The sequence below is a fragment of the Bufo bufo genome, chromosome 1 (genome assembly GCF_905171765.1).
Source record: "Bufo bufo chromosome 1, aBufBuf1.1, whole genome shotgun sequence".
NCBI lineage: Eukaryota > Metazoa > Chordata > Amphibia > Anura > Bufonidae > Bufo > Bufo bufo.
In genome coordinates this window covers 533109087-533253265 of record NC_053389.1, presented here as the reverse complement: position 1 = coordinate 533253265, position 144179 = coordinate 533109087, and the positions used below count along the sequence as shown (strand labels likewise).

At 46.1% G+C, this 144179-nt stretch overlaps 1 protein-coding gene across 1 annotated transcript; it reads left to right on the top strand.

Annotated features, from left to right (window-relative positions):
- Positions 1-33366: 33366 nt before the first annotated feature.
- On the top strand, positions 33367-126783 carry MOV10L1 (Mov10 like RISC complex RNA helicase 1). The gene is made up of 14 exons (XM_040413822.1): positions 33367-33612; positions 37383-37466; positions 44482-44563; positions 44695-44867; positions 61331-61477; positions 71556-71677; positions 80175-80274; positions 80353-80517; positions 84844-85017; positions 85137-85286; positions 94376-94483; positions 103394-103534; positions 116057-116148; positions 126345-126783. The coding sequence occupies exons 1-14, from the start codon at positions 33367-33369 to the stop codon at positions 126352-126354; spliced, it is 1794 nt and encodes a 597-aa protein (XP_040269756.1). The 3' UTR covers positions 126355-126783.
- Positions 126784-144179: the final 17396 nt, after the last annotated feature.

The window sequence follows — 144179 nt, the reverse complement described above, 5'->3', positions numbered from 1 at the left end:
TCCAGGCATCTCTCCAAGCACAGTGTCGTACATTGCATAGCGGCTGTGCTTGGTATTGCAGCTCGGCCACATTATTATTCTTTTGTGTGGCCACAAATAATATGTATATACTCTCACCTGGATATGCTTAATAAAGCTTAAAGGGGTTGTGTCCTCTCGTACATTGGTGGCATACTGTCAGCCCCATTGAAGTGAATAGAGCGGTGGCCTCGCTTGCGCAGTGAGATTCCCATTCATATCTAAGGGACTTCCGAAAATAGCCAAGGGCTCCATTCAGCTATTTTCAGCACTCCCAAAGAATTGAATGGATGGCAGCCTCGCATGTGCGATACACTCTCCTTCTCTTTGCATACTTTGTTTTAGAGAGAGGTGCGGATCCTAGAGATGGGACCTGTACCTATCCTACATTGGGAACATATCCAAGCGATATGCCCAAAATGTATGAGATGATGCAACCCTTTTAAGTTCAAAATGCAAAGACTATTCTGGAGTACCATAGATTTCCTTTCTACTGCTGTGGATTGACGAGTTCTCTACAGGCACCAAACACAGGGCACTAAGTGCAGGTCAGGATATCCTTCAAAATTTAGGCTGAATTAACACAAGTGTATACTGGCTGTGTTGCTCGTGTGTTACGAACCAGCCATAGTTTTAACTGTCCCAAACTCACATCATCATATTGATCTATGGTGCTTTGAATTTGGAACAGTTAAAGCCATGGTCGGGCAGCGACACACACAAGTAACGTGGATGGCTAATACATCTGGTATATATGTGCATGAGTCCAGCCTTATTCTGGTATAAAAAATCACACAAATAAGCAGCATTACTTCAACTGAAGCCTTTCTCAAGCTTTCCAAACTCATATTTTTTAAAATTATTTTTTTAAGTATTTATGCTACAATAAATTAATCCTTTGGAGATTTGCTGATGTCTTCTGGATTTTACAAGGATCTTCTAGTGGCAGGTGGGATCTGACTTTGTTGGATGGACTGTTGCATTTCTTGAGGTGGGGCGTGTTGTGCTGCTTCAATTACTGATGGATTGGAGTCCACCAGATCTAGTATGTATGATAGGTAATTTGTGTAACAGTACAGTTCATTATATCATAAGAGCAATTTTTTACTGTTTTTTGCAGAACTTTACCTGATCATGAGGATACAGGCAGTCGGCATTCTGCTGTTTTGATGATGAACAAAGGAGGTTTGGAGGTTTCCAGGATGACTAATTTAGGAGTGATCAAGCAGGGACAGAGTAAATCTCTGACAATTTCCATACAGTAAGTAAATACTGGAAGGTATATTGAAATTAATTTCCTGAAGACTGCTGTCCTCGCTGTGGACACGAGAGAGTGCACTTATTGCATATCATGAGGGAGTGTGCAGAATTAGGAATATTTTGGAATTAAGTTTTAGATATCATTGCCAGACTGTATGGTGGTTGAACATCATATACCGTATTTTTCGCCCTATAAGACGCATCGGCCCATAATGCGCACCTAGGTTTTAGAGGAGGACAATAAGAAAAAAAATATTTTGAACCAAAATGTGTGCTTTTGGTGGGTTTTGAACTAATGGTGGTCTGTGGATGACACTGTTATGGGGGGGGGGGGAATCTGTGGATGACACTGTTATGGGGGGATCTGTGGATGACACTGTTATGGGGGAGGATCTGTGGATGACACTGTTATTGGGGGGGATCTGTGGATGACACTGCTATGGGGGGGTGGATCTGTGGATGACACATATATAGCATTTTATGCTATATATGTGTTATCCACAGATTCTCCCCTCCCCCCATAACAGTGTCATCCACAGATCCCCCGCCATAACAGTGTCCCTGTGTAAAATAGTAAATAACCCCCAATACAGGGGGTGGGGGCCAGCATCTGGTGTTGTAATGACAGCTGGGCCCAGTACAGTCACTGTATTCTATTAAACCAGGCCCTGCTCACTGTAGTATTAATAAGTAATGTGTAGGCATGGGTGCTGTTTTAAACTATAGTAATCCTCTGCAGCATAGAGAAATCCATGTAGTACGGTACTCACTTGAAAAAAAAAAAATACTACAGTGAGCGGGGCCCGGTGTAATAGAATACAGTGACTGCACCGGGGCTCGCTGCCATTACAACACCAGATGCCGGACCCCATTTCTCCTTCCTCCCTGCTGATACACCGCCCAGTCGCGCTGTGCAGCATTGTGGTCGGCGATGTATCAGTGTAAATGGCAGTATTCGCCCCATAAGACGCACTGCCGTTTTCCCCCTACTTTTGGGGGGGTGCGTCTTATAGGGCGAAAAATGCGGTACTTGGTCTTTTGGATGACTGTATGGCAGAAAATGTTATCGCAAAAAAAAAAAATCTAAATTCACATCCTCGCCCATCCCTTAGTTGAATTTGGCAGACTTGCATCTTTTTTTTTCCAACCATATTAACCATGTAACTATTACTGTATCAGTCTACAATGCTGATGGCTAGACATTGTATCCAACCATCTTCACCCACTATTTCTGAATAAATTAATAGGAAGAGCACTATTTTATTAGATTTTAAAGAGAAGCACCTTGGGGAAATTTGCAAGGTATTTGTTCCTTGGCTGGATACCCTTCCATCAATGTACTTAAATGATTCTCACCCAGCTTAAGATAAGATAAGATGCCTTTATTGTCACTGTACAATACAATGAAATGTTGTTTGGAGCAATCCTAGATGCCATGGACAGAGGAACAAGAACTGACATTTAAACTAAAGTATTACACTAGAAAAACAAAACATTGCACTAGAAAGCATTACTATTCATAGTTCACAGCATATATATAGCAAGAGCAAAGCAGGAAGTGCTTATGAGTATATATACACACTGATCAGACACCACTGCAGATAAGAGATCATCATGGGTTCATGAATGCAGCAGTCACTTTCAGTCTGTGGTAGTTTTTATCCTTGGAAGGGGCAATAGTCTCTGAGCATTTAGGAGACTGATTGCTTTGGGGTAAAAGCTGTTCTTCAGCCTAGTGGTGCAGGCATGTAGGGCTCTAAGACACCTACCAGAGGGTAGGGGAATGAAAAGGCTGTGGCCGGGGTGAGTTGGATCCCCGCAAATAATTTTTGCCCTGTTGCTGCAGCGAGCAGTGAAGATGTCCTCCAGTGATGGTAACTGAGTACCAGTGATTCTGCCAGCCATTCTGATGATGTGCTTGAGGGTCTTCTTGTCCTCAGAAGAACAGCCGGAGTACCACACTGTAATGCTTGGGCTACATGTAGTGGAGTTGATATTTTGGCCTGTGCTATGTGAACTTCTTTTTACAACCTGTCTTAAAATGCATATATTTTGTGGTTGCATGTGTATTAATGTTGCATATATCATTACTGTTAACAAATTTGACTGGTTTGAAAGAAACATCTGATCTTTGGCTTGCTACATGCATATGTTTCATATCTATTTTCCTGCCCTGAGCCGTTCCTGAAGAATTTGGGTGGGAAGGAGGGGATGGTTGTATGGGGTTGTTTTTGTGTTCCTAACTTTAAGACTTGATAATTGCTTGGAAATCAATTTGTACTTTCCCAAATTTTCTGTAGTGGATTAAATGTAACGAGCTGCGCCATTACGCCACTGTGAGAGTCCTCTGCACCTTTTTCCTTGCATCAGAGCACCTCTCCATAGAGGTCAGGTGCCACTGTTCTGGCCAATCATCTCAGCAGCAGAGGCGGCAACCTCCAAGGGCTTGTTCACATCTCTGTTGAGCTTTGTGTTTTTCTGATCTGTCAGAAGAAAGGAAAAATAACTGATCCATTTTAATCCCCATTTGCTTGAATGGGCATCAGTTGTGCTCAGTCTATATCAGTAAGGGTTCATCTAAATATGCATTTGGTAAATCTGGTAGTCTCTTCTTGCATCCCGTATAGCCAAACACAAGCCGGATCCTGATTAACTATAGTAGGATCCAGCAGGTTTCCAGTATAGGTACCATTGTATTTTTCTGACAGAAAGCCAGGAAGCCCGCCATATCCCATTATAATGAATGGGAAACCGGGGTGTCAAGCTATGCCGGCTATGATAACTCCAGCAGTCTGCTCTTCTGCCGAAAAAGACTTCTGTATTTCTGAACGGAGATGTGAACCTAGCCTAAGAAGATCAGAAAAATAAAAAAAAATCTGTCTTGTTTTGGGCATCAGATGTGCCCAGTTGGTGTCATTTCTGTCAGACCTCAGTTACGTTTGATGGCACAAAAAGTCCTACCTGCTGTTCTTTTTCTCCAGTCAAAAATAACAAATCTGACACAAACTGTTGTAAAATGAAGACAACTGATGCACAAAATAAAACATCAGATTTTTTTTTTTCATTTGTGTGTTCTTTTGATGAATCTAAAGTAGAACTCCGTCTAAGGCTCCATTCACACATCCGCAATTCCATTCCATACCATACATTTCTATGGGGCCGCACGACTTGCAGCCCCGATCCGGAATTGCGGACCCTCACTTCCGGGTCCGCAATTCCGATCCTGAAAAAAATAGAACATGTCCTATTTTTGTCCGCTATTAAAACGAGAATAGGCATATTCTCTTAGTGCCGGCAATGTGCGGTCCGCAAAATGCGGAGCGCACATTGCCGTGGTCCGCAAAATGCGGAACGCACATTGCCGCTGTCCGTGTTTTGCGGATCCGCAAAACACACACGGATGTGTGAATGGACCCTAATACAAATGCACACATAATCTTAAATGTTTTACTTTATTTATTTTTTGCCTGTTGAGCAGGTGCAAGCATATTTATATAATACTAACAGAAGGACCCGGCTTCGCACGGGTAGATTTCATCTATTTCATTTAATGTTTGTGTGTCGTTAAAAGATATCGACAGTATCCTCCATAACAGCACCCCGCCCCTTTAACCCCTTAAGGACACAGCCTTATTTAACCTTAAGGACCAGGCCATTTTTTGCAAATCTGACCAGTGTCACTTTAAGTGTTGATAACTTTAAAACAGTTTGACTCATCCAGGCCATTCTGGGATTGTTTTTTCGTCACATATTGTACTTCATGACACTGGTAAAATGAAGTAAAAAAAAAAAATTTTTATTTATAAAAAAAACAAAAACAAATTTACAAGTTTCAATTTCTCTACTTCTATAATACATAGTAATACCTACAAAAATAGTTATTACTTTACATTCCCCATATGTCTACTTCATGTTTGGATCAATTTGGGAATGATATTTTACTCTTGGAGGATGTTACAAGGGTTAGAAGTTTAGAAGCAAATCTTGAAATTTTTCAAAAATTTTCAAAAAACCACTTTTTAGGGACCAGTTCAGGTCTGAAGTCACTTTGTGATTTGTAGTAGAAAAAATTGCTGCACACAGCTAGTTCAATTTGCCATTGATCAGTGAAATTTATTATTCACAATTATTTCATGTTGCATACATGATCCAGTGAATGCCCATATATCTGAGTCACATTGCATGAGTACCGTACATTTCGGCTTATTTCGGCCTTCTTCAACGGTATATGATCTATGATAACATAAACATCTTGTAAGTTACAAGAAATATGGACTGGATGCTCAAAGACTGCAAACATGTATTATAAAAAGATTGATGTTAATCATGGAAAGAATATATACATTAAACAATTAAAAGGAAAGAATAATTCTTAGTTGAACTACATAGGCACACCAGAAGGGGGTGCTAAACACTCATAAAGGTCATTATTCCTTAGTGGGGAATATTATGAGGAGGATACAATAATCCAAAAAATGTTCCAGAGGCATCAATGGTTATACAATGATGAGTTTCTCAATATCACAAGATAACATGAGGATAAGGCCATATTTTCCATTTTAATCAATTTTTTCCAGTAACAAAGCAAGGGTTAACAGCCAAACAAAATGCTATATTTATTGCCCCGATTCTGTAGTTTGCAGAAACACCCCATATGTGGCCGTGAACTACTGTACGGGCACACAGTAGGGCGTAGAGGGAAAGGTGCGCCGTATGGTTTTTGAAAGGCAGATTTTGTTGGACTGGTTTTTTTGACACCATGTCCCATTTGAAGCCCCCCTGATGCACCCCTAGAGTAGAAACTCCATAAAAGTGACCCCATCTAAGAAACTACACCCCTCAAGGTAATTAAAACTGATTTTACAAACTTTGCTAACCCTTTAGGTGTTGCACAAGATTTAATGGAAAATAGAGATACAATTTCAAAATTTCACTTTTTTGGCAGATTTTCCATTTTAATAATTTTTTTCCAGTTACAAAGCAAGGGTTAACAGCCAAACAAAACTCAATATTTATGGCTTTGATTCTGTAGTTTACAGAAACACCCCATATGTGGTCGTAAACCGCTGTACGGGCACACGGCAGGGTGCAGAAGGAAAGGAATGCCATACGGTTTTGGAAGGCAGATTTTGCTGGACTGTTTTTTTTGACACCATGTCCCATTTGAAGCCCCCCTGATGCACCCCTAGAGTAGAAATTCCAAAAAAGTTATGCCATTTTAGAAACTACGGGATAGGGTGGCAGTATTGTTGGTACTAGTTTAGGGTACATACACTGTGTGCAGAATTATTAGGCAAATGAGTATTTTGACCACATCATCCTCTTTATGCATGTTGTCTTACTCCAAGCTGTATAGGCTCGAAAGCCTACTACCAATTAAGCATATTAGGTGATGTGCATCTCTGTAATGAGAAGGGGTGTGGTCTAATGACATCAACACCCTATATCAGGTGTGCATAATTATTAGGCAACTTCCTTTCCTTTGGCAAAATGGGTCAAAAGAAGGACTTGACAGGCTCAGAAAAGTCAAAAATAGTGAGATATCGTGCAGAGGGATGCAGCACTCTTAAAATTGCAAAGCTTCTGAAGCGTGATCATCGAACAATCAAGCGTTTCATTCAAAATAGTCAACAGGGTCGCAAGAAGCGTGTGGAAAAACCAAGGCGCAAAATAACTGCCCATGAACTGAGAAAAATCAAGCGTGCAGCTGCCAAGATGCCACTTGCCACCAGTTTGGCCATATTTCAGAGCTGCAACATCACTGGAGTGCCCAAAAGCACAAGGTGTGCAATACTCAGAGACATGGCCAAGGTAAGAAAGGCTGAAAGACGACCACCACTGAACAAGACACACAAGATGAAACGTCAAGACTGGGCCAAGAAATATCTCAAGACTGATTTTTCTAAGGTTTTATGGACTGATGAAATGAGAGTGAGTCTTGATGGGCCAGATGGATGGGCCCGTGGCTGGATTGGTAAAGGGCAGAGAGCTCCAGTCCGACTCAGACGCCAGCAAGGTGGAGGTGGAGTACTGGTTTGGGCTGGTATCATCAAAGATGAGCTTGTGGGGCCTTTTCGGGTTGAGGATGGAGTCAAGCTCAACTCACAGTCCTACTGCCAGTTTCTGGAAGACACCTTCTTCAAGCAGTGGTACAGGAAGAAGTCTGCATCCTTCAAGAAAAACATGATTTTCATGCAGGACAATGCTCCATCACACGCGTCCAAGTACTCCACAGCGTGGCTGGCAAGAAAGGGTATAAAAGAAGAAAATCTAATGACATGGCCTCCTTGTTCACCTGATCTGAACCCCATTGAGAACCTGTGGTCCATCATCAAATGTGAGATTTACAAGGAGGGAAAACAGTACACCTCTCTGAACAGTGTCTGGGAGGCTGTGGTTGCTGCTGCACGCAATGTTGATGGTGAACAGATCAAAACACTGACAGAATCCATGGATGGCAGGCTATTGAGTGTCCTTGCAAAGAAAGGTGGCTATATTGGTCACTGATTTGTTTTTGTTTTGTTTTTGAATGTCAGAAATGTATATTTGTGAATGTTGAGATGTTATATTGGTTTCACTGGTAAAAATAAATAATTGAAATGGGTATATATTTGTTTTTTGTTAAGTTGCCTAATAATTATGCACAGTAATAGTCACCTGCACACACAGATATCCCCCTAAAATAGCTAAAACTAAAAACAAACTAAAAACTACTTCCAAAAATATTCAGCTTTGATATTAATCAGTTTTTTGGGTTCATTGAGAACATGGTTGTTGTTCAATAATAAAATTAATCCTCAAAAATACAACTTGCCTAATAATTCTGCACTCCCTGTATGATTTTTGGTTGCTCTATATTACACTTTCTGAGAGGCAAGGTAACAAGAAATAACTGTTTTGGCACCGTTTTTATTTGTTTTTATTTTCAACATTCATCTGACAGGTTAGATCATGTAATATTTTTATAGAGCAGGTTGTCACGGACACGGCGATACCTAATATGTATACTATTTTTTTTTAATGTAAGTTTTACACAATGATTTCATTTTTGAAACAAAATAAATCATGTTTTAGTGTCTCCATAGTCTGAGAGCCATAGTTTTTTCAGTTTTTGGGCAAATATCTTGGGTAGATTATGATTTTTGCGGGATGAGATGACGGTTTGATTGGCACTATTTTGGGGTGCGTATGACTTTTTGACCGCTTGCTATTACACTGTTTGTGATGTAAGGTGACAAAAAATTGCTTTTTTTACACCGTTTTTTAAATTTTTTTACGGTATTCACCTGAGGGGTAAGATCATGTAATATTTTTATAGAGAAGGTTGTCACGGACGCGGCGATACCTAATATGTATACTTTTTTTTATTTATGTAAGTTTTACACATTTATTTCATTTTTGAAACAAAAAAAAAATCATGTTTTATTGTCTCCATATTCTGAGAGCCATAGTTTTTTCAGTTTTTGGGCGATTATCTTAGGTAGGGTCTCATTTTTTGCGAAATGAGGTGACGGTTTGATTGGTACTATTTTGGCGTACATACGACTTTTTTGATCACTTTTATTACCTTTTTTGTGAAGTAAGGTGGGCAAATTTTAAATTTTATCATAGTTTCTTTTTAATTTATTTTTTTATGGCGTTCACCGTGTGGGTAAAGTAACGTGACCGTTTTATAGATCAGGTCATTACGGATGCGGTGATATCAAACGTGTAGGGAATTTTTTTTTTTTTCATTTTTTTTTTTTTTTTTCTCATTTTTTTTTTTACCCAGATCCAGTGGGTCTGATGTCTGTACAATACAGTACAGTATACTATATAGTGTACTGTACTCTATTTTCACTTTACAAAGTCTGATTAGACTTCTGCCTTTAGCAGAAGTCTCATCAGCACCATGGACAGCCTCTGATCAGTACCATGGACAGCCGGACGCCTGTGAAGGCGTCCGATTGCCATGGTAACCATCACTCGCTGCCACAGCAGAGCAGTGGGTGATGGGGAGGGAGAGGGGCCCCCTCCCTCTCCCATCTGGGGCTGAACAGCAGCCCCCGATGGGAGAGGGAGGGAGCTCCCTCCCTCTTAAAGGGCTTCTGTCACCCCACTAAACCTTTTTTTTTTTTTTTTGCTTACTTATAATCCCCACACTGCGATTGGTCCTGTAGATTTTGTTTAAAACATGCTTTTAAAATATGCAAATTACCTTGCTACCAGCAAGTAGGGCGGCTACTTGCTGGTAGCAGCCGCATCCTCCGATCCTAAAGACGCCCCCTCCGCATTGTGATTGACAGGGCCAGGGAACGGAATCGTTCTCTGCTGGCCCTGCCTGTTAGCATTCAAAATCTGGCGACTGCGCCGCGGCCGTACCTGTCTTCAATCGGCGCAGGCGCACTGAGAGGCGGCCCTCGCTCGGCCGCTCCATCCTCAATGCGCCTGCGCCGATGATGTCACATCTACACCCGGCGCAGGCGCATTGAGGATGGAGCGGCTGAGCGAGCGGCTGCCTCTCAGTGCGCCTGCGCCGATTGAAGACAGGTGCGGTGCAGGCGCCACATTTTGAATGCTAACAGGCAGGGCCAGCAGAGAACGATTCCGTTCCCTGGCCCTGTCAATCACAATGCAGAGGGGGCGTCTTTAGGATCGGAGGATGCGGCTGCTACCAGCAAGTAGCCGCCCTACTTGCTGGTAGCAAGGTAGTTTGCATATTTTAAAAGCATGTTTTAAACAAAATCTACAGGACCAAAATGATTAATTTGATTATGTAGGCATAAATCGCAGTGTGGGAATTATAAGTAAGCAAAAAAAAAAAAAAGTTTAGTGGGGTGACAGAAGCCCTTTAACCTTTTCCATACAGCGGTCCCTACGGACTGTGGCATGGAAGGGGTTAAACGCATGGCATCTGTGCCAGCACAGATGTCAGGCGTTTCAAGCAGAGTGTCAGCAATGTGCTGACACTCTGCAAACCGCTCGGCTATCCTGAGAGAGGGAGTGGGCGGATGATCGCATGCCTGCCCGCCCCCCCAAGCACCGCACTCCCCGCACTTCCCCGCTGCGCCCGCCGGCAGATAACAAAGAGGGCAGCAGGAGGGGGGGTTAAACATTAAAATAAAGGTTATTTGAAGTTTCTGATCCCCGCGGTCACAGACCACGGGGATCAGAAACTTCCGAAACCGCAGCAAACCATAGGTCTCAATTGACCTGCGGTTTGCTGCGATCGCCGACATGGGGAGGGGTCACAGGACGTCCCGCCGCATTTACCCAAGGTGCCTGCTCAATGATTTGAGCAGGCATCGGGAACGATCACTGGGTGGCGGTGATCGGAACTATACATGACGTACTGGTACGTCATGTGTCCTTCAGTACCAGGACAACATGCCGTACCGTACCAGTACGTCATGTGTCCTGAAGAGGTTAACGGTAAACTCCACTGTTCCCCACCCCTTAAAGGGTTTCTACCACCATTTCTGCCGCCCAGCGCGCTCCAGCCCGCCCCTCTACTCTAGATTGACAGCCTACTTCTCTCCATCTCGGCCGAATTCTCGCGCCTGCGCCGTGTGCTTCTGTATTCGCCGCAGTGTCTGTCTCCCTACGCCGGCATCTTCACTGCGCCGATTACGGCGCAGGGAGCAGTCCAACAGTCACTGCGCCTGCGCCGAATACAGAAGCACACAGCGCAGGAGCGAGTAGGCTGTCAATCTAGAGCAGAGGGGCGGACTGGAGCGCGCTGGGCGGCAGAAATGGTGAGTGGACGGAGCCTCTAGGTGCTGAAAAGACGCCCCCATAGCACCTAGAGGCTCATTTGCATACCAATAAAACTACGTTTTTTAGGGTAACCGCTGCAGAGAAAGAATTTACAATAGCATGGTTAGGTAGAGCAGACACTAGCAGATCGCTAGTGTCTGACAGCTAATTAGGTCAAAATGTGGTGGTAGAAACCCTTTAACACTGCCCCCCCCCCCCCCAGTGACCCGCCACTTTAAAATGGGACCTCCACAGCAGCCCACCTCTTTAACAGTGAGTTTCACAGCACCCTACTCCCTTTACAGTGACCTCCTCAGGGGCCCGCCCCCTTAACAGTCACCTCCACTGTACCCTGCTGCCTTAAAAGTGACCTCCACAGCGCCCGCCTCTTTTACAGTGACCTCGATAGTGCTGGCCCCTTTAACAGTGACCCCCACAGTGCCGGCCCCTTTAACAGTGACCTCCACGGTGCCCTTCCCCTTTAATGCTAGGGCTACACGACGACATGTCGCGCAGCATTTTGTCTCGAAAACTTTTATAATGATAGGCTATGGTGTCGCACTACAACATGCTGAGACTGCGACACGACAGTCGCAAAAAATCCATCCAAGATGGATGCATTTAGCAGCGTAGTTGTGCCCTATGTGTCGTGCGACTTATTGTCCTGTAGCCCTAGCTAAAGCTGACCTACAGCAGTGAAGAAAAATGGCTGGCTTGTTATGGAAACCTGGAGTAAAAATGTGTGTATGGCAGTTGGGATTTAAAGAGAAAGGCTTGTATTGGCTAATGCAGGTCATTTTGGGGGAATATCTTAGGAACGGTACGTCCTAGAGAGCTGAGACCTTCCCGGACACCTGATGTACCTGTGTGCCAAAGTTTGTGAAGATCGGTTCAGTCGTTTGGTTGCGCATAAAGAACAGACAGACAGAAACTCATTTTTATATATATGAGATTTAACTATTAATCTTTTTTATTTTTCTAGGAATAAAGGAAATGATGTTCATTCATTGGTCGCTTGCAAAGTAGCAGGTTTGGAGAAGGAGAACAAATTCAAGTTTGTAATGTCTACTGCTAAATCAGATTTGAGTAGTATTTCATCACAGATGTCAGAGTCATCCAGTCCTTCATCATCCATGTGTAATGCAGCCAGTTGTAACCTAAATGAAAGACCTAATGTGCTTCCGGTTTTAATGAATGCTAGCTTGTATCATATGCCCTTTGTAACTCCTGGTTACCATTTGAATTGCATGGCTGGTTCTGGTGCTCTTTTCAAAGCAAGACCCTCAAGTATACTAAATTCTCCCAACAATGATTCTTTAATGAGTCCTATGCATGGACTACCAGTGGTAGACAGCCACCTAACAACATTTAATGGGCATTTGAAACCAGGAACTCTCCCTATCTACAATGGATCAAATGACTTGGATGTAAGCAAAGAGGAAGTGTGTGGGTCTTCAAACGCTAACAATAATGAGGCATTGGAGATTCACCCTGGAGAGAAGATCTTCATTGCAGTCACTTGCGAAGCAAGGTACTTTACATCTTTGCTTACAAGTTCTCACCACTCCACCCAACTAAATACAGCATGCTATGTGTGTATGCTTAATTTGGCATCATTGCAGCTCTTTTATCTGATTTTATTTTTTGAAGATGCAGACATATACACTCTTTTGGCCTCCATCAAGTGAATGGAGGGGGGGGGGGAGCTATGGTTTGATGTACTGAAGCATTCCTAATTCATAAATCAGACAGACACAACAAACCTATATGTTGCAGCACCTATATCCTCACATTACCTGCCTGTTTATTTTGAGTAATCGAGATAAATGGCACTGGAGTGGTGGCCCCTGGTCGGTGTATGCAATGTTGAACTATGGTAAGAATTCAGGGGGAACGGGGTTGTGCCATCACCACTTTCAGTCTTTCCTGTTTGCAATCTTTATGGTTCCAAGGTTGTTCAGAATGATAGTATCCAAGATCCTGGCTCATATTAGAAAAACAATATCCTCTCCATATCTTATCTTGATGGCTTCTTGATAGTATCAGTTTCAGTAGGAGCCTGCAGAAAGGAAGTATCTCTTTTCTGTCAAAGTTAGGATTGTTCATCAGGCACAATAAGTTAAGGTCAACCCCCATGAAAGTACATACCTTGCTGGACATTGTTCTCAAACATCCAGAAATGTCTCCCACCAGTGGATTTCAAATTCTCATGTCCGGATCCTATCTGACAACCAAACAGTTGCGTACATCAACCATTAAGGGGGCACAAATTTAAAGACCTTTGATGTCCGAGGCAGAGTAGATATTGGCGTTCGCAGAAATGCATTGTTTTTCCCCTTCAGCCCTGATATGAGGTATAGGCTCTGACAAAATAAGGACTTTGAGTTGTCATCCAATTTGTCAAGGGTAGAGTATCGTAGACCGATCCATGTTCGAGGAAATTGTAGCATTATGCAGGAAACCAGAGACAGGCCTTTTCACTACCAGGGGAAACAAGAAGATAAATCTCTTTTATTATCTTAATCCAAGAAAATGGGGTAGATGCAGATAGGGGCTTATGCTTTTTTCATGTCTGTTTTTCCAACATTACTGAAAAAGCTCTGGGAAGACCTAGTTAGTAGTAAGAGGGCCTGGTTTATCTGGATAAGGCCTCATGCACACGACCGTATGTATTTTGCGGTCCTAAAAAAATGGATCCGTTAAATACAGATGACATCCGTGTGCATTCCGTATTTTGTGAAACGGAACAGCTGACCCCTAATAGAACAGTACTATCCTTGTCTGTAATACGGACTGTAATAGGACATGTTCTATCTTTTTGCGGAACAGAAATACGGAAACAATGCACACGGAGTAAATGAATGGTTCCGTATACGGTCAGCAGAAAAAACGAAACGGACACGGAAAGAAAATACGTTCGTGTGCATGAGGCTTAAGGGTAATTACAATCTCAGCCCCTTGGGTCCTCCTTAAGTGTCCAGCTCTACTTTCACAGGGTACCAGCAAACACTCCATGTATGCGGATTCCACTTGATGCCATCTTTGCTAGGACCTGGAGGATGTCTTTTTACACTTACCATTAATTAGATTTTCTGAAACCTATTACAGTACACTTCCATATTTCTCCCCGTTACATGTTTATTTTCCTTATAGCGTTCTTTCATGGTGTAGCAGAATTTTTTTTTTTTTGTTTCTTATAAGTGTATACTAACTTACACTGTACCTTTCATGCTCTGTAAAACACAGAAGTATGTGGCCAATCTCAACATTATATTCTGTAGGTTTCCTGTCGCGGTGGGGCGATCCTCTCAATTTTAGTCCTGTGATAGGTTCTGGAAAATCCAATTATCAGTAAATGTGATTTTGTTTCTTTCAGAAACCCAGGCCGCTGCAAAGAACTTGTGTTACTTTGTTTCCAAGATTTCGTAATTGGACGCTACATTGAAGCCACTGTTCAAAGTGAGGAAGAGTTCTTATTGCTTCCTCCTAAGGAGTTTTCTTCCAAGGACAAGACAAATGTTAAAGAATTAGAACAAAACCATAATATTCAAGTAGTCCTGTCTGCACCATCTAAAAGGCAAGTATTTGAATGTAATTGTGGATACTGACAGTTTTCTACACTCACCTAAAGAATTATTAGGAACACCTGTTCTATTTCTCATTAATGCAGTTATCTAGTCAACCAATCACATGGCAGTTGCTTCAATGCATTTAGTAGTGTGGGCCTGGTCAAGACAATCTCCTGAACTATAAACTGAATGTCAGAATGGGAATGAAAGGTGATTTAAGCAATTTTGAGCGTGGCATGGTTGTTGGTGCCAGACGGGCCGGTCTGAGTATTTCACAATCTGCTCAGTTACTGGGATTTTCACGCACAACCATTTTGAGGGTTTACAAAGAATGGTGTGAAAAGGGAAAAACATCCAGTATGCGGCAGTCCTGTGGGCAAAAATGCCTTGTGGATGCTAGAGGTCAGAGGAGAATGGGCCGACTGATTCAAGCTGATAGAAGAGCAACGTTGACTGAAATAACCACTCGTTACAACCAAGGTATGCAGCAAAGCATTTGTGAAGCCACAACACGCACAACCTTGAGGCGGATGGGCTACAACAGCAGAAGACCCCACCGGGTACCACTCATCTCCACTACAAATAGGAAAAAGAGGCTACAATTTGCACGAGCTCACCAAAATTGGACGGTTGAAGACTGGAAAAATGTTGCCTGGTCTGAGTCTCGATTTCTGTTGAGACATTCAAATGGTAGAGTCCGAATTTGGCGTAAACAGAATGAGAACATGTATCCATCCTCTTATGGCTACTTCCAGCAGGATAATGCACCATGTCACAAAGCTCGAATCATTTCAAATTGGTTTCTTGAACATGACAATGAGTTCACTGTACTAAAATGGCCCCCACAGTCACCAGATCTCAACCCAATAGAGCATCTTTGGGATGTGGTGGAACGGGAGCTTCGTGCCCTGGATGTGCATCCCTCAAATCTCCATCAACTGCAAGATGCTATCCTATCAATATGGGCCAACATTTCTAAAGAATGCTATCAGCACCTTGTTGAATCAATGCCACGTAGAATTAAGGCAGTTCTGAAGGCAAAAGGGGGTCCAACACCGTATTAGTATGGTGTTCCTAATAATTCTTTAGGTGAGTGTATATGTGGCTGTTATCAAGCTTTGGCCCACAATTATGGTGAAGAATAATGCAGACTGCTTTGCTCAAGCTTTTCTTAAGATCTAAGTTCTTTGCCTCTTAAGGGAGAACCTGCTTGATCTACAACATGCAGTTGAGCATGCTTCAGTCTTCAGCATGTCTGACTCCACTGAATTCTGGTACCACCAAATACAGTTGAGTGCTTGGGCCTAAATTTAGATGTTATGTGTGATTTTTTTTATTTTATTTTTTCAAATTTTTTTTTATATTTTTTTTTTGGTACAAGAATGACCTGAACAAATTAGAGGCAAAACATATATATATATATATTTTTTTTTAACTAATTCATCATTAATATTTTGAGGGTATTGGGGGTAACCTCCCTGTTATATTCTAGACCATCTAGAAGGCAGCTTCCAAGTTTCATGCCAATGTACCCGGTACCTGCAAGACTTAAGACATGTGTGGAGCAGAATATGAATGTACTGGCAATTGAGCCTTGTATTGGAGAAGTAAGTATGAATGAATGGCTTTGTAGTTTTTTAAATATTGGAAAAATTAACCAGATTCAACAAACTTCACCAAAAAGTGTTGTGTAACACATCTATCTTAGACATTTGTTTTCCATTTCTTTGTGGTTCTAAACAGTGTGTAGAAAAATGAGGGTGGCTAAAAACAGACTTATTAATGGTGTCCTTTCTTCAGTCAGGTCCATAAATATTGGGACATCAACACAATTCATTTTTTTTTGGCTCTATACACCACCACAATGGATTTGAAATTAAACAAACAAGATGTGCTTTAACTGCAGACTGTCAGCTTTAATCTGAGGGTATTTACATCCAAATCAGGTGAACGGTGTAGGAATTACAACAGTTTGCATATGTGCCTCCTACTTGTTAAGGAACCAAAAGTAATGGGACAGAATAATAATCATAAATCAAACTTTCAGTTTTTAATACTTGGTTGCAAATCCTTTGCAGTCGATTACAGCCTGAAGTCTGGAACGCATAGACATCACCAGAAGCTGGGTTTCATCCCTGGTGATGCTCTGCCAGGCCTCTACTGCAACTATCTTCAGTTCTTGCTTGATCTTGGGGCATTTTCCCTTCAGTTTTGTCTTCAGCAAGTGAAATGCATGCTCAAACGGATTCAGGTCAGGTGAATGACTTGGCCATTGCATAACATTCCACTTCTTTCCCTTAAAAAACTGTTTGGTTGCTTTTGCAGTATGCCTTGGGTCATTGTCCATCTGCACTGTGAAGCGCCGTCCAATGAGTTCTGAAGCATTTGGCTGAATATGAGCAGATAATATTGCCCGAAACACTTCAGAATTCATCCTGCTGCTTTTGTCAGCAGTCACATCATCAATAAATACAAGAGAACCAGTTCCATTGGCAGCCATACATGCCCACGCCATGACACTACCACCACCATGCTTCACTGATGAGGTGGTATGCTTAGGATCATGAGCAGTTCCTTTCCTTCTCCATACTCTTCTCTTCCTATCACTCTGGTACAAGTTGATCTTGGTCTCATCTGTCCATAGGATGTTGTTCCAGAACTGTGAAGGCTTTTTTAGATGTGGTTTGGCAAACTCTAATCTGGCCTTCCTGTTTTTGAGGCTCACCAATGGTTTACATCTTGTGGTGAACCCTCTGTATTCACTCTGAAGTCTTCTCTTGATTGTTGACTTTGACACACATACACCTACCTCCTTTAGAGTGATCTGGCCAACTGTTGTGAAGGGTGTTTTCTTCACCAGGGAAAGAATTCTTCGGTCATCCACCACAGTTGTTTTCCGTGGTCTTCTGTGTCTTTTGGTGTTGCTGAGCTCTCCGGTGCGTTTCTTCTTTTTAAGGATGTTCCAAACAGTTGTTTTGGCCACGCCTAATGTTTTTGCTATCTCTCTGATGGGTTTGTTTTGTTTTTTTCAGCCTAATGATGGCTTGCTTCACTGATAGTGACAGCTCTTTGGATCTCATCTTGAGATTTCACAGCAACAGATTCCAAATGCAAATAGCAGACTTGAAATGAACTCTGGACCTTTTATCTACTCATTGTGATTGGGATAATGAGGGAATAGCGCACACCTGGCCATGGAACAGCTGAGAAGCCAATTGTCCCATTACTTTTGGTCCCTTAACAAGTGGGAGGCACATGTGCAAACTGTTGTAATTCCTACACCGTTCACCTGATTTGGATGTAAATACCCTCAAATTAAAGCTGACAGTCTGCAGTTAAAGCACTTCTTGTTCATTTCATTTCAAATCCATTGTGGTGGTATATAGAGCCAAAAATGTTAGAATTGTCAATGTCCCAATATTTATGGACCTGACTGTCTTTGGTGCAAAGCCAAGAGGTGTCTAAATCTATGTATTTATCCTGCAAGGTGCACCACTGTAATAAATGTAGCATAGTTTATGCCTACCTGTCTAGTTTTATCCTGTCTATCTTTAGCACAACATTACTAAATCTGCTCTGATGCTCTTAGGTAATGGTGTTTTTGCTTGCTGATGTTTTATTTCCATGCAGTAGTCTCTCCCCCCCCCCCCCTCCCCCCCTCAAAAAAAAATAAAGTAAGGTCTGTTTTAGTCCTATAAGAGAGGCGAATAGGACTAAACATGGTATCTGTCATGTGACCCTCTCATGTGTGATGTGACCCCTGGAAATCAGTTAACTGGCCACATATCTAACAGCTGAATAGTAGTGTATCGAGGAGCAGAACATACAGTATATACAGTACAACTACCTGCAGCGTCTCATCATGTCTGTCAGTGTCTATGTACAAACAGATACCTGTGTGTGTCGTGTTTGCTGGTGTTTTACACTAAACTTTATTAACACAATGACAGGCAGCCATTTTATAAATCACCTAGAGACTGGCACCCATGTAAATAAACATTAATGAGGCAGTTATTGCCTGATATATACTGCTATCATAATCTGTTTCCACCACTAGTCCTATTTCGTTATCACATGTATGTGTTCAGCCAGCACAAGTACCGTATATACTCGAGTATAAGACGAGTTTTTTGGCACATATTTTTGTGCTCAAAAAGCCTCCTCGTCTTATACTCGAGTCTAGTCTAGCTCCGGTAATACAGGCAGTGCGGGGGGCGGCGCTCAATCACTGCGCCGCCTAGTGGGAGAAGGCGCGTGACGTCAGTGAGTGAGCGCCGCTCCCCGCACTGCCTGTATTACCGGAGCAAAGACAAAGTAAGAATACTGCTCTGAGCGTCGGGGAGGGGGATCTGTGGATGGCACTGTAGGGGGATCTGTGGATGGCACTGTAGGGGGATCTGTGGATGGCAGTGCCATCCACAGATCCCCCTACAGTGCCATCCACAGATACCCCCTCCCCTAAACAGTGCCATCATGGCACTGTTTAGGGGAGGGGGGATCTGTGGATGGCACTGTTTAGGGGGGATCTGTGGATGGCACTGTTTAGGGGGGAGATCTGTGGATGGCTCCCTGTATTTAATGCAGAGTGTGTGTGTGTATATAATGCACACACTCTGCATTAAATACAGGGAGTCACCCTCTTGCAGATGTGTGTATATAATGTAGAGTGTGTGCATTATATACACATACACTCTGCATTATAGCTGCATTTCCCACCCTAGTCTTATACTCGAGTCAATAATTTTTTCCATTTTTTTGGGGGTAAAATTAGGGGCTCGGCTTATACTCGGGTCGGCTTATACTCGAGTATATACGGTATGTCACAAACACTGTTGCTTACTGAACATCAGGCGTTACTTGATGTGTTGACTGTCACGTTCCTGGTGCCATGTTTATTAGGCTATGGCTACATTACATAGGACTGATACATAGACTGTACCACTCTACTGCATATAAGGGTTAAATAAGATAAGAAAGGTATGTATGCAGAATTTTAAATGTATATTGGAAAATGGTGTGATTTTCTATTATATAAACAAACAAAATGGAATACCCCTTTAAGGAGCAGGTTATTTTAGTGTTGCATTTCCACTTTGCCTTGACTTCTTCTTTACATAAAGTTTGTATCAAGATCTTGCCATGCTGGTTTTCAGAAGCATTCATTAATATGCTACTGGTTCTTACTTTGGGTACGTTTTATACAGTGGGTTATCAAACATCCCATTAGTTTAGTCATTTAGCATGTAACTGTATTTCGGACAGCCCCTTCAAACTCTTTTGACACATTGAAACTAATACATTTGCTATATTGAATGATTGATTTTTTTTTTTTGATTTTTTTTTTTTTATGCAGTTGCTTACACTGTCAAATTATCGAAAGAAAATGTCAACTTTACTTTGGCTTGAGGATATCCACAATGAGATAGAAATAAAAGATTTAAGCCTTAGTGGCGTTTGCTTACAGAAACGTGGTGGATATTTAGTATTGGAAGTGCCTGGTATTTTAGAAGGAAGACCCTCCCTATTTCCTGGTAAGTGATAGTACACACATGCAGTGAAAGGCTGTAATGTTACCTGAAGGGTGAGACATGATATGCTCAGGACTATGTTTTGTGGGTACTTTACTGCATAATCTAGATATAGCCTCAATAGAACATAAGATCACAGGCAACTCTCCACCTGGTCAAACTTCCTGGTGGTTGCAAGTTTGTCCACGAGTTTTTTTCCCCACAAAAAAAATGTAAGGTCTCGACATGGTCAATTCTGTCACAACTTAAAGGCATCCAAAGGTCACTGTGTATGCCCAGCCTAATGGATGATTTTGGTGGATACTATTTCTTCTTTCTATACTCTCCTTTGTGCTGCGCTGAATCGCGCAGGACAAAGGCATTTTCTGGAGTTCCGGTAACGAACCAGGCTCCCATAGGGCTGCCAGGCAGAGGTTTCCGCCCAGCAGTGAGCCCAGTAACTTCACCGGCACTAATGGGCGTGCTTTAGTGCTGCCCTAGCCTGTAAAATGGCTAGGGCAGCGCTAAAGCCGGCCCATCAGAGCTGTTGATGTCACCGAACACACTGCTGGGTGGAAGCTTCCGCCTGGTCAGTGTATTATAAATAAAAAAGGGCTTGCCCTGCACTGCTTGGGTGAAATTATGGGTATTTCCGGGTTCAGCTCTGAACCCGGACAACCCCTTTAAAAGCCAGCACATTATGTCCAGACTGGTGCAGATTAGTCCAGAGCCTGTCTTGGTGACACATGCAGATCTCCACTTGCCTATAAAGCATATCTATGCTAAAGAAAATGCTATGCAGAGCCTAGGGAAGATGGCTCCCCCCATGATGAAGAAAATAAAATTAATGTACAGTTGGATTATCAAAACAATAGGAAAAATTTCAGTATACAGTTTTATTGAGTAAAGAAAACATGGTGGCTTCATTCCCATTTAACCCCTTGCTGACAAAGCAATTTTCAGTTTTTGCATTTTCGTTTTTTACTCCCTGTCTTCTTGGAACTATAGCTTTTTTACTTTACTTTCATTCTCTAGGTCAGGACAATTATGGCAAAATCACATATATGTATAGTTTTTCTTGCATTTTAATACTGGGGAAAAAACTTTGAAAAAAATTATTTTTTCTTTTCATTGCCATATTCTAACCCCCATAACTTAACTCATAGTTATGTATCTGGAGCTGTTTTGAGGGCTAATTTTTTGCAGAGCTATGTGCCATGGATAAATATTTTTAGATCTTAAAGGGAACGTGTCGCCTCCAACAAACATCCCAAGCCGGCAGCAGTACCTGAGAGTAGCCAGCAGCATGTTTGTAACGATCCTTTTCTTCCTGCAGGCAGATGAAGCAGAAGCTGTAAAAAATTTCTTTAATTCCCTGCCGGCGCTCTTCTTTAGTCATGCTTGAAGTCAAGCGGGCAGCGGCCTCTTTGCTTTAAGTCACAGTAACCGCGCCCCCTACCCTGCCCCTTCGCTGTGACTGACAGCGCTTATGCACGACAGTTCGGCTGGCTTTGCCGAACTGCCAGCTGTCAGTCACAGCGAAGGGGCAGGGTAGGGGGCGCGGTTACTGTGACTTAAAGCAAAGAGGCCGCTGCCCGCTTGACTTCAAGCATGACTAAAGAAGAGCGCCGGCAGGGAATTAAAGAAAGTTTTTACAGCTTCTGCTTCATCTGCCTGCAGGAAGAAAAGGATCGTTACAAACATGCTGCTGGCTACTCTCAGGTACTGCTGCCGGCTTGGATGTTTGTTGGAGGTAACAGGTTTCCTTTAAAGGGAACCTGTCATCAACTTTATGGTGTCCATACTAACGGCAGAATAAAGTAGAGACAGGTGAGTTGATTTCAGCGATTTCATTTATAAGTTAAAACGAAGTGGTTGCCGAGAACCAACATCACAATCATTGCAGACTGGGCCTGGAAAAGAGTCCCGGCCACCTGAGAAGAGTCATGGTTATTCCTGAATTCCAGCCCTCCATACCCACCTGCTGATGACTGACAGTCTTCTACCTAGTTTTCTCCCTTTCTCTCTAGGAGAGAACTGCCAATCATCAGCAGATGGGGGAGAGAGCAGGAGATTATGGATAACCAGGACTCTTCTCAGGTAGATTTGACTCTTTTCCAGGCCTGGGCTGCAATGATTATGATGCTGGTTCTCAGCAACCACTTACTTTTAGCTCATGAGTGACACACCGCTGAAATCAGCATTTCTGTCATTATTTTAGGCTGCCCTCGGTGAGGTCAGCATAAAGTTGATGACCGGTTCCCTTTAAGGCCTCTTTCCCACGAGCGTGACGGATTGGCTCCGGATACGTTCAGGGTGCGTTCAGTAAACCTAGCACCATTTTGCAAGCAAGTTCAGTCAGTTTTGTCTGCGATTGCGTTCAGTTTTTTTCCGCGTGGGTGCAATGCGTTTTGATGCGTTTTTCACGCGCGTGATAAAAAACTGAAGGTTTACAAACAACATCTCTTAGCAACCATCAGTGAAAAACGCATTGCATCCGCACTTGCTTGAAGTGAAGCAACCATTCACTTCCATGGGGCCAGAGCTGCGTGAAAAAGGCAGAATATAGAACATGCTGTGTTTTTCACGCAACGCAGAATATAGAACGCAGAACTGATGCGTGAAAAAAAACGCTCACGTACACAGACCCATTGAAATGAATGGGTCAGGATTCAGTGCTGGTGCTATGCGTTCACGTCACGCATCGCACCCGCACAGAAAACTCGCTAGTGTGAAAGGGGCCTAATAGTAGGGGTGTTTTCGCACCTGCTGATGCCCATAATGTGTATTTTTATATTCATTTTGGGGAAAGGGAAGTTAATTTGAAGAAATAAAATATATATATATATATATATATATATATATATATATATATACACTCACCTAAAGAATTATTAGGAACACCTGTTCTATTTCTCATTAATGCAATTATCTAGTCAACCAATCACATGGCAGTTGCTTCAATGCATTTAGGGGAGTGGTCCTGGTCAAGACAATCTCCTGAACTCCAAACTGAATGTCAGAATGGGAAAGAAAGGTGATTTAAGCAATTTTGAGCGTGGCATGGTTGTTGGTGCCAGACGGGCCGGTCTGAGTATTTCACAATCTGCTCAGTTACTGGGATTTTCACGCACAACCATTTCTAGGGTTTACAAAGAATGGTGTGAAAAGGGAAAAACATCCAGTATGCGGCAGTCCTGTGGGCAAAAATGCCTTGTGGATGCTAGAGGTCAGAGGAGAATGGGCCGACTGATTCAAGCTGATAGAAGAGCAACGTTGACTGAAATAACCACTCGTTACAACCGAGGTATACAGCAAAGCATTTGTGAAGCCACAACACGCACAACCTTGAGGCGGATGGGCTACAACAGCAGAAGACCCCACCGGGTACCACTCATCTCCACTACAAATAGGAAAAAGAGGCTACAATTTGCACGAGCTCACCAAAATTGGACTGTTGAAGCCTGGAAAAATGTTGCCTGGTCTGATGAGTCTCGATTTCTGTTGAGACATTCAAATGGTAGAGTCCGAATTTGGCGTAAACAGAATGAGAACATGTATCCATCCTCTGATGGCTACTTCCAGCAGGATAATGCACCATGTCACAAATCTCGAATCATTTCAAATTGGTTTCTTGAACATGACAATGAGTTCACTGTACTAAAATGGCCCCCACAGTCACCAGATCTCAACCCAATAGAGCATCTTTGGGATGTGGTGGAACGGGAGCTTCGTGCCCTGGATGTGCATCCCTCAAATCTCCATCAACTGCAAGATGCTATCCTATCAATATGGGCCAACATTTCTAAAGAATGCTATCAGCATCTTGTTGAATCAATGCCACGTAGAATTAAGGCAGCTCTGAAGGCAAAAGGGGGTCCAACACCGTATTAGTATGGTGTTCCTAATAATTCCCAAGTATGGTAAAAGGTGCTTACCCACTTATAAAAAGTAAAAAATCGGACTGCACTCCAAGCGTTTCTTCAAAGAAGTTTGTGTTTAATCACCCATATGGTGGCAAAAGCGACGTTTCGGCTCAAGCATGAGCCTTTTTCAAGTATATATATTATATAAACATTTTTTAAAAACTTTATTTATTTATTTGTATGCTTCCCATAAGGAACTATAACAAGCACTCATCATACTGCTATTCTCATAGAATCCTATGCATTAGCTACAGGCAGGGGCTCCATAGGAAGTAATGTGTGGCAGCCTCTTGTCACTAAGGAGGACAGAGGCTTTCGCACACTTCATCCTAATCCCCCGATGTTTGCCATGAGGAGCCAGAGCACACCCAGAAGCGCACGCTGTAGTTTTTAGTTTTTTTGCGCCTCCAGATGCCGTGGTATCTTTTGACCATGGCATCTGAGCAGTTAAAAGTCCACAATTGACATTACTGCCGGTCGCAGACATTAGGTCTAAGTGTCTGTGTGTGAAACAGCAGGCACCCGGTTGCATCTTTACCCTTCCCGAAATGTGACGTACTAGTACGTCGCATGTCGGATCTTTTAATCTGTTGCTTGCTGCAAATCAGTAATTTGTGTTTTCATACTCTCCCCCTGTTCTCCCGCTGTGCACCCAGAAACCAGCCACGGAATACATTGAGACGACTCATGAGCATGCACATATGATGGAGAGGACTACAGGAGAAGTGCACAGAATGTATACCATGGCCGATATTTGCGGTTGTGCAGTGGGGGAACAGGGGTGAAATTAGTCCTGGTCAGTGGGAGCAGTACTATTCATGTAGTACTGTAATTAGTAGGGCTCACAAAGGTTCCCCATAGCCATATATTGGTTCACCTATGTAGTTCTCCAACTGTCTTATTTTTCGCAGGTGACAAGGTCCTGTTGAAGTACCAGTTGTATAGCACTACAGCGGTAGAATTTGTTGGCACTGTTGCAGAAGTAAGTTTCATTATAGTACGAGCTCTTTCAAGTCTTTCCTTTTCATTGTTGTGCATTATTTATGGTAATGAAGAGAGTCCTGGGCTGTATGATGGTACATGCCATTAGGATCACCTAGGTCATATAAATAATGCAAGCACTTGGAGCAGTGATGCTGACACTCCTGGAATGACTTGTGCATTACTTCAGATTATAATGCTTTTTATTCATAGTCCTGTTGCCTTTGGATAGAAAGTGCCTGTGCTATAAAATGGAGAAGCTACAGATTTTACAATTGATCTATAGCGTGTTCCATAATACCCACTCAAGGCATAATGGCTGCTGTGGATGTGTTTTCTGCTTGTTTGCCTCCCATTATGTCTCCATAATGTTTTGCAAATTACAGTCAGGCTGTTGAATAGGTACTTGTGCTGTACCAGCTGCTCACTTTGAACATGCTCAGAATGGCAGCCTGTTCAGTGATGAATAAAACATGCTATATGTTGGCTGTGCATGGCATCAAGCAGAGGCATAATGCGTGATTTGTTAAAGAAATCTTTTGTGTTCGCTTTTCTAGATATACGTTGAGGAAGTGGCACTGCGGGTTCATTCAAATTTGGAGCAGTCCTACAACTATGAGCCGATGGAAGTAGAATTCACCATAAACAGGTCTGGAGTGGATACGGTTTTACTGTGTTGTAGGTTTCAATAGCCTCTATTTGCTCAGCTCCTTCCTTTATTACCTCTTTGTGTTCACATGCTTATATCGACACTCATATATTTTTTTTCACTCTCAAATTCATGGTAATTTGGTACAGAGCCAACTAAGAGAAATGGGGGCACCTGAGGTCAGTTGTTTTCCAGTGAAAGTAAGGCAGCAGCTTCCCTCAAGATCTGTGATGCTCTGCTTACTCATTACTAGTGGAAACAGGCAAAGGGCCAGATTTATCATTAGCTTAGGTCAGAATAATGGAGTGAAAAAGTCCCAAAAAAGTCCCAAACGCTAAAACTGCGCACAAATTTGCGACTTTTTTCTGCTCTGCACTATGGTCGCCAGTTTTCTGAAAGTGGGCGTGTTTTCTTATGTAAATGAATCTCTAGACAGATTTACTATTGGGACTATTTAAAAAAGTCGCAAAAAAGTCGCAAAAAAGTCCCAATTTCACTCCAGTGAGGACCATGCTTATCTTATGAGACTTTTTAATAGAACATGCGACTTTTTCATAAAAACGTGCGACTTTTTCGTAAAGATGTGCGACTTTTGTAAAGCTGCTTACTGACGGATAAACTGCTACCGTCAAACCACATTTATTACAGTCTTAAAGGGCCGATCATAAATCTGACTTGGCTAAAACTGACTTTAGCCATATGTGAAAGTGGAGTGAGCGGTCAGAGTAATGATAAATCTGGCCCAAAGTGCTTGAGGCAGTCAAGCTATGGAGGGTTTTTTCTGTAAAAGCCTATGTACACAACTTTGCAAACGTATTAAAGAGGTCCAAAAACGGCACCATGCCTGTCCATGGGTGGTTTGTTGTGTTGCAGTTCCATGCCATTCACTTTAGTGGGGGCTGAGATGCAATGCCAGACACAACCCATGGATGAGAGCAGCATGGGAATATACTTTTCCCACTTGCCGCTCCTGGTCCCCACACCACCGCTGCTGCTTCTCCCTGTACACGGATAAAAACATCCGGTGTCGGGGGGGAGCAGCCAATGGCAGGCGGGGATGGGAACGAGCCTCCCTAGCGTCACCCGCGATGCAAAGGAGGCTAGTCTCCGCCTGCCATTGGCTGCTCCCCTCCAACACCGGATGTTTTCATCCATGTACAGGGAGAAGAAGCAGCGGCGGTGCGGGGAGCGGGGTAAGTAGATTCCCACGGAAGGGGCCCGACACATGAGAGGGCTGCTGTAGATACTGGAAAACCCCTATAACAACTCCATTTAAATTGGGACACGTGAATTCTACCATTAAAGGAGTATTCAGTTTTTTCCAAAGGATAGGGAATAACTATTAGATTGGTGGGGATCCTACCACTGGAACACCCATCAATCACAAGAACGGGGGCCCTGTACCCCCTGAAATGAGTGGAGCAGCCAGTTAGGCATGCTTGCAGCCGCTCCATTCATCTCTATGGGAATTCCAGAGATAGCTGAGCACTTCGCTATCTCCCGAACTCCCATAGAAATTAATGGAGCGGCCACGCGCATGTGTGACAATCCCCTCCTTTCAGGGGGGCTGCAGCGGATTCGGAGCCAGTGTTTTTGTGATTGGTGGGGGTCTCAGCGGTAGGATCCCCACCATACTAATAGTTATCCACTATCCTGTGGACAGGGGATAACTTCTAACAACCAGAATACCCCTTTAAGAACAACTCCTCCAGCGAGCTTCTCCAAGATAAAAAATCATCATAATTCTGTATGTTGTATACATTATCCTATTCTGGTTCATTGCCACACATGGATACATGTGTTGATGAAATGCGGTGGTCACCTTGTTAGGTCAGGTCCAGTATATCCATTTGACAACAGAATGACACATACAATACAGAGATGGTGGTCATCTTGCTGACATGGGCTGTTACTATGCAATAGACTAAAGCCTTTGTGTGTGTCTTTTTTAAGATATGTATATGAACAAGAAAAAAAATATCTGTAACACTAGTTGTATAGGGAAGGGGAGGATTATGAAGTATTTAAAAAAATCTTGGAGTTTTTTATTAAATGTACTGACGCATTAACGGGACACATCATGTGAAATATAGTGATTATATTAAAGCAGTTGTCCAGGCTTTTACTATTGATGATCTATCCTCAGGATAGGTCATCAATATCAGATCATCGGGGGTCCGACACCCAGCACCCCTGCCAATCAGCTGTATGAGGAGTCGGCGTGCACAGTGTGCATGTGCTGCCTCCCATCTCTTTTCCTGTCCGCTGCTGTATGTCTATGGAACAGCAGCAGCAGACAGGGAGAGAGAATGGAGATGGCACGTGCACACTGAACACGCCGTCTCCGCATACAGCGCATCGCCGGGGGTGCCGGACCCCCACTGATTTGATATTGATGACCTATCCTGAGGATAGGTTATCAATGGAAAAAGCCCAGACAACTGCTTTAATGCCATGTTATAACCTCCACCTGAGTAAACACAAGATATTAGTCAGATGTCTAGCTACTGTAGATTTTAAGCCTATGCCGACAGTTAACATTTTTTTTATTTATAGAACCACTAGCAGAAGGTGCCAGTTTGCTGTAGAACAAGCGGAACATCTTGGACAAGCTGGTTAGTAATTAACAGAAGAGAGAAAATGTTGTCATGGAACTTTCTGGCTGCATCTAAAAATGCTTCAGTTCTCTTTGACTATAGGATTTGTACTCTTAGGGTACATTCACACGACCATGCCGTGTTTTGCTGTCCGCAAAACACTGATACCGGCCGTGTGCATTCTGCATTTTGCGAAATGCACCGGGCCGGCGCTATATAGAAAATGCCTATTCTTGTCCGCAATTGTGGACAAGAATAGGACATGCTCTATATTTTTTGCGGAGCCGCGGAATGGAACACCGGGTGCTGTCCGCATCTTTTGCAGCCCCTTTGAAATGAAAATAGGTCCACACCCGTTCAGCAAAATTGCGGAATGGATTCAGACCCATTCATATGGTCGTGTGAATGAACCCTTAAGGCTAGAGTGACAAGACAACTACCAGTCATCTGCTTGTTGCCTTAAAGTCACTGTTGCGCCACATCTTCAGTGTTCTCATGTGGGGAAAATATGAGCGTATAGTCTCAACTGCCCTCTGCCTGTCCGTGGTGCTTGTCTCCTGAGGTTACTTCTCTGGTTTGACAAAGGTTCATAGCAAGCCGAAACAAGTCACAATTGTTGTCGCCTATGCCACTACTATAATTCACTAGAGATTCTGCCAATTGACATGCAAGTGGTGGTCTTTCTTGGATTGCTAAAAACCACCACAGATTTTCTGACATGGTCAGGTGTGCTGTTTTACCTGCCACAAATTTACAGACCTAAACAAGAAATACAAAAGTTTGCATTGCAACTGTGACACAATTTTTTGAGGATGAATTTTAGCCTAACCTTTACTTCTAAGGGTATTTTCACACTTGCGTTGTTGGATTCTGGCAGGCAGTTCCGTCGCCGGATCCGGCAATCTGTATGCAAACGGATCCGGTATTTCTCGCACATTCCATTGGGGGACACAGACCATGGGTATAGCCTAGGTCATTACTAGGAGGAGACACTATGCAAATAGAAAAAGAAAGCTCCTCCTCCCTGGGCTATACCCCCATGTTCCACCGGGAGGACCCCAGTTCTTGCTTAGTTTCGGATAAGGAGGATGACATTCTCTCTACTCCCGTTTTATTTTTTTCTGCAGGGACGCAGGGTCGCAATTTTGCTTCCCTGGTCTCTTGGTGGAGCAAGCGCCGGGGTCGAATTGACGTCCCCGGCTACCTCCCACCCTCCCCCAGAAGTTAAGTGGAACCGGGCTCGATCTGCAGCTCCGGCGGCCTACCAGATTCGGGGTCACCTTCCTGCCCTCCTTTAGATCACTGCCACTCCTTGTGCCAGCTGACTGAGAGGTGACTTCCGCTGGTATGGATTTGAGGGCGAAGACTACAGGACGCAGATAAGTACACTGCCTCTCCTGTCTCCCGGTGTGACGCTAGGGCCGCTTGGTGGGGGGTGTGAAGGGGGAGAGGATACCTGTCTGGGGCATCGCTACATAAGCGGCAACTTCCCGGCTTCCCTCGGCGGTGTCTAGGGGGCGGACCCTCCTACCCTTCTGGCAGCCGATCTTATTTTCATATTTCCTGCGCGCGCGCGGGTTTCGCGCCTCCTGGCGCGATTTGTGGGCTGCGCTCTGTCTTCTGCTACTTCCAGCTCAGCGCTCTAGGCTGCTCCCGGCTCCACTCTGTCCCGGTTGCGTGCTGCAGGAACGGTAGGAGACCCTCGCTCCTTCCATTGCAGGATTACCGCCATCATGCCAAAACCTGGGGCCTCACAAAAATCCTTGGGGACTCACAAAAATCCAAGTCGGCCCCTCTGGCCCCACTGGGGCTATGTAAAGTTTGCGGCTTGCCACTTTCGGTCTCTGGGTCCTGTGACTCTTGCCTTGCCTCTGGACAGGATCATCCTCTCCTCCCCCAGTCCTCCCCCCGTCCTGTCGGAGCCCGCAGAACCCGCTTGGGCCTCTGCCATTTCTATGGCGGCTGCTGACTTAGCCCAAGTCTCTCGGGCCTCCATGGCCTTCATGGAACGCATGGCGTCTACGGATCCTGCGGCTACCACCATACCGCTTCCCAGTGGTTCCCACAGAGGACGCTCAACCACTAAGAGGCAGCGTACACAGCAGCATCCTTTATCGGATGATTCTGCTTCCCCTCCTCGCCTAGAGGCCTGGTCAGACACTACCCCTCCTCGCAGAGGTCATAGATTGGAAGGGGAGAGATCCAGTTCTGGCGAGGACACAGAGCTGGAGCCCTCGCCCAAGCTGTCCACTATGGTGGCAGACTTAGTGGCGGCGGTCCGGGATACTTTCGATATCCAGGGGGAATCTCCTTCCGTTGGTAGCCAGGAATTCCCTCTTTTCCACTCGAGGAAACCTCAAACGGTTGTATTCCCCATACATGGCTAATTCAACAAGGTCCTCTCTAAGGCCTGGGACCACCCGCATCATCGTTTTTCTGCTACGAAACATATGGATACTCTTTATCCATTTCCTGCAGAAAATGTGCAGCAGTGGTCTTCGCCTCCTAAGGTTTACCCGCCTGTGGCCAGATTAGCTAAGAATACGACCATTCCTGTCTTTGACGGTTCGTCTCTACGGGATGCAGTGGACAGGCGTTTGGATTCTCTGTCCAAAGCCATCTTCACTCTGGCAGGCACTGGCCTGCGGCCCGCTTTCGCCTCGGCCTAGGTATCCAGAGCGCTTTCCGTATGGTTGCAGTGCCACCATCAGGACCTGGCGGAGCAGGATGCCTCTGCGGACACCTTGAATTTTGTCCTCCAGATTTCGCAGGCGACGAAGTTTCTCTGCGAAGCTTCCTTTGATGTTAGCATTCTCTTCTCAGCGTAGAGAAGTCTGGTTGAAGGTTTAGGACGCTGACGCTTCCTCTAAGCGTTCCCTCACTAGCCTCCCCTTTTCGGGTTCCAGGCTTTTTGGTGCTAAGCTGGACGAGATCATCTCGGACGCGACGGGGGGGCAAGAGTACCAAACTGCCCCAATGTAGATCCAAGAGCACCTTTGGAGGTCGGTCCTCCGGTTCTAGGAACCAGTCCTTTCGTCGCTTCTCCTCTTCCAGATCCGCGGCGGCCCCCTTCCCGGGTGGCTCTCAGGACTCCCATAAGAAACCTGCCTTTAAGCCCCAGCCTTCCTGGCACCCGCGGCCACAGTCAGCCCACCCTACTGCTCCCAAGCAGTCTTCCGCCTGAAGGAGCGCCCCCACCTCTTACGGTGGGGGGCCGATTGCTCTCCTTTCAACAGGTTTGGAGAGATCATATCCAGGACGCCTGGGCCCTGGAAATTGTAACTGGATAAAAGTTGAGAAAGAGACGCGGCACTCACCGGACTTCTGAATGCTGGTGACTGTTTATTACAGGTGCGACATCATGCGCAGGCAGGGGGGGCGGGATGGCCACAGTGTGCGTCGGCGGCGACGGCCGTTTCGCACACTGTGGCCATCCCGCCCCCCCTGCCTGCGCATGATGTCGCACCTGTAATAAACAGTCACCAGCATTCAGAAGTCCGGTGAGTGCCGCGTCTCTTTCTCAACTTTTATCCAGTTACCACTTTATCACGCTGAGCACCACCTCCAGCTGGGTCCCACATCACGGCTGCCTCCCCTGGATTTGACACGGACGCACGAAGGTATAGGTGTTTTGCAAGTAGTGCCGCTGCATTTTCCTTTCCCTGTCTCCCTGCTCCCCTGGAAATTGTAACATCTGGTTACAAAATAGAATTCGCTTCCAGGCCTCCGGAGCGTTTCTTCTCTTCTCGGGTTCCGGCGGATCCGGTCCGGGCTTCGGCTCTTTTGCAGGCGGTCTCTTCCCTTTTGGACAGGGGAGTGATTATCCCAGTCCCCTTGGAGGAGCAAGGCGCAGGTTTCTACTCCAACCAATTAGTGGTGCCAAAGAATGAGGGATCGGTGCGTCCTGTTTTAGATCTGAAGTTGTTAAACAGGTCTCTGCGGGTCCGGAGGTTCCGGATGGAGTCCCTCCGATCCGTTATTACTTCTCTTCTTCCAGGGGAAATCCTCGCGTCGGTGGACATACAAGATGCCTATTTGCATGTCCCTATAGCAGAATCTCACCACAGGTTTCTGCGCTTCGCTGTCGGCGGGCAGCATTACCAGTTTGTCGCCCTGCCCTTTGGGCTGGCTACGGCCCCTCGGGTATTCACGAAGATCTTGGCGCCGCTCTTGGCGCTCCTCTGTACCAGGGGCATATCTCTGTTGCCCTACCTGGACGACATACTGATTAAAGGCTTCCTCCCTTCCCCTGGCTAGGGACAGCGTCCGGATCACTGTTCAGACTATGGAGCAGTTCGGCTGGCTGATCAATGTCCAGATCTATTCTCCCCTCACAGAGGTTGACCTTCCTAGGGATGGTTCTGGACACCACGGCAGCTCGGATATTCCTGCCAATTTCCAAGTCCTCTCGAATTCAGGAGTCGGTATCTCTCCTACTACGCTCTCGACGACTCTCCATCCAGGAGTGCATGAGGGTTTTTGGGGGCTGATGGTGGCCTCCATCGAGGCCGTCCCCTTTGCCCAGTTTCTCACACGGCCTCTACAGCGGGCGATTCTGTCCTTTTGGGACAGGACGTCGCACGGTCTGGCTTCTCGAGTCTGTCTGCCTCCTCGGGTTCGGGCGGACCTCTTGTCGTGGCTTTCCCCCCAAAACTTGATTTCAGGGAGGTCCTTTCTTCCGATTTCCTGGACAGTCGTCACCACAGACGCCAGCCTCCTAGGTTGGGGTGGTGTTCTACAGCATCGGACGGTGCAGGGGCTTTGGTCGGCGGCGGAGGCCCGCCTTCCGATCAACGGGCTGGAGCTCAGAGCAATTTTCCTCTCCCTTTCTCACTGGACTCATCTCCTGGCAGGTCTCCCGGTAAGGGTCCAGTCGGACAATGCCACTGCCGTGGCTTACGTCAACCTCCAGGGCGGGACCCGCAGCCGGACGGTGATGCAGGAGGCGGAGAGGATCCTCCAGTGGGCGGAGACTCATGTTCCAGTACTGTTGGCAGTGTACATCCCGGGGATCGACAATTGGAAGGCGGACTTTCTCAGCCGCAACATGGTGGATCCAGGAGAGTGGTCCTTAAATCCGGAAGTTTTCGAGGACATCTGTGGGGCCGCCCGGATGTCGACCTGATGGCGTCCAGGCTCAACAACATGGTTCCCACGTTTCTGGCCCGTGCTCTCGACCCGGAGGCGTACGGGGTGGACGCGCTGGTGTCTCCGTGGCAAGGCTTCCCTCGCCTTTATGTCTTTCCACCTCTGCCTCTACTACCGAAGGTCCTTCGCAAGATCATGTTGGAAGGGATTCCGACTATTCTCATCGCCCCCGATTGGCCGCGCCGCGCCTGGTTCTCGGACGTCACTCGGATGCTGGCAGACGTGCCGTGGCCTCTTCCTCTCAGGGAGGACCTACTGTCTCAAGGGCCGCTCTTCCACCAGAATTTACGGTCACTGCGTTTAACGGCGTGGCTGTTGAGACCGCCATCCTGAAGAAGAGGGGCTTCTCGGACTCTGTGGTGAAGACCATGATCAAGGCCAGAAAACCAGTTTCATCCCGGATATACTATCGTACCTGGAAGGCCTTTCTTGCCTTTTGTGAGAAACTGGGCGTTTTTCCCCTTCGTTTCTCGGTTCCGGTGGTCCTCTCCTTTCCCCAGTCGGGTCTTGAGATGGGAATATCCTCTGAAGGGTCAGGTCTCTGCTCTGGCCATTTTCTTTCAGCGATCCCTGGCTCTGCTCGGTCCAGTGAGGACCTTCCTACAAGGGGTGGCGCATTCGGTCCCTCCGTATGTTCCTCCCCTGCCCCCCTGGGACTTGAACTTGGTTCTGTCTTCCCTCCAGGCGGCTCCCTTTGAACCTTTGAGGGAGGTTTCTTTGAATCTTCTCACCTGGAAGGTGGTCTTTTTGGTGGCGGTCACCTCGATCAGGAGGGTATCGGAGCTGGCCGCTCTTTCCTGTAGGGAGCCCTTTTTGGTCTTCCATCAGGATAAGGCAGTGCTGCGCCCGGTCCCTTCATTTTTGCCCAAGGTGGTCTCCGCCTTCCACCTTAATGAAGATATAGTCCTGCCCTCTTTTTGTCCATCTCCGGCGAACCGCAAGGAGCGCGCTCTCCATTCCCTGGACGTTGTCCGGGCACTGCGTGTGTACCTGTCGGTGACTGCCTCTTCCTGCCGTACGGATTCCCTTTTCGTGATTCTGGAAGGGCCTCGTAAAGGTCTGGCGGCTTCCAAGGTCTCTGTAGCCCGATGGATTCAGTCGGCTATTGCCACGGCTTATCGTGCCCGTGGCAGGGTTCCCCCAACCGGGGTTACCGCGCACTCCACCAGGGCGGTGTGGGCCTCCTGGGCTAGGTGTAATCGCGCCTCGGCATCTTATCTTTGTAAGGCGGCCACCTGGTCTTCCTTGCATACCTTTACAAAGTTTTACCAGTTGCACTCTTTGTCATCAGCTGATGCTGTCCTTGGGCGCAAGGTATTGCAGGCGGTGGTTCCTGTTTGACCGCTGGGCGTTTTCTCCTGGAGGTGCTGGTTTTTCCCACCCCATGGACTGCTCTAGGACGTCCCATGGTCTGTGTCCCCCAATGGAATGTGCGAGAAAAGGAGATTTTTTTTGTGAAACTCACCTGTAAAATCTTTTTCTCGTCTTTTCCATTGGGGGACACAGCTCCCTCCCATTCTTACCTGTTGTAGGAAGGGTTGGTTTAGTTCTTCGGGTCCTGAAGGTTTTCGGTCCGATGGCGGTATCCCTTTGTTCTGGTCTCTATGGCTTTGGTCTCCTTCTCCTACTGCTTTTGCACACGCTGGGGTCCTCCCGGTGGAACATGGGGGTATAGCCCAGGGAGGAGGAGCTTTCTTTTTCTATTTGTGACCCTCATAGTGTCTCCTCCTAGTAATGACCTAGGCTATACCCATGGTCTGTGTCCCCCAATGGAAAAGACGAGAAAAAGATTTTACAGGTGAGTTTCACCAAAAATCTCCTTTTATCTTTTTCACATTTTTAAAGGTCTGCGCATACGCAGACCGCAAAACCGGATCCGGCATTAATGCATTTCAACGGAAAATAATGCCGGATCCGAAAGTGTTCCGGAATTTTGGACGGAGAAAATACTGCAGCATGCTGCAGTATTTTCTCCGTCCAAAAACCGTATAGTGACTGAACTGAAGACATACTGATCGGATTGCTCTCCATTCAGAATGCATTACGATAAAACTGATCAGTTTTTTTTCCAGTATTGAGCCCCTAAGACGGAACTCAATACCGGAAAAGTTTAACGCAAGTGTGAAAGTACCCTAACTATAACCTTAGCATCTCCAGGGTTAATTCATATGCAGGGGCTGTTGCAGAAACTTCTGAGATTGAAAATCTGTTCCTTTCATCTGAATTTAGGAGTTTTGGTGGTAAGCACATGGATTTCTGCTATCCCCATTCCAACGAATGGGAAAATCCCTAAAATTTCTGCATCAAATCTGCAGTGTGTGAATTCACTCTTAGACCTCTTTCACACGGGCGTCGCGTGTGAGGGCCGGATAGGATGCGGATGCGTCGCAGGAAAATGCAAGATTTTTCCGCACGAGTGGAAAACGTTTTAATGCGTTTTGCACGCGCGTGAGATAAATCGGCATGTTTGGTACCCAGACCCAAACCCTTCTTCACAGAAGTTCGGGTTTGGGTTAGGTGTTCTGTAGATTTTATTATTTTCCCTTATAACATGGTTATGAGGGAAAATAATAGCATTCTTAATACAGAATGCTCAGTAAAATGTCCATTGAGGGGTTAAAAATAATAAACAAATTTAACTCAACCCATCCACTTGGTCGCGTAGCGGATTTCCTCTTCTTTCTTCAGGACCTGGGTAAAGGACCTTTTTGATGACTTCACTGTGCTCATCACATGGTCCATCACATGATCCATCACCATGGTGATGGATCATGTGATGTGCGCAGTGATGTCACCAAAGGTCCTTTTCCCTCAGGTCATCAAAGAAGAAGAAAGAAGAGAAGCCGGGCAGCGCGAACAAGGAAATAAGATGAGTTTAATTATTTTTTATTTATTTTTTAATCCCTCCATCCCTAATTTACTTAGCATCCTGTATTAAGAATGCTATTATTTTCCCTTATAACCATGTTATAAGGGAAAATAATAATGATCGGGTCCCCATCCCAATCGTCTCCTAGCAACCATGCGGGAAAAATCGCACCGCATCTGCACTTGCTTGCGGATGCTTGCGATTTTCACGCAGCCCCATTCACTTCTATGGGGCTTGCGTTGCGTGAAAAACGCATAATATAGAGCATGCTGCGATTTTTACGCAATGCTCAAGTGATGCGTAAAAATCGCCGCTCATCTGCACAGCCCCATAGAAATGAATGGGTCCGAATTCAGTGCGGGTGCAATGCGTTCACCTCACGCATTGCACCTGCGCGGAAATCTCGCCCGTGTGAAAGAGGCCAGAGTTTTTTGCCTGAGCCAAGAAGCCAAGGACTGTCTGAGCTCAGTGTACTTTGGGTGGATACGGCTGCTAATAATTTGCAACAATTTTTTTTTTATTTATCACATGCCATACGTTGATGTGTATTGCCATATAAAACCCTTAAAGGGTCCATTGCTTACCCTGGCACAGCCATAGAATCAATCCGCTGCACGAGTGCCATGTGTAAACAATCCACTGCATCCATATCATCCAAGATGGCGACTGTCACATGACTTACCCAAGTGACCATCTACCCAGCTACATCCTCTACTGAACAAGTAGGTACAGGGAGCAAAATCTCCTGTATCATACGGTGGTCTGCACTGCCTGCTTTCAATGTCTGTGCAGTTGGAGAAGTGGTTACCTGGGTAAATCATAGTCGCCATCATCTTGGACGCTATGGACTTGGTGGTCTGTTTACATACAGCACCTATGGGCTGCATAGGGCTTCTATGGGAGTGCTGGGGTAAGCAATATAAGCATATGTCAATGCATGGAATTTGAGAAATGTAATCCGAACACGGACCACCCCGTTTAGAAAGAAATGATGAAATACATGTTTTGTAGTTGTTCTACACAAAGCTCAGGTTGCAAATAATGACAGTTATAAAGGAAGATACAATTTATCTTGATTGCAATTGTCTCCTTAGTGCTTTTTCCAGATACTGCTGTATTACAGTCGCCGCAAGTCGGCACACCAGGGATCGACGAGCAGGACCACATGCACAGGAAAGAACAGAGAGTCACCCAGCAGGAAAATCAGGTAAGTTACACAAAGGCTCTTGTTGAGAAAGAGGCCTTTTGAGTTGGTGCACAAAGTGTAGTTAGTAGCATTGTCTGGAACAATTGGAAAAATAGTGTCACATATTCCTCTTGGTTCGTGAAGGAAAGCAATCAGCTTGTCGGAGTGAAAGGAATCTTGAATAAACAAAGGAAGGAAAAACATTGCAAAAGGAACAGACATTTAAATGGGTTTTTCAGGTTCACTGCCATCAAGATCAGGTCAATGGGGGTTTGTCTCTTGGTACGCTCTCTGGTTAGCTCTCTAATGGGACAGTGGTGCTCGTGAGAGCGCTATGACCTCTTCATTGCCTGCTTGCATATCATAGAGGACCATTCAGAGTATTTCATCTTTGTCTTATCCAAGTGATTGCAATGAAACCCTGTACCGCTGCTAATATAGACCGTATACAGGTAGCCGAACTGAGGTAAACAATAAAGGTGTAGCACAAGTATCACGACCCCTTCACATAGCTGATCAGACAGAAATCGGACTCCCATTGGCCTGATACAGATGGCCTGAGGATAGGATATTCTAAACCCCAAAACGCCTTCTATAAAATGCTTCACGGAATTCTAGTAGTTGGGATAAACTGGGAATGTCAAGAAATAGAGACTGCTTTTGGCAGGTGGCACATTTGTGCATTAAGCTATAGAGTGCTTTTCTTTTTTAGAGCCAGTTTGGGATATAAGGATGGGACTGCTCTGAATGACTAGTGTCTGCGTTGTTTTTGTGCTGGAAGTAAAGTATTCATCACAACAACGTCGGGAGTATGTGTAGTTTAGTTTCATGCTGTTTGAGGCAAAATCCTAAATGGGAAGCCAGCGAATTTGTTGTGCTTTCAGCCTTTATATGGCAGAGGACAGCTTGAAGTCCACAATGGCACAGAGATGTTCTTCTGTGAGGAAATTGTGCCATTGAATGCCCACATACACATCTTTTTGTCCCATGGTGATTTGGTTTCCCATCGTCTAACACCAGGGTTTATTATGCGCCTTTTCATATGAAGACAGAGCATGTTGTGCTGCTCTGAGCTGAGCGGTTGTTTAGCTCGAGAGCTCTCTAATTTGTGCTAATGCTCGGGAATACTTCGGAGCTCTTCAGTGACATGTAATTATAGAACAAATATGCCTCTCTGTTCTATTGCTTTCAGCAAGCCTGCATTATCTCAATTTTCCTGTACAGTCTGATGGTTTCTTCTGTGATGTTGCCAAGCGTGTAGCATTTATTTATTCTGTCCTTTCAATCTCTTTAGGGTTATATGTATTTTATTTACTAAGCTCCTCTCCAAGATAGTTCTCAAAGTTGTGCATTTAAGGCTACTTTCACATCTGCGCTTTCCCTTTCCGCTATTAAGATCCGTCATAGGATCTCAATAGCAGGGGAAAACACTTCAGTTTTGTCCCAATTCGTTGTCAATAGGGACAAAACTGAACTAAACGAAACAGAATGCACCAGAATGTATTCTGTTGGATCCCCATCGCGGACAGAATAACGCTGCAAGCAGCGATGTGGTGCGGAGCAAGACTGATCCGTCCTGACACACAATGTAAGTCATTGGAGACAGATCCGTTTTCTCTGACACAAAAGAAAACAGATTCGTCCCCAATTGACTTACAATGGTTTTACAGACGGATCCGTCTTGGCTATTTTAGAGATAATACAACTGGATCCGTTCATAACAAATGCAGATGGTTGTATTATTTTGACTAGGGATGAGTGAACTTCATATTTTGAAGTTCGGTTTGGGGTATATGCTGAATTCCGTTATGGAATCCATTTACACGGACAATAACGCATACCATAGCTCAATGCCTTTAGAGGCATTCCATTCTTCATTTCGTCATAATAAAAGTCTATGGCCTGCATAATGGGTCCGTCCAGTTTCCGTTATGCAGGAGAGGACTCCAGCATAACGGAAACCGGAAGGATCCTTTATGCAGGCCATAGATTTCTATTACGACGGAATGAATAACGAAATGCCTCTAAAGGCATTCCGTTATGCATTCCGTCATGGAATTGTGTTATGGTCCGTGGTAACGGAATCCTTATGGAATTCAGCATATACCCCAACACGAACTTCAAAATATGAAGTTTGCTCATCCGAATTATGATGGAAGCGTTTTTGATGATCCATGCTGGTGTGAAAGTAGCCTAATCTTTGTTAAGCGATCACTACACAGACCATACACCATTACACTTAAAAGGGTTTTCTGGTGGGGGACCCCCGCGGATCAGCTGTTTGAGACGACACCAGCTCTCCTGTGAGCGACAATGCCTTCTTTTTTTTAAATCATATAGTTTTTATTAAGTTTTTCAAAACAAAACAAGAGATGTTATGACATCCAAAAATGCCCCCTCACTGCCCCCCACCCCTTCCCACAAACCCTTACAAGGCAAGAGAGATCAAGTAAAAACCATAATAACAAGATCTGGTGAGTTAGCAGAGCATTATCACAAAGCACGATACATGGTTACATCGCAATAAATATCCTTATTTTTTGAGCTCTAATATACATTAATCATGTACATACATACCACATCACATGAAGTACTGTGTATACATTTCAAAAGCCCTTTGGGGTAACTATTTCACTCAAATCTCCTCATATAACCTTAGAGAACTCCCTTGTGTCCCTTTCGATAATCTCTTCCATACCTCCATTCGTCCTCATTCCCATTCCCTTACACTTGAATATTATAATGTTGAATCCATAGTGACCAGATTTTCTCAAATTTTTTAAGACAGTTTCTTTTATGGTATACATATTTTTCAAGGCGTATCAGCATATGTACTTTATTTTCTAGTTCACTCACCGAAGGTGGTTGTCTATCTAACCAGTGAAACGCTATCACCTTTCTCGCCTGATACAGCACTCGGATGATAGCCAATCTTTTCTCAGGAGTTACTTCAGACAGTTCCACACAACCCAAAATGCAGGTCACAATCGACATATCAATTCTAACTTCGAATACATTCCTTACTATCCCTTCCACTCCCCTCCAGTATCTCCTTAATCTGGGGCAGTTCCACATTAAGTGAATTAGGTCTGCATTCGCTACATCGCATCTCGGACAGCAATTATCCATTCTGTACCCTATTTTCTTCAAAAAGACCGGTGTTTTATATACGCGATGCATCAACAAGAGTTGCGACACCCTATGGGCCTCACTGCTACTTGATTAAATTCTTCTAGGACAGTGTCCCATTGCTCCTCCGTTAAATCCGGAGCATCCTTCCTCCATTTCTCATATAGCGTAAACTCCTGCTTTTTAAACTGTGCTTCCATAAGGCAAGCATAGTTCAACGAGATGACTCCTGCTGTACCTCCACTAGACTTTACCAAATCTATTACTGAGTTTTTCTGTGCAGGACCTACTACAACTACCTGTTCTTGGGCTCTCAGTGCATGTCTAAGTTGCAAAAATAGGTAAAATTGTGACTTGTGCAACTCAAATTCCTGCTGTAACTGAGTATATTCTTTAAGGATATTATTTTCAAACAGCTGTCTCATATATTTAAGCCCTTTTTCTTCCCATACTTGAACTCCCTTAACTTTATTTACTTCTTTATACATGAAATTCGGCCAGATATGAGTGAGATCAGAATATCCCTGTATGCCCATAACTTCCCTAGCTTTCCACCACGTATTATGGATGGAACGCAGTATCCCATATGTACTACCCATTTTGTGAAACGTGCCATCCTCCAGAGAAACGTGCCATCCTCCAGAAACGTGCCATCCTCCAGGGCTGTGCCCAATTCATCCGTTGACAATGCCTTCTTAAAGATCACCAGTCACAGCTGAGCTGCTCCTAAGCCACGTTGACAAACGCATGTGAAACAAGGCTTCGGCGCTCACACGAGCGCTTGTGCCTTCTCATACAGCTGATCGTCGGGATCCCTTGTATCAGATCTTCACCAATCAGATACTGATGACTTATCCAAAAGAAAGGTCATCAGTATAAAGATCTCGGAAAACCCCTTTAAAGTAGTTGCCCAGTTCATAAAACCCACTCTCACTCTGGAGTAGAGCTGAGCGATTTGGCCTAAAATTAAAATCTCTAATTTTTTTTTTGTTTTTGTTTTTGTTTTTTTTGTTTTTTTTTGTTTTTTTTTTACTTAAAGGCTAAGGACTCCTTCGGGGCATTTTTTTTTTATATTTTACAAATTTTGGGCTAAATCATTTTTTTTCAATTGGTCTTGATTAAAAACTTTCAGCGGTTTTTGTGATGCTTGCTCTAATCGATGCAAAAAAAATCCTCAATGCAGTTTCCCTGCATCGAGGATCCATTTAAATCACGTGACCACGGAGCCTCTCACTCACTGCTCCGTGGCCTCCCGTCCGCACTGCGCTGCCAGGGCCTTACGTGCACACATCGTCAGCGCGCTGGCTGACGCTGTGTGTGACGTCAGGTCCTGCCCAGTGCATGCCGAGAAGTGGGAAGAAGATGCGGTCCGTCTCCTGCGGACTCCATGTCAGCGCACTGCCAGGAAAGGTAAGTATAAGTTAGCAGGCCCGAATTTGCCGGGGGAATGGGGGGCACCTGTGATTTGAAGGAGCTGATGGTGCTGGCAGACATGGATGGAAATGGCATGGAGGGGCTGATGTCGCTGGGGGAGTGGGGGACGGGACATGGATGGCATAGAAGGGCTGATGGAGCTGGGGGACATAGCATGGAGGGGCTGATGGCACTGGGGTAGTGGGGGATATGGAGGATGGCATGGAGGCACTGGGGGAGGGGGACAGATGGCAATGGAGACACTGGGGGTGGGGGACATGGCAATGGATGGCATGGAGGCACTGGGGGAGGTGGACCTGGCAATGGATGGCATGGAGGCACTGGGGGAAGAGGACATGGCAATGGAAGGGCAGATGGCACTGGGAGTGGGGGACATGGCATGGAGGGGCTGATGGCACTGGGGGAGTTGAGCTGAAGGCACTGGGATGGGTGTGTGTGTGTGTGTGTGTGTGTGTGTGTTTTTTTTACCACCTTTACAAAATAAAAGCACCTAATAGACAGACATATATTCGTGACAGGCCTGGTAGCCTTTGTTACGCCTCCTGCTGCCATTACAATGCATCGTTATCCTGTGATTGCGTTTGCAGATAAATGGAGCATCCTCCCGCTAACTGCCTAGATGCTGTCGGCATGATATCTGATCCTGGCCATTACGGTCAGTGCCAGGCTCCAGCAGTGTTCGTGCGTCTGATATTAGCGCCGTAAGCAGGTGGGGGTTATCGGTTTCACAATTCTGCTGAAATCCGAATCAAGTGTCATCGAAATAGCGGTTGATCAGATCAGTTTGATTAATCACCCAGTCCTACTCTAGAGGTCCTGTCCTGGATTTTGCAGACAAGAAAGCGCTGTGTAGGCCCTGTGGTGGCTCTGCATGTAAATTATACACTTTGTCAGGTTCCCACAGATTACATCTAGTTGTGGGATACTTTGTGATCAGCATCTTGTCAAGAGGGCATTCAAACACGTAGAGAAGGTTCAAATCATAAACCCCTTTGAGAAGACAGACTGCATATCCAAGCCTGACGGGAGAAGATTATAGCGACACTCTTTTGCAGCACTCTGTTCTATACTTCACTGTTTGTTTGTTTTTAATTTATTTATTTATTTTTGGTGGATTCACACAAATTCAGAATAATTGCAGAATATTGCACCTCTTGTCAATGTGTTATACCAAGGGGCGGACTAGGAACTAAAAGTGGCCCCAATGTTGTAGGTGAATCCAAATGGTCAGAAGGTAGGGCAACACAAGTAGGTAGTCATACCATAGAGCAGCACAGAATACCATCCCACAGAACCAAATACCACAGTGCAGCACAAAATACCTTCCCCGAAGCTGTCCCTCTGTAGTGGGCATCAGTAGATGCCATGTTCTGTCATAATCCTCCTCCAATTGTCATTGGATATGGAGCAGGGGGCTTAGGAGGTGAGATGTGGGCCACTGCACCAAGCCAGCCCTACCTTCAGCGTCCTGCCCGGACTTGCTCTTATAATGGCCCTTATAGGTACCCCAGTAGTATATACCCGGCCAGCGGCAGTAAGAGGCCTTCAGCCTATTGGAAACATTGCCTGTATGGTCTATGGCCAGTCCACCTCTGGTTATACCAGTTTATTTAGGCTGCAGAAGAACTCTAGGACTACAATGATGAAATGCACTATGGTACAGAGCAATATTAAATGTAACATGAAAACATCACTGTCCCTCTAGCTACATAAAGCTTGTGTGTTACGCTTTTTATGTTCTGCAAGGATTTTGTTTCAGCGCTTAAAGGCTGTGTACACCTTTGGGGGCAATATTTATTATTGCATTGTACTAATTTTAAGATAAATTGGTCTTTCTTAAAAATACAGGGCTGAGATGCTTTAGTAGAGGGATCTGAATTTTCTCTCTGCTCGGTCAGCCAGCTCACCTGATGGGATCCTTATCTCTGCTCACTCACATTATGGACACTCATTATATACACTTAAATAAGTGTTTGACCTTAAGTAATTTTAAAGATAAGGGTTATTAGATGACCAGCACAAAGTGAAAGTAAAAAGTATCATTCACACAACTAGACAAAACAGTTTACCCTTTGTGACAGAACGGCTCAATGTTTTTTATAAAGACCAATTGAAAAAATGATTTTTAGCCCAAAATGAGTAAAATGCAATCATAAACAAATTGCCTCTGAAGGTGTACATAGCCTTAAAAGGATATTTCCTGTTTGCAACAGCATCCTTTAAATAATTTATGAAGTTAGTCGTAATTTTGTAATGTATTTCTTTTACATTTATTGCTCCTATCTTCCATTCTGGGCTGTGGTCCTATGAACATGCAGCTCTTATTTCCTGTGATGTTATGTCCAATGGCAGTAATAGGGAGTGTCTATGTAACTAGCTTGGTGGCAGGAGCTATAAATTACTGTAGCTCGGTGTTGGGACTGCTGCATACAGGATGTAAACCATTTATTTAAGTTGTTCTATTTTCCATCAGCAGCACAAACCACATGCTCGAGAGAAGAATGCAATATCCATGAGTGATATGGTGACAGTGGCTACACAGACTAACAGCCAAGGTTTGTTCCTTTTTTTTGTCTTGAATTATTACAAATTATACTTTTATTGTTCAATTAATACATTTTTATATTAATATGAATAATTATGGCAGAGTAGTAAATATAACTATGTGCTTGTACCTTGTGTGCAGGTAATAAAACCCTGAAGAAGAAAATGTCCCAGTTCTTCAATCCATTGTTAAACGATCACCAGAAGTTGGCAGTAACTAGAATACTGAGCGGAGACTGCCGCCCTACTCCCTATATTCTCTTTGGGCCTCCGGGTACCGGAAAAACGGTTACAGTCATTGAAGCTATTCTACAGGTGACTTTAGAGTAATATTTTGTATGTACGATGGGAATTGTGAACATTCATACAAGTCTTTTCCAGTTTAGCCACAACTTAAAGGAGTTGTCTTACTTCAGCAAGTGGCATTTATTATGTAGAGAAAGTTAAAGGGGGGACACAGAAACCGTGGGTATAGCTATGTCCTCTAGGAGACGTTGACACTAGGCAGAAGTTGTTAGCCCCTCCCACTGCAGCTATACCCCCTCCAGCCTGGAGAGAGAGCTTCAGTTTTAGCTTAGTGTCCATAGGAGGCAGACCTCCCTGCCTTAAGCAGGGTGGCTTCTTTGTTTGATTTTTCCCTTTTAGGTTTGGGAAACCGAGTCGCCCAGCCTCTGTTATCCCGGGAGCAAGGCCGGTGTCAGAGTCCCTCACCGCTCGACCTCCCCACAGAAGCAAAAGGAGGATCCAGGGCAGCCCAGCTCCCCTGCTTCCCGCCAGCTAAGGGGTCACCTAGGTCCGCCAAAGAAAAAGACCCTCCCGCCATACCAGACTCCTGCCACTCCAGTGCCAGCTGCTGAGGAGGTGACCCTGCTGGAAAACATGACCTTGTGGGTCCACTTAGGGAGAGCAAAGAGAAGAGGATGAAGATGAGCTGAGTACACGGTACTAGGTAAGTATGGTTAACCCTCTTCCCCCTCCCTCCTCCTTTGGCGGCAATTGATTTCAGGGGTCTACAGGGTTAATAGGCTTCGGGCTCCACTTTTAGTAGCCCAGGACCTCTGAAAGCAGGCCCCCTCTGTGCCGACAGGTCTCGGGCACATGGAGGTTAATGACCTTGTCCTCCGGCGCACATCAGGCGGCCGAGCAGGCAGGGAGGGGAGCGGATAAAGCATCCAACACCATAATCCGGGAGCGGGTGCCAAGCGCGCCGCTCCAAAAGGGTTAATTCCCACACTTGCCGTTGTCGCAGACGCCACTCGCGCCGTGAGGCAGGCTACCTGTGGCCGGCACAGAGTTCCCTGCCGCGGGGTGGACATCCCGGTCTGCCGGGCGCTGCAAAATTTAGGCCCCGGCTTCACTTTGGGCCTACAGGGGGTTACCCCGACGCCTCTTTCCTCCAACCCTGTGTTTCTTACCGGCCCGCGGGGCGGGCACCCCCGGCCTGTGCGTGCATTCGCGCACCGCTCCAGGTCCCTCTATGCTCCGGCCGACCGGCAGAGCATCCCGGTCTGCCGTGCATGAAAAACTTTAGGCCCCGGCTTCGCGGCATACTAGGCCGCAGCTTCATCTCCTCATATGAGAGGGGGAGGGCGGGCGCCGGCGCGAATTCTTCCCATCTAGCTGTCCCCCGCCCCCAGAAGCCCGCTGAACACGCCCCCGGGCTTCAATTCACTCTTTTAACCCTTCCTGGCCAGCAATACAGTGAAGAACCCCTGAAGTATTCCCAATCCGCCCTCCAGGGCCATTTGGTTGATAATACTCCACCTGCGCAATCCAAGGGAGGACCTCTGACCGTTCCCAATCCACCCTCCTGGGTCATTTGGTTTGGAAACTCTCCACCTGCGCATTCCAATTGAGGACCTCTGGAAGTCCCAATCCACCCTCCGGGGTCGTTTGGTTGATAATGCACCGCCTGCGCAATCTGGTGGATGGACCTCTAGAAGCGCCCATTCCACCCTCTGGTTAGTTTATGGATAACTCCCCACCTGCGCAGTCCACAACTGCCAGGGGTGAGATTCTAAGGCCTCTTTCACACGGGCGTTGCGGGAAAGTGTGCGGGGGCGTTGCGGGAACACACACGATTTTTCAGCGCGAGTGCAAAACACTGTAATGCGTTTTGCACTCGCGTGAGAAAAATCACGCATGTTTGGTACCCAAACCCGAACTTCTTCACAGCCCCATAGAAATGAATGTGTCGGTATTCAGTGCGGGTGCAATGCGTTCAACTCATGGATCGCATCCGCTTGGAATACTCGCCCGTGTGTAAGGGGCCTAAGGGGTAGACCTAGGCGCAAACGGACCACAGCAGGTCATCTTTTCTCTTCGGATATCTCCAAACCCCTACCCTTTCTCCCTGGGTCACACTTACACACACCCTCCCTCCCCGGAGAGGGTCAGTCCTGGGGGGGAGATCACCAATTCAGATTCTGAATAAATCCGAGCAATCTCCCAAGAGTGCGTCTACGGTAGCCAGCAGTACTTGTCGTATGCATTACCCCTTCCATAGGCGGAGTACTTGCACTACTACGGGATACAGTACTTGCCTTATATATTGTCCCCTGCCGTAGGTGGACTAAGTACAATTACACTGTTTTCAGTGCCGGACGTATGTATCCCCCCTTCGGTAGGTGGCGGAATTGCATCTCCACTGGGTTCAGTACCTGCCGTATGCATTAGCCCTTTCTCCCATCACCGTGCTTCCTGTTGCATTTACCCCCTTCCACAAGTGATCCGCTTACGGGGGAATAACTAAGCATCTTGGGATGCTGCAGTTCAACTACGCCACGGCTCTAGATGCCTTTGCTTCTTTCACAGTGGGGCGTGGCAACAGTCGGTACCCGCGGGTGCCTGGTACTCTGCATCTAGTGGTGTATGGGTGCCCCCAGTGGATATGGTGGCTGTTTCCACATTGTATCCTTCTTATCTTCGGTGCTGGTTTGGAGCATGATTGTGACATCCTCTGTCTACTCAGAGGGGTTGCCTGGCAACATTTATGTGTCCTAGAGACCACCCATCTCCATGGGCCTCAACTGTTCCAGTCGGTCATGATATTGTCCTCCTCAATACGTAGTGCATACGCCATTGCACATAATATGGGGAGTACGTTCCAGCGAGTCGAGTGTTTTCACTGACTCTGTATTTTCTATCCACCACTTCTCTTTATCTGGGAAAGTGGTTTTGCTGGCACTCTGGTTTAGCTACTACGGCGTGTTCCCCTCCACAGGTGCAGCTTTTATGCTAGTGCTCTAGTTTGTAGTCACTGCAGTGGGGCATCCCCCTCAAGTGAGGGTTTTACCCTGACGCTAGCTTTGGCAGTTGCTCCTGTTCAGCGCCCTTCCCAGGTAAAGTGTTTAGGGATAGCTCTACTTAACTGGGGCAGTATGGTGCCATGGCTTCTACGGGATAGCCTCAGGCCTCCCCCTCAGTTTTGCACCGACGGGGCAGGCGCTGGCCACTACTGGGGGAGCGGTATTTGTGTTACCACTACATACTATGGTTCTTACTGCACAGCTCCTTCGTCAGGTGGCAGATTCTTCTAGCACTGAATCTGGTTGCCTCTGCGGTGTGGCCCCTCCTCTGCTGGAGTATGGACTAGCAATACAGTTGTGGCTCCCCTTGCATGGCTTCCTCCTCAGGCAGAGTTTTTGGCACAGCCACTAAATCCATGGTTACCTCTGCATTTGCAAGGGGTATTCGTTTTGTGGCCTTCTATTTCCAGGGTTCCGGACCCGGCTGATGGGCTGTGGCTCACACCACATCCCTCCTTCTACAGGTGAATTCTTCCCAATGGTCCTGGGTGTGCTACCTGTATCTACACTTGCCTCTCTTAAGACATGACTAATGTCTAGGTCACGTCAGTCCTATGGTGATCATACTTTTCACTGCCCATTCCATGGGTAGACTACGAGACTCCCCACGCCAGACAGAGCGGGGTTGCTGTCACGTCTTGCCACACTGATAGACGATCCGTTCCTGGAACGGAACACCCTTCAATTTCTTCTTCCTCCTCGAGCAGAATGGTTGCCGGCCTCTCCCTTCTGTATTTCTGGACTGCGGACTTCCTCAGCGGGACGACAATAGATCCGGGCAAGTCGTCCCTGCACCCGGAGGTGTTCGAGGTGATCTGTCTGCATTGGGGTCGCCCGGACGTGGACTTAATGGCCTCGAGACTCAATCGGAAGCTTCCCGCCTTTCTCTCCCGAGCAAGAGATCTGGAAGCTTGTGGCGTGGATGCCCTGATCTCTCCTTGGCAGGGTTTCTCCCTCCTTTACGTGTTTCCCCCCTTCCCTCTCCTACCCAGGGTTCTACAGAAGATCAGGATGGAGGGCATTCCGACAATCCTAGTCGCCCCGGAGTGTTGCCCCCGTCGCGCGTAGTACGCCGACCTCGTTCTCCTTCTAGGAGACGTCCCTTGGTCACTGCCACTCACAGACTACCTTCTTTCTTTGTTGATGGCGTGGCTATTGAAACCGCCATTCTGACGCGAAGAGGGTTTTCGGAGGATGTCATCCGCACTATGATTCAGGCCAGGAAGCCTTCATCGTCCAGGATCTATTACAGGACCTGGAGGTCCTTCCTGGGCTTCTGTGAAAGCCGGAACATCCCCCCCCCCCCCCCCCCCCCACCACCACTCCCTTCATTTTTCTCTCCCCATGGTCCTATCCTTTCTACAATCAGGGTTGGACCTGGTCTAGCCCTTAGTTCTTTGAAGAGTCAGGTGTCTTTGCTTTCTATCTTTTTCCAGCGCCCTCTGGCCCCCATGGGGCCCATAAAAACCTTCCTTCAGGTAGTGGCACATACGGTTCCTCCGTACCGTCCTTCTTTACCGCCTTGGGATCTGACTTTAGTCCTCTCAGCGCTCCTTAGAGCCCTTGCGGGAGATTTCACTCCGAATCCTGTCCTGGAAGGTAGTTTTTCCTTGTGGCTATCACATCCATCAGACGGGTGTCCGAGTTGGCGGCGCTCTCTTGTAGAAAACCCTTCCTGGTTCTTCATAAGGATAAAGTGGTTTTCCAGCCCGTTCCTTCCTTTCTCCCGAAGGTGGTCTCTGACTTCCATATCAACGAGAAATTGTCCTTCCCTCACTGTATCCCTCTCCTTCACACCCTAAAGAAAGGGAGTTAGGCCATTTGGATGTTGTCAGGGCTCTGAAGATTTATTTAGCAGCCTCCAGTTCCTTCTGGCGTACGGACTCCCTTTTTTGTCATTCCGGAGGGTACTCGCAAGGGATGGCGGCCTCCAAGGTGGCAATCGCACGTTGGATTAAGTTTGCAATTGCTGAAGCATACCGCGCCCAGGGCAGGGTTCCGCCCCTTAGGTATCACGGCTCACTCCACCACAGCGGTGGCTGCATCTTGGGCTCGGAGGAATCGCGCTTCGGCCGCGCAGTTGTGCAAGGCGGCTACTGGTCCTCCTTACACACATTCACAAAATGTTACCAGGTGCATACTTGTGCATCGGCGGACGCTGCCTTGGGCCGCATGGTCTTGCAGGCAGCAGTTTTTTAGATGCCTGCAGGGACGCTTCCTTCTATGGGTCTGTGGTTTTTCCCTCCCTGTGGACTGCTTTTGGACGTCCCACGGTTTCTGTGTCCCCCAATGAATATGGGCGAGAAAACCAAGATTTTTGTAAAACTTACCAGTAAAATCTCTTTCTCGCTCTTCTTTGGGTGACACAGCACCCACCCAGTGTTATTCGACCACAGTTGCTGCAGTTGCTGGTTAGAACCCCGTTGGGTCCTTTGGCATTGTTGGTGTTCAACGTTTATTTCATTGTGATTGTTCTCCTACTGCTTGTACACAAACTGAAGCTCTCTCTCCAGGCTAGAGGGGGTACCGCTGCCAAGGGAGGGGCTAACAACTTCTGCCTAGTGTCAACACCTCCTAGAGGACATAGCTATACCCACGGTTTCTGTGTCCCCCAATAAAGAGCGCAAAAGATTTTACTGGTAAGTTTTACAAAAATCTCGTTTTTATTTACCATAACACACTGCTGGGCGACAGCTTCCTCCCGGCAGTGTGTTTGGTGACGTCTCCGGCTCTGATGGGCGTGCTTTAGCGCTGCCCTAGCTATTTTACTGGCTAGGGCAGCGCTAAACCCCTCCCATCAGTGCCGGTGACATCAGTGCTGGTGACATCACTGCGCTTCCTGGCAGCCCCATGGAGAGCACCGGAACTCCTGAAAATGCCTTTGCCCTGCGCAATTTAGCACAGGACAAAGAAAAGCATTGAAGCATGAAGTTCAAGTCTGAACCCGGACAACCCCTTTAATACAAGAAACTTACTAATGTACAGTTATTATCCATATTGCTTCCTTTGCCGGTTTGATTCATTTTTCCATCACATTATACACTGCTCGTTTTTATGGTTATAACCACCCTGCAATCCATCAGCGGTGGCCATGCTTGCACACTATAGGAAAAAGCGCTGGCCTCTCTGGTGGGATTGCACATAGGCTAGTGCTCTTTTCTATAGTGTGCAAGCATGACCACCACTGCTGGATTGCAGGGTGGTCGTAACCATAGAAACATGCAGTATATAATGTGATGGAAAAATGAATCTAGCCAGCAAAGGAGACAATTTGGACAATCACAATACATTAGGAAGTGCCTTGCATTAACTTTCTCTACATAATTAATATTTGCTGAAGTAAAAAAACCCCCTTAACCTCATGCAAACATTGACTGCAGTATTTGAAAGAAAAAAATCCTGTACAGACATTGATCCTTATTTCAGTGCATCTGTTCAGAGTATTTATTTATGTATTTATTTTATGCACTTATATAGCGCTACTATATTCCGCAGCGCTTTACAGACATTAGCATCCAACTGTCCCCAATATAAATGCTTTTGGGCATCTCGATAGGGGTTAAAGGCTATGGACACCTTTGGGCATTTTTTTTATCATTGCATTTTACTAATTTTTGGTTTGTTTTTTGAACTGGTATTTATTAAAAAAATAAAAGTTTTTTTTTTTCACTGCATCTGACTGCTCCATGTGTAGCCCTTATCTGTGAACTCTTCACAGCTCATACACACTCTTTTTTAAGCAATATTTTATTATTTGATAAGAATTTAGCTGAGTGAGTGTTTATTAGCTGTCAGGAGTTCAGAGATAAGTTCTACAGATCCAGCTGTCAGAACAGCTCCCTAACGGATTGAGTGAGGCAGAGAGCAATAATCTGATGATGCACTGAAATATGAACAGGAAAAACAGTCGACAATTTTAAATATTTATTTAAATGCTCCCCAAGCACAGCGCTGTACATTGTATAGTGGAAGTCGATGGCGGATTAACATAGGGGCATTGGGGTCGACAGCCCCGGGCCCAGCATCGCTGGGGGGGCCCCAACGCCGACCCGAACACCCACATACTGCGGTGAGGCACAGGAGCGCATAGTTCCCTGCCCCACCGCCGATCAACTCCATAGGCTTCAGGCCTAGTAAGCCTGCGACCTATGTGGTAGTATAATCACGGCGCGTCTGTGCCGGGACACAGGGCAATGAAGATTGCGCGCCTGCAGCCTGCCTCACCATCCCGGACACAGGTAAGTATTAGCTTTTAGTTGTTGTGTTTTTTTTTTGTGTGCGCCAACTTGGGGGGGGGGCAGAGGAGGACATGGCGGCAGTGTGGGGACAAATCATCACTTCTGGGGGCGCAGTGTGGGGGCAAATTACTTCATTGGGGGCAAATTACTTCATAGGGGTGCTATGTGGGGGCAAATTACTTCATGGGGGCAAATTATTTCATGGGAGGGCAGTGTGGGGAAAATGATAACATGGGAGCAGTGTGGGGGAAATGATAACATGGGAGCAGTGTGGGAGAAATGATTACATGGGAGCAGTGTAGGACAAATGATTACATGGGGGCAGTGTGGGGGAAATTATTACATGGGGGCAGTTGCTATTAGGGGACATTTTTTGGGGGGGACACTATACAGGTATTATTACCTGGAGCTAAATATAGGGCGTTATTACTGGGGGCACTATAGGGACCTTTGGGTCAAACTGGTATAAAGTAGAACTGGCTTAGTTGCCCACAGCAACAGATTCCACTTTTTCATTTTTACAGCTCCTTTGGAAAATGAAAGGTGGAATCTGATTGGTTTCTATGGGCAACTAAGCCAGTTGTACTTTACACCAGTTGGATAAATGATCCCAATTACGAGAAATCTAACATGTCTGTGTAACAAACTCTGTAGAGACGAGATACGACTGAAATAATTTGTCATGGTGGTTTGGGTCAAACGGAGGAGAAGAGGAAAGAGAAGATCTACATGACAGGAGATGGCACTGAAAGCAAGAGGTATGTGGTGCTGTATTCTCCTATATGTAGAGCTGGCTCACTGCTGTGACCTGCATCTCATATTCTCCTCAAAGTCTTTATCATAATCATATGTATTTTAAATTTGGCAACTAAATTTGGCAAACCAATTTTAATTCATCACCTGCAGTCCTATGTAACACCCCACATAACACAATAGTAAACACTGTGTTGTGTGAGGTGTTACATCGGACTGCAGGTAACATGACATCTGTACTCAGAGAGTTATGAGATGGTGGGGGTCAGACTCCTGGCACCCCCGCCAATCAGCTGTTTGAGAAGACCGTGATGTCCCAGTGAGCGCCTCAGCTTCTTTGCTCCTTACCAACACAACTCTGTCCTTTTGATAGTACTGTACTTGGTATTGAAGCTCAGCCCCAATCACTCAGATGGGACTAAGCTACACCTAGGCTGTGTGAACGATGAATGTGATGTCATATGCCCTAGGAAGAGACTGTGGTGCTCAGGAAGCACCGCAGCCTCTTCATACAGAAAAAAATTAAACTAAAATGGATTGAGGGACCCGAGTTGGGTAGACAGCCCCTGGCCTATCATGCACTTAATCCACCCCTGGTGGCAATGCTTGGTATCGGAGCTCAGCCCCATGGCCACGTGACTTTACATGGCCTAGGCCAGTGGTCGGCAAGCCGCGGCTCTTCTGCAGGGCTCCAGATGCCATTTGCGACTACACCCGCCGCCGCAGCTCTGCTCCATACAGCGGCGGGCACAGGAGATGATCGTTCTCAGCAGCGCAGGAGGAGTCTCTCCCTCCCCCCTGGGCTGTGGCCACTGCGCCACCAATGAAGAAAACTGACCTGTTAATACAAATACAGGAGGCGGGTGCCGGAATCAAATAGCCGGCACCCGACCTCTGTGACAGGGAGCTGCGATCCGCTGCAGTTGAGTTAACCCTTCAGGTGCGGTACCTGAGGGGTTAACTGCCGCTGATCGCAGCTCCCTGTCACAAAGGTCGGGTGCCGGCTATTTGATTTCGGCACCCGCCTCCTGTATTTGTATAAGAAACGTTGGTGGCACAGTGCCCCCCCCCCCAGTATAATAAACGTTGGTGGCACAGTGCGCCCCCCCCCCCAGTATAATAAACGTTGGTGGCACAGTGCGCCCCCCCCCCCCCAGTATAATAAACGTTGGTGGCACAGTGTGCCCCCCCCCCCCCCACCAGTATAATAAATGTTGGTGGCACAGTGCCCCCCCCCCCAGTATAATAAACGTTGGTGGCATAGTGCCCCCCCCCCCCCCAGTATAATAAACGTTGGTGGCACAGTGGGAAGTGCCAATGAGGGTTAAAAATAATAAAAGAAAATTAACTCACCTCCTCCAGTTGATCAGGTAGCTGCCGGTCTCCTGTTCTTACTTCTTTCTAGTTTCTTCAGGACCTGTGGTGACGTCACTGAGCTCATCACATGGCCCATTACCATGGTGATGGATCATGTGATGAGCACAGTGATGTCACCACAGGTCCTGCGTCCTGAAGAAACTAGAAAGAAGTAAGAACAGGAGACGATCAATTAGAGGAGGTGAGTTAATTTATTTTATTTTTTTTAACCCTCATTGGCACTGCCCACTGCGCCACCAATGTTTATTATATTGAGGGGGGGCGCACTGCGCCACCAATGTTTATTATGTTGGGGGGGCGCACTGCGCCACCACCAATGTTTATTATATTGGGGTGATGGGGGGGGGGGGCGCACTGCGCCACCCATGTTTATTATATTGAGGGGGGGCGCACTGCGCCACCAATGTTTATTATATTGGGGTGATGGGGGGCGCACTGCGCCACCAATGTTTATTATATTGGGGTGATGGGGGGGCGCACTGCGCCACCAATGTTTATTATATTGACCTTCTACTATGCATTCTGTATTCAGAATGCTATTATTTTCCCTTATAACCATGTTATAACGGAAAATAATACAGTGAATAGACTTTCATCCTAGGAACCATGCGTGAAAATCGCACTTGCTTGCGATTTTCACACAGCCCCATTAACTTCTATGGGGCCTGCGTTGCGCGAAAAACGCACAACAGAGCATGCTGCGATTTTCACACAACGCACAAGTGATGTGTGAAAATCACCGCTCATGTGCACAGCCCCATAGAAGTGAATGGGTCCGGATTCAGTGCGGGTGCATTCCAGTATTTTGAATGCCGGATCCAGCACTAATACATTCCTATGGGGAAAAATGCCGGAGCCGGCATTCAGGCAAATCTTCATTTTTTTTCGCCGGAGATAAAACCGTAGCATGCTACGATTTTATCTTTTGCCTGATCAGTCAAAATGACTGAACTGAAGACATCCTGATGCATCCTGAACGGATTACTCTCCATTCAGAATGCATGGGGATAAAACTGATCAGTTATTTTCCGGTATAGAGCCCCTGTGACGGAACTCAGTGCCGGAAATGAAAAACGCTAATGTGAAAGTACTTTAAAATATTAAGTTTTAATCCCCCCTTTCCCAATTTTACATATAAAATATATAAACAATAAATAAATAAACATATTACATAGCCTTTTTAGTCACCTTGTCACCCCAAAAAATAGCATAGGACTGTTTTATTATGGGCCGAATGTTTCATAAAATGCAAAATGCACGCAGCTTTTTTTGGTGTTTTTTTTTTTTGCATGGTATTGAGTATCACAATACTTTTTTATGGTGACGAAAGCGAATCAAAATTTTGGTTTCAAAACAACCCTACGCCGATCTGATCGGCGTAGCGTTGTCACGATACCAACATTTTGATTCAGTTTCGATTTGGCGACTAAAAATTTGATTTGGCTCCTAAATTTTTCAGTTCAGGAGCCAATGGCTACTAGGAATTTTTTTTAGTCTGGAGCACTGTTCTGTGTGCCGGGCGCCCGCTCCCCTCCCTCCTCTCGGGGGCGGCAGCCTGCGGCTGTCCTGCCTACATGTGTGCCGTGCGGCGCTCAGGCCAAAGGAGGCGTCACTGACTGCCAGTGGGGCCGCGGCGGAGGGAGGCGAGGAGGCGGAGCAGCTCTGTCTGCTATGGCCTGTAAAAGCTGCCCCTCCAGGCTGGCAGCAGAAGAACACAGTCACAGAGTAACACTGAGGCACGACTTGTTGGAACTTGGCCGACCCTGCTGGACTCTAGTCTGGACTCTGGAGAAGACACCTTAAGGCAGAGCCAGCTGAGATTGGAGCCAGGACCAGACCGACCCCACTCCAGCCAGACCCCAGTGATATATCAGGTACCGACTCCAACATTGTCCCTCATCATGTCACCCCCCCCCGATGGTGCAGACTCCAACATTGTCCCCCATTAGGGAGCATAATGGATGGGGGCTGACGGCTGTCATGGGGGGCATGATGGCTGACATGGGGGGGTAATGATGGATGGGGGCTGACATGGGCATGATGGGGTGCTGATGGCTGACATGGGCATGATGGGGTGCTGACGGCTGACATGGGCATGATGGATGGGGTGCTGACATGGGGGGCTGACGGCTGACATAAGGTCATGATGGCTGACATGGGGGGCATGATGGATGGGGGCTGTCGGCTGACATGGACATGATGGATGGAGTGCTGACATGGGGGGCTGATGGCTGACGGCTGACATGGGGTGCTGACGGCTGACATGGGGGGCATGATGGATGGGGGCTGACAGCTGACATGGGCATGATGGATGGGGTGCTGACGGCTGACATGGGGGGCATGATGGCTGACATGGGGGGCTGATGGCTGACATGGGGGGTAATGATGGATGGGGGCTGACATGGGCATGATGGGGTGCTGATGGCTGACATGGGCATGATAGATGGGGTGCTGACGGCTGACATGGGCATGATGGATGGGGTGCTGACATGGGGGGCTGACGGCTGACATAAGGTCATGATGGCTGACGGGGGGCATGATGGATGGGGGCTGACATGGACATGATGGATGGAGTGCTGACATGGGGGGCTGATGGCTGACGGCTGACATGGGGGGCTGACGGCTGACATGGGGGGCTGACGGCTGACATGGGGGGCTGACGGCTGACATGGGGTGCTGACGGCTGACATGGGGTGCTGACGGCTGACATGGGGTGCTGACGGCTGACATGGGGTGCTGACGGCTGACATGGGGTGCTGACGGCTGACATGGGGTGCTGACGGCTGACATGGGGTGCTGACGGCTGACATGGGGTGCTGACGGCTGACATGGGGTGCTGACGGCTGACATGGGGTGCTGACGGCTGACATGGGGTGCTGACGGCTGACATGGGGTGCTGACGGCTGACATGGGGTGCTGACGGCTGACATGGGGTGCTGACGGCTGACATGGGGTGCTGACGGCTGACATGGGGTGCTGACGGCTGACATGGGGTGCTGACGGCTGACATGGGGTGCTGACGGCTGACATGGGGTGCTGACATGGGCATGATGGATGGGGTGCTGACATGGGCATGATGGGGTGCTGACGGCTGACATGGGCATGATGGGGTGCTGACGGCTGACATGGGCATGATGGGGTGCTGACGGCTGACATGGGCATGATGGGGTGCTGACGGCTGACATGGGCATGATGGGGTGCTGACGGCTGACATGGGCATGATGGGGTGCTGACGGCTGACATGGGCATGATGGGGTGCTGACGGCTGACATGGGCATGATGGGGTGCTGACGGCTGACATGGGCATGATGGATGGGGTGCTGACGGCTGACATGGGCATGATGGATGGGGTGCTGACATGGGGGGCTGACATGGGCATGATGGATGGGGTGCTGACATGGGGGGCTGACGGCTGACATAGGGGCATGACGGCTGACATGGGCATGATGGATGGGGTGCTGACGGCTGATATGGGGGGCTGATCTGAGGTATGATTAACATTGGGGGTCTGATTGGTGGTCTGACCTGAGGTATAATGGAAAATATTGTTTCTTATTATACTCCTCTAAAACCTATGTGCATCTTATAGGGCGAAAAGTACAGTCCTCAAACCAGATTGAAGCAGAGCGAAGATATCAGGACCACACAGAGGAGAAGCCAGCTGCTGCAGACAGAACCAGGACCAGGTGAGCTGCGGGCGGGGCGGGGGGAGGGGGGGGGTCACCGAGATGTAGCTTCGCTTGTGTTGCCAAAAAATCCTTTCACAGGCTCTGGTCACGTCCACGTGACAGGGCCGGTGCAAAGAGTCCCACAGTACCCGACCTATGTGGATACTTGCATGCACAATATTCTCAATAAAAACTTATTGAAACTAAAAACAGTGTACCATCCTATGTATTTTCGGTTTTAAAAATGTGGCTCTCAAAATAAATTTCAATCGTGGTTTTGGCGAGATTTGGCTCAGTTGAAAAAAAAGGTTGCCCACCACTGGCCTAGGCCAAGCTGGAGAATGCCGCTGCCTTCTCTAACAGCTGATGACTTTTTTCCAGAGGCTAGGTAATGAGTAAAAAAAAAAAACTCTTAGAAAACCCCCTTTAAGAGCATAAACCTATATTGCCCTGCCAGGTATTACAGAAAAAATATTGTAATGCTGCTCCAGCTTTGACCGCTTGGGCTGGGGCTACACCAACTTTGTTTGCAACAACCATTGAGTGACAAAAGATCTGTGTAGCTCTGCAGACCCACAAGTTGCTGACACCCAACATTTGCAAATAATCTGCTGGATTTTCTGCGCCTGTTGAGCGGCAACAATTTGTGGGCTAGACTTAGGTCTCTGCAGTGTTTGCACCCAAACCTAACCTTTATAGGAACCATGCTACCAGTCAGTGGAAGATGTGGCACACATGAGGGCACATTTCTCAGTACAAGCTAGAAAAGAATCTTTGTGGCCTGTAGCAACCAATCTCAGGACAGCCCTTATCAGAGTAGTTTAAGAAATGAATGATATGGGCAACAGAGGCATTTTTTTCCAGGTGTGTGTGTATGTATATATAATAAATATAAATATATATTCTGTCCCATGATATGAGAATGGGAGAATATTTAATTCCTAAATATCTGTACGAGTTGTAGTCCATACGAGATAGGAGTGTTCTGTTCATGGGATACAGCTTCATGTGTACAGGCATCTCTCAGTATACCGTATATAGTGTAAGCTGAACTGCAAATAAGGCCACATGGGGTTGTCCCCTGTTTGGTCCACATTCACACTGACCTGATTACCTAGAATTCCATCCAGTTGTATTACATGTAAATGTTCCTAATGAATTTCATATATGCCTCCATTGATACAAAACTGCCTGGGTGACTGGTTCATTCAACTTTTTTCATGCCCCCTAATGTCTACAGGACATCCTTTCCATTTTGTTCTTCATGTGCCACTCAATGTAACAGTACAGCCTGGATCACAGCGGCTCCCTGTGACGATACGCTGACTTGCGCTCCAGCGTGGAACGCACCGGCCGTCTGCGATGATACGCTGGCTTGCGCTCCAGCGTGGAACGCAGTGGCTGCTGGGCCCTCCTGTGACTCCGCCCACTTACCGTCCGGCCCTTAAATAGAAGACAGGTGCTAAGCAGGGTGTTCCACTAATGGAGTGCGCACCCTGCTAGCTCCACTGCATCTGAGGACTCTGTCCACATATCCAGACCTGGATCCCTAACAACATTGTGAAGGACTGTCTACCTTCTTGCTACTGGCTTCCCCACTGCTGGCTTCCTAGCCAGGTCCAACTAACCGCAAGTATATGCCTGAACCTGCTCTGATTAATGTCCTGGAACTCTGAGAGGGGTGGTTCCTGACTGGTGTGAGACGATACTGCCAAACCAACTCTGAACCTACTGCATACTATATACTAAACTGTGGACATGCTCTGAACCTACTGCATACTATATACTAAACTGTGGACATGCTATACTAACTCTGAACCTACTGCATACTATATACTAAACTGTGGACATGCTCTGAACCTACTGCATACTATATACTAAACTGTGGACATGCTCTGAACCTACTGCATACTATATACTAAACTGTGGACATGCTCTGAACCTACTGCATACTATATACTAAACTGTGGACATGCTATACTAACTCTGAACCTACTGCATACTATATACTAAACTGTGGACATGCTATACTAACTCTGAACCTACTGCATACTATATACTAAACTGTGGACATGCTCTGAACCTACTGCATACTATATACTAAACTGTGGACATGCTATACTAACTCTGAACCTACTGCATACTATATACTAAACTGTGGACATGCTCTGAACCTACTGCATACTATATACTAAACTGTGGACATGCTCTGAACCTACTGCATACTATATACTAAACTGTGGACATGCTATACTAACTCTGAACCTACTGCATACTATATACTAAACTGTGGACATGCTCTGAACCTACTGCATACTATATACTAAACTGTGGACATGCTATACTAACTCTGAACCTACTGCATACTATATACTAAACTGTGGACATGCTCTGAACCTACTGCATACTATATACTAAACTGTGGACATGCTCTGAACCTACTGCATACTATATACTAAACTGTGGACATGCTCTGAACCTACTGCATACTATATACTAAACTGTGGACATGCTATACTAACTCTGAACCTACTGCATACTATATACTAAACTGTGGACATGCTCTGAACCTACTGCATACTATATACTAAACTGTGGACATGCTATACTAACTCTGAACCTACTGCATACTATATACTAAACTGTGGACATGCTCTGAACCTACTGCATACTATATACTAAACTGTGGACATGCTCTGAACCTACTGCATACTATATACTAAACTGTGGACATGCTATACTAACTGAACCTACTGCATACTATATACTAAACTGTGGACATGCTCTGAACCTACTGCATACTCTATACTAAACTGTGGACATGCTATACTAACTCTGAACCTACTGCATACTATATACTAAACTGTGGACATGCTCTGAACCTACTGCATACTATATACTAAACTGTGGACATGTTCTGAACCTACTGCATACTATATACTAAACTGTGGACATGCTCTGAACCTATGGCATACAATATACTAAACTGAGGACATGCTATATACTAACCCTGGACCTATTGCATACTAGATACTAACTCTGAACTGTGCACAAGCTTATACTAACTTGTGACTCCTGTAATACTGGGAGACCTTCCTCTCCAGCAGTAATACTAAATAGATGGATAGCGGTAAATGATTTTGTTACCCCAAACTCTCCGCCCAAGATTGAGAGAGACGCCTGGGGTACATACTGAGTAACCGCGAATCCTACAGCCAAGAACAAGGGCAGTGGGATAATAGTGCATGTCCATTGCTTCCGCAGTTGAGATCCTAACTGATCAACTAGGTGCGTTACACTCAATCTCCTCACAATGTACTGTAAGCTGCATTGAATTTGCCTTCTTTTCTACCAAAGTCTGTACGTTGCCACTCCTAGTTCAAATATATCTGGATTGAAATCTCCTGATTTATTCCTATTATTTTTCTCTACAGATTTATTATGCTTTGCCGGACAGTCGTATTTTGGTATGTGCCCCCTCTAACAGTGCTGCTGATCTAGTGTGTCTGCGGCTTCATGAAAGTGGCCATTTGGAAAATGGTAGCATGGTGAGGGTGAATGCTTCCAGCCGTCAAGAAGAGGTAGCACAATAAAAATGTATTTTTTTTAAATATATATTTATTTATTTATTTTATGCACTTATATAGCGCTGCTTCATTCCGCAGCGCTTTACAGACATCAGCATCCAACTGTCCCCAATGAGGCTCACAATCTAAGGTCCCTATCAGTATGTTTTTGGAGTGTGGGAGGAAACCGGAGTACCCGGAGGAAACCCACGCAAACACATTAAGGAAGTTTCTAATTGAACAAAACTGTGTTATGTATGGCCAACTTAAAGGGAGTCTGTCATCAGCATTTCACTTTTTTAACCCTTCCCATAGCTCCCTAGCATGCTTACAGTTAATAAAAACGTTACCTCTGGCATCAATCCTGGACTTATAAAACCATAAAAAACGATCTTTATAACATATGCAAATGAGGGCTCGCAAGTGCCCAGGGGCGGCGTTACCCTCGTAGGTGTCCTGCTAGCTCAGCCTTTTCATTGCTTCTCCCCGCCCCTTCTTACCCTCCGCCTGCCCATCCTTTCCCTCTGACCGCCTATCTACCAACTTGTTATTCCGCTGAGATCCCGGGCCTGCGCACTCATTCCTTTGGCACTGCGATGCCCATTCTTTGTACAGCATCACAGTAATTAATGCGCATGCGCCGATGGACCGCCTCCTTTGTTGTGTTTTCGCGTCATCAGCCGGCGCATGCGCAATAGTTACTGTGATGCCATACAAGGTATGGGCATCGCAGTGCGCATGCGCCAGCCAAAGGAATGAGTGCGTAGACGCGGGATCTCGGTGGAATAACAAGTTGGTAGATAGGCGGTCAGAGGGAAAGGATGGGCGGGCGGAGGGTAGGAAGGGGCGGGGGGAAGCAATGAAAAGGCTGAGCTAGCAGGGCACCTACGAGGGTAACGCCGCCCCTGGGCACTTGCGAGCCCTCATTTGCATATGTTATAAAGATCGTTTTTGATAGTTTTATAAGTCCAGGACTGATGCCAGAGGTAATGTTTTTATTAACTGTAAGCATGCTAGGGAGCTATGGGAAGGGTTAAAAAAGTGAAATGCTGATGACAGACTCCCTTTAAAGGGGTTGTCCAGCTTTGGAGACTCCTGCAGCATGTTGTACCTTTTGAAAAACTCATACCCACTGCTCCATTCCGGGTCCTTCCAGTGGTCTTCTGGTCCCTGTCCTGTAACCTTCTGGATGAATGGAGTCACATGCGCTACCACAGCCAGTGAATGGCCTCAGCACTCGTGTCCCCAAGTGGCAGGTGAACCAGCAATGGCATGACGTTTACAGGGTGCAGAATGAAAGATCACTGAAGGGGAGGGGCAGTTGATATTTTTTTTTCCATTACGCCCCATGACAGCACCTGTGAGAGATCCTCCCCCTTCCGGACAGGAAACAGGAACTTCCCAGATCTTTAAATTGGTCCACTGCCTTCCACCACTCAGTTCTTTCCTGTTTCCTGTCCAGAGACAGGAGGATTTCTTCTCATTAGCCAGGTGGATCAAGAGAGCGATAGGTCTGGCATATTCACAATCAGGTTGTCAGGTACCTTCAGATTTTTCAGCTCATTCCACCAGGGCAGTAGCCTCTTCCTGGGCAGAAAAAGGGTGCGCTACCATTGAGCAAATCTGTAGGGCAGCAACGTGGAGTTCTCCCTCTACGTTTTACAAGCACTACAGGTTGGACCTTTCATCTGTGCAGGATATGTCTTTTGGGAGAAAGGTGCTGCAGGCTGTAGTCCCTCCCTAATAGTCATCTAGTCTAATCTCTCACAGGTGCTGTCATGGAGCGTAATGGAAATACTTCAATTACTCTTACCGGTAATCTGTTTTCCATGAGCCCATGACAGCACCTACATAATTCCCTCCCTAAAAAAAAAAAAGAGTATGTAAAATTGAAGATTATGCTAGCTTTAGTGTACTAATAATCTTAATTTTAATAAGGACAGGAGGCGACTATTTTGCATAAACTCTTTACTAACTCCACAGCAGTAAAGAAAAAAAGTAAAGAGTAACAAGTAGATCACTGCGCAGCATAGTATATAAGGGTCATGCTGCCTGTACACTTCCTCTTTCTAAAGCGACATCAAAGTCCAGGTTGAGCTCGAACATCCAGAAATTCAACGAGAACTGTAACAGCGGTTTCTGGTGAGCGGAACTTGAGTAGACTCTTGGTAAACGAGGTTGGAGGTAAAACCGAACGAAGCTCTCATCTCATCCTATGGAGTGGTAAGATTAACAAACCAGCGACCAGTGGAGGTCTTGAAGGGGATTACACTGAAAGGAGAGTATAAAAATAGGTTAGGTAAAGAATCGTAACTATTCACTCCTATGGGCCTTAACGGAAAAGTGTAAAGTTAAATCATTACAAATAGAATGCAAATTATTTAGTGGTTAAATGTATGGTAAGTGTAAATATGTAGTACAACTAAGAACTGTCCGTCAGGAAGGCAATATTAGGGTGAGAAATTCCGAATATGTCCCAAAACAGAGTGATTACTAAGATCAAGTCCCATATCCGACACCTTGAGATCCACTCCCCCGAAAAATCAGGGTAGGGAACAGAAGGGAGGGAAAATAGTCGCCTCCTGTCCTTATTAAAATTAAGATTTTTAGTACACTAAAGCTAGCATAATCTTCAATTTTAACACATGACAGGAGGCTTCCTATTTTGCAATTTTAACGCTGAAGAAGAGACGTCCCAGCAGAAGGGGGAGTGCGAAAATAAAAGGTACGGAAAGTAGATTCCCTAGACCAGTCCGCCGTTCGGAGAATATCCGAAATGGACGCCCCTGCCATTAAGATGTGGGGAAACCAGCACTCACTCAAATGCACGCTGCACGGGAGAGGACGTAAATCCACAGTAATATGAACAAAGGATCCCAGCAGTCGCGTCTTTGTGAATCAAATGTCTTTTATTCCATAGACCAGGACCAGGTTTCGGCAATGTGCCTTCATCAACAGGTAATCCAAATACAAACTTAACAGACTATATATGCTCTACAGTCACCGCCCACAGGAGCAAAAGTCCATCCCATAAGGGAATGGCCAGAAAGTAACAGGTGTAATCAATTTAATAATAGACAAACCAAAGCAGAGAAAAAAGCATCTAGATAGATATTTCATCTTACATTTGTAGATAATACTCTTGTATAACTTTCAAATTTTCAATACCTGAGAAATAAACAGCAAAATATTATAAATATATAACAAAATTATTATATTACAGATACATAACCTCATATTCCCTATTGAGGCCTCTAGGGTGCAATGTGTCCAATGTATGGATCCAAAAGGCTTCCCTCCGTAGCAACATCTTATTAATGTCACCCCCCCCCTCCGTGGTCTAATCACCTGCTCTATAACCTGGAATTTCAGTTGGGCAATAGAATGTCTGCACTTTTCAAAGTGGCTTGGAATGGGTAATAATAAATTTTTTGTTCTAATGGTCGATTTGTGTTTGTTAATTCTGTCCCTCACTGCCTGCATTGTCTGACCAATGTACAACAGACCACAAGGGCATTTAATCAGATAAACAACATTTGAAGACTCGCATGTAAAAAAACCTTTTACTTCAAACGGATTCCCGGTGTGTGGATGATAAAATGTAGGGCCCTTTATGATGTGTGAACACTGGAGACAATGCAGGCAGGGGAACGTCCCTTTACGCGGTGTTGATAATACACTTTGACGTAACCGATGTTTAGTGCCCCCTAAATCCGCTTTCACTAGCATATCCCTGTAACTGGGGTTCTTCCTATTACAAATCAGGGGTAAACTTTTAAATTCTGAGACCTCTGGATAGGCCTTACCCAATAAATGCCAGTGTTTTCTTACAATATTGTCAATATATGCATTAAAGGGGTGAAATTTATGGACAAATGCTATCCTAGCATCATCCTTTTTTTCTCTGCTTTGGTTTGTCTATTATTAAATTGATTACACCTGTTACTTTCTGGCCATTCCCTTATGGGATAGACTTTTGCTCCTGTGGGCGGTGACTGTAGAGCATATATAGTCTGTTAAGTTTGTATTTGGATTACCTGTTGATGAAGGCACATTGCCGAAACCTGGTCCTGGTCTATGGAATAAAAGACATTTGATTCACAAAGACGCGACTGCTGGGATCCTTTGTTCACGCCCCTGCCATTAAGGCTGATGAAGCCGCCGCTCCGCGAACGGAGTGGGCGCCGAAAGTGGGGTCTATACCTGCGAGGGAAAGAATCCAACGGGCCAGCGTGGTAACCGAGACTGGGGCGTAAGGGCGCACGTAGGAAACTAGGAGTTGACCCGACGTAGAGGAACGGAGTGAGGAAGTAACCGAAACATAACTGCGGAGGGTGGACACGACACAGAGTTGCAGGTCGTCTGGAAAAAAGGGATAAGAGACCGACGTCGAACCCGATTTAGTGCGACGAGAGATATGGAATGTGACTCCTTCAGGGGCTACCTCAAAGGCATCGACGTCGAAGGCCCGAACGTCCGACACCCGTCGGAAAGACACAAGACAAAGGAGAAAAGCGCACTTAGCGGAAAGTTGGCGAAGGGAAAGGCGTTCATTCGGAGGCCAATCCCTGAAAAAACGGAGAACCAGTCCCACGTCCCATAGGTGATGGTATTTGGGGGTCGGGGGGCGGCGGAGCCGCATGCCGCGGAGTAGGCGACAGACCAGAGGATCTTTGCCGACCGGGAGATCCCCGACGGGGGTATGTGCTGCCGAAATCGCGGAGCGAACGACGTTAATAGAACGATAAGATCGACCAGAAGAAAACAAGGAGGAAAGAAAATTGAGAATCATGTGGACAGGTGCCGTAAATGGATCGGAGTCCCGTTCCATGCACCAAGTAGACCAGGAGGTCCAAGCTGAAAGGTAGCAGCGTCTAGTTCCTGGGGCCCATGAGTCCCATAAGAGGTCCCTAGCAGTCTGCGATAGTCCGCTGACTCGCCAGGAACCCCGGAAAGAGACCAAGCCACCAGGGGTAGTCGATCTTCCAGGATGAGCGGGTGGAGACATCCTTTGGGATCCGTGAGCAGGTCCTGGAAGGATGGAAGGAGGAGAGGATCCATGTAGTAGGAGGCCAGGAGGTCCGGGAATCATGGTTTATTCTGCCACAAGGGCGTTATGAGAACCAGTTTGATTTGTTGCGTCCGCATCTGGTGTAGTGTTCTCGCAATCATGGATAATGGGGGAAAGGCGTAGGCTCCTGTCGCCGGCCATTGTTGGAGAAATGCGTCTGTCGCCTTGCTCTCCGGGTCCGGGAGCCAGCTGAAGAACTCCGGGGTCTGGTGATTGTTGCAAGAGGCGAACAGATCCAGGTGAAAGGGACCCCTCCGGGCTGCCAGGGCCCTGAAGATATTTGTGTTTAGCTTCCAATCGCTGACGTCTCTCCAATGGCGAGAGAACCAGTCGGCTGTGAGGTTGATTTCTCCCGGCAAGTATTCCGCTTGTAACGTGATGTTGCGAGGGAGGCAGTAGTCGAAGATGTCCCTCGTGATGTCTGACAGCAGGCGTGAACGAGCGCCTCCTAGGCGGTTGATGTACTGGACTGCGGAGACGTTGTCCATGCGAAGGAGGATGCAACAATTGGAGCTCTTCCGGGCCAGGCTGCGGATCGCGAAGGATCCTGCTAGGAGTTCGAGGCAATTGATGTGCATGGAGAGCTCCTGTGTCGTCCATGCTCCTCCCGTGGAGATGGTTCCGTTGGTGGCACCCCATCCCCACAAGCTGGCGTCTGATTCTAAAACGAAATCTGGAGTGTCTCCGAATATGGCCTTGCCGTTCCAGGCTTGCATGCTGTCCAGCCACCATGACAGCTCTTCGCGAACCTCCGTCGTCACTGGAACGTGTTGATCGTAGGTAGGTTTGTGGCAAAGGTATTTTTCCTTGAGTCGTTGCATGGCCCTGTAGTGGAGAGGACCCGGAAATATGGCTTGAATGGAAGCTGAGAGGAGTCCCACAATCCTAGCCAAGTTGCGTAGAGGGATGGAATCGAGCCGGAGAACTCTGTGAATCTCCTTGCGGATGGTTGCGATCTTTGAGGTTGGTAGCCTCAGAGTGCACGTCGTCGAATCTATCTCGAAGCCGAGGAATTGTATCGTCTGGGTAGGGGTCAGCTCTGATTTCTGTTGGTTCACCACGAAGCCCAGAGATTCCAGTAGGGATACTGTCAGGTGAGTGTTTCGGCGTAGTCTGCGTTCGTCGGAGCAGAACAGGAGGAGGTCGTCCAAGTAGATGATGCATCGAATGCCCCTGGACCTCAAGTGGGCCACCACCAGTTTTAGGAGTTTGGTGAAACACCATGGGGCTGAGCTGAGCCCGAAAGGGAGGCAAGTGAACTGCCAAGGGCGTCCATGCCAGAGGAAACGTAGGAGTGCTCGACAGTCCGGGTGCACCGGGACTGACAGGTATGCATCTTTTAGATCGAGCCTGGCGAACCAGTCGTTGCTTCGAAGAAGGTCCCGCAGGAGGTGGATGCCCTCCATCTTGAAGTGGCGGTAGACCACGTACGCGTTGAGGGCGCGTAGATTGATAACTGGGCGATATTCTCCCGACTTCTTCCGAACCAGGAAGATGTTGCTGAAGTAACCTCCCTGTTCGTGGACCGGTTGTATAGCCCCTTTGTTCCGAAGCTCGCGTAGCTCCGTTTTGACGAGGTTGTGGTCGAAAGACGACATGTGGATGGGGTGAGGGGGCTGAACCTGAAAGGGGGTTCCCACTAGGTCTATGATATAACCCTGCACTGTTTGTAGATTCCATGCGTCTGAGCAAAGGGCGGCCCAATTGTGAAAAGAAAGGGAAATACGGCCCGCAGTGTGGGTACATGGTAACAACGGGGGAATATGGGTCCTTACCTGCAGAAAAGCGGGAACGTCCACGGATTCCACTGCCTCTATCCGAACCTCTGGAAAAGGGTCGTTGTTGATAGTCCCTTGTTGGATAAAATGGTGTTGGTTGAGTACGGGGGCCTGAAGGCCAAAATCGGCTGGCGGCACGGCCCCGTTGCCGGCCAGCCCTTCCAAAAACCCCTCTGGTAGGGTTGCTCCTTTAGACACTGCGCATTGAGGATTGCGCTTTATTAAGGGAGGTGAACACGTTGACGTGTTTGTTTAATTCCTTGAGAAATGGTTCACCGAAAAGTTTCCCTTGTGCCTGGGGCCCAATCTCCTTTGTGCCAAGGTCTGCCAATTTACCGTTAATACGGAATAACGCTGCTTTTCGTCTCTCCGAAGAGAGCGTAACATTGGCGTTTCCGATGAAACAAAAACAACGTTGTGCCCACTCTCGAATGTCATGTGCCCATTCCCTGAAGTCCTCAGTGGAGAAGGAATCGGCTTTGGCGTAGGCATCATCCGCCAGATACATAATGCGAGCTAGGGGGCCTACGGAATCCAGCAGGTTATCTTGGGCGCCCCATAGGCCTATCTCTACCCCCCATCAAGGGTCTCTGCCACTGCGCATCATAAAGGTTGTCATAACCTTGTCAAATTCTGGGGTCTGAGCGACTTTATCCGGTAGGGAAGGGCGTGGGCATTCAGACCTGAGTCGGTTGCGGACCTCTTTCTCCAGATGTTTGCGGAGCCACAGGTGCATGAACCTGGAAAGGTGTTCTGGAGGCGACCAGTCACCCGATCTGGGGTGTCGTATGTTGCGAGGATCGAACATCGCCTGACCTGAGGGGTCCATAATGGTGTCTGAGTCAAGAGGAGGTTCTGCGTCAGCAGTGTCTTCGATATCTCTTGCCTGGGCCGCACCCAGGAGGGTCTCCTGCATAAAAGCGGAAGCAGACTTCTCGTCTGAGCCCCATGCGTCATAATCCGACTCTGAAGCGTCAGCTTGCCACTCATCTAGAACTGACATGGAGTGGGTAGGGCCCTGCTCTTCTTCTGAAGAGTAGTCCTGACGCGGGGTCGGGGTGTGAAGTTTGGCAGGTTTACGCTTGGCAGATGCCTTACCCTTGGGTGGTTTGGGTGTATAATCCTCGCCTTTGTCATGGCGTTTTGTAGGGCGGGATTCATCCCCTGTCTGATAATCGGACCGGTCGGAGTCCGACTCGTGACGTGGACGTCTGCGGGTTTTAGATACGTCAGGAGCCGAAGCTCGGGCCTTGGAGAGTGCTTTCTCCACAGAGGCAGCGACAGCTGCGTTAATCATGGCCTGGAAGTCTACAGGGATATTCTGGGAATCCTCCATGATAAGGGTAGGCTGGTATGTCACTGAAAGGCACAGTAAAAAACGGGCACCCAGGTGTTGAGAACAGGCGTAGGGTCAGTTTTAATAGTATGGGAACAAAGCCCAGAATAAACCCCAGCAGGGTAAAGTAGTGACCTTATAAACTGGGGCTCACCCAGTTAGAGAGAACTGCAACAGCTAGTCTCCCAATAAGCAGCGTATTATTAGTGGGGGCTCACCCCGGTTGCACAGGGTTAAAACCCTTAAATGCAGGTCACACTAATAAACAGGCAGCAGCACTGACCTGACTGACCCAGTCACATGAGGTACAGAGAGAGCTGAATAGTAGTCTGAGATAGGCACAGATGTTCAGACACCAGGGTAAAAAAACGGTAATGTGGGGATAACAGCTAATTAGTACAGCCACACTGAATCCCAAATGAGATATTATGAGGTAAATTAAGATGGCCGCGAAATCTCGCGATATCTGCAATCCAAAATGGTGGCCGCGAGTGTAGGCCGCAAGCCGGGGACTAAATTTTGCGGCCGGCCGCGATTTGGCGCGAAAACGGCCGCGATTTGGCGCGAAAAGGAAGCCCGGAGGTACTGCAGGCTAGGGGGGGACCTCAGGAATCCGAGGTAATGATCATAATAAGATAACAAGATATAAATGTAGAATAAGTAATATAGCTCCGGGGAGCAAAAAAATCTGACCTGTCTGCGATGGAGCAGTAAAGAAAGAGGAAGTGTACAGGCAGCATGACCCTTATATACTATGCTGCGCAGTGATCTACTTGTTACTCTTTACTTTTTTTCTTTACTGCTGTGGAGTTAGTAAAGAGAGTTTATGCAAAATAGGAAGCCTCCTGTCATGTGTTAAAATTTATATATATATATTGCAAAAAAGGAAAAAAAGAGAAATCTGTATTTTTGTATTGTGCCAAAGAGGAGATATGCCTGGCATATATTTGGCGCAGTTTTTTTCTTGTTTGTTTTTTGCTTGTGTTCTTAGTTTCACTATATATAGGTGTATTGCTGGTCCCAGGAATCTTGTCAAATACTGAGTGGTGGAAGGCAGTGGACCAATTTAAAGATCTGGGAAGTTCCTGTTTCCTGTCCGGAAGGGGGAGGATCTCTCACAGGTGCTGTCATGGGCTCATGGAAAACATATATTACTGGTAAGAGTAATTGAAGTATTTTTCATCATGTACAATACTCTGCAGGGGCCTCTTAAAAAAAATTTGCAGTAACCTTTACAGACAGCATTTAGACTTTTTTTTTTTTTTTTTTTTAAGGTGTTTTTAGAGTGCCACAGTTTTAAAGCGCTATGGCCAGATATTAGTTTAAAGCATATAGGGAAACGTGAGAGCATACAAATATTTAGTTTTTTTTTTTCTCTATAGGCTTAGTTTTCTCCATAGGCTTCTCGGTAAATTTAAAACGCCAGGAAAATGCATGAACCGGATGTTGCCAAAAACCCCATAAAAAAAATGCTCCTGCCATTTAGTGCTATGCAGAAAATAAAGTGTATGTGAAGGAGGCCTAATAAATATTTGTAGTCACCTATTGCTTATTTAATCTAAGAGATTCTGATTTAACCTGTTTTTTATCATTCATGGCATAACTTTTGCAGCTTTGATGCAGTAACTACTTTCACAGTGTGTTGTACAATGCTGCGACAGTACTGTCAGGTTAATGCCGAGGAGAAGTTGGTGTAATAAACTTTGTTTGGATGTTGTGTTGGGTTCTGTACATGTACGAAATATTACATAAAAATCAGATTCATAGAGCAGCTGTTTAGAAGATCAATTCTCAGATCATGACTTGCACTTCAGTTTCTTTATTCTATCTAGAAAATATATTAGACTAATGTCAACTTGTATGCTATACAATCCAGGTCGTGTAATTCTTCTGGCCTTCTCTTTCTAGACAATTAATGACCTAGTGAAGCCGTACTGTGGACCTGGAGAAGATATTCAGAAAGCCTCTCGATTTCGGATAATAATTTCTACATGCAGCAGTGCAGGAATGTTCTACCAGATAGGTTTGAGGTTAGATAAATCCTGCTACTAATATTACTATGTTTCAAACATGAAAATCCCTAAGGCCCCTTTCACACGCGCGAGTATTCCGCGCGGATGCGATGCGTGAGTTGAACGCATTGCACCCGCACTGAATCCTGACCCATTCATTTCTATGGGGCTGTGCGTTGCGTGAAAATCGCAGCATGCTCCTCTTTGTACGTTTTTCACGTAACGCAGGCCCCATAGAAATGAATGGGGTTGCTTGGAAATCGCAAGCAAGTGTGGATGCGGTGCAATTTTCACGCACGGTTGCTAGGAGACGATCAGGATGGAGACCCGATCATTATTATTTTCCCTTATAACATGGTTATAAGGGAAAATAATAGCATCCTGATCCATGGTGATGGATCATGTGATGGACCATGTCATGACCAGAGTGACGTCACCACAGGTCCTGTTCCTCCACACAGCTAAGATGAAGACAGAAGGAGATGCTGGCTCCGCGATCAAGTGGATTAAGGTGAGTTGAATTTTTTTTTTTTTTTTTTTAACCCCTCCAGCGCTATTTTACTATGCATTCTGTATTCAGAATGCTATTATTTTCCCTTATAATCATTGTATAGTTATAGCTGCCTCTGATAAAAGCAACAATCATTATCGGCATTCTGTTTGCCTAACTATGCCAGCACTGTTGGTGCTACTGGGTGCAGTATATCCCTGTGCATCTGTTACATTTGGCTGCTGCCTATGTATCTGTAATATTGATGGAGTACTACCAGCACACTGAGCCAAAAACCCTTCTTAGAATGTATCAACTCCGTAATGCAGCAGGGAGTTGCAGTCCACTGCCTACATGTCATATTGTTCCCTGCCAGTGGTTTAAAACACAAACCATAAGCTATTGACACACCACCTCCTCAGGGCTGTCCAGGCTAAGACGTCTCATTCAGGGTGGCACAGATATTTATGGGCTTTCTCTGATGTCCTCAGAGGCCGGCCACTCCTTTTCTGACTGGTCGTTGGCTAGCATTGCTCAGAGGCCATGCCTGTAATAGGCGACAAGCTGGTGATCTATCCCCTAGGACAGTGGTGGCGAACCTATGGCACGGGTGCCAGAGGCGGCACTCAGAGCCCTCTCTGTGGGCACCCACACCATGGAAAAAGTCTATGGTGTACCAATATGCCTTAGACTTTTCCTGTCATTCATCAGCGCAGGACGCAGTATGAACATAACAAGCAGCGCACTGAATGTAGGCAGGATATTATAGCTAAATGATAAAGTACATGAAGGATATACTATATTTTACGATAAATAAGTGGGTTTTAGGCTGGGCACCTGGTCCGTAAAAGGTTCGCCATCACTGCCCTAGGAGGATTCTTTTGCATACTCTCTCTATGGGTACTGCCCTATATGTTGGTCTGTCTCCCATACAGGGTTGAGACTGAATCCATGCTGCTGCGCTTCTATCTAATAATTGCATACTACCATTGTGAATGAATCTGCATGCCAAATCATTTGTAATCAATCAGTTATTATCATTGTTATATAGTATTATATTGAACAGTGCAGCCCTATGCCATTGTTTCTTCTAATGATTAACTTGCGTTCAGCATTAATATGATTAAAACAGTAATATTATATCCCTTTATTTTTGCCGGTAAGGAACATAAGTTACTATGTGTTGACTTGGAAAGCAGTCTTAGGCTACTTTTACACCTGCGCTAAGTGCGGATCCGTCTGTTATCTGCACAGATGGATCCGCACCTATAAATGCAAACAATGGTATCCGTTCAGTACGGATCCGTCTGCATAACTTTAGTAAAAAAAAGTCTGTCAATAGGGACCCGAACTTCACTTTATTATTTTCCGTTATAACATGGTTATAACGGAAAATAATATTATTAGCTTTTTTCAGATCTGAGTTTTCACGATCGTGAAAACAGATCTGAGTTTTCACGATTGTGAAAACTCAGATCCGACAGTATATTCTAACACAGAGGCGTTCCCATGGTGATGGGGACGCTTCAAGTTAGAATATACAAAAAACTGTGTACATAACTGCCCCCTGCTGCCTGGTAGCACCCGATCTCTTACAGGGGGCTGTGATCCGCACAATTAACCCTCCTCTCTGCTGCACCTGAGGGGTTAATTGTGCGGATCACAGCCCCCTGTAAGAGATCGGGTGCCAGACCCCCCTCCCTCCCCAGTATTAAAATCATTGGTGGCCAGTGCGGCCCCCCCCCCTCCCTCCCCAGTATTAAAATCATTGGTGGTTAGTGCGCCCCCCCCTATTAAAATCATTGGTGTCCAGTGCAGCCTCCCCTCCCCCCCCCCACCCACCCCTAATTAAAATCATTGGTGGCAGTGGCCACAGGTTAACAACCCCGCTTCCACCCCCCCATCATTGGTGGAAGCGGAGCGGCAGTTCCAATCGGAGTCCCAGTTTAATCGCTGGGGCTCTGATCGGTTACCATGGCAGCCAGGACGCTACTGCAGTCCTGGCTGCCATGGTTACTTAACACTTTTAGAAGCATTAACTTAGCACTTTTAGCAGCATTATACTTACATGCGCTGTCTGTGGCCGGCCGGGCGCTCCTCCTACTGGTAAGTGACAGGTCTGTGCAATAAGCAATGCGCCGCACAGACCTGTCACTTACCAGTAGGAGGAGCGCTGGCCAGCCACAGACAGTGCATGTAAGTATAATGCTGCTAAAAGTGCTAAATAACCATGGCAGCCAGGAGTGCAGTAGCGTCCTGCCTGCCATGGTAACTGATCGGAGCCCCAGCGATTAAACTGGGACTCCCATCGGAACTGCCGATCCGCTGCCACCAATGATGGGTGGGGGGTTGTTAACCAATGATTTTAATTAGGGGGGGGGAGAGGGGAGGCCGCAATGGACACCAATGATTTTAATAGGGTGGGGGGGCCGCACTGGCCACTAATGATTTTAATACTGAGGAGGGAGGTGGGTCTGGCCCCCTGCTGCCTGGCAGCACCTGATCTCTGCGGCACCTGAGGGGTTAATTGTGCGGATCACAGCCCCGGTTAGAGAACGGGTGCTGCCAGGCAGCAGGGGGGCGTTATGTCCACAGTTCTTAGTATATTCTAACTTGTAGCGTCCCCATCAATATGGGAACGCCTCTTTGTTAGAATATACTGTCAGATCTGAGTTTTCACGATCTAACTCAAATCCGATGGTATATTCTAACATAGAGGCGTTCCCATGGTGATAGGGACGCTTCAAGTTAAAATATACCATCGGATTGGAGAAAACTCAGATCTGATGGTATATTAATAGGGACTCCTGACTTTACATTGAAAGTCAATGGGGGACGGATTCGTTTACAATTGCACCAATATTGTGTCAATGTAAACGGATCCGTCTCCATTGACTTACATTGTAAGTCAGGACAGATCCGTTTGGCTCCGCACCGCCAGGCGGACACCAAAACACTGCAAGCAGCGTTTTGGTGTTCGCCTCCAGAGCGGAATGGAGGCGGAACAGAGCCAAACTGATGCATTCTAAACGGATCCGCATCCATTCAGAATGCATTGGAGCTAAACTGATCCGTTTGGGGCTGCTTGTGAGAGCCTTGAAACGGATCTCACAGGCGGACCCAGAAACGGCAGTGTGAAAGTAGCCTTAGACTGAAGTTTAGAACATGAATTAGCCACTAGTTACAGTAACAGATTACATTAATTTCATTCTGATATAACGGGCTCTGCATTTCTCCAAAATTCTAACCCTGCCTTAAATCTTCACGAAAAGTCCATCATATACCAGGAAGACCTCACCCAAAATGCAAGCATATATGCTGACAGTGTATTGTCTCCATTTGTAAAGGCCCTACCGTCCTTTTTACAAGGTACTAGGACACACTCAAAGATCCATGACATTATAGTGCCAGCACATGAGATTAGCAAGCTTGGCTGTAGAGGGTTTGTGTCGTAATATCCAGCATTAAAGCAGTACGTTATTTTCCGAGCGCTAAGGGCATTTAGAGAGCACAATGAATTTATTACACTACTGGATTTCGTTTTTTCTTATAGTGCAGCAATAGAGGAGATGAATTCAGGAATTTGCACCATAGACATTTAAGACATTTAAAGGGGAAATAAACTGAAAACACATAAATAACCATAAACAACACAAATACATTTAACCCCTTCCTGACAGTCATTTTCCACCTTCCTGACACAGCCTGTTCTGACGTGTCTCACTTTGTGGTAATAACCTTGGAATGTTTTTAGTTATCCAAGCCATTCTGACTTCTTCCAATAAAATATTGCATAAGCCCGACATTTTTTTATTTTCACAAGGGGTAACTGGATATAATGCACCCCACAATTTTATACCCTTTTTCCTGAATATGGCAACACCCCATATATGGTCGTAAACTGTTGTATGGACACATTGCAGGGCTCAGAAGAGAGAGAGCGCAATGTGCATTTTAGGCCTGGTTTGGTGATTTATACGGCATAGCGCTGGTCGACAACTGAAGAGGCTTTGACGTTAATTAAAAAAGAAACCCCCAAGAAGTGACCCCATTTTGGAAACTACACCCCTAACAGAATTTACCAAGGAGTGGCATGAGCATTTTGATTCCACATGTGTTTTCCAGAAATTAATGAGCAAGGGACTGTGTGAAATGTTTTCAACAGATACAGCATTTCAGTGCCCAGTGTGTACCATCTGAGATACATCATGCCCTTAAAGGCAGGATCTACTGGATACTGAAATGCCTTAAATGTGGACATACACTGCTGTTTGGGTACGCTGCAGGGTTCAGAAGGGAAAGACCACCTTTTGGCTTTTGCAGCACATATTTTAATGCATTGGTTTAGAGGCACCATGTTGCTTTTGAACAGCCATTTTCAGCCATAAAATGCGGAATGCATGCAGCTTTTTTGGTGTTTTTTTTTTTTTTCGTGTGGTATCGAGTATCGCAATACTTTTTTATGGTATCAAAATCAAAATTTTGGTATCGTGCCAACCATAGTGGTAACCCACCTTTGCCAGGAATCTGAAAGGCATATCTACCTAGCTGTTACTCTATTTAGGAGTGGGAAAGGGGATTTAGTATTCTCCACACGGTTATAACCAAATCTGTTTTGTCCTATTACTAACTAGGAGATTCCTTGGACACCCTGGGTGTTGGGGAACATATGGGTTTATTTCTCAAACTGGTGTATAGTAGAACTGGCTTAGTTGCCCATAGCAACCAATCAGATTCCACCTTTCATTTGCAAAGGAGCTGTCAAAAATGAAAAGTGGAATCTAATTGGTTGCTATGGTAAACTAAGCCATTTTGATAAATGACCGCTATAGTCTCCAAATATCGCTGTAGTCCATCTGGCAGCTATCAATAATTACAATCTGAACAGTGTTATCCATTGTAGTGAATATAGCACTGAGGTAAGTTGGAAGCCCTGCTACGAGAGGTAAAACATGTGGCTGCAGGATGTCCTGCACTTATCGCTGATCTGTTAGGGTCCCTTGTATCAGTACCAGGGGTGACCGACTGTCATATGCGATGGGTCCCCACATCAGCACACCAGCGGTTGGAGCCTTGGGACACTCCACAGCAAAGGCAGGATTAAACCACTTGCCACAAGGCCTCCATAGTTTAACCTCGACTGTCAAGGGATCCCAAACCGAACCTGGTGACAATCCATAGTAGTCCAGGCTTCTTCTTTATGACACCACTAAAACGAAGGCGACAGTGGCTGGCTGTGAGTGGCAGGATCCGCAATGGGCACCGTAAACCTAAATGTCTTCCGCTAAGCACCTTCAAATGGTCCAGGCAGAGACCAGGGGTGTGTAATGAAGGTGCCCCCTATGTCTGGATGGTGGTTAACAAAACTGTGGGAGTTGTTCGTGTTTGGCGGATAAAACAATCCTCTCTACTGGTAGTCTGTCTGGGTCATCCAGAGCCTGTTCAACATGCGTGTGCGCCCTTGCGTAACCACTGCTCCCAACACCTCCAAACAGCTAGTTCTGAATGGCCTAAACCAGGGATCTGCAACCTCCGGCACTCCAGCTGTTCTGGAACTACAACTCCCCTAATCCTCCTTTCAGTTTTATAGTGATTACAAGCAGTGATGGCCAGTTCGCATTGTTCGCCCGCGAACACATGCGGGCTGCCATCTTTTCTCACAAGTCCCGCGAGCCGGTCTGAAACAAATGCGGTCAGCGGGAGCAGGCAGTTCCAAGAACAGCCCGATGAAGGCCCCCGGCGGCTGTTCTCGTAACTGCCTGCTCCCGATGACCTCATTTGATTTCAGACCAGCTCGCGCACAGGCACAGGTAAGGGCTTACCTGTGCCTCGCCGGACTTGTGAGAAAAGATGGCAGCCCGCATGTGTTCGCATGCGAACTGGCCATCACTGATTACAAGAACAGCCGAGTAAGGCTACTTTCACACTGGCGTTTTGGCTTTCCGTTTGTGAGCTCCGTTCAGGGCTCTCGCAAGCGGTCCAAAACGGTTCAGTTTTGCCCTAATGCATTCTGAATAGATAAGGATCCGCTCAGAATGCATCAGTTTGCCTCCGTTCCGCCTCCATTCCGTCTGACGAAACTGAGCCAAACAGATCCGTTCTGACACATGTCTTGGCTATGTTAAAGATAATACAAACGGATCCGTTCTGACCGGATGCAGACAGTTTTATTATCTGAACGGATCCGTCTGTGCAGATCCATGACGGGTCCGCACCAAACGCTAGTGTGAAAGTAGCCTAAGTACACATGCTGGGAGTTGTAGTTTTGCAACAGCTGGAGTGCCGAAGGTTGCTGATCCCTGGCCTAAACGGAGGGCAAATGTTTGCTTCTCTCAGTCCAGTGATGCACACCCTCTTAAAGTACAGTGGCATGTAAAAGTTTGGGCACCCCATGTCACAATTACTGTAACAGTGAACAGTTAGGCAAGTTGAAGATGAAATGATCTCCAATCTACCATTTTGATAAGGGGACATGGCTTTGCAGGAAAGGTGCGTGCACCAAAAATGCCCCAAGATTTGGGCACATATTTTAGAGTAAAGGAAGTCAAATAAGTGGTTTATTGTTAGAATAGACAGTCCATAGGTGCACCAAATTTCTTTCTTTCTCAGTTTGTCCACCTTGCATATTAGTAAGTTTGGTCTGCTGGGTTTTGCAAATCGGTTTCAGTATCCTAGCAGGATATCTGCAGCCTAAAAACGTAACTATGTGCGATTTGACTGTGTCGCTAAGAGGCCTTGCTGGTAGCCTTGTAAGGTAGTTTAAACCTCTGCTCTATCTGAACTTAAGATCACTCCTGCGCTGCCGGTGAAAGAACCAGTATTTAAGCTATGGTCATATCTCCGGCTCTCGCAGGATCTGTCATTGCCGTATTGTCAACTTAACCACCGGATTCTAATTGACTATAATGAGGTCTAGCAGTGGTCCTGCTGCTTTCCAGCATACATGCCAGGTTTCCGCCGGATAGAAACTGTTGCATGTCTGGCCATCATCTGGCATTTGTGCCTGATCTCTTTAAAGGGGTTATCCACAAAATTATCCGGATAGGTTATCAATATCACCAGTCCCGGCACCCCCCACCGATCATGCTTTAGGGCGCCGCTGCGCCGTACATAGTATAGCAGCTGTGCTTGGTATTGCAGCTCAGCCCCATTCACTTCTATGGGGCTGAGCTGCAACTAGGCCATGTGACCAATCTACGGTGACATCACATGGCCTAGGAAGAGGCTGTAGTGCTCACTGAGCGCCTGACCTCTTCTAATAGCTGATCGGTGGGGACCTGGGTGTCAGACCTCCACATATCTGATATTGATGATCCTGAGGATAGGTTATTGGTATTATTTACCGGATAACCCCTTTAATGGAGATGTGAACGAGGCCTTAGGGGGGACCAGAAGATCTGCTTTAATATGCATTATAGCATCATTGCCTAAATGAATGGGGTAAAGTCCAGCTTCTTAAAATACTAAATCCTTTTTTTTTATGCGGTAAAATCCAATGCATTGGATTACCTTTACCCAATTTATTTGAGCATTTGTACGGCCGAGTCCAGGCTGTGTCCAGGCTGTGTCCGTGCCTCTAAAGCAGGGGTGCACAACCTTTTCTGGTTGGGGGCCACATTGTCAACCTGAACCAATTCCAAGGGCCGAAAATAAACTTTAAAGGTGTATTACCATGTGAAATACTATATTTATGGCATATTGAACATACAGTATATATCATAAATGTCTAGTTACTCTTCTAGTACTCCCATCTAATGGGACAATATATGAAAGATTCATGTGAGTAGCCACAAGACATAGACATACATGTTTGCTACCAGATGGTTGGGGGCCGCATAGAATGGTATTGAGGGCCGCATGTGGCCCTCGGGCCGCAGGTTGTGCACCCCTGCTCTAAAGCAATCAATGCAGGTGAGCGCTGCACTTATTTGTTTCTTTTATTAGCATCATTGCCTATATTGAGTTGTTTAAAAACACAAATTTCAAGAGGAAGGAATGAATATCTGATATCTTGAATCATTACAGAGTTGGACACTTCACTCATGTAATCATTGATGAAGCTGGACAAGCCACTGAACCGGAGTGTCTTATACCTCTAGGTTTAGTATCAGAGGTTACTGGCCAGGTACTAGCACTTATAGATGCATTTTCAGTCTTGCTATACAACTGATTTAGTTTTGAAATAAATGTTCTGCTATTCCAGATCATTCTTGCAGGAGATCCTATGCAGCTTGGACCAGTGATAAAGTCAAGAATGGCTTTGGCATATGGGCTTAGTATATCATTGTTGGAAAGGCTCATGGCGCTTCCAATATATTTAAGGGATGAAGAAACATATGGTGCTTGTGGAAACTACAACCCTTTGCTGGTACGTAGAAAAAAGGAGGGGGGGGTGACAACTGTTTAGTGTATATAAAAAAAATAATGCTTTATAATCTCTCAGTATTGTTACCCCAGGCTTAAAGGGGTTATCCCACTTCGCCTTTTCATACTTACCTGCTGCCAGCGCGCCGTTCACTTCCTGGATCTGGCTGGGGGCGGGCTTCATCTTTTTTTTTTTAAACATTCTCTTTTTATTAAAGTAGACAACAATAAAAGCATAGTATCACATATACATTTTGAATATTTAGGAAAAGGCATGACCAGTGCAACTGATCTAAATGGCAAATTAGTGCAAGTCACAAGTATAACCTCTATCAAAATACAGCAGGTGGTTCACAAACCTAACTTATCATGCGTTGTGATATTGCAAGTTCAATACATTAATTTTCCCACTTCAAAGAACATTCAATAAATCACATATCAAACTAAAGCATAATCTTAAAACAAAACATAAAAGTCGAGTTGGTTCACCTCCTAGGCCTGATCAGTCACATTCTGAAGTCTATATACCAGCTAGTATATGTTGTAGCCTGTTTATCTTCCGCAAAAACTGTAGACACATACTTAGATATAATCTATCCTTACACTCAGACTAGTACCCTTCTGGGTTAAAGGACCTCTTTCTCTCAAGCACTTTCTGGAAGGGGGTATCTCATGATCTCTGAACTTGTTGAGTGACCATGTGCGACAGCCAAGGTTGCCAAGTTTTCAAAAATCTCTCTCTGTTATGAGACTCCCAACTTGCCAATTCCTCCATCCTGCATAGGTGATTCATTTTCTCATACCACATATCTATACTAGGCGGTTCTGTAGTTCTCCACAATGCTGGAACCAACAACTTAGCGGCTGTTATCATGTGTGTCTGCAGATTATTTTTATTAGGGGTGAAATTGCCCTCTGGTTTCCACAGTAGGACTAGGGGGGGAGTAAGTGACAATTTTCCCATACAGATCCTATTCATTGCACCCTCCACTGAATCCCAAAACTGTCTAATTTTATGACAATGCCACCATATATGGGAAATGTTACCTACATCCTCCATACATCTCCAACACTCACTGGAGCTGATTAAGTGGATTTTTTGGAGGAATTCGGGTGTACGGTACCATCTGGTTAAGGTTTTGAGTGAATTCTCCTGCACTCTGACACATCTGGAAAAACCATGCGAGTGTGACAGAATAAATTTTCTGCTAGGTTCATCAAGGCTTATCCCTAGTTCCCTCTCCCATTCTTTAAGGTAAGTGGGCGAATTGTCCCCTTTTTTTTCTAGAATCTGTCTGTATATTAGGGATAAAGTTTTAGATGGCAAATTTGGTAAAAGGACCATGGTCTCTAACCAAGATGGATCTATCTTCGAGTGGTTTTTAGATACCTTAAACTTCTTACATGTTACTTCAAAGTCCCATTTTTGAATGTCTGTCCCTACTTTCGGTGGCTCCCCTTTGAGAGACTCATAGATATCTGCGACCAGAGGCAGCTTCAAAAGGTCCCCTACCTTTAGCTCTGATACAGATTCCCACACCGGGTTGGCCTCTATAACTCTTTCTGAAAGGACATAGGGCAGTATATTAAGGGGAGCAATAGGGGATAGATCTCCCTTGCTTAGGTTTAACGCTGGTGACCTCTGGCACTCTTTAATAGTGCTTTTAGTTATAACACTTATAAGTTCCTGAGGACTTAAGGTTGGAGGTTTACGCCATAGCCAGTGTACACTGTTTTTCCCCAATACTTCTCTTTCAAAGCGTACATGCAGGGGACTATCTCCAGATCTAGTCAAATTCAGCCATCTCTCTAGATGGATCGCTTGAACATAAGTAGAGATATCCGGCAAAGATATTCCCCCATGTCTCTTCTTCCTTATGAGTAGGGAATAAGGTAATCTAGCTTTTTTGTTGCCCCATAAAAATTTCCCCATAATAGATCTCAATCTGTTCAGAAATGATCTGGGTATTGCTATTGGGAGGGATCGAAACATATATAGTATTTGTGGTAGGATATATGAGGTTAATACGCTTTTCCTTCCTAACCAAGAAATCCTGGGTGATAAGGATTTATTCAGGAACGTTTGCACTTTGGTTAATAACGGAGTGTAGTTAAGCTGGAACAGCTGGGTGGGATTGGCTGGAATCATAACTCCCAGGTATTTAATCGCAGTGGAGGGCCACTTAAAGGGGGACATACCTCTAATCTTTTTCAATTGGGAAGGGGTTAGAGAAACCCCAATGGCTTCAGACTTTTCCATATTAATTTTGAAATTGGAGATCTCCCCAAAGGTTTTAAAGGTGTCTAGTATTTGCTTCATTGCTTCGATAGGGTTGGTGACTAATAGTAGCAGGTCATCGGCAAACGCTGCCATTTTCTGCGAATCCCCCTTTAATTTGATTCCCTTAATATTAGGGTCCTGCCTGAACTTAAGTAGAAGCGTTTCTAGGACTAATATAAATAAAGACGGGGATAGGGGGCAACCCTGTCTGGTTCCATTCTTAATAATGAAGGGATCAGACATTGTACCATTAACTAAAATACGGGCTGTGGGAGCTGAGTACAGGGAGAAAATTGCTCTGACAAATGTATCAGGGAAGCCAAACGCCAATAAAGTACTACGCATGAAAGGCCAACCAACCCTATCGAAAGCCTTTTCAGCATCTGTCCCTAGCAATATTAAAGGTATGTTTTTCTTTTTGGCATAGCAAACTGCATTTACCACTCGACTAACATTATGCCTGCCTTCTCTGCCGGGCACGAACCCCACTTGCTCCTCCCCCACCAACCCAGGAAGCAAACCTGCTATACGGTGACTTAGTAATTTAGCCCACCATTTTAAATCTGTGTTAAGGAGCGAGATTGGGCGATAACTACCACACGCCTCAGGATCTTTCCCTTCCTTGGGGATGATAGTGATGGTCGCTTCCTGGGCCTGCGGAGGGAGGACCGAGCCACCGAGGAGGGAATTGCACATCTTAGTGAAATGTGGAATCAATATATCCGCAAATTTCTTATAGTACACTATAGGAAAACCGTCTGGTCCTGGGCTTTTTCCCAATGGGATGCTATTTAGAACTTTGGCAACCTCCTCCTCAGTGAACGGTCTCAGCAGATCTATCCTATCTTCGGCAGACAAGGCAGGCATATCAATAGATTTCAGGAAATCATCTATGTTATCTTGCAGCAATGGGGCGGGCTTCATCTTGATTGAAATCTTCTCCTGGCTTGGCCGCACGCTGGACTGAACGCGCACGCCACCGCGCATACGCCATGGTGACTTATTCCTGGCCAGTATAGTACAGAGCCGGCGTGCGCGTTCGCGGCTCTGTACTATTCTGGCCGGGAAGAAGTCACTACTGCGCATGCGTGCGCGTTCAGGACAGCAAGCGGCCCGGCCGGGAGAAAAGAAGTGTCTTCTGCGCGAGCGCGGCCACCGGGATTCTGGAGAAGAGCGGTGGTCGTAACCAGGGAAGACCGAATGACAACAATGAGGTAAGTGGGGATTAATTTTATCCTAAACGATGGGAATCAAATATATTTACAAAAATGATCACTGTCAAATCATTAACAGATTTAACAGTGGTCATTAAGATGGGATAACTTCGGAAGGTCATATCTATTAGAAAAAAAAAAAGATTTGAAAACTTTTTTTTAATATACATATACACTAAGCACCAGGAAGAAATGAGATTTGAGTTCAAATGACCTTGGATATCTTGAGGTCCCTTTACACAGGACAATTTAGCAGGCGATTGTCAAGAAGGAAGCGATCTCCTCCCCAGTATGGGGAGGAGTGATCGCTAATGTCATTGCTCACCCCCGTACAGACTCGTTTGCAAGCAACTGAGAGCTGTTTAGACAGTATGATCTGCTGCCGGCAAACAATAATTTAGGTGCCCGCAAGCATATTGCCCGATGAATGAGCACTTCACTCGTTCGTCAGGTGATCGGCCGGACCTTTACACCACCAGATAATTGCTACCGAATGTTCTTGTGAATGCTCGTTAGCGATTATCTGGCGAAATCTCGGCTGTCTAAAGGGGCCTTCAACAAGCATACATTAGACCCCAATCTGGCTATACAGGTTGTGTGTGGTAGCTTCATTCAGGTGCATGGGGCTGAACTGCAATAAGTTGCAATACCAGACACAACGCAAGGACAGCTGTTAGTGTTTTCGTTTTTTTTTTCCTCAAAGAAAATAGCTAACCGCAGTAGAAAATCAGTTTTAAGAGCTTACTCAAAGTTAGGGTTTCTGAGCACAATGTTCCCAAAACCATGTATGGTGTTAATTATATCTGATCTTCTTTTTTTAATTTTTTATTAAAAGATCACAAAACTGATGAAGAACTACAGATCACATGCAGCCTTGCTTCATCTCCCATCCAAGCTGTTCTATCATAAGGAATTAGAAGTCTGTGCAGATCGGGCTGTTATAAACCGTCTCCTGAAATGGGACAAGTTGCCCAAGAAAGGTTTTCCTTTGATTTTCCATGGTATCAGGGTATGCAAGTCTTTCCATTTTAATGATCTGTGGTAATGTTATTAGGGCCATGTTTTCTAGAGGTCCTCTTTTTGTGTTTGTTTCTGAGCTATCTCTTCATTCGAAATGTTTCCCCACAGGGAACGGAAATGAGGGAAGGAAGCAATCCATCCTGGTTCAATCCATCAGAAGCCGTGCAGGTCATGAGATACTCCTGTATACTTGCAAAGCATGTTACCACATCAGTATCAGCCAGAGACATTGGAGTGATTGCACCCTATAGGAAACAGGTACTGCATTATATGTATATGCAAGTATTATACTCAAACGATTGGTGCAGGAGGTAATGCAATGCCTCTGTCATAGAATATAACCCGAGGAGTAATGTAAAAACGAATTCTGATTGCTGCGAGTGCCAAGTTCGAAAGTACATCGGGGGGAGGGCCCGCAGGCAGCCTCTCCCTGAGAATAGTACATCAGCATCAAATCGGCTGGGATCCAACACACTGCACCCCCACAGATTAGCTGTATTCATTGTGTAGTGGACAGAGCTGGTAACTGCAGTGCAGCTCCCATTGACTTCAATGGGACCAGTGCAGCAGTATCCAGCTCTATCCATTAAACTATGAACAGAGCTGTGTGGTTCTGGCACTGACTTTCAGCAGTGGAGCTACTTGGTGTAGCTCCACTGCTGAAAGTCAAGGATACACAGACACAACACATCCCCACAATGCATCATGGTTTCCTCCTCTCTGCCCTGGAGACACCCGAGGAGCAATTCAATGGGAACAGCTGATTGGAGGGGGTGTGGGGTGTCAGTCCCCGCTGACCTGATATTGATGGACTTTCCTGAGAATACACTATCAATATCAAAATTATGGATGACTCCTTTAAAGGGGTTCTGCACTTTGGTTAAACTGATGATCTATCCTCTGGATAGATCATCAGCTTCTGATGGCCAGGGGTCCGACAACCGATAGATCAAACTGCAGAACCCCTTTAAAGCTAAAATTAGTTACCGGTATGTCACTTGGGGGTTCAAATGCATTTTAGGCAACCTGAGTTGTTGCAGTTATGGATTCTTCAGTTTCCTTACTTTCTAAATCATATTAATGGGTAAATTTGACTACTATAAAAGTTTCTTCAATGTCCGTATTTACTTTCAAATCCTCCAAAGGAGGCATCAGTATACAGTAGATACATTGATTACGCTTACGGAATCTGGAGTTTATTATTAATGCCGTTCCATATACATTGCATAGCCAAAAGTACATAGCCCTTTGGTAATTTCAGTCAAAGCACTTGCTAACACATGCATAAAATGAAGCCTACGCCCATGCAATAAAAATAGACAGAGATGGGACACAGCAGGTTGTGACTTTCACTGCAGCCTTGTCATAACATGGTCCACTTTCCGTTAATTAAGTTGGTTAAAAGATATTTTTAGAAGATTTTTGCCTGTTTTCTTTTAAATTTCAGCTGTATTATGCCATTGAAAATGGAACAAAATATAGTCCTTCTGTAGCCAGTAGTACAGAGAGGTAAAACTCCTATATAAATAGGTAATCCATTGCCAGTTCACTGGTGCTATGAGGGGAAAATGTTTTCAGTTAGTTAAATAGTAGATTAGTAGGATAAGGATAATAGCATGACGGCTGGATCCTCTCAGGGCCCACAGAAGAGCATTGCATTTTTCAGTGTAATGTGTGATGCTATAATTGAGTCACTGACATCCCCCCCCTCCCCCTTCCCTCTCTGATCACAGTGAATGGTCTGACTGAGAAAGTTAAAGGGGTTGTCTGGGATTGGGGACATTGGTCTAATAGTAATCTACTGACATACACATTACAAACATGCATGTACTACCTTTTGAACATATTTCTCAAGCTCAGTTTTCATCCAGTAAATTCTTGGCCAGAAGCGAGTATTTTCTTGTCTTCATTTGACGTACCGGGTCCCTGGCAGGCGAGCAAAGCCTCCTCTTCCGCTGCTCAGGGAGCCCGGTGACGTCACTGGCAGTCTAGGTAATTATGCAGAGAGGCTGGAGGGGCGGTAACTAGGCCAGGCGACATTGCGCTAAGCCCCGCCCCTCCAGTCCGGTGACGTCGCCGGGCATGTACCTTTATAATTAATGGAGGCATGACGATGAATATGTATGAGGGGGGCGGATCGATGGAGGAGTGGACAATGTGCAGGAGGCATGAATTTGTATGAGGGGAGCGGGTGCAGGGACGCAATGTTAGACAGTAGACACCAGGAGATGCCGCCCTGCTCTGGGACCTACAGTGCAGTTCGTCAGGAAGTGATCGCACAGATAAACAGATATGTAAACAATCTGTTCAGGACTGTAGGAGCCATGCTCTAGTGTAAAAGCTACCTAAAACCATCTTGGGAACATAGACTCTGCTACTAAATGTGAGTAAGATGTTTTAAAAAAAAAAAGTTTGATCCCGGACAACCCCTTTAACCGAGGCAGTTTGTCATGCTAAATGTCCAAAGGAGAAAGTTAAAAACCCAGGACAAGAAATAGAATACATGGGGTATCTTATAGAAATGATGTCCAGAAAACCATCCACACTTTTTATTTGTCTGTTCTCATAGTCGTATGAGGGCTTATTTTTTGCAGGACAAGTTGTACTTTCCAACGCCACCATTTAATATTGGATAGAATGTGGTGGGGAAAAAATTCCAAAGGTGGAATTGGTAAAAAACGCAATTTTGACCCCTATAACTTTTTTGTAGTTATGTGTGCAGAGCTGTATGAGGGTTCATTTTTTGCGGGGGCGATCTGTACTTTTCATTGATACAATTCTGGGGCGTGTACAACTTTTTTTGATCACTTTTTATTTAAAGGAAAGCTGTCAAATTTTTTATTTTTTTTGTAGCATAGGATGTGGCTGATTAATATCACCTCGGTGCCCCTGTTTAAACTTTTAACTGTGTACTCAATAACTCTAAATTTCTGCATTTTTGTTCCCTCTCCTGGCTATTAATACCTGCGCTAAAAATCCTGTTGCTATGTGTATAGAGAAGACAGAGGACGTACAAGCAGGCATTGCGTGCGCGCTCCCTTTAGATCCTGTGCAGCCAGGGCTTGAAGTTAGAATATACCATCGGATTGGAGAAAACTCTGATCCGATGGTATATTCTAAACCCAAGGCGTTCCCATGGTGATGGGCACGCACCTCTGACAGGGCGCTTCCATCCGCGGCATCCGAGGGGTTAATTGTGCGGATGGCAGCTCCCTGTCAGAGGTCGGGTGCCTTCTACAATGTTTACATTGGTGGGCAGTGCGCCCCCCCCTCCTCCCCAGTATTAAAGGGACACTGCATATGCTTAATTAAACTATATACCATTATCATCCCTCGCTGCCTTTCCGTTACTTATAAAAAGTGTTTTTAGCAATATGCAAATTACCTTACATTGTGCCCAAGGGGCTGTCCCTCATTCAGATTCACTGCACTGGGCGGCTTTTTTTCCTCCCGATGCAGTGAAATCCAGCGCATGCCCAGTACTATCTTATACTGGAGCTGGATGGTGCCGAGGACCTTATCCGGCACAGGCACGGAGCAACAAGATGAGGCTGATGCCAGGAAAATAGTACTGGGCATGCGCAGGATTTCACTGCGTCGGGAGAAAAAAAAAACGCCCAGTGCAGTGAATACTAATGAGCTGGGCGGCACTAGGAGACGGCAGTTGGGGCGTGGCTGGGCACACAACTGAATGAGGGACAGCCCCTTGGGCACAAAGTAAGGTAATTTGCATATTGCTAAAAACACTTTTTATAAGTAAAGGAAAGGCAGCGAGGGGTGATAATGGTATAGTTTAATTAAGCATATTAAGACCAATACAAGAATATATGTCACTTTATATGCTCTAACGGCCTGTCAGTGTTCCTTTTAATACTGGGGAGGAGGGGGGGGCGCACTGCACACCAATGATTTTAATACTGGGGGGGGGGGGCGCACTGCCCACCAATGTAAACATTGTAGAAGGCACCCGACCTCTGACAGGGAGCTGCCGTCGTGCAATTAACCCCTCTGGTGCCGCGGATGGCAGCGCCCTGTCAGAGGTGCGTCCCCATCACCATGGGAACGCCTCCAGGTTAGAATATACCATCAGATCGGAGTGTATGTGATCGAAGGAGGAGGGGGGCGTGTTTAAGTGGGGAGAGCTCCGATTGGTTGAGGTGCATGAGAGGAGCTGAATGCATTGTGGGTAGTGAGGGCAGGCTGGCTTAGTCTCAGGGTGAGGGCATCGGTGGCCATCTTAACAAGAGAGTGAGATTGTAGTTTTGTGCAGACTGGTTGCTAAGGGCTGAATCTTATTAAATATGGGGTAAGTAAGTCTAATAATTATTGATTCGAGAATATCCTGTTAGGGCTCTTTCACACTTGCGTTCTTGTCTTCCGGCATAGAGTTCCGTCGTCGGGGCTCTATGCCGGAAGAATCCTGATCAGGATTATCCTAATGCATTCTGAATGGAGAGAAATCCGTTCAGGATGCATCAGGATGTCTTCAGTTCCGGAACGGAACGTTTTTTGGCCGGAGAAAATACCGCAGCATGCTGCGCTTTTTGCTCCGGCCAAAAATCCGGAACACTTGCCGCAAGGCCGGATCCGGAATTAATGCCCATTGAAAGGCATTGATCCGGATCCGGCCTTAAGCTAAACGTCGTTTCGGCGCATTGCCGGAGCCGACATTTAGCTTTTTCAGAGTGGTTACCATGGCTGCCGGGACGCTAAAGTCCTGGCAGCCATGGTAAAGTGTAGTGAGGAGCGGGGGAGCAGCATACTTACCGTCCGTGCGGTTCCCCGGGCGCTCCAGAGTGACGTCAGGGCGCCCCAAGCGCATGGATCATGTGATCACATGGATCACGTCATCCATGCGCATGGGGCGCTCTGACGTCACTCTGGAGCGCCCGGGGAGCCGCACGGACGGTAAGTATGCTGCTCCCCACTACTACTATGGCAACCAGGACTTTAATAGCGTCCTGGGTGCCATAGTAACACTGAACGCATTTGGAAGACTGTTCCGTCTTCAAATGCTTTCAGTACACTTGCGTTTTTCCGGATCCGGCGTGTAATTCCGGCAAGTGGAGTACACGCCGGATCCGGACAACGCAAGTGTGAAAGAGGCCTTATTAGTAACTACATATCTGAAAATTTAAATTTTGGTCTAAATGTGACAAATATCCTTTAATTTTTTTGTGGGAGGAGAAGCAACCAAAAATGGCAAATCGCCCATTTTTACCCCTTTTTTGTTTCGCCTTTTTCTGGATCGGGTTAATAATTTTATATTTTTATAGTATGGGCATTTTCACACGCGGCGTGTATGTTATGTGTAGTGGGGTTTTTTAACTTTTTTTTATTCTCCTTTTGGGGGAAAGGGGGGTGATTTGAACTTTTTATATATTTTTTTGGTAAACTCTTTATTCATTTTTTATTTTATCTGAGGGGTTAAATGTCCGTGATCGGCATTACCGCCGATCGCAGACATTAACCGCGGGTGTCTGCTGTAAGAAACAGCAGACACCCAGTTGCTATGGCACTCTGGAGGGGGCGCCATCTTTAAAGAATCAACATGCGATGTAATAGTACCTCACATGTTGGGAAGGGGTTAAAGAAGTGTCCCTTAAAGTTTAACTGACAATTATTTTTATTTTTTGCTAATGTGTAGGGACAGAGGGAACATTTTTCTAATATACTTTATTTAGGGAAATCGTTTATTTATAGTAGAAAACATAAACAGAAAAGTCCCTTAGCAGCACTCTCTCAAAGGAGCATTGCTAAGAGTACTTTCACACTAGCGTTTTTCTTTTCCGGCATAGAGTTCCGTCACAGGGGCTCTATACCGGAAAAGAACTGATCAGGTATATCCCCATGCATTCTGAATGGAGAGTAATCCGTTCAGGATGCATCAGGATGTCTTCAGTTCAGTCATTTTTACTGATCAGGCAAAAGATAAAACCGTAGCATGCTACGGTTTTATCTCCGGCCCAAAAAACTGAAGACTTGCCTGAATGCCGGCATTTTTCCCCATAGGAATGTATTAGTGCCTGATACGGCATTCAAAATACCGGAATGCCGGATCCGTCCTTCCGGTCTGTGCATGCGCAGACTGGTAAAAATGTGAAAAAAGATACAAGACGGATCCGTTTGTCTGCATGACAAGCGGAGAGACGGATCCGTTCTTGCAATGCATTTGTGAGACGGATCCGGATGCGTCTCACAAATGCTTTCAGTCACATCCAGATCGGTGGATCCGGCTGGCAGTTCCGACGACTAAACGGCTTGCCGGATCACACTGCCGCAAGTGTGATAATAGCCTAAGGGACATCCGTCTTCCTAACGGCACATTGCTGTACTGACTAGAGAGATGGGCTGTACCGGGTGTGTGCCCTTACTGCTCCCTCACAGTCTGGGTAATTACACAGGGCACCAGGAGTACAGGAGAGCTCACTGACGGCGCTGGCCATGCTGATCAGTGAGCAGGAACTAAGTGTGAAAATATATATTTCATGTATAGTTATTAGTGTACTGTCCCCACCCCTATATGAGGGAGCATACAACAGGGCTCAGGAGTGTAAGAGCACCCTGTGCATTTAAAGGAGTTGTGTCACTTCAGAAAATAGCATTTATTATGTAGATGAAGTTAATACCAGATACATACTAATGTATTGTGATTGTCCATATTGCCTCCGTCGCTGGATGGATTCATTTTTCTATCACATTGTACACTGCTTGTTTCCATGGTTACAACCACCCTGCAATCCATCAGCGGTAGCTATGCTTGCACACTATAGGAGAAAGCACCAGCCTATGTGAGCTCCCACGGTCTCGGCCACCAGAGAGGCCGGCGCTTTTTCCTCTAGTGTTCAACCACCTGATGGATTGCAGGGTGGTCGTAACCGTGGAAACAAGCAGTGTATAATGTGATGGGAAAATGAATCCATCCAGTGAAGGAGGCAATATGAATAATCGCAATACATTAGTGTCTGGTATTAACTTCCTCTACATATTAAATGCCATTAGGTGAAGCGGGACAACCCCTTTAAGGCTCAATGTGGTCATTTACACTACTTGTGCTCACACCTTTAGAGCCTCTGGTGTGAAATAATAAATGGAGCCCCCGAGAAGTTAACAGATTTTGGAAACTCTACACCTCAAGGTATTTATTAAGCGGTGGAGTGAGCATTTTGGCAGGTGTTTTGCAGAAAAAAATGAGCAGAGAAATGTGCAAAATGAAAATTGCAAGTGTTCAACAGATAAGGCATCTCAGTGCCCAATATGCTTTGCCCAGCTCATGCCATCTGAGGCGCACAACACCCTTTAAATTTTTAAGCATGTTCTACTGGGTATGCCATAAATGTGGATGTAAACTGCTGTTTGGGTATGCTGCAGGGTTCGTAAGGGAAAGACCATCTTTTGGCCTTTTCAGTGTAGATTTTGATGGGTTGGATTACAGGCTATGTTGCTATTGAACAGCTTCTGGGATTTCAGTACGGCCATTTTTCAGAGAACTATATAATTTTTTTTTTGTTTTGGTTTACCACTTTTACACAAAGCATTATTGGAAAAATAATTGTTTTTGTGTCGCCATTTTCTGAAAGCCATATATATTTTTTTTTATTTCCCTGGCGATGCTCTTGTGGGGAGAATAAGACCATTAATCTGACTCCCAATGTTAATCGGACCTCAGCTCAAAGCCCCATTTAGACCCCCAATTTTAATAAAACCCTCAATCAGACCTCAGATCAGACCCCCAGTGTGAATATCGTCGTCGTCGTCCCCGACATCAGATCAGAGCACCAGTATAAATAAGAAGGAAACCTCAGATCAGACTCCCAATTTGATCCCTAGACCTCAGATCAGAGCCCCAATATGTAGAAGACCCCTTCCCCCCATTCAAACCTTAGATCAGACACCCAATGTGAATGACTCCCAGACCTCAGATCCGAACCCCATGCTCATAGCAAATAAAATAAAAATCAACTTACCTCTATTTCTCTGGACACCGCTGCTCCTAGGATCCAGCTCTTTTTTTTCTTCCTGACATGGGCTGTGCTGTGACCCAACATGCACAGTGTGAAGTCACAGAGACGAGCGTCTTGTAGGACGAAAATACAGTAATATGTCTTTTGAGGGACTCATCCCTTCTTTAATGCATTACAATACATAATGTATTGTAATGCATTGTGACTGTCAGTATTACACTGACAGTTGCCTATGAGACCCAGCCTGGGGGCTGGGCCTCATAGGCTTCCATAGCTGGCAGGCTGCCTTAGCAGCCATCAGCACCCCACAATTGCATCATGGCGGGCCGATGGGTTCAGAGAGGTAGCTCCCTCCATGTATAAACCTCTCAGATGCAGCTGTCATCATTAACCCCAGCATCTAAGCTGTTAATCCGCCGGCCCCTGCTGTTAATCGATTATGTGCAGCTTCTGCGCCTGCCCAGTCAGCTTGCCGTCCTTGTACAGCTCTTGTTGGCAAGTCACTTCCCGCAGCACCATACCTATACAGTGCTGGTTGTCTAGGGGCTAAGAAGCATCTGTCAACATGTTCAACCCTATTAAACCAAACATATTGGGGGTTAATGATGCTGAGTAAAATGCTGCCTCCACATCCAGGTGGACTGATATCACCGGCAACTTCAGACAGTGGAGGAGCACAGCTGCAGGGAGGATGGAAAGGTCTGTATTCTCTCCCCCCATAATAGTACTCTCTCCCTTCTCCAGAGGCTCCACTACCACCAGTGAATACCACAGCATATTCATAGTGGAATGCATGATTTTGCTACAACATACTGACATCAGTGACTAAATCAATATTAATGCTGGACCACCAATGACCAATTGAGCCACAATGCTGGCACCAGAAGACTGGGCTAGACGAGATGTTTAGCTCTGTCAACCAAGGGGGATGGGGAGTACAGAAGCGTAGCGGTGCTTCAAGCTCTACAGCCGATACCTCGGTGCTCAAAATAGTTCATTTGCAGAAATATTAAAACTACTATATCTAGGCAGCAGTTGATCGTGTAAACAAAAGACAGGTATTATTTTACTCAGCATGATCAACTAGCAATATGTCTGGTTTAATAGGGTTGATCATGCTGACAGATGCTCTTTCTTTAATTCTGTTCAGGCTCTGGTTTTATGATACGAGTTGTTTTGCTGGAAAATAAATCCGTTTTATTTTATACCACTGTCAGATGTTTGTAAAAAGAAAAAAATCATGGGGTTGAGAAACCCCTTTAAAGCCACTATATTATTCTAGAATGTGCTGTTGTGTACAGTTAAAGGTAAACTATTAGTCCCTTTAACCACTGTAGGTATATAATAATACAGCAGGATTTAGTTGTATTTCTTTTTTTATAGGTTGAGAAAATCCGAACACTTCTGCGGACTGTTGACTTGATGGATATCAAGGTGGGATCTGTTGAAGAATTTCAAGGTCAAGAATTCCTAGTAATCATTATTTCAATGGTATGTATAGGCTTTTCCATTAGATTGTTCCCTATGCAATTATTCATTCACTCCATGATCTGCAGTGATATGTCTTCCAAACATCTGTCCAATTTTTGATTATTAACAATATAATCCTATAAAAATCTTTTTTAAAACCATTTTGAAGTAGTAACACTAATGAGTAAAGGCAGATAGAAAATGTATTCACATTCTCTTGCTGAAGCGTACCGTTATAAGATGGCATGATGGCTCTGTGGAAAGATATCTTTACAAGCTGCACATGTGCTGGAAAGGCACCTGCTTCCTGGCCGTGCACTCACAAAATGGCCACTGATGGAGGATCTATCAGCAGCCTTCATTCACTTACACCTGGGACAGAATACACATGCGCTAGTTCCCTGTCTGTTCCATCAGCAGCCAGAAGCGCAGCTCCAGGAAGCAGGTGATAAATCAGGCATATTAAACCATCATACATCTTCGCCATTGGTTTTTTATGTCCTATTACTAGCAGCATGTATGTGCTGAAAACCGCTAGTAATAGATTGCGGCCAACCCCTTTAACTTTTTTCAGCTCTTAGTGCCCTAATGCCTTAGTGGGCAAGTGTCTTAAGTTGTGACATATTACGCCAAAAATACACCACAGTTTTGGAGTAAAATATGCGGTGCTAAATAAGACACAAAAATGGTGGTTTAAACTTAGACTAGACCGCATAAAACTGTGCCACATTTATCAGAGTTAATGAAAAATCTGAAAAACCAGACCGTCTAAAGGTACAAGATTATACTGTCTAAATCGGGGATGTCCAACCTGTGGCTCTCCAGCTGTTGCAAAACTACAACTTCCATCATGCCTGGACAGCCTACAGCTTTCATGGCATGCTGGGAGTTGTAGTTTTGCAACAGCTGGAGAGCCACAGGTTGGGCATCCCTGGTCTAAATCATAGAATTATTAAATTTGCCTTATATGTTGGACAGTCTGTGTAAAGGTATCACTTGTTACGGACTAGGATGAAGAAGCTACAATAGAAAGACAAAATAGCACAAAAACGACATGATCTCAGATGGCTATGATCACACTCTTATTACGCTGGTGCTTATTATATCATACAATATTTTACATTACTATTTCTTAAATAGCAAAATCCTGTTAGGCCCTGTTCACATCATGTTTTTTGTCTTTCGCTAACATACTGTACACACCTGAAAAAGCTCCCCATATGGTTGTGACTGATGCATAAGGGTGGGCTAACACACAGGTTTTGTGGCAGTTTTTTTGACCTAAAGCAAAAAGTGGGTTAGAAGGAATGAAACTATAAAGTTCTTCCTGTTGGATCCACTTCTGGCTTTAGCACAAAAAATGCCATACAAATCTTTGTGAACCAAACCGAACAGTAGCAGCTTTCGATTGCGTAAAGGAAGCCACTGTTGGGCATCTGTCAAACATATCACTGATAGGCTACATTGGTATCCCTTTAGTGGATACACAATAAAACGTTATTGGGAAGGTAATTATGTATATGTATAACAGATGCATGTGACAAATGTCACCGAAGGCTATAATGTTAAAAAATGTACTGTATAACTTTAAGATGCATGGTTTTGGTGATTTTTTTCATGAATGACATGGGGCTTCCCTTCCGATGTGGTAATTTCCCTTCCCGGAACTATCTTCCATAACCTGATGGCCTGCAGCATCAGGCCACCAACAATGCCTCCTTCCAAGCCAGGCTCTGTTCAAAGCCCAGGCTTCCACTTTTACTAAGCCTCACTTTTCTCCGCCCCTTTTTTCCTTGGTACGTTCCCCGTTTCCATTGGTTCCTGTGAGGGATCATCTCCCCTTTCAATCCACTCCTAGCATGGACTTCTCTGTCATGTGGACAGCCCATCTCTTGCTGTACCCAGTGCCTTGCACCTAACCCTGCCAGGATTCCCCAGGTCCCTCCATCCCCAAGTTGGTTCCCCCTGAATGGGCCTCTTCCCTCTCCCAAGCCATAGGCAATCTTGTCTAACTTTCCACAGTGGACTCCTTTGAAGCACTTGCCTCCCCAGGGAGTCCTTTGATGACAGAGCACCCTCTGCCTCCAGAAAGAGGTCCCAAAACGACCTAGTGTTCCCCCTCATAGGTCCCAGTCCTCCCCGGGTTGCTCCCAGCACAGGACTACGGCTGGCGAAGTCACCTCTCCTATAGTTCTTTTCACTGCCTCAATTGACACCTCTGAGCAAACACAAGGCTATATTCAGCAAGGCAGTAAGAGACACTCTCCAAATTCAGAATGATTCACCTTCATCATCTCAGAACTAGGTTTTATGTCGCTGTAGATCCCTCTTCTTGCGTCTCAACTGCTCTAGACTTCCTGGTACCTCCTATGATGTATATTTTGAGTCCGCTCGCTGAGCAGACAAAGCAGCATTGTGATTCGCTGCAGAGTATCAGATGGCGGATGTGGTAAATAAAAAGGCGCTCATAGCTCTCCCCTTCCTTGCGGAAAGCTTTTCGGTGAGCGCTTGAAAGAGTTTATCTCAAAGACTACAGACTGCAGGAGTTCTCTCTTACCTCAGAACCATCCCCACCACCGCACCTCATCGGCAGCACATGCTCAGAGGTTTTGTTCAAAAAGTTCTCCCATCCATCTTTCAAGGGCGAACCCTCTTGGCACGCCCACCCTTAGACTTCCAAGCCCCTTTTTGAAAAATCCTGCATGAAAGTTTCATCCCCCCCACCTGAGTCGTTTCCTCAGATGGTAAGTTGGCTGCTCTCCATTTGTGAGACCTGGATCGCAAGCATGGACAATACTTGTGTCCTGGAGGTGGCATTGTCAGGATACAAAATAGAATTCTCAGTCTCTTCCTCCAGCAGGTTCTTCCTGTCATCTCTACTTTTGTCTCCATCTTGAGCAAATGCCTTTTAAGGCCATTTATTCTCTTCACACAAGGCGTGATTGTACCCGTGCCTGCTTCAAAATGTTTTCAGGGGTTCTGCTCCAGCTCTCCCTGCCCCATTCTAAACCTGAAGACCTTTAATTTGTTTGCCCAGGTCCGCCACTTTTGTATGGAATCCCTGAGATCTGGGGTTGCATCCCTGGAAGTGGGTGAGTTTCTGCCATCCATCCATGTTTGGGTGGGTTGGGAACCATGACAAGTCCTCCCTTGTCCCGAGCCAGCTAATGGAATTCCTGGGCATGATCTTCAACACCCACCCTGAAAATGTTTTCCTTCAACAGGACAAGATAGCTGCTATCCAGTCATGGGTTTCTTGCCTCTGCAGGCTGTCTCCCGTGCCCATCCGTGTGTGCATGAGCCCTGGGCAGGATGGTCTCCCCCTTCAAAGCCATCCCTTATGCACAATTCCACATTTGTCCCTTGTAGCTGGAAATTCTCGCCCAATAGATCAGGTCCCCTTCTGTTCTGGATTGTCAATTCTCCTCCCCCTTTGTCAGACAAGAATTTCTTTGGTGGCTTCCCCCCCCCAGACTGTGTCCCTCGGCAAATCCTTCTGTGGCAGATGATCTCTACTGATGCCAGTCTCTCCAATTGGGGGTCTTCGGCTCCTTCTTTGATCGACTGAGATATTCTGCAGCTTAGAACCATTTTCCTGGCACTCACTCGTTGGTTAGTCCTCCAAGTTGTGACCAAAAGAAATGTTCCTGCCCTTTCCACCATTCACCTACCTGGAGTCGACAGTTGGGTTGCCGACTTTCTCCGGCATCAGGATCTTGGCCTATGTGAGTGTCCCCTTTATCCAGAATTTTTTCTTCAGCTGTGCCATCGTCGGGGTCTCCCAGACGTGGATCCTTTTCACTTCCCATTTGAACAACAAGCTGGCGCCAGGTGCCTGGATGCACAAGCTCTAGCCTCAAACCCCCTGGTGGTCCCTTGGACCCATTTTGCCCACCTATATCTCTTTCCTCCACTTCTGTCTTGCGTCCGCAAACTCCTCAAGTTGTAAGGTGTTCCAGACATCTTGGTGTGGACATCTTTAGGCAAACCATGCTGAAGACACATCAGGCTCAGTCTGCTCGACTCTACCATCGCACTTGAAGGACTTATTTTTCCTAGTCAAATCCTGTGATATCCATTCCCTGTTCTCCATTCCCAGGATTCTTTCCGTTCTCCAGTATGAATTTGAAAAGGGTTTGGATCTCCAGCTTATCATTCTATTTCAGAAGACCATAGGTTTTTGTCTTCAAGTGAGTCCCCCCTTTCTGATCTCCTTTGGAACCCTGGGACCTAAATTTGGTCCTTTATGCTTTTCTGTCTCCTCCCTTTTAGCCCTTTTAAAGGCGGTCTCTCTCTTTTCTCTCATTCAAGGTGGCTTTTCTCATGGATGTTGCCTTCATTCACAGGGTTTCCAAGCTGACTGCCCTGTCCTCTAGGTCTCCCTTTCTTTTTCTTTCCAAAGTGATCTCCTCCTTTTCACCTTGATGAAAACCTTGTGCTACCCTCTTTTTGTTCTAACTTGTCTGATTCCCAAGAGTGGTATCTTCACCATGTTGATGTGCAAGCAATCAGAATATATCTGGCGTTCCTGAGGGCCCATACAAGGGCCTGAAAGCCTCCAAGGTGTCCATTTCCCATTGGATTTGATCGGCCGTTAAAGGAAATCTGTCACCAGGATAATTGCTATTGAAGTAAAGCCATAGCCTAATAACACTTAGTACCTTATTTCCAGATGTGTCTTTGTTGCAGCAATAGATGTTTTTTCTCGTACTTTTTTCCATTGGGGGACACAGACCATGGGTATAGCTTAGAGGTATTAGTAGGAGGGACACTATGCAAATATAAAAGAGCTCCTCCTCCTCGGGCTATACCCCCAGACTCCACCAGGAGGAACTCAGTCTTTGCTTAGTGTCTGGTGAAGGATGACACTTTTTGACTACTCCTTTTTGTTATTTTCTTCTAGATGAGGACGCAGGTCGGCATAGCGCCTTCCTGGTCCCCCATGGAGCGTCCGCCGCCGTCCTTTGGACGCTGCCTGGCTGCCTCCATTCTCCCCCAAGAAGACAAGTGGATCCGGGCTCGACCTGTTAGCTCCGGCATCCCACCAGCCCTTGGGTCACCTGCTGCTTCCCTCCATCCAGAGCACTGTACTCAGGGAGTCAGATGTCTGAAGAGGTGAGCCCTGCTGGTACAGAACAGAGGGAGAAGACTGCAGGAGCAGATAAGTATGACTTCACCCAGGTGGCCCATAGGTATCACACTGCCCCCGGGGGAGGGGGGGAACTGGGGATTTGGGTGTTTTTTTCTGTCTGGGGTGCTGGGGCATATGGAGGCACTTTACTAAGGGCATCTTCCCTGCTGGGACCTTCAGCCCTCTCGGCTGGGGGACGTCTTTTACATATAGCAGGCAGTGGATTGCGCGCTTGTTTCGCGCTTCTATGACGTGTTCTGGGGGCGGAACCTAGCGCTTCGCTCCGGCTCCTTCCTCTGCCTGCTGAGAAGCTCTTCACGCTGTGTGGCTGCTCCCTGCTCCTTCTCTGGTGTTGTTCTCGGTGCTGTTGCCTGGGTGGTAGGATTTTTCAGCTTCTGCTGCAACTTGTAGAGTGGTTGCCATCATGCCAAAACCCAAGTCTGCTAAGACCTCTTCTCAGACACCAATGGGGTCCTGTGTGGAGTGTTTTTTTACCACTTTCTGTTACTGGTACCTGTGCCTCCTGCCCTGCCCCTGGACAGGATCACCTTTCTCCCCCTGTTCTTGCCCAGCCCAGAACCACCCACCCCACCCCTGTCCCTGCGGAGTCTGCGGTCCCCGCTTGGGCATCCGCCATGTCCAGTGTGGCCGCTGATTTGGCCTTAGTCGTCAAGGCAGCCATGTCTTTTATAGAACATGTGGCAGTTCCCAATCCTGTGGCGCCCACCACTCAGTCTCCCCACAGTGGTTCCCGCAGAGGACGCCTGTTTCCCAAGAGGCAGCGTGAGCGGCAGCATCCCTCCTCGGATGACTCCGCTTCCCCCCCTCGTCTAGAGGCGTGTCTAAGCTCTCCACCATGGTGGCTGACTTAGTGGCGGCTATCCGTGACACCTTTAATCTCCAAGGGGATTCCCCTCCTTTCTCTAGGAGGGAGTTCGCCCTTTTCCCGTCCAAGAAACCGGAGACTGCTTCGTTTCCTGTCCATGAGGAATTTTCCGCGGTCATTTCCAGGGCCTGGAACCGCCCTAATCAAAAGTTTTCTGCCACCAAACGCATGGATACGCTTTTTCCTTTTCCGGCTGACAGTGTGGAGATGTGGTCTTCTCCCCCTAAGGTGGATCCCCCGGTGGCCAGGTTAGCCAAAAACACGGCCCTCCCGGTCCTAGACGGCTCCTCTCTGCAGGATGCTGTGGACAGGCGACTAGATTCTCTTTCCAAGTCCATCTTCTCACTGGCAGGCACGTCCCTGCGGCCTGCCTTTGCCTCCGCTTGGGTGGCCAGAGCTCTTTCGGTGTGGTTACAGCGCCATCACCAAGACCTGGCGGAACAAGATGCGTCTCCTGACACACTGGATTTGGTTCTCCAGATGTCTCAGGCTTCTAAGTTCTTCTGTGAGGCTTCCATGGACGTTGGTTCCCTCTTCGCCCGCATTTCAGCCCTCTATGTCATTCAGCGCAGAGAGGTCTGGTTGAAGGTTTGGGACGCCGACGCTTCTTCCAAGCGTTCTCTGGCTAACCTTCCCTTTGAGGGTTCCAGACTGTTTGGAGCTCAACTTGATGAGTTCATCTCTGCCACTACAGGGGGCAAGAGTACTCCTCTTCCACAACCTAGGGCCAAACGCCCCTTTCGGACCAGGTCTTCCGGTTCCAGTCCTTTCGCCGCTTCTCTTCTAGCAGGACGTCGTCTGCCTCCTCCACTGGGGGGGGTCACAGGACTCCCGCAAGAAGCCCTCCTTCAAGCCTCAGCCTTCCTGGCGCCCGAGGGCGCAGTCGGCCCGCCCTGCTGCTCCCAATCAGTCTTCCGCATGAAGGGACGCCCCCACCCCTCGTGGTGAGGGGCCGCCTGCTCTCTTATCGGGTTACAAGATAGAGTTTGCGTCCAGGCCGCCGGAACGGTTTTTTCCCTTCTCGCGTTCCGGGGGATCCGGCCCGAGCCTCGGACCTCCTGATGGCAGTTTCCTCCCTTCTGGACCGGGGTGTTATTACCCCAGTTCCCCCAGAGGAACAGGGCACAGGTTTCTATTCAAACCTGTTCGTGGTCCCAAAGAAGGAAGGGTCGGTGCGTCCGATCCTGGATCTAAAGCTGCTCAACAAGTTTCTGCGGGTGCGGAGGTTTCGAATGGAATCCCTCCGCTCCGTTATTGTCTCTCTTCTTGCAGGGGAGTTCCTCGCGTCCGTAGACATCCAGGACGCCTATCTGCCTGTCCCGATCGCAGAATCTCATCAACGATTCCTACGCTTCGCCATTGGTGGTCGACACTATCAGTTTGTCGCCCTTCCTTTTGGGTTAGCGACTGCCCCTCGGGTCTTTACCAAGATCCTAGCGCCGCTCATGGCGCTTCTTCGCACCAGGTAGTCTCTCCCTTCCACCTTAACAAGGATCTTGTCCTGCCCTCCTTTTGTCCTTCTCCGGCAAACCCCAAGGAACGGGCTCTCCATTCCCTGGATGTCGTCTGGGCTCTGAGGGTGTATCTGACGGCTACCGCCTCCGTCCGCCGTTCAGATTCCCTCTTTGTGATTCCTGAGGGACCTCGTAAAGGTCTGGCGGCCTCCAAGGTCACTGTGGCGCGATGGATCCGCTCGGCTATCTCCGCGGCTTATCGCGCTCGTGGTAGGGTTCCCCCGGCTCGGATTACCGCTCACTCCACTAGGGCGATGGGAGCTTCCTGGGCAAGGACCATGTGATGGTGATGGATCGTGTGACGGACCATGTGATGAGCGCAGTCACCACAGGTCCTTTACCCAGGTCCTGAAGAAAGAAGAGAAGCCGGGCTGCGCGAACAAGTGGATTAAGGTAAGTTAAATTATTAGTAAAAAAATTTTTAACCCCTTAAGCCCTATTTCACTAAGCATTCTGTATTAAGAATGCTATTATTTTCCATTATAACCATGTTATAAGGGAAAATAATAATGATTGGGTCCCCGATTTTCACGCAGCCCCATTCACTTCTATGGGGCCTGCGTTGCTTGAAAAACGCACAAAATAGAGCATGCTGCGATTTTCATGCAACGCACAAGTGATGCGTGAAAATCACCGCTCATGTGCACAGCCATGAACAGGTCCGGATTCAGTGCGGGTGCAATGCATTCACCTCACGCATTGAACCTGGAAATCTCGCCCGTGTGAAAAAGGCCTGATAATTAGGCTGTACTGTCAAACTCCCCCCCCCCTCCAGTGCCTGTGTCCCCCAATGTCATTTACAAGAAAATTTGATTTTTCTACTTACCATAAAATCCCTTTCTTATTTGATGCACTGGGGACACAGATCCCACACTTGTGTTTTCTTTCCATTTTCCTTCTGTTCCTGAGCTTTGGTTCTTTTTGGTTCCCTTCTGGGTCCAGGACATGTTGGTTCTTGTTTTTTTGGGCTTTTCTCCTACTGCTTTTGGACCTTCTGGTTAGTCCACTGTTTGTGTAAAGGGCGGATCCAATTTATTTTTTTTCTTCTCGTGGCAGCTGGTGAATCCCCCAATGCATCCAACGGAAAAGGGATTTTCTGTCAAGTACAAAAATCCTTTTTTTTTCTAGACTAGCCCAGCCTATTACACTGTTCCATACCTTTTTTTCAGTATACTGTTGTATACCAGCTAGACTTTAGGCCTCTTGAAGGCTATGGACACTTTTACCATGTACATCAGTTTTCCTTAGCCTATACATTTAAAATATGCAAAAAGAACTTGATGTGTTTCACAATGAACTCAGACTGGCAAAAATGTTTGCATAAATAAATATGACAGAACTTAGTGAAAAACCTGAAGATAAGAAATGTTTTGGTTGAAGTATAGATGTCTTTTGTACAGGTGCGATCCTGCGAAGATTCAATTTATAAGGATTCTAGAAACTTCCTGGGATTCCTCTGCAATCCAAAACGATTCAATGTGGCAACAACTAGACCAAAGGCCCTGCTGATTGTACTTGGAAACCCCCACATTCTTATGAAGGTGTGTAAATACAGTAGTGGTGATTTACATATGCAGTTGTCAGTTTTTAGGCCTTATTTTATTGTAGCAAACCATTTTTATGGTCCAAGGTCCTTTCCCTGACACCATTTGCCATCTGGAAAGTTTAGGGTCTGTTCACACTGGAACTTGTCTGTACGTTATGTTCTGTAGAAAAACATAAGGAAATGTCTGTTAATGTTCCCATTGATTTTTGTGAGGTGCAGAATTGTATGATCTGCTCTGATGTTCTGTAGGAGCAATTCGGATTCATAGGGTTTCCACTTTGATCTGTTAAAAACAAATCCATCAGTTTGTCAAAAGCTGAAGCCTCAAGAACAGTGTGAACAGAGTTTTATTAGGGAGTATGACAAACACTGCAGTGAAAATTCCAATTCCATGACTAATCTCCAGTCCATGAAGACGTCGGTCTTAATGACCCTGCGCTGGCGCATCCACCGCTGGCATACAACAGCCTTAAATCTCGCCAGCTCCCTTGCTGGGGTAGATTTATATAATTTTCTACGCCCAAAACTGGCATAGAAAATTATAAATGCGACTGGTCTGCTGATCCGCCCTCTTCCCTGCCCACGCCATGCCCCCCCCCCCCCTTTTTTTTAGAACTGGCATACGTGGCATGGAAGGGTAAGAAGTTGCAAGTTTTGCTGCAAATCACCTTTGTGACAAAATATACCCCCCCCCCATAGTTTCTGTGTGCACATGTTGACCAATGCTAGAACATCCACTCGCCTCAGAGCTGTTTTGCAGGTGAATGGAGGAACTAGAGGTAATGTAGCAAGAAGAAAGAAGAAAATTTTATTGTATGTTCCTTTTTGGCAGGAACTAGGTATGCATTTAAACAGTACCTTAGGTATAGGATTCTCTTTAACCCCTTAAGGACACGGACATATTTCACCTTAAGGACCAGGCCATTTTTTGCAAATCTGACCAGTGTCACTTTGTGTGAATACCTTTAAAACGCTTTTACTTATCCAGGCCATTCTGAGATTGTTTTTTTTGTCACATATTGTACTTCATGTCACTGGTAAAATGGAGTCCAAAAAATTCATTTTTATTTATAAAAAAAAATACCAAATTTACCAAAAATTTAGAAAAATTTCCAAGTTTCAATTTCTCTACTTCTATAATACATAGTAATACCTCCAAAAATAGTTATTAATTTACATTCCCCATATGTCTACTTTGTTTGGATCATTTTGGGAATGCCATTTAATTTTTGGGGGACGTTACAAGGCTTAGAAGTTTAGAAGCAAATCTTAAAAATTTTCTGAAAATTTCTAAAACCCACTTTTTCAGGACCAGTTCAGGTCTGAAGTCACTTTGTGAGGCTTACATAATAGAAACCACCCAAAAATGACCCTATTTTACAAACTACACCCCTCAAGGTATTCAAAACTGATTTTCTCGCCCATTCCATTGGGGGACACAGACCATGGGTATAGCTTAGGCCATTACTAGGAGGAGACACTATGCAAATAATAAAAAACAGCTCCTACTCCACTGGCTATACCCCCATGCTCCAATAGGAGGACCTCAGTTTTAGCTTAATGTCGGATAAGGAGGTGACACTCGTGCTCTTGCAGGGTTGTCCCTGTAGTTTTTTCTTCTCCGGTTTGTTTTTTTCTAAACAGAGGACGCAGGGTCGCATGGTGCGTCCCTGGTCTCTCAGTGGAGCGAGCGCCGGGGTCGAATGGCCGTCCCCGGCTACCTCCCTTTCCCCCCAGAAGATAAGTGGAACCGGGCTCGACCTGCAGCTCCGGTGGCCTACCAGATCCGGGGTCACCTAGTCCTGCCCTCTATCCAGTGCACTGCCACTCCTTGTGCCAGATGACTGAAGAGGTGACCACCTGCTGGTCCGGTACAGAGGGTGAAGACTGCAGGACTCAGATAAGTACATCGGCTCTCCTGCAAGCTCCCCCTCCCCCCGTGCTCACATTGTGACACGGTTCTTTAGGGCTTACCTGTGGATCTGGGAGGGCCGGCTGGTTGAGAGGGAGGAGGGATTCCTTCTTGTTCCCTGCATTCTGGCGGTGGGCGCCATTTTCGGAGTCGGGGTCTGCCTTTTGTTATAGTTCCCGCGCGCGCGCGATTTTTTACCACAATCTGTGACGTGACTGGGGGTCGGAGCCTATCGGGTCAGCTCCGGCGCTTCCGCTTTGCCTCAGCGCCTCTCTACGCTTGAATGCTACTTCAGCTCCTCACAGGTCACGGTAGGACAGATAGTGTTCCGCAAAGCTGTAGGAAACCCTGACTCCGGGATTGCCGCCATCATGCCAAGACCTGGGGGCCCCCCAAAAATCTAAAGCGACACCTCAGGTCCCACTGGGATCCTGTAAGATCTGCTGCTTGCCACTATCGGTTACAGGCTCCTGTGACTCTTGCCTCGGGACAGGATCATCCACCTACTCCACCAAACCAGCCCAGTCCCTTCGGAGCCTGCGGAGCCCTCCTGGGCCTCTGCCATAGCTAGGGCGGCCGCAGACTTGGCCCAAGTCTCGCGCGCGGCCATGGCCTTTATGGAACGCATGGCGGCCACTGATCCACCGCCTGTGGTTAGCACCGCTCCACCTCCCGGTGCCCCCCACAGAGGACGCTCGACCGCTAAGAGGCATCGTACGCAGCAGCATCCCTCCTCGGATGACTCTGCTTCCCCCCCTCGCCTGGAGGCATGTTCAGCCTCTCCCTCTCGCAGGCATTACAAGTCTGAAGGGGAAAGGTCAGGCTCGGACGAGGACACTGAGCCGGAACCCTCACCTAAGCTCTCCATCATGGTGGCAGACTTAGTCACGGCGGTACGTGACACCTTTGACATCCAGGGGGAACCTCCTACTAGTAGCCAGGAATTCCCCCTCTTCTATTCCAGAAAACCGGAGGCAGTCACATTCCCCATTCATGGCGAGTTCGCCAAGGTCCTTTCTAAGGCTTGGGAACGCCCTAATCACCGTTTTTTCTGCTACGAGGTGTATGGATACTTTTTATCCTTTCCCGGCAGATAACGTGCAGCAGTGGTCTTCTCCTCCTAAGGTCGACCCACCAGTGGCCAGATTGGCTAAGAATACGGCAATACCAGTCCTGGACGGGTCCTCCCTACAGGACTCTGTTGACAGGCGTTTGGACTCTCTTTCCAAAGCCAGATTCTCTCTGGCGGGCACAGGTCTGCGGCCCGCAGTCGCCTCAGCCTGGGTAGCCAGGGTGCTTTCGGTGTGGTTGCAGCGCCATCATCAGGACCTCGCGGAGCAGGATGCCTCTGCAGACACCCTAAACTTCATCCTCCAGATGTCCCAGGCGACAACATTCCTCTGTGAGGCCTCATTGGACGTCAGCACTCTCTTTGCGCGGATTTTCGGCCCTTTCGGTCACGCAGCGCAGGGAGGTCTGGTTGAAGGTCTGGGATGCCGACGCTTCCTCCAAGCGCTCCCTCACTAACCTCCCCTTTGTGGGCTCCAGACTCTTCGGTGCTAAACTGGACGAGATTATCTCTGACGCTACGGGGGGGCAAGAGTACACACCTGCCCCAATCTAGATTTAAGCGCGCCTTCAGAGCTCGCCCCTCTGGCGCTAGAAACCAGTCCTTTCGACGCTTCTCCTCCTCCAGGTCTGCGACAGCCCCCTCCTCCGGCGGCTCTCAGGACTCCCGCAAGAAGCCTTCCGTTAAGCCTCAACTTTCCTGGCGCCCGCGGTCACAGTTCCAGGGGAGTTCTGCCTGCCCCGCGGTTCCCAAGCAGTCCTCCGCCTGAAGGGGCGCCCCCACCGCTGGGCCGTCTGCTCTCCTTTTAGCATGTCTGGAGGGCTCACGTTCAAGACGCCTGGGTCCTGGAAATTGTAACTCCCGGTTACAAGATAGAATTCGTTTCCAGACCTCCGGAACATTTCTTTCCTCAAAGAAGGAGGGATCAGTGCGTCCGGTCCTGGACCTGAAGCTGTTAAACAAGTCCCTGCGGGTGCGGAGGTTCCGGATGGAATCCCTCCGCTCAGTTATTGCTTCTCTTCTTCCAGGGGAGTTCCTCGCGTCGGTGGACATCCGGGACTCCAATCTGCATGTCCCTATCGCAGAATTTCACCACAGGTTCCTGAGCTTCGCCATTGGCGACCGTCATTATCAGTTCGTCGCCCTTCCCTTTGGGCTGGCGACAGCCCTGCGGGTATTCACAAAGATCTTGGCGCCGATCATGGCGCTTGTCCGTACCAGACGACATTCTGATAAAGGCTCCCTCTCGTCCCCAGGCCGAAGACAGCGTCAGGATCACTGTTCAGACTCTGCAACAGTTCGGCTGGCTGATCAACTTCCCGAAGTCCTCTCTCCAACCTTCCCAGAGGGTGACCTTCCTGGGGATGATTATGGACACTACTGCAGCCTGGGTATTCCTCCCGGATTGCAAGTTCTCACGGATACGGGAGTCGGTGTCTCGCCTTCTGCATTCCCTGTTTCTCTCCATCCGGGAGTGCATGCAGGTTCTGGGGCTTATGGTGGCCTCTTTCAAGGCAGTCCCCTTTGCCCAGTTTCACACTCGGCCTCTGCAGCAGGTGATCCTGTCTTTCTGGGACAGGACATCGAAGGGTCTGGACTCTCTGATCCGCCTTCCTCCTCGGGTTCGCATGAACCTCCCGTGGTGGCTGTCCCCTCAGAATCTGACTTCGGGGAAATCCTTCCTCCCAATCTCCTGGACAGTCGTCACCACCGATACCAGTCTACTGGGTTGGGGCGGCGTTCTCCGAGCTCGGACGGTTCAGGGGGTGTGGTCAGAAGTGGAAGCCCGCCTTCCGATCAACATATTGAAGCTCAGAGAAATTTTCCTCTCTCTGTCTCATTGGACCCCTCTCCTAACAGGTCTCCCGGTAAGGATCCAGTCGGACAATGCCACAGCCGTGGCCTACATCAATCATCAGGGCGGAACCCGCAGCCGGCCAGTGATGCAGGAGGTGAAGAGGATCCTCCAGTGGGCGGAGGCTCACGTTCCAATATTGTCTGCAGTGTACATCCCAGGGGTCGAAGACTGGACAGCGGACTTTCTCAGCCGCAACAGGGTGGATCCGGGAGAGTGGTCTCTGCATCCGGACGTATTCGAGGACGTCTGTCGCCGTTGGGGCTGCCCGGACGTGGACTTGATGGTGTCCAGGCTCAACAACAAGGTTCCTGGCCCGAGCTCGGGATCCGGAGGCGTACGGGGTGGATGCTCTGGTGTCTCCGTGGCAAGACTTCGCACTCCTCTATGTCTTCCCACCACTGCCTCTACCTCCAAAGGTTCTTCACAGGGTCGCGGCAGAAGGAATCCCGACCATCCTCATCGCTCCCAATTGGCCTCACCGCGCCTGGTTCTCGGAGGTCACTCGGATGCTGGCGGACTTTCCGTGGCCTCTTCCCCTCAGGGAGGACCTGCTGTCTCAAGGACCTCTCTTCCACCAGAATTTACAACCACTTCGTTTAACGGCGTGTCTGTTGAGACCACTATCTTGAAGAAGAGGGGCTTCTCGGACTCTGTCGTGAAGACCATGATCAAAGCCAGGAAACCAGCTTCCTCCCGGATATACTATCGTACCTGGAAGGCCTTTCTTGCCTTTTGTGAGAAGATAGGCGTTTTTCCCCTTCATTTCTCCGTTCCAGTGGTCCTCTCCTTTCTCCAGTCGGGTCTTGAGATGGGAATGTCCCTGAGCTCTCTGAAGGATCAGGTCTCCGCTCTGGCCATTTTCTTTCAGCGCTCTCCGGCTCTGCTAGGTCCGGTGAGGACCTTCCTGCAGGGGGTGGCGCATTCGGTCCCTCTGTATGTCCCTCCTCTGCCGCCCTGGGATCTGAACCTTGTTCTGTCTTCTCTCCAGGCGGCTCCCTTTGAGCCCCAGAGGAATATTTCCCTGAGCTTTCTCACCGGGAAGGTGGTCTTTTTGGTGGCCATCACCTTTATCAGGAGGGTATCGGAGCTGGCCGCCCTTTCTTCTAAAGGGTCCTTTTTGGTCTTCCACAAGGACAAGGTGGTACTGCGCCCTGTCCCTTCCTTTTTGCCCAAGGTGGTTTCCGCCTTCCACCTTAATGAGGACATAGTCCTGCCATCCTTTTGCCTTGCTCCGGCGAACCCCAAGGAGCACGCTCTCCATTCTCTGGATGTTGTCCGTGCTTTAGGGTGTACCTGTCGGTTACTGCCCCATTTCGCCGCTCGGACTCCCTTTTTGTGGTTCCTGAGGGGCCTCGTAAGGGTCTGGCGGCCTCCAAGGTCACTGTGCCTCGGTGGATTCGGTCGACTATTGCCATGGCCTATCGGTCCCGGAGTAGGGTTCCCCCAGCGGGGGTTACCGCACACTCCACCAGGGGACCTCCTGGGCTAGGCGCAATCGAGCCTCTATATCACTACTTTGTAAGGCGGCCATCTGGTCGTCCTTACATACCTTTACAAAGTTCTACCAGCTGCACTCTTTGGCGTCGGCTGATGCTGCCCTAGAGCGCAAGGTATTGCAGGCTGTGGTTCCTGTTTAACCGTTGGACGTTTTCCCTCTGGAGATGCTGGTCTTCCCACCCCATGGACTGCTCTAGGACGTTCCATGGTCTGTGTCCCCCAATGGAATGGGCGAGAAAAGGAGATTTTTTTTTGTGAAACTCACCTGTAAAATCTTTTTCTCGTCTTTTCCATTGGGGGACACAGCTCCCACCCATTCTTGTCTGTTGCAGGAGGGGTTGGTTCTATTCTAGTGGGACCTTATGGTTAACGGCCCGGTGGCGGTGTTCCTTGGTTTCTGATCTCCTTCTCCTACTGCTTTTGCATGCACTGAGGTCCTCCTGTTGGAGCATGGGGGTATAGCCAGTGAAAGAGGAGCTGTTTTTTATTATTTGCATAGTGTCTCCTCCTAGTAATGGCCTAAGCTATACCCATGGTCTGTGTCCCCCAATGTAAAAGACGAGAAAAAGATTTTACAGGTGAGTTTCACAAAAAATCTCCAGGCTATGAGCTGTGCGCTGCGATTGGCCAGCGCTGCAGCAAGGGACACGCCTCATACAAAAAATCAGTCAGAGGGAGCGCAGACACCGGAGCCTATACCGGGCGAACGGAGTGGCGCCCAGACATACTAGTAAGTGCAGGGGGACCCCTGGGTGCCGCTCTATCCACTGATATAGTTAGTTCATTTCAAAATTTCACTTTTTTGGCAGATTTTCCATTTGAATAATTTTTTTCCAGTTACAAAGCAAGGGTTAACAGTCAAACAAAACTCAATATTTATGGCCCTGATTCTGTAGTTTACAGAAACACCACATATGTGGTCATAAACTGCTGTACGGGCATATGGCAGGGCGCAGAAGGAAAGGAATGCCATACGGTTTTTGGAAGGCAAATGTCAAATGTCCCATTTGAAGCCCCCCTGATGTACCCCTAGAGTAGAAACTCCAAAAAAAGTGACCCCATTTTGGAAACTATGGGATAGAGTGGCAGTTTTGTTGGTACTATTTTAGGGTACATATGATTTTTGGTTGCTTTATATTACACTTTTTGTGAGGCAAAGTAACAAGAAATAGCTGTTTTGGCACCATTTTTATTTTTTGTTATGTACAACATTCATCTGACAGGTTAGATCATGTGGTATTTTTCTAGAGCAGGTTATTACGGACGCGGCTATACCTAATATGTCAACTTAATTTATTTATGTAAGTTTTACACAATTTCATTTTTTTAAACAAAAAAAAAATCATGTTTTAGTGTCTCCATAGTCCGAGAACCATAGTTTTTTCAGTTTTTGGGCGATTATCTTGGGTAGGGTATGATTTTCGCGGGATGAGATGACTGTTTGTTTGGCACTAATTTGGGGTGCGTATGACTTTTTGATTGCTTGCTATTACACTTTTTGTGATGTAAGGTGACAAAAAATTGCTTTTTTTACACCGTTTTTATTTTTACGGTATTCACCTGAGGGGTTAGCTCATGTGATATTTTCATAGAGCAGGTTATTACGGACGCGGCGATACCTAATGTGTAGTGCATTTTATTTTTTAATCAGTGATAAATGTGTGTTTTATTTTCACTTTTTTTTTTTTTTTTACATTTCTTTGACCCAGACCCACTTGGTTCTTGAAGATCCAGTGGGACTTATGTCTGTCTAATACAGTACATTACACTATATAGTGTACTGTATTTTCACTTTACTTAGTCCTGATCAGCACCATGGACAGCCGGAAACCTGTGAAGGCGTCCGGTTGACATGGTAACCATCACTCGCTGCCACAACAGAGCAGCGGGTGATGGGGAGGGAGGGGGGGCCCCCTACCTCTGTGATCCCGTCAAGAATCGGAGGCTGAAACGGCACAGCAGCCCCCGATGGGGGAGGGAGGGAGCTCCCTCCCTGTTAACCTCTTCCATACAGCAGTCCCTACGGACCACGGCATGGAAGGGGTTAAACAGCTGACATCACAGCACAGATATCAGCTGTTTCAAGCAGAGTGTCAGCAATGTCCTGACACTCTGCTAAAACCGCTCGGCCAGTTCCGATCACCGCCTGCCGCACTGCGGTGTTTGGAAATACACATGACGTACCGGTACCTAGAGGCTCTGCACTTTGACAGAGACAGGTGTGATGACTTGAGTAAAGATTACCATATTTCTCTTTTTATAGGATGCACCTTATGATAAGACACACCTAGGTTTTAGAGTAGGAAAATAAAAGAAAAATATTTTGCACCTAAAGGTGTGCTAAATTATTTAATAAAATAACAACAAAATAATATTTCACACTGTAATGGGTGATCTGCTGCTAACACACTGTGTTATGGTAAGAATCTGCGGATGATGCACAGTTATGGGGGTTCTGTGGAGGATGTACTGTTATGGGAGGATCTGTGGATCATGCATTGTTTTTAGGGATGAGCGGACCGCTGGATGTCCAGGTTCGAGAGGTTCGGCTGAAATTTGTTTCAAAGTTCGATTCGGGACCCGAACTTTGGGGCACTAAAATGTCTTTAAAAACTCGTGGAAAGGGCTAGAGGTATGCAAAAGGCTCCAAAGTGGGTGTAAAAGCAGTACAATTGCCCTGCAAAAAAATGTGGATAGGGAAATGACTTAAAATAACATAAAATACATAAAAATAAAAAATTAGCTTGAACCAAGAGGCAGAGGTCCAAATGGAGTAGGAAGTTGAGGAGGCTGTGGTAACTGTCAGCCACCAAACATTGGGAGATGGCAAAGAGAACGCACAAAGTGCACTGCAGTATAACAATGGCTGGGTGCGGCGGTACACTTTTCTACTCTGCCAATATAAGACATAACGATCTTGAGCCAGGAGGTGGCGGTCCCAGTGGGGAAGCTCGCCAAACTTTTTTAATTTAATTTATTTTTTTCTAGATTTTTTTTTAATGTTTTTAATTTTTATTATTATTTTTTTTTTTTGTGGAGGCCCCAAAACATTGGCAAAAAACAAAAAGAACGCACAAACTGCGCTAGAGTATAAGAATGGCTGGATGCAGCCGGTATACCTCTCTACTCTGGCCAAGGTACGGACAAGTCCTGTGGGATCCATGCCTGGTTCATTTTAATGAACTTGAGCTTGTCCGCGTTGGCTGTGGACAGACAGATGCGCCTGTCCGTGATCACACCTTTGGTGCCACCTAGCTGTGAACGGGGATCCTCCTCATCATCATCCTCCAAAACTGTGCACTGGCTGCTGTTGGTGCAGGAACCCACCCTCTGAGCTACCTGTGGACAACTGGCCTGATAACCGTGGGAATGATCTCTGTTCCTCCTCCTCTTACTCCTGTGCCACATCCTCATCCATCAGCGCCTGGCTGTGCTGAAGTTGGTGGTGCAGGTGTTGTGCTAACATGATGAGGAGGAAGTGGAGGAGGAGGCGGCAACAGGAGGCACCGAGAAACATCCAGCAATCCTCGGTAGCGGTAGGACATGTGCCAAACCGCTGTCCGCCTCAGGCCCAGCCGCCACTACATTTACCCAGTGGGCAGTTAGGGAGATATAACGTCCCTGCCCGTACTTACTGGTCCTTGTGTCTGTGGTTATGTGGACCTTGCCACTGATGGCGTTGCGCAGCGCACACCTGATTTTTTTCTGACACTTGTTCGTGCAGGGCAGGGATAGCCTGCCTTGAAAAGTAGTGGTGGCTGGGAACCATGTAGCGTGGGGTAGCCACCGCCATGACATTTTTAAAACTGTCAGTCTCCACCAGACGGAGTGACAGCATTTCAAAGGCCAGCAATTTTGAAATGCTGGTATTCAGGGCCAGGGCTCGCAGGTGGGTAGGGGGGTACTTCCTCTTTCTCTCAAGTGTTTGGGGGATGGACAGCTGAATGCTTCCATGGGGCAGTGTGGAGATGCTCAGTGAGGGTGGTGGTCTGGCTGCCACATCCTCTGTTTGCAGGGTGGCTGGTGCACCTGTCACTCCAGAGGGGGAGGAAGAGCCTGAGGCCGCAGCAGAAGAGGGCGCAAGAGTCCTCTGATCTTTCATAGTTCTTGAGGTGTCTACTCCACTGCAGCTTGTGCTTTGCGGTTAGGTGCCGGATCATGCAGGTGGTGCTCAGGTTGAGAACAATTATGCCTCCCTTCAGGCTCTGACAGCACGGCATGAAACCACCCATGTTTTGAACCCCTCCCTCCTCTTCCTCCGAACTGCACACATCACTGGCATGACCTGGATGCCATGTGAGGTCTAGGACCTCATCAACCTCCCCACCACTCCTCACCCCTGCCCTCCTCACTCCTGGCCGGTCTGCACGCTGCAGAAAGCTCTAGCAGTTGACACCTATGTTTCGTCATCAGAGACATGCTGCGGTGGTTCTCCCACGTCCTCATCCTGGTTGGGCATCAGTGCACTCAATCTCTGTCACTTCTGGGGCAGGGCTAGGTGGATGGCCCACGAAAACCCCTCCAGCAGAGTCATCAAAAAGCATAAGTGACTGCTACATGACTTGGGGCTCAGACTGCTTGGCTGATGTGCAAGGGGTTGAGGTGGAAGATGGAGGCCCGTGGGCCGCCAGTGCCAACTCTGTCTTCCACCCGGTCCACTGCTGAAAGCGCAATGTGAAGGAACTGAAGGCCCTGTCAGCCATCCAATCTACTTGTTCTGGCCTCACTATTCTTAGAGCGGTATTCGGGCCTACAAAATGTCGCAGAACGTCCTGTCTGCATGCACCAGAGGAAGGTGTTTTATTTGGGTGCTTACCTTGCACAGAACGACAACGTCCCCTCCCTGCAGCCGGAGCTCCACCAGCATCACAGCCACGTCCCCTAGTTGATGCTCTCCTCATTTTTTTTTTACAGTCGCCCACAAAATTGCCTGACAAACGAACAATTGTATATCCGTGTCACGGATGCAAAAGAGGTGTTTTATCACAAAAAAAAAAATTTTGTATGTCTCGCTGAGCCAATTAACTGGATGAATAACTATTATATATCCCTGTGACAGTGGCAAGTAAAGGTTTTTTCACCCAAAAAAAAAATAGGTATGTCTGACCCACACAATTATGACTGGTTAAATATCCTCTGTCACTGGTGCAAAGAAATAGGATTGCACCGAAAAAAATGCCAACAGGTCACCATCCGACTGAACAGCACGATTAAGTATGGTATTTGTCTCACTGGTGCAAAAGAGCTGTATTGCACCGTTCAATTATGCCTACAGGTCACCAGCACACGTTTTGAAAAATAATAAAAGCTTAACACTCTCCCTGCCTGCAGCAGCTTCCTGTCCCGGCACTAGTTAGAGCAGAATGGCGGCGCACCGTGTGATCCAGCATTTATTCATGCATGGTCACATTATGCACTGCTAGTTTCCATGGTTACAGACCACCCTGCAATCTACCACTGATGGATTGCAGGGTGGTCTGTAACCATGGAAACGAGCAGTGTATAATGTGATGGAAAAATGAATCCAGCCAGCAAAGGAAGCAATATGGATAATAACAATATATTAGTGTCTTGTATTAACTTTCTCTACATGATAGATGCCACTTGCTGACGTGAGAGAACCCCTTTAAGATCACATCCAGGCCCTGCAGTACATGAGTGCATTCCTATGGATAAGGGGGGTTATAGTCCTATTTAATACATATTTAACATCTACGTGTAGGTCAGTCCCTGAGCTCCCCTTCATATCCTGGCTGTCCACTCACCCGGAAACTTGAGGTGGAGACATGCCAATGGACAGCAATGCTCACGCTGGGGAGGAACAGTAACCCTCACCACCAATCAGGGCAATAGAGGAGAAGGTGAATGGCTTTCCTCATCTGGAACGGACCCTGGCTGCAGAGCAAGGACATGCAGGCTGGCGACATTAAGCTTCACTGCACTGCCCTCCCAACACTACAGAACATTTCCGTGCCGCTGCCCACCCCACACTTCTTCCTTCTAGGTAGCTCGCTGATTTTATAAATCTCCTGCAATGTGCCAGCCACCATGATTTTGACACATTCGTTTTATAGGACGCACTGACTTTTCCCCCTACTTGGAGTGTCTCTTAAAAAGTCAAAAAATACAGTGCATCATTTTATTTGTCATATGTTCATGTATTTGTTTTTCTTCTGACAAGGATCCGTGTGCATGTGCACTGCTTGAATACAGCATTATAAATGGAGCATACACTGGATGTAATCTGCCTCCTGCTCTGGAATCGCTACAGCAGTAAGTTGTTTTTTGTTTTTTTTTCTTCTTAAGATTCAGTACTGTTTAACGTTCATCCAGGTCGATGGCTCCTATACACAGTAGGTAATCAACTGTTCTCGTCAAAAATACCAGGTTCGACCATGTTTTGTTAAAGAGGACATGTTAACCTCTGGAGCATCTTTTAATATGAATCTGTTGTTCCCCAGTTATTGCAACTAGAAGTGTATTAATGTACAACTGGTTACCTTGGTATTAATAAATCAGAGCAACGTTTCTCTAGTCATCTGAATGGCCTTCTTAATAAGGCTACTTTCACACTGGCGTTTTGGCTTTCCGTTTGTGAGATCCGTTCAGGGCTCTCACAAGCGGTCCAAAACGGATCTGTTTTGCCCTAGTGCATTCTGAATGGAAAAGGATCCGCTCAGAATGCATCAGTTTGCCTCCGTTCAGTCTCCATTCTGCTTTGGAGGCGGACACCAAAATGCTGCTTGCAGCGTTTTGCTGTCCGCTTGACGAAACTGAGCCAAACAGATCTCTGACACAATCTGGCACAATAGAAAACGGATCAGTCTCCTATTGACTTGTCTTGGCTATGTTACAGATAATACAAAGGGATCCGTTCATGGCGGATGCATGCGGTTTTATTATTGTAACGGATCCGTTTTCTCGCCCATATTCATTGGGGGACACAGAGACCGTGGGTATAGCTATATCCTCTAGGAGGCGTTGACACTAGTAAAAGCTGTTAGCTCCTCCACTGGCAGCTATACCCCCTCCAGCCTGGAGAGAGAGCTTCAGTTTTTTCTAGTGTCAAGAGGAGGCAAGACCTCCCTGCTCTGCAGGGAATCTCCTGAACGTTTTTTATTTTAGTTTATTTTTTTCCTTCTTTTTCAGATGGGAAAACAGTGGACTCCTCGCCTCCCTGTTCTCCCGGGGTCGAGTTGCGCCAGCGCTGGTCACGCGCACTGCTGCCTCCCCCACAGAAGACAAGGTGGACCAGGGCAGCCTCGCTCCCCTGCATCCCGCCAGCCAAGGGGTAACCTAGGTCCGCCGAAGAGAAGACCCTCCCGCCATTCCAGACTCCTGCCACTCTGGTGCCAGCTGCTGAGGAGGTGACCCTGCTGGAAAAGGTGACCTTATAGGCCCACTTGGGGAGGGTGAAGTGAAGAGGAGGAAGATAGGGGAGTACGGGACTAGGTAAGTATGTTAACCCTCTCCCTCCTTTCCTATTTAAAGGGTTCTACGGAATAGGCTTCCTCCTTGGCCAGACACGGACTTAATTTTTTTACTAGCCCAGCTCCATAGTCTTCCCTCCCCCTCTGTGCTTTCTGTACTCGGGCACATAGGGGGTTAATGGCATTAAATCACAGCGGGCGACCGTGCGCACCGCTTTGGTCGGGTGTAGAGAAGATGCAGAGTGCCTGCGCATAACGCAGGGTTGGACCTCTGATCTCCCCTTGTCTCCGCTCCCCAGCGATAATCATCCCCTGGAAGCGGGGATAACACCAGCATCGGGTCCGGGCACCACAAAAATCTGGCCTTGCCTGATCACTCCGGCCAGCGCGACATTCTGCCTGCGCAATCCAGCCCTAGCTTGCGGCCTCCCCAGCATGCGCGCGCAAGCGGGCGCATTTCTCTGCGGTCTGGTGCGACTTCACCTACTGTGATGCACTGTGTCTGGTGAGCGCTCCGGCCGTACAGTTGGCCATGATTCATAACTTTAGGCCCCAGCTTGCGGCCTACTAGCCTGCACTTCACCCCGGGGAGGGGGGCGGTCTGGCGCGAATTCTTCCCGCCGTTTGGGTCCTCACCCCTCAGTCCTCATCACTGCAGGAACCCCCCGTCAGTATCAGACTGGGCCCGGGTCCCATCACAGTCAGAGGAGGACCCTTCAGTGTTCCATTCACCCTCAGTTTGGTTGATAAAGCGCTGCCTGCGCAATCCACTGGTAGATCTGGATATTTCCTTTCACCCTCTGGGGCTGTTTGGTTGCAGAATGCTGCCTGCACAATCCAATTGTGTACATCCGGACCTTCCCAATCACCCTCCGGGGTCGTTTGGTTGATAAGCACCACCTGCGCAATCCAATTGTGTACATCCGGACCTTCCCAATCACCCTCCGGGTCGTTTGGTTGATAAGCACCACCTGCACAATCCAATTGTGTACATCTGGATCGTCCCAATCACCCTCCTGGGTCGTTTGGTTGATAAAACGCTGCCTGCGCAATCCAGGTGGACATCCAGACCTTCCCAGTCAATCTGGGTCGTTTTGGGGTTCACGGCCACTCCGCAAACCTTGGTAGCTCCTACTTTACTACTTCCCCTCATCTATGTTGATGCAGGGTATTGGTTCTGTGGTTTTTTCTTCCAGTCTTGTTCCGGACCGACTGTTGGGCTGTGACGTTTTTTCCAAATCCTACCCATTGGTCCTGGGTTTACTACCCGTATCTACAACTACCTCTCTCAAGACTTGACTAGTGACTGCCATGTCAGTCCGATGTAGTCATGCCTTTTCACTGCACATTCCGTGGCTAGACTACGAGACTCACCACGCCAGGCTGAGCGGGGGTGCTGTCACGACTGTTGATGGAGTTTCGTTCCTGGAACGGAACACCCCTTTTATTCTTCCTCCTCGAGGCAGGAGTTTTTTCTCTCATCTTGGTCTGGTCGAAATTTTCCGTCGAGCAGTGTTGCTACACCGTCAATACACGATCGCTGACAGAACTTTACCACCGATGATTCTCATATCGTCTCTACTTTTACCAATCCAATGTGTTGGTTCCTTGGCTTGCGGTTGGACATACCTCATTCAGGTGTTCCTTTCTCGGTAGTTTATCAGCCAGCTTCTCATTCTCCCCACAAGCCTCTTCGGCTCGGGGGACATTGGTGGACCACTTACCGTTTCCGTGGAGCGCTTCCCTTTAGCAGGGGTGGATCCTGTGGTCCTGGGTTTTTGGTTGGCCATTAGTTCCTTGCTGGGGCAGTTTCGGCGCGGTGTATCCTTTCCAGCGTCCTCTGACTCTCTCGCATGGCCCATAATACCTTCCTTCATGGAATGGCACATACGGTTCCTCCATACCGTCCTCCTTTACCGCCTTGGGATCTGACTTTAGTCCTTTCAGCGCTCCGGAATTCTCCCCTTGAACCCTTGCGGGAGATGTCACTCCGACTCCTGTCCTGAAAGGTGTTTTTTTCTGGTGGCTATCACATCCATCAGATGGGTGTCCGGGTTGGGGCGCTCTCTTGCAGAGAACCTACTGGTTCTAACAGGGATAAGCGGTTCCCCGCTTCCATTTCAATGAAGAAACTGTCCTTCCATCACTGTGTCCCCCCCCCCCCTAGGGAAAGGGAGTTGGGTCATTTGGACATTGTCAGGGCTCTGACAATTTATTTCTAGCCTCCAGTTCCTTCCGGTGTACGGACTCTCCTTTTTTGTCATCCCGGAGGGTCCTCGCAAGGCATTGGCGGCCTCCAGGGTGGAAATTGCACATCTGCATTTGCTTGAGCGTACTGCACCCGGGGCAGGGTCCCGCCCTTCGGTGTCATGGCTCACTCCACCAGAGCGGTGGGTGCTCTTGGGTTCGGAGGATTCAAAGTTTGGCCGCGCAGTTGTGCAGGGCGGCTACTATCCTCCTTACGCACATTCACAGGATTTTGCCAGATGCTTACTTATGCATCGGCGGGCGCCGCCTTTGGACCACATGGTCTTGCAGGCGGCAGTTCTTAGTTACCTGCAGGGGCGCTTGCTCCATTGGTCTGTGGTTTTCCCTCCCGTGGACTGCCCTCGGACGTCCAACGGTCTCTGTGTCCCCCAATGAATATGGGCGAGAAAACAAGATTTTTGTAAAACTTACCAGTAAAATCTCTTTCTCGCTCTTCATTGGGGGACACAGCACCCACCCAGTATTGTTGTTCGGCCACAGTTGTGGCTGTTGCTGGTTAGAACCTAGTTTGGCTCTTGGCATTGTTGCTATTGCACATTTTTTCGTTGGTTTACTTGCTTCTCCTACTGCTAATCACAAACTGAAGCTCTCTCTCCAGGCTGGAGGGGGTATAGCTGCCAGGGGAGGAGCTAACAGCTTTTACTAGTGTCAACGCCTCCTAGAGGACATAGCTATACCCACGGTCTCTGTGTCCCTCAATGAAGAGCGAGAAAGAGATTTTACTGGTAAGTTTTACAAAAATCTTGTTTTTGCAGATCCATCACGGATCCGCCCAAAACGCGAGTGTGAAAGTAGCCTTAGTATGTTCAAGCTCGAATAGAGGTGGAGGGGTGTAGCATCTGTCTGCCACCTACAATGCTGTTCTAACACCTCACCGGAGGCAGTTTGATCACACCTAATAGCCTCAGTTATGCAAATGCAATCAACATCTTGCTGCCATCACTGAAATATGACTTGCCAGCATTTAATGCAGGAAATTTCTCATACAAGCCTTAATGAGAAATCCAGTCGGATGACTAGTGAAACATCTTCAGGAAAAAATATATAAGTCCACTTTCTGTGACTTGTTACTACTAATATATCATAACCTGGAAGAATAAGAACCTTCACAGACATACTGTATGTAGAAATGGATGCATCCCTGTAGTCTGACGCAGTCCAATCAGTGTTGCTAGTGTGAGTCTGTACAAGGAGAACCCTCCAGCTGGTAATACCCAGTTGTAAATTTAATAAACTCAAAATAAAAAAAATCAGAATACAGATAACACCATTCCACAGGGGGGGTGGGAAATAAAAAATTATATTATGTTTTTTTTTTAATCCTACATTTGACTCTAAGACCTCTTTTACACGAGCGTGAGGGATTGGCTCCGGATGCGTTCAGTGAAACCACACCATTTTGCAAGCAAGTTCAGTCAGTTTTGTCTGCGATTGCATTCAGTTGTTTCCACGCGAGTGCAATGTGTTTTGATGCGTTTTTTCACGCACATGATAAATAAACTGAAGGTTCACAAACAACATCTCCTAGCAACCATCAGTGAAAAACGCATTGAATCCGCACTTGCTTGCGGATGCCAGTGATCCAGACTAAAAAAAATACCTAGTAGCCATTGGCTCCTGAACTGAAAAATTTAGGAGCCAAATTACATTTTTAGTCGCCAAATCGAAACCGAATCAAAATTTTGGTATCATGACAATGATCAGCGTAGGGTTGTTTTGATACCAAAATTTAGATTCGCTTTCGTCGCCATAAAAAAGTATTGTGATACTCAATACCACGCAAAAAAAAATAAAAAATCTGCGTGCATTTCGCATTTTATGAAATGCGGCCCATAATAGAACAGTCATATCCTATTTTTTGGGGTGACAAGGTGACAAAAAAATGCCGAATCGCATGGTTTTCATTTTTTTTTTTTCTGTTACGGCGCTCACCGCATAGGAGATATTTTTTAATAATTTAATAGTTTGGACTATGTAATATGTTTATTTATTTATTTTTTATATGTAACATTGGGAAAGGGGGGATTTAAACCTAATATTTTGGGGTACTTTCACACTAGCGTTTTTCTTTTCCGGCATAGAGTTCCGTCACAGGGGCTCTATTCCGGAAAAGAACTGATCAGGTATATCCCCATGCATTCTGAATGGAGAGTAATCCGTTCAGGATGCATCAGGATGTAAAAAGTGTAAAAAGATACAAGACGGATCCGTCTGTCCGCATGACAAGCGGAGAAATGGATTCGTTCTTGCAATGCATTTGTGAGATGGATCCACATCCGGATGCGTCTCACAAATGCTTTCAGTCACATCCAGATCGGCAGAACTGCTTGCCGGATCACACTGCCGCAAGTGTGAAAGTAGCCTTAGTGTTTGTGTTTTTATTTTTTATTTTTTTACTTACTATTAGCCCCCTTAGGAGTTGGAACCCTTGTCCTATTCACCCTTGGGCCCCTTTCACATGGGCAAGATTTCTGCGCGGGTGCAATGCGTGAGGTGAACGTATTGCACCCGCACTGAATCCGGACCCATTCACTTCTATGGGGCTGAGCACATGAGTGGTGATTTTCACGCATCACTTGTGCGTTGCGTGAAAATCGCAGCATGCTCTATGTTGTGCGTTTTTCACGCAATGCAGGCCATAGAAGTTAAGTTGCTAGGATGAAAGTCTATTCACTGTGTTATTTTCCCTTATACCATGGTTATAAGGGAAAATAATAGCATTCTTTAATTCAGAATGCTTAGTAGAAGGTCAATTAAGGGTTAAAAAAAAATAAAAAATGAACTCACCTCCTCCAATTGATCGCGTAGCTGCCGGGCTCCTGTTCTTTCTTCAGGACCTGTCAGAGGACCTGTGGTGACATCACTGCTTATCACGTGGTACATCACATGATCCTTTACCATGGTAATGGACCATGTGATGAGCTCAGTGACGTCACCACAGGTCCTTTGACAGGTCCTGAAGAAAGAACAGGAGACCGGCAGCTACGCGATCAATTGGAGGAGGTGTGTTAATTGTTTATTTATTTTTAACCCTCATTGGCACTGCGCCACCAATGTTTATTATACTGGGGTGTGGGGGGAAGGCGCACTGCGCCACCAATGTTTATTATACTGGGGTGTTGGGGGGGGGGGGCGCACTGCGCTACCAATGTTGATTATACTGGGGTGTTGGGAAGGGGAGGCGCACTGCGCCACCAATGAAGATAACTGACCTGTTAATACAAATACAGGAGGCGGGTGCCGGAATCAAATAGCCGGCACCCGACCTCTATGACAGGGTACCGCACCTGAAGGGTTAACTGCCGCCGGTCGCAGCTCCCTGTCATATAGGTCGGGTGCCGGTTATTTGATTACGGCACCCGCCCCCTGTATTTGTATTAACAGATCAGTTATCTTCATTGGTGGTGCAGTGGCCACAGCCCCTCCTCCTCCTGTCTCTCTTCTTATTGGCGGCAGCAGCACAGGGGGAGGGAGAGACTCCTCCACTGCGCTGCTGAGAAGAACATCAGCGGCAGGGCAGAGAACCATCATCTCCTGTGCCCGCCGCTGTATTCAACTGTAGAGCTGCGGCGGGTCTAGTCGCAAATGGCGACAAGACTAAAAAGTCTTGTCGCCATTTGTAAATTCTAAGTCGCATTGGCGAATATTTTGGTCACCATATGGAGATCTGGATTCACTTCTATGGGGCCAGGGCTGTGTGAAAAATGCAGAATATAGAACATGCTGCGTTTTTCACACAACGCAGAACTCATGTACACAGACCCATTTAAATGAATGGGTCAGGATTTAGTGCGTCACGCATTGCACCCGCGCGTAAAACACGCTCGTGTGAAAGGGGCCTAACACTCAGGGTGCTGCCACATGTCGCGGCTGTGCTGTTTTTTGGGTCATGTGGTTTTTGCAACATACCTGTGTTTATGGTGCATTTTCTTCCAGAAAAAGGAAAACCCACAGAAAAACTGAATTATATTGATTACAAAATAGAATTACATTAACCCCTTCCAGACCTTTGACGTACTGTTACGTCATGGGAACCACTGAGTTCCCGCAATTTGACGTAATAGTATGTCATAGTGATCGCGCGGGCACCGGAGCGGTGCGCGCGCGATCACTGCAGGGGCCCGGCAGTCCGTGGTAGCCGGGCCCCTGCTGTATCCACTGGCATCGCTGTAAAAGCCTATGCCGGCGGATTAACTCCTTCTATGCCACGGTCTGCGCTGACCACGTCATAGAAGAGGTTTGTGTCGGGTGAGGGACAGCATTGAGTCCCCGCGCTGCTGTGGCAGGGACCCGATGCAACACAAGGCAGCCCGGCAACCCTTGCACGGCATCGGGAACTGCCTTCTATGGGAGCCGAGGAGATCCAGCCTCAGGCTGGGTCTCCTAGGCAACCTGTTAGTGTATGACTCAGTGTCATACACTAACAGGCAATGCATTACAATACAGATGTAATGCATTGCAGAGGGAATCAGACCCCCAAAAGTAAATGTCATAAATAAAGTAAAGTAAAAAAAAAAGTGTTTTTAATAAAATTAATAAAGTAATAAAATTAATAAAGTAAAAAAGAAAAAAAACGCCCCTTTCCCCTTATTTTATAATAAAAAACTGAAACCAAAACCAAAAACACACATATTAGGTATTGCCGCGTCCGTAATGACCGACTCTATAAATATATTACATGATCCACCCTGTCCGATAAACACCATAAAAAATAAAAATATAAACAGTGTAAAAAAAAGCAATTTTTGTCACCTTACATCACAAAAAGTGCAACACCACAAGCGATCAAGAAGGCATATGCCCCCCAAAATGGTATCAATAAAACTGTCACCTCATCCCGCAAAAAAATGAGCCCCTATCTAAGACAATCTCCCCAAAAATAAAAAACTATAGCTCTCAGAACATGGAGACACTAAAATATGATTATTTTCTGATTCCAAACTGCTATTATTGTGCTAAAGTGAAAAAAAATATATAAAAGTTTACATAATGGGCATCGCCACGTCCGTAACAAACAGCTATATAAAAATATCACATGACCTAACCACTCAGGTGAACACCGTAAAAAATAAATTAAAAAAATGCTATTTTTGTCACATTACATCACAAAAATTGCAACACAAGTGATCAAAAAGGCGTATGCCCCCCAAAATAGTACCAATCAGACCGTCACCTCATCCCGCAGAAATGAGACCCTACCTGAGAGAATCGGTCAAAAAATTTAAAAAAAGCTATTGCTCTCAGACTATGAGACACTAAAATATGATTATTTTTTGCTTCAAAACTGCTATTATTGTGCTAAAGTGAAAAAAAATTAAAAAAGTATACATATTAGGTATTGCCACGTGCGTAACGATCTGCTCTATAAAAAAAGTCACATGACTTAATCCCTCAGTTAAACGCTGTAAAAGTAAAAAATTAAAACTGTGCCAAAACATCCATTTTTTTTGTTACCTTGCCTCACAAAATACTTAATATAGAGCAATAAAAAATCATATGTACCCCAAAATAGTACCAATAAAACTGGCTCCTTATACCATAGTTTCCAAAATGTGGTCACTTTTTCAGAGTTTCTACTGTAGGGGTGCATCAGGGAGGCTTCAAATGGGACATGGCCTCTAAAAACCAGTTTAGCTAAATTTGCCTTCCAAAAACCATATGGCGTCCCTTTCCCTTCTGCGCCCTGCCGTGTGCCCGTACAGCAGTTTACGATCACATGTGGGGTGTTTCTGTAAACCGCAGAATCAGGGTAATAAATATTGAGTTTTATTTGGCTGTTAACCCTTGCTTTGCTACTGAAAAAAATTGATTAAAATGTAAAATCTGCCAAAAAAGTGAAATTCTGAAATTTCATCTCCATTTTCCATAAATTTTTGTGGAACACCTAAAGGGTTAATAAAGTTTGTAAAATCTGTTTTGTATACCTTGAGGGGTGTAGTTTCTAAAATTGGGTAATTTCTGGGTGGTTTCTATTATGTAAGCCTCACAAAGTGACTTCAGACCTGAACTGGTCCTTAAAAAGTGGGTTTTGGAAATTTTCCGAAAAATTTCAAGATTTGCTTCCATACTTCTAAGCCTTCTAACGTCCCCAAAAAATAAAATGTCATTTTCTAAATGATCCAAACATGAAGTAGACATATAGGGAATGTAAAGTAATTACTATTTTTAAAGGTATTACTATGTATTATAAAAGTAGAGAAATTGAAATTTGGACATTTTTACCACTGTCATGAAGTACAATATGTGACGAGAAAACAATCTCATAATGGCCTGTATAAGTAAAAGCGTTTTAAAGTTATCACCACATAAAGTGACACATGTCAGATTTGCAAAAAATGGCCTGGGCAGGAAGGTGAAAACAGGCCCAGTGTTAAAGGGGTTAAGGTAATTTAAGTTGGATGTGTGTGTTCCCTTTTCTAGAAGATAACACACCATAAGGGTCCATCCAGACGAAGTGCTCCGTGCGACAGACTGCAAATTTGCGGTCCGTAGTGCTTACGGGTCTGTGCCTCCAGACCAAAAAAAGATAGGACATGTCCTATCTTTTGCCTCATGTAGTAGATCGCAGATCCATTCAAATCAATGGGTCCGCATCTGCACAGGCACAGAGCATTTAAGTTCGTCTGAATGGGACCCTAAACGCAAATTTGGTGCATTTTTGGCACACCAAAAGCACAACCCAGCCATACATGTAGCAGCACCCTCAGAAGACTTGTTATTTCAAGTATGAATGAAACCTGCTGCTAGATTAAATATTTGTTTTATTTTTAGGTGCGATTAATAGCTTCTCGCAGAAAGGCAGATTTGGCTGCCATCCATCCATCGCCATCCATTACTCAATGCTCTACATTTCCAAAATTGAGGTTTTGACATTTTGCTCTGGAAATATTAAGGTTGAAAATAATATTAATGTATAGGCGTGATATACCGTACTTTGTTAAAAAAGACCTTTATTTTTTGTTTCTACTTTTGACTGAAAATCCTTTTAGGGGCCGTGTCTTTTTCTTGTCCACAGATCCCATCATGTAGGTATATTATTCTACGTAGTAATCATTGTTCTATGCTTTCATAGCTAAACTGTTTAGCAATGTTTTTTACAATTACATTAATCCAGTGAGTCACAAAGAGAAATATATACCTTTGCATTAATGTATACTGTGTCATTAGGAAAACGTACACTTATTACGGCAGTGGACACTACTGCCTCCTTGTGTTTCGCTGTATTTGTTAGTCATTTAGTATGTTAATTAAAGCATATGAAGAGTTCACTTCATTACTTTATTCAGTTCTGAGTTCACTATTACTAATACTATTAACCCCTGGCTTTCATTCACTGTACGTGTACGTCAGAATGGGGTACGCAGTATTTGGTGCATTTTCCTAATTTTATTGTGATGTTAAATATTTGTGTCAAAAATTAAAGCATTAATGTAATATGATATTTTATGGTTCAGGTCATTAAAGATGTGGCAATACCAATTGTGTTGTTTTTTTGTTTTCTTACATAGCACTTTTAATGGGACGTAGTAGTGCTGACAGACATCCTAATAAGTCTACTTTCACACCAGCGTTTTGGCTTTCCGTTTGTGAGATCCGTTCAGGGCTCTCAAAAGCGGTCCAAAACGGATCAGTTTTGCTCTAATGTATTCTGAATGGAAAAGGATCCGCTCAGAATGCATCAGTTTGCCTCCGTTCAGTCTCCATTCTGCTCTGGAGGTGGACACCAAAATGCTGCCTGCAGCCAAACGGATCGTGGCACACAATGTAAGTCAATGGGGACGGATCAGTTTTCTCTGACACAATCTGGCACAATAGAAAACTGATCCGTCCCCCATTGACTTTCAATGGTGTTCAAGACGGATCCGTCATGGCTATAGAAGACATAATACAACCGGATCCATTCATGATCATGCATGCAGTTGTATTATTGTAATGGAAGTGTTTTTGCAGATCCATGACAGATCCAAAAAAAACGCTAGTGTGAAAGTAGCCTAAGTCACCTCTCACTGTTTTTACTTATTTAAACAGCTGAGCAGGCCGGCACTCTGTTTCCATAGCTCCCATTGTAGTGAGCGGTAGGTAGGCAAATAGTGTAGCAGAACAAGCTACAATGTTTGCGTAGCTTGCGCATGTTTTTATTCACTACTATGGAAACAGCAAAGCGCCAGCCTGCTCCACTGTTTCCATAAGCCTGGCCACCTAGGGCCGGCGGTTAGTCCCATCTCGCTGTGGAAATGGCAAGATAGGACAAAAAAAAAACATTAAGCCTTTCCACTACAACAAGATGGCAGACCTGGGGGACCTAGCAACCCATCAGGCCCCCGGAGGGTGATGCGATTACAGAAGGAGCCCCTTTATCTAGTTATGTTGATTCCACACTCACTCTTGACAACAGCATCTAAGAGCAAGAAGCAGAGTTCACTTCAATCCCAACCATTGCAGCAGAGTGTCTGCTTCCAATGTCCATACTTGTACAATTGTATGAACACAGTAGTGGCAGCAGCGATGCATGCTGCTAAATGGTTAATGGCATTTTTATTTATTTTTTAAACCATGTGACTGCACATGAAGTTTGTGAAAGTGCGATTCATTTTAAGATTTCATTTATATAAAAATATTATGATGGAACAATAAGGGTACATTTTTTGAAGACAGTGCTAATGGAAATACAGCACCCACTGACATGTAATTAGATTTTTCCCTTCACCTACAACGGCACCAAAGAGAGAGGATCTGCCCCCAATGACAGGAAACCTACAGAATAAAAGGCAAGACTTCTTGTTTCAGTGGTTTCCTGTCCTTGGAGAACGAGACCTGCACGGTGGATTTCTCCAGGACTCTATGCCGGGCGGTTCCTAAGGCTTGGCTTATATGGGTATGTTAAAAGATTCCCTTCATTTAAAAAAAAAAAAAGTGAGGGTTTCTTGAAGGGGGCTCGGGAGCTAGCAGCTTCTTCATTTAGACCAATATTGCTGCCACATGTACAGCTTGGTCCCTGATTATTAGGTGGGATCAGTTAGAGGTACGGTTAAAAATATATATATCCCAGGGAACATTGTTTTGCCTCCTTACGCAACAGAAGGCAGCTGTTAGGCTAGCAGCTCAGGCATCTTCCCTTTCCAGTTCCACTTGATGGGCCCTAGTTAAGAAACTACAGTAAGCATAGATTGTGTAGGGTCCCTTTTCAAGGAAAATAGCTTATTGGCCCTGCCTTAGATGAGTTGCTGGAAAAATAATTCACAGAGGAGGTTCCAGAGTTTAGTAAGAAGGGAGAAGGAGGACAGATGGAGATCATTTAAGGGAAAAGGTAGACATTTATTTTTTGATTGCTCCCCTTCTACCCATAAGAAACACGGCTAGAAATGGTGAGAAATATCAAGTGGAGGTAAGATTAACATTTTTCTTCCTGTCTGGTCCAGCATTTCAGCAAGCAAGTGGATTCTGAATACTGTAGGCCTAGGGTTAAAGCTAAATTTCGGTCATCTCCCCCTCAGAGACAAAGCTCCACTCATCAAGGCAAGGGGTATTGGCCATGGAAATTGAGGTCCTAGAGTTGATGAAAAACAACATTTTGGTTCCAGTTTCTGGTGCAGTTGAAGGACAGGGGTTACTACTCTTTTTCTTTCTCTCTCTCTCTCTCTCTCTGTCAGTAACTAGATAGTCTTGAAAGAACTATTATAAACCTAAAGGCTTTAAGTACAGTATGTATTTGCATCTGAAAATAATAAAAATGGAAACCATAAAAATCCGCTACAAGTCTTCTAAGTCACTGATCTCAAGATCAAGAGTAATTTTGATTTACCGCTTTTGGCCCAGAAGAGTTGGATTATCTGGCTCCTAGTGATTACAAGATCCTGAATCTTTTGTCTCATGGTCCCATCAGACACCCTCAAGTTCACAGTCTTCCTTGATGGCTTGGAAATTGAGAGGCAGCTATTGACCATTAGGGATTTTTCAAAAAAAATCTGGGTTCGACCTTCCTTAAGACATGGAAGAAAGTCACTGTTTTCCTCTATGCTAGGGTTTGACAGAAGTTTTTTTTTTTTTTTTCTTTAAGTTTAAGCTTTTAGTAGCACCACCTATTTTTCATATTTTAGCATAAGGGTCTGGGGCTAGAGTTGGTTGCTAGCAGGACTCTGCCTTATCAGCCCTTTTTGATCAAAATATTGCTTCTCATCCCTGGGTGATCAGATTTTTTTAAAGGCAGTTTCCAGAGCTACTCCTGTAAGTTGTCGAGGCCCTTTCAAAACCATCCTTTGAGCCTCTGGATTCCATTTCTAATAAAAAAAACCCTAGGGTAATTGCAGACACATGGGGAGGTAGGTAGGTGTGTCTCAAGTGAGTGAGGGTTTTAAAACCAGTGAATTTAGCTACACGTTATGGTCATGAGTAAGACAGATTGTCAAAACGCGTAGACCGCAACATACACCGGTCAGCCTATGGAATTTTAAAAAGACAACAATAAAGAAACTGGATTTTATCCATAGTTTGTGCTGTATTTTTATTTATTTTTTTCTACAATTGTTTCCCTAGTCCAGGGTTCCTTGCACGACTATGGAGTGGAGCGGGTGAGCTGAAATATTTTGTTATATGTTTAAAGAAAGCTAATGTACACGAAAATAAATGACTTAGGATTCAGTGCGGATGCTATGCGTTCACTCCACGCATTGCACCCTGAAGGGAAAACTCGCTCGTGTGAATGAGTCCTAATACCTGCAATCTGCTGCTATTTAGAGGGAATCCACCTCACTTTCATCTTCTTTCAAGGTCCTAATAAAGGTAAGTCCACCACCTAAAACTCCTTGGCTAGATAGATCAAGTTGGGGATTTCTCTAACCCATTTGTCTTTAGGACAGATGTGGTTAATGTTTGCTACATGGTCCTCACCTTCCACCTTTTTCAAGCACTGTCAGGTGCACCTCTGCTGTGATTTTTCTTCTAGTAGAAAGGCTTTTCTGTTGTTCTCTGTGGTGCTGTTGTGGCTGAAGAGAAAAAAGATGATTACAATTACTGGTAATTAGATTTTTCCAAAGCTGAAGACAGCAAACTTCCTTATTCCCCCCTTTGGTTGTGGCTAGAGATGAGCGAATGTGATGTTATGAAATTCATTCACGCTTCGTTTGGTGGTAAAAGCAGAATTGCGTTATGGATTCCGTTACCACGGACCATAACGCAATTCTATGACTGAATGCATAAGGGAATGACTTTAGAGGCATTCCATTATTCATTCCGTCATAATAGAAGTCTATAGCCTGCATAACGGTAACGTAACTGATCCGTTATGCAGGCTATAGACTTCTATTATGACGGAATGCCTCTAAAGTTTTTTTTTTTTTTTTTGTTCTTTCTATGTTTCCAACTAGGGGCTTACAATTCACTTCATCTGCAGTGGCTCCTTTCTCATATTTCACTGGGTGTCATCTGACCTGTGATGTCAGCTTCTCTCCCTGCTCTGATGATGTTTTGTGCACAAGCCTAGGGAGCAGGTCTGTGTCTATGCAAGAATCATTACTGTGCTGGCAGCACCCCACTGCACTGCTGTCTGCCCAGTGTCTCCCCTCCCACTGGATTCTTTAGCAAAGTTTAACCCCTTTTACCATCAGCAGCACAGACTCAAGGCTGGAGGCTTTGCTCAGCAGCTGCAGGGCTTCCTCTTCTCCAGGCACAGGATCTTCCCTCCTTACACTGCAAACACAGAGCTGACAGACGGGAGGATACTGTGTGTATCAGCAATGTCATTGTACTGTACAGATGGGACTTGTAGTCCTACACATACATGTGTATCCCAGCAGTCAGACATTTAACTCTGGGCAGCAATTTTATTCACTAAATTTCAGTGCAAGGGGAGGGGAAAGGCAGTCTTTGTTGAAGCCCACAAATATTCATGAGGAAAACCGCAACAGCTGCATGTAATCAAAGGGTCAGAAGAGAACTAGGGAAATGAGTAAATATAATTTAGTTTTTTTTGCCTAAAACTTAACTAGCTTATGTATATATTGCTTGTCATCAGATTTACAGTGCTGTATTTTTTATTTTTAACATAACTCTGACAAGCCTTTTAACTGTTGGGAGTATCTCTCATGCTGTGTAAACCACTGAAGCAGGAAGAGGCTTCACCTATTAGGGCTCATGCACATGACCGTATGTATTTTGCGGAACGGAACAGCTGGCCCCTAATAGAACAGTCCTATCCTTGTCTGTAATGCGGACAATAATAGGACATGTTCTATTTTTTGGCGGAACAGAAATACAGACATACGGTAACGGAATGCACGCGGAGTAACTAATTTTTTTGGCGGACCCATTGAAGTGAATGGTTCCGCATACGGTCTGCAAAATAAAAACAGAACGGACATGGAAAGAAAATAAGTTTGTGAGCATGAGCCCTTATTCTGTAGGTTTCCTGTCCCTGACAGCCGGTTCAGACCTGAGCGTTTTACAGCGCGTTCCTACGCGCTGTAAAACGCTCAACAAGGAGAAACCAATGCTTTCCTATCAGCATGGTTCTCACCTGGGCGTTTTACAGCGCGTACGATCGCGCTGTAAAACGTCCGACGCCCCAAGGAGTTCAGGAGCTTCTTTGGGGCGTAGTGTCGCGCGTTCCCGTACATAGACTTCCGGGAACGTGCGACACTGGGTGTTCGCTTGTCTCTGTATGCGCGATTGTAAACGCCTGTATAATCGCGCATACAGAGCGTACGTTCAGTATGCTCTGGTGTGAACCAAGCGTTAGGGTGGATCCTCTCTCTGGTGGTGGTGTGGGCTTTGGAAAGTCAAATTACAGGTAAGTATAATTATTTTCTTAAACTACGAAGGCACGCGAGAGAAAGTCCTTCCTCCTGCTGGACAGAAATACTACAGCAAATGAAATTACCAGTAAGTGTAAATTTATCTTTTGCTCCTCGCACCAGGGCAATACTATTTAGAAGCAAATAGTGAATGTAAATTATTTAAAACATAATTGGTTTTATTATTATTAACCCGTAGAGGACCTGTGGCGTACATGTACGGCGCTGGTGGACATGACTTAAACACCAGCGCCGTACATGGCTGCATACACTGGCATTAGTGAAAACACCAATGTTGGCGTATTAACCCCTTGTATGCCTCGGTCAAAGCTGACCACAGCATGCGGAGGGTACGGGTTCCCTCCGCTTCCCCATCGGATCCCTGCGCTGCAGTGATGGGGGCCCAATAGCGGAGAAGTCAGGCATCGGGGCTTGCCTTCTACAGAAGCCTGTAAAAACCAGCCTTCAGGCTAGGTCTCACAGGCAGGTTGTCAGCATAAAAGCTGATAGCCAATGCATTACAATACAGTAAAAGCGTTCTAAGCACTGGCGTAACTATAAGGGTCGCAGTTGTGACCGGGCCCCTAAGCCAGGGGTGTCTGGAAGTCTAATAGGGGTCATATATGGGAGTTTGGAGGTCAAATGGGGGTCTGGAGGTCTAATGAGGGTCTTATATAGATGTCCGAAGGTCTAATGGTCTTATCTGAGGTCTTATATTGGGGCGGGGTCTGACATTGAGGTCTGATATGGGGTCTGACAGAGGTCTAAAGGGGGTCTGGTCTGAGATAGGGGGGGCCTCATCTGGGGTTTGATATGGGGGTCTGATCTGAAAGGTAAGGGGGTATTTTTTTGTACTTGGCACACTATCTGTGTGGTACCAGTATTTTCAGGGGGACTGTTTCTACTGTAGAGTATTGGGGGGGGGGGGGGCAGAATGGGATGTTGAAAAGGTGAGGAGGATGACTGAAAAGTAGGAAAGTAAGATGTCTGTTTGATAACCCCTTAACACAAAATGCCGTGCATGTACGGCAGGGGATACCGTGCCAGAACACATTCCGCCGTACATGCACGGCGGGCTGATTGGGGCGGGTTCAGGAGCTGCGCCCGCCCGATCACTTCAGGGGTCCGGCAGTCCCTGGAAGCCGGGCCCCTGCTGTATCCACTGACATCGCTGTTTACAGTGATGCCAGAGGATTAACCCCTTCTATGCTGTGGTCAGCGCTGACCGCGACATAGAAGTTATTTGCGGCGGGTGAAGGAGCGCATCGGGTCCCCATGCTGCTGGGGCGGGGACCCAATGTGTGACAAAGCAGCCCGATGCCGTGCAGAGTCTGCCCAATCCCTTGCACGGCATGGGGACCTGCCTTCTACGGATACCCAGGAGATCCAGCCTCAGGCAGATGTACTGTAATGCATTGCAGAGGGGATCAGAGCCCCAAAAGTTAAAGTGCCAGAGTGGGACAGAAATAAAGTTAAAAAAAATAAAAATAATGTGTTTTCAATAAAAAAAAAATAAAGTTTCAAGTTAAAAAATGAAAAAAACACCCCTTTCCCCTGATTTTATAATAAAAAAAAATGCATACTAGGTATTGCCATGTCCGTAACGACCGGCTCTATAAATATATCATATGATCCACCCTGTCCGATAGACACCATAAGAAAATTAACTGTCAAAAAAAGCAATTTTTGTCACCTTACATCACTAAAAGTGCAACACCAAGCGATCAAAATGGCGTATGCCCCCCCCCCAAAATAGTACCAATCTAACCGTCACCTCATCCCGCAAAAAAATTAGCCCCTACATAGAACTCAGACTATGGAGACACTAAAACATGATTTTTTGGTTTTGTTTCAAAAATGCTTTTATTGTGTTAAATATAAAAAAAATAATTTAAAGTATACATATTAGGTATTGCCACGTCCGTAACAACCTTATCTATAAAAATATCACATGATTTAACCCCTCAGATGAACAAGGTAAAAAAATAATAATAAAAACGGTGTCAAAAAGCCTTTTTGTCACCTTACATCACAAAAAGTGTAATAGCAAGCAATCAAAAAGTTATATGCACACCAAAATTGTACCAATCAAACCGTCACCTCATCCCGCAAAAATGATACCCTACCTAAGACAATCGCTCAAAAAGTAAAAAAAAAAAAAATGGCTCTCAGGCTATGGAGACACTAAAACATGATATTTTTTTTGTTTGTTTCAAAAAAGATATTATTGTGTAAAACTTAAATAAATAAATAAAAAGTATACATATTAGGTATTGCCACGTCCGTAACGCCCTGCCCTATAAAAATATCACATGATCTAACCCCTCAGATGAACACTGTAAAAAAAATTAAAATAAATGTGTCAAAAAAGCCTTTTGTCACCTTACATCACAAAAAGTTTAATACCAAGCGATCATAAAGTCATATGCACCCTAAAATAGTACCAATCAAACCGTCATCTCATACTGAAAAAAATTAGCCCCTACATAAGACTAAGACATTCAAAAATGCTTTATGATGTAAAACTGAAACAAACAACCAAAAAATAGTCATATTTGGTATTGTCGCGTCCGTAACAACCTGCTCTATAAAAATAGCTCATGATCTAACCTGTCAGATGAACCTTGTAGATAACAAAAAAATAAAAACAGTACCAAAACAGCTATATTTTTGTTACCTTGCCTCACAAAAAGTGTAATATAGAGCAACCAAACATCATCTGTACCCTAAAATAGTACCAACAAAACTGCCACCTTATCCCGTAGTTTCCAAACTGGGGACACTTTTTTGGAGTTTCTACTCTAGTGGTGCATCAAGTGTGACATGGCAAGTTAAAATTATCCCAGTGAAATCTGCCCTCCAAAAAACCATATGGCGTTCCTTTCCTTCTGTGCCCTGCCGTGTGTCCGTACAGCAGTTTACGACCACATATGGGGTGTTTCTGTAAACTACAGAATCAGGGCAATAAATATTGAGTTTTGTTTGGCTGTTAATCCTTGCTTTGTTAGCGGGGAAAAAATGATTAAAATGGAAAATCTGTCAAAAAAAGTGAAATTCTGAAATTTCATCTCCAATTTCCATTAATTATTGTGGAGCACCTAAAGGGTTAACAAAGTTTGGAAAATCTGTTTTGAATACCTTGAGGGGTGTAGTTTCTAAAATGGGGTCATTTTTAGGTGGTTTCTATTATGTAAGCCTCACAAAGTGACTTCAGACCTGAACTGGTCCTTTAAAAAGTGGGTTTTGGAAATTTTCTGAAAAATTTCAAGATTTGCTTCTAAGCCTTCTAATGTCCCCCAAAAATAAAATGGCATTCACAAAATTATCCAAACATGAAGTAGACATATGGGAAATGTAAAGTAATAACTATTATATGAGGTATCAATATCGGTTTTAAAGGCATAGAAATTGAAATTTGGAAAGTTGCAAATTTTAAAAAATTTCGGGTAAATTTGGTGTTTGTTTCTAAATAAAAAAATATTTTGATTCAAATTTACCACGGTCATGAAGTACAATATGTGATGAGAAAACAGTTTTGGAATGGCTTGGATAAGTTAAAGCGTTTTAAAGTTATCACCACATAAAGTGACACATGTCAGATTTGCAAAAATCAGTCTGGTACTTAAAGAGGACCTTTTACCTATTATTACACTGTGAACTAACTATACAGACATAGAGAGCGGCGCCCGGGGATCTCACTGCACTTACTATTATCCCCGAGCGCCGCTCCGTTCTCCTGCTATGTCCTCCGGTATCTCCGCTCACTAAGTTATAGTAGGCGGAGATTCCAGTCACTAAGTTATGGTAGGCGGAGTCTGCCCTTGTTCTGCTGTAGCGCTGGCCAATCGCAGCACAGAGCTCACAGCCTGGGAGGTTATTTTCTCCCAGGCTGTGAGCTCTGCAATGCGATTAGCCAATGCTACAGCAGCACAAGGGCAGACTCCGCCTACCATAACTTTGTGACTGGAGATACCGGAGGTGAGAACGGAGCGGCGCCCAGGGATAATAGTAAGTGCAGTGAGATCCCCGGGCGCCGCTCTCCATGGCTGTATAGTTAGTTCATAGTGTCATAATAGGCGAAAGGTCCTTTTTAAGGTGAAAAATGGCCCGGTCCTCTGCAGCGATGAGACGCAGCTGAAAGAAGTCACCATAGCATTCTGGTCTGAAGGAGAAGATGAGGAAAGAGAATATCTACATCAGAGGAGACATCACTGGATGGAAGAGGTACATATGTGGGGCTGTATTACCCTGTATGTTCTGTAGCGCTGTATGTAGTTTTCAAAGTATGTCTTTAAAGGGGTTGTCCACTTTATTTTTCGTACCAGCGCTCCCTTCTCTTGTATGTTTACCTGCTCACCACTGCAATTTTTGCGGTGACCAGGTGAACAGAGCCGAGAAAGCAGCTCTCATATAAGCACTGCCCTCTCTTCAAACAGCTGATCTCCCGACACCCCTGCCGGTCTGATATTAATGACCTATCTTTAGGATAGGTCGTCAGTAGTAAAAACAGGACAACCCCTTTAACAGTAGGACTGGAGGGAATGGGTTAGGTTGAGACCTAAGAAAGGCACCAGAAAGGCTAGATGCACCCCTGCCATAAAGCACTGAGGAAAGGTGGTGGGGGGGGGCCCAAGCTGAACTCCTGCACCAGGGCCCATGAGCCTTTAGCTACACCCCTGGTTCTAAGGTTATTTCCACATAAAGTGACACATGTCAAATTTCCAAAAAACAGCCTAGTCCTTAAGATGAAATATGGCAGGGTCCTGAAATGGTTAAACCGCTATTTATTCCATAGCGCTGTACATATGAAAAGGGGTATACATACATAATACAGACAAAGCATGAACAATACGAGGTACAGAAGGAGAGTGGGCCTACTATCTACGAGATATGGAGGAAGGACACAGTAGGTGAGGGTAAAGCTGGTCATGGTGGTATAAGCAGCAGCAGGGTCACTGGTTGTAGGCTTGTATGAAAAGGTGTTTTGTTTTTGTTTTTTTGTTTGTTTTTTAGGTTTCTTTTAACCACTTGCCGCCGCGCTAACGCCGAAAGGCGTCATTGCGGCGGCTCCCCCAGGCTACGCTAACGCCGATTGGCGTCATCTCGCGTGAGCCGAGATTTCCTGTGAACGCACACAGGCGCGCGCGCTCACAGGAACGGAAGGCAAGAGAGTTGATCTCCAGCCTGCCAGCGGCGATCGTTCGCTGGCAGGCTGGAGATGTGTTTTTTTTAACCCCTAACAGGTATATTAGACGCTGTTTTGATAACAGCGTCTAATATACCTGCTACCTGGTCCTCTGGTGGTCCCCTTTGTTTGGATCGACCACCAGAGGACACAGGTAGCTCAGTAAAGTAGCACCAAGCACCACTACACTACACTCCCCCCCCCCCCCCCGTCACTTATTAGCCCCTGATCGCCCCATATAGACTCCCTGATCACCCCCCTGTCATTGATCAACCCCCTGTAAAGCTCCATTCAGATGTCCGCATGATTTTTACGGATCCACTGATAGATGGATCGGATCCGCAAAACGCATACGGACGTCTGAATGGAGCCTTACAGGGGCGTGATCAATGACTGTGGTGATCACCCCATATAGACTCCCTGATCACCCCCCTGTCATTGATTACCCCCTGTCATTGATCACCCCCCTGTAAAGCTCCATTCAGATGTCCGCATGATTTTTACGGATCCACTGATAGATGGATCGGATCCGCAAAACGCATACGGACGTCTGAATGGAGCCTTACAGGGGCGTGATCAATGACTGTGGTGATCACCCCATATAGACTCCCTGATCACCCCCCTGTCATTGATTACCCCCCTGTCATTGATCACCCCCCTGTAAAGCTCCATTCAGATGTCCGCATGATTTTTACGGATCCACTGATAGATGGATCGGATCCGCAAAACACATACAGGCGTCTCCCTGGAGCCTTCCAGGGGGGGTGATCACCCCATATAGACTCCCTGATCACCCCCCTGTCATTGATCACCCCCCCCCCCCCCCCCGTCAGGCTGCATTCAGATGTCCGTATGATTTTTACGGATCCACGGATACATGGATCGGATCCGCAAAACACATACGGACATCTGAATGGAGCCTTACAGGGGGGTGATCACCCCATATAGACTCTCTGATCACCCCCCTGTCATTGATCACTCCCCTGTAAGGCTCCATTCAGACATTTTTTTGGCCCAAGTTAGCGGAAATTATTTTTTTTTTTTCTTACAAAGTCTCATATTCCACGGAATCCAAATGCGTAAAATTTTTTAGACATTTATATTCCAGGCTTCTTCTCACGCTTTAGGGCCCCTAGAATGCCAGGGCAGTATAAATACCCCACATGTGACCCCATTTCGGAAAGAAGACACCCCAAGGTATTCCGTGAGGGGCATATCGAGTCCATGAAAGATTGAAATTTTTGTCCCAAGTTAGCGGAAAGGGAGACTTTGTGAGAAAAAAAAAAAATATATCAATTTCCGCTAACTTGTGCCAAAAAAAAAAAATTTCTATGAACTCGCCATGCCCCTCATTGAATACCTTGGGGTGTCTTCTTTCCAAAATGGGGTCACATGTGGGGTATTTATACTGCCCTGGCATTCTAGGGGCCCCAAAGCGTGAGAAGAAGTCTGGTATCCAAATGTCTAAAAATGCCCTCCTAAAAGGATTTTGGGCACCTTTGCGCATCTAGGCTGCAAAAAAGTGTCACACATCTGGTATCGCCGTACTCAGAAGAAGTTGGGGAATGTGTTTTGGGGTGTCATTTTACATATACCCATGCTGGGTGAGAGAAATATCTTGGTCAAATGCCAACTTTGTATAAAAAAATGGGAAAAGTTGTCTTTTGCCAAGATATTTCTCTCACCCAGCATGGGTATATGTAAAATGACACCCCAAAACACATTGCCCAACTTCTCCTGAATACGGCGATACCACATGTGTGACACTTTTTTGCAGCCTAGGTGGGCAAAGGGGCCCACATTCCAAAAAGCACCTTTAGGATTTCACAGGTCATTTACCTACTTACCACACATTAGGGCCCCTGGAAAATGCCAGGGCAGTATAACTACCCTACAAGTGACCCCATTTTGGAAAGAAGACACCCCAAGGTATTCCGTGAGGGGCATGGCGAGTTCCTAGAATTTTTAATTTTTTGTCACAAGTTGGTGGAAAATTATGATTTTTTTTTTTTTTTCTTACAAAGTCTCATATTCCACTAACTTGTGACAAAAAATAAAAAACTTCCATGAACTCACTATGCCCATCAGCGAATACCTTGGGGTCTCTTCTTTCCAAAATGGGGTCACTTGTGGGGTAGTTATACTGCCCTGGCATTCTAGGGGCCCAAATGTGTGGTAAGGAGTTTGAAATCAAATTCTGTAAAAAATGATCACTTTTACCATTTTTTTATACAAAGTTGTCTTTTGCCAAGATATTTCTCTCACCCAGCATGGGTATATGTAAAATGACACCCCAAAACACATTCCCCAACTTCTCCTGAATACGGAGATACCACATGTGTGACACTTTTTTGCAGCCTAGGTGGGCAAAGGGGCCCACATTCCAAAGAGCACCTTTCGGATTTCACCAGCCATTTTTTACAGAATTTGATTTCAAACTCCTTACCACACATTTGGGCCCCTAGAATGCCAGGGCAGTATAACTACCCTACAAGTGACCCCATTTTGGAAAGAAGACATCCCAAGGTATTCGCTGATGGGCATAGTGAGTTCATGTAAGTTTTTATTTTTTGTCACAAGTTAGTGGAATATGAGACTTTGTAAGAAAAAAAAATAATTTTAAAAAAATCATCATTTTCCGCTAACTTGTGACAAAAAATAAAAAGTTCTATGAACTCACTATGCCCATCAGCGAATACCTTAGGGTGTCTACTTTCCGAAATGGGGTCATTTGTGGGGTGTTTGTACTGTCTGGCCATTGTAGAACCTCAGGAAACATGACAGGTGCTCAGAAAGTCAGAGCTCCTTCAAAAAGCGGAAATTCACATTTTTGTACCATAGTTTGTAAACGCTATAACTTTTACCCAAACCATTTTTTTTTTTACCCAAACACTTTTTTTTTTATCAAAGACATGTAGAACAATAAATTTAGAGCAAAATTTATATATGGATGTCGTTTTTTTTGCAAAATTTTACAACTGAAAGTGAAAAATGTCATTTTTTTGCAAAAAAATCGTTAAATTTCGATTAATAACAAAAAAAGTAAAAATGTCAGTAGCAATGAAATACCACCAAATGAAAGCTCTATTAGTGAGAAGAAAAGGAGGTAAAATTCATTTGGGTGGTAAGTTGCATGACCGAGCAATAAACCGCTAAAGTTGTGGAGTGCCGATTTGTAAAAAAGGGCCTGTCTTTAGGGGGGTATAAACCTGTGGTCCTTAAGTGGTTAAAGGATTCCACTGTAGGTGAGAGTCTGATGTGTTTGGGTAGAGAGTTACAGAGTATGGGGATGCACCTGAGAAATTTTGGAGGCGATTGTGGGAAGAGGAGATGCGAGAAGGAGGTTTTGTGAGGATCGGAGATTACTTGTGGGGATGTATCAGGAAAGGAGAGCCAGTGAAGGGATAGGCAGAGGAGTAACAGGTTGAGAGGTGGATTAGTCAGGCAGCAGAGTTGAGGATAAATTGTAGGGGTATGAGAGTGCTAGATGGAACGCCACAGAGGAGGATGTTACAGTAGTCTAGGCTGGAGATGATGAGGGCATGTACAAGCATTTTTTGAAGACTCCTGGTTGAGGAATGTGCGGATGTGGTAGACATTTTTGAGTTGGAGGCGCCAGGTGGTGGAAAGGGCTTGGATGTATGGTTTTAAGGACCTGGCAGAATCCAAGGTTACTACAAGGCAACGGACGTGGTTGACTGGGGAGTGTGTGCAGCCATTGATTGTGATAGGTCCGCATACGGCGGGTCCACAATACACGGGACACAGGCCCTGTGCATTCCGCATCACGGATGCAGACCCATTCTTGAATGGGTTCGCAAATCAGGAGATGCGGAACGGAACAAAAGCACTACAGAGTGCTTTCGTGGGGTTCCGTTCCGCAAAAAGATAGAACTTGTCCTATCTTTTTGCGGAACGGACGGATTGCGGTGCTAAGGACCTTTGCGCCACAATCTGTGTCAGAAATACGCCTAACATACATATTTCTATATAATAAATGATCACCTAATTGTATTATTATTCGGGGGTAGGGCTAATACCTTTATATTATATAGATTCTAGTATATTATACTGTGCCCTGTATTTCCTAGTAGAAAATGATCCTTGGGAAACCGTCCTCATCCCTGACCACCAGGACCAGGTAGCGCTCTTTCAGTAAATGGCGGCCTCCCCTCTCCGCCACGCTGCTTCGCTGTGTACTGGTGCTTATTCTGACACTAGGGCTGGGTTCACATCCTATTTTTGCCATCCATTTAATGCATACCAAAAATGTATGCGTTAACAGATGCCTCAGACTGATGCCGTACAGTGGTGTCCGTTCACCATACAGTTCCATGGTAGAAAAAAATGTACGTTAACGTATGCATTTTTTTTATGGACTCTGCAGGATACAAAAACGTGAAGTGCTGCACATTTGTATGCAGTACATCAAACCGATAGGAAATAAAAAAAATTCTAGGCTCCAGCAGGGCACATTTTTGAGAGTTTCCCTTTAAGATGCATAAAAATGGCCCCTGATTAAAATACATATTTTTGTGGGAATTTTTTGCCAATGATCCCCCCCCCCCCCCCCCCCCCCCCCTTTGGTATATCACTGTCCATGTTGTGGGACTATTTGTGTACTTCTAGTAAGTGTTTGCTGGCTGAAAATATGACCTGAAGGTTTTTCATGTTCGCCTGCCATTAACGTGAATGGGGCCCGCCGCGAACGCGCGTTCGTGAATCATCCCGGCCGATGTTCGTCCATCACTATTCATCAGGGCTGTGACTGGGCTACTCAAGGACATCCACAGTAGTGTCAAGTTCATTGTTAACAAACATTTGCAGGAATGTTCGTTAGCGATGATCTGTCTAAGGGCTCATTCACATGAGCCGGCCGTGCTCGTATTTTGGGCTGCAAACAGTGACTCTACAATATACGGGCACCGGCAATGTGCGCTCCGTATTACAGATGCGGACCCATTGACTTGAATGGGTCCGAAATCCGGAAGATACAGAGCGGAAGGCCACGTAAGCACTATGGAGCGCTTCCATGGCATTTCGGTCCATGCCTCCACACCACAAAAATAAAATAGAACATACTCTATTTTTTTTGGTGCAAACAGATTGTGGACCCATTCAAGTTGAATGTGTCTGTTCCCATCAGCGCAGGCCACATGGACAGTGCCTGTGCATTGGGGAATGCAATTTGCAGTCTCCAATGCACAGCACGGACACATGAGCCCTAATAATGCCGCTGATTACCCAATGCTCATTTATCGGGCAATCCAGAATAAGCTTGCTTAAAAATCGTTTGCCGGTGGCAGATCGTGCTCTGTTATCACGATCTGCTGATGGCAAACAACTGGACAGCATTGGAAAAAGTGATGGCATAATGATCGCTCCTTCCCATGCTGTGGAGGAGATTGCTGCATGTAATAGCAGCATTCTCCTCCGTTTGTGAGCAGGCGATTGCAGGGAAGGACCCTTTCCTTCCTGACAGACAGACAGATCAGTCAGGCAATTAATACAGCCTTTACACAATCCTGTATTGTCTTGTTAGAAGGTAAACCACTTGCCCAGTGCGCTCCAGATCAGTTTTTCATTAAGAATATCTACAGTTGTGTTCAAAATAATAGCAGTCAGACATCACTAACCTGATCAGTCACTGTTTTTGGTAGAAATTATATTTCTACATGCCAAATAATTTACTAGCAGGTGTAGAGTAATTCTTTGAAAAACAGGTTGCAATTATTGCCCTTATTTAAGTAAGGAAGGCAGCAAATGTTGAACATGCTGGTTACAGTGCATTTCTCTCTGAAATTCTGGAGGAAAATGGGTCGTTCCAGATATTGTTCAGAAGAACAGTGTACCTTGATTAAAAAGTTGATTGGAGAGGGGAAAACCTATAAAGAAGTGCAGAAAATGATAGGCTGCTCAGCTAAAATGATCACAAATGCTTTAAAATGGCAACCAAAACCTGAAAGACGTGGAAGAAAGCTAAAAACTACCATTCGAATGGATAGAAGAATAGCCAAAATGGCAAGGACTCGGCCAACAATCAGCTCCAGGAAGATCAAAGAAGGTCTAAAGTTACCTGTGAGTACGGTTACAATTAGAAGATGTGAAGCCAAGCTATCTGCAAGAAGCCCCCGCAAAGTCCCACTGTTGAAAAAAAATACATGTGCTGAAGAGGTTACAGTTTGCCAAAGAGCACATTGACTGGCCTAAAGAGACATGGTGCAACATTTTGTGGATGGATAACAGTAAGATTGTTCTTTTTGGGTCTAGTGGCTGGAGACTGTTTGTCAGATGACCCCCAAACACTGAATTCAAGCCACAGTACACTGTGAAGACAGTGAAGCATGGTGGCGCAAGCATCATGATATGGGAATGTTTCTCATACTACGGTGTTGGGGATATTTATCTCATACCAGGGATCATGGATCCGTTTGAATACATCAGAATACTTGGAGGTCATGGTGCCTTATGCTAAAGAGGAAATGCCCTTGAAATGGGTGTTCCAACAAGACAACGACCTCAAACACACCAGTAAACGTGCAACATCTTGGTTCCAGACTAACAGGATCGACGTTATGCAGTGGCCAGTCCGATCCCCGGATCTTAATCCAATAGAAAACTTGTGGGATGACA

Bases quoted from the DNA above. Each gene is read 5' to 3' on its own strand.
- MOV10L1 (XM_040413822.1), top strand. From the start codon at position 33,367: ATGGCGTCCAGGCTCAACAACATGGTTCCCACGTTTCTGGCCCGTGCT. The intron at 33,613-37,382 runs GTGCCGTGGCCT...GCTGTATTACAG, and splicing joins TCACTCGGATGCTGGCAGAC to TCGCCGCAAGTCGGCACACC. The intron at 94,484-103,393 runs GTATGTATAGGC...TCTTTTGTACAG, and splicing joins TAGTAATCATTATTTCAATG to GTGCGATCCTGCGAAGATTC.